At 42.7% G+C, this 120953-nt stretch overlaps 1 protein-coding gene and 1 non-coding gene across 2 annotated transcripts; one reads left to right on the top strand and one right to left on the bottom strand.

The window, feature by feature from the left end:
- The first annotated feature begins 13895 nt into the window (after positions 1 to 13895).
- Positions 13896 to 13969, top strand: Trnai-aau (transfer RNA isoleucine (anticodon AAU)). Its single transcript has one exon. It is a non-coding gene; the product is annotated as a tRNA-Ile (tRNA).
- A 26066-nt stretch (positions 13970 to 40035) lies between these two features.
- On the bottom strand, positions 40036 to 114056 carry LOC126236548 (uncharacterized). The gene is made up of 3 exons (XM_049945948.1): positions 114019 to 114056; positions 62160 to 62312; positions 40036 to 40573 (listed from the first exon to the last, which is right to left on the bottom strand). Exons 1-3 carry the CDS (start codon positions 114028 to 114030, stop codon positions 40253 to 40255), a joined length of 486 nt encoding a protein of 161 aa, XP_049801905.1. The 5' UTR covers positions 114031 to 114056; the 3' UTR covers positions 40036 to 40252.
- Positions 114057 to 120953: the final 6897 nt, after the last annotated feature.

The following is a 120953-nucleotide window of genomic DNA, read 5'->3' as shown; positions in this document are numbered from 1 at the left end:
GCGGTGACACTTCCCCGTGACATCCCTCTGTCTCGCATTACTAGAGCAAATGCACATTCAAGAACAGAAAAACGTTCGTAATTGCCTTCCTGACAATATGGTATTCATATAAGCTCTATAATTTTTATTATTTAAGATAGTTTTTGCCCGCACACGACAGAAATAATGAACAAGGAGCACTGGGAAACCGTAGTCTGGTAATGTTTTGGGCTCCTTAAAATGGCGGCAGGGCCCCACCTACTCTGGCTTGAAAATAACGCACAGCGTAAGTCTGTAGTGCCACCTCCCTTTTTTTTATCTCCATGGTTTTTAGTCTGTGTCAGCCTTTTTTCTTTTTCTTGAGTTCGTCGCATTATGAAATATATGAAACTAAATTTCTTATAGAAACACCACCATGTTGTTTTTGAGAGTAAGAGAGCACGGATTTATGTGTGACTGGCGCTTATAGACGCCATACTGTAATCTGCATTACACCAATGAATTACTCTTCTCAATCAGTATACTAGGTTGTTTACCATACTTATTATTTGATGGGCCTGATTTAGAAGGCCATAGGTATTTTGCAAGTACTACGTATAGCATTTGTAGACTTAGAGAAAGCTTTTGACAATGTTGACTGGAATACACCTTTTGAAATTCTGAAGGTGGCAGGGATAAAATACGGGGAGCGAAAGGCTGTTTACAATTTGTACAGAAACTAGATGGCAGTTAGAAGAGTCGAGGGGCATGAAAGCGAAGCATTGGTTGAGAAGGGAGTGAGACAGGGTCGTAGCCTACCCCCGATGTTATCCGATCTGTACACTGAGCAAGCAGTAACGGAAGCAAACGAAAAATTTGGGGTAGGAATTTAAGTCCTGACAACATTGTAATTCTGTCAGAACAGCAAAGAACTTGGAAGAGCAGTTGAACAGAATGGACTGTGTCTTGGAAGGAGGATATAAAATGAACATCAACAAAAGCAACACGAAGATAATAGTATGTAGTCGAATTAAATCAGGTGATGCTGAGGGAACTTGGGCAGCAACATAACTGATGATGGTAGAAGTAGAGGGGATATAAAATGTAGACTGGCAATGATAAAAAAAGCGTTTTTGAAGAAGAGAAATTTGTTAACATCGAGTATATATGCTGAAAGAATTTGTATGGCTTGTAGCCATGTATGGAAGTGAAACGTGAACAATAAACAGTGTAGACGAGAATAGAAGCTTTTGAAATGTGGCGCTACAGAAGAATGGTGAAGGTTAGATTGGTAGATCATGTAACTAATGAGGAGGTATTTAACAGAATTGGGGAGAAAAGAAATTTGTGGCACAACCTGACTAGAAGAAGGGATCGGTTGCTAGGACACATTCTGGGACATCAAGGAATCGCCAATTTAGTACTTGAGGGAAGCGTGGGGAGTAAAAATCGTAGAGGGAGACCAAAAGACGAATACGGTAAGCAGATTTAGAAGGATCCATGTTGCAGTAGTTACTCGGAGGTGAAGAGGCTTGGACAGGATACAGTAGCATGGAGAGCTGCATCAAACGAGTATTTGGACTGAAGACCAAAACAGCAACAACAACAACAGCAGTCTAGTATGATTGTTGTATGTCTGACGCTAAAACCATTCAGGACGTTGAACATAGGGGATTGTGTCCTAAAAGCTGACCAAAAGCACACTTTTCAAATGTGAATGATTCATGGAATGCATAGCTTCCTGCGGTAGCCTGACAGATAGGGCATTGCTAAGGAAGTGTGTTATTTGCTTATTGTGAATTGATACGCGGTAGAGCTAGTTTGTATTTGCATCTCGCTTACATTGTATCTGAAGCTTCTCTACTCGCTTGAAATCACTCTACGTTTGTGAATGTTTCAAGCTATGTATTTAGTTGAAGTGTGGTCAAAAGCAATATAAATTCGCAAGATCCAGATATGTAGCGTTATTTATAATTATTTTCATTCATATTATATACTAGTTTTATTATTAATCAGCTAGAAGTACGCGGGTGGCGACCGCGGGGACCCGAGCTGAGTCTGACATTGCTTCCACTTACTTGTGTCAGACTCCTTCTTTCTCCTTCCCTGTCGGCCTCCCTTGGCCAACTCTTGCTTTTTCGACCCCAACGGTATTAGGTTTCGAGGCCCGAGAGCGTCTTTCCAATTTTCTTATTCCTACTTATAACCCAACTCCTGAGGGAAGCCCACCCCTTAAGAAAAGCCAGCAGTCCTGTGAGCTGTGAGGGTAACACCGCAGGTTGGACGGGAGGCCAGCACCCTCTCTCCGTAAAAATTAAACATGCTTTCAAGACTACAAGTAAGCCTCGGAACATTACTGACAAAAATAGACGACGTCAGTGGCAAAGAAACGGTATACGATTTGGAACGTGGAATGTAAGGAGTCTGTACAAGACAGGAGCTGCAATCAGTGTGGTCAAGGAAATTCAGAGGTACGAACTAGACCTAGTTGCACTGCAAGAAATCCGGTGGGACGATGCTGGGAGCATTGATGTTGAAAACTGTACAATTCTGTATGGAGCCTGCGAACGAGGTCATCTGTTAGGCACTGGTTTCTGCGTCAGTAAGACGTTGGCCACTAATGTTTCAGAATTCGTTTCAGTCAACCCAAGAATATCTGTTCTAACACTGGAAGTAAAGCATGTTAAGGCGACTTTTGTGAACTGTCATGCTCTCACGGAGGACAGCGAATGTGAAGTGAAAGACGAGTTCTATGCACAGCTAGAGGCAGTGATGGACGCTATACCAAATGGTCACCTGAGGATCCTCCTTGGTGATATGAATGCCAAGGTTGGGAAAGAACAAATATTCCAAGACACAGCAGGTAGGCACAGTCTACACAACCTAAGCAATGACAATGGAGTTAGGTTCATCAGCTTCGCTACATCATTAGGGTTGTTCATCTCCAGCACAAACTTCCAGCGGAAAAACATACATAAAGGAACCTGGGTATCACCAGATGGGAGAACTGTAAATCAAATAGACCATGTGGCCGTTGATCTCAGAGCCAAGAGATGGGTGTTAGATGTTAAGACAGCTCGGGGTGCCGAAGGTGGGAGTGATCATTTCCTGGTCAGAGGCCATTTAAACATGCAGTGTAAAGGAAGAACGGGGCCTAAGTTAAAAAGAGTGGAAAGGTACCATGTGGAGAAACTGAAAGATGAGGCAACGAAGACCAGATACCAGTTGCAACTTAGTAACCGCTTTGAAGCACTCAGTGAAGTGGACGCGAATCAGGACCTCGAACTAATGTGGGGAAACATCCAGAGCTCAGTTAGGGATACAGCAAAGGAAACACTCATGGGAAACCCAGTGGGCAAGAAGATCTGGTTTGGAAAGGAATGTGCAGATGCCCTGGAAAGGAGAAAGGGAAGCAGGAACAAATGGCTGAAGGGTAAAAATCTGGCACAGGCCAAAGCAAAATTTGAGGAGGTCCGAAAGACTACACAAGCAATTTTGAGAAGAGCTAAGAGGAAATACATAAGGAATATCATCACTGAAGCAGAAACATACTTCAGAGGACAAAAGACGAGGGAAATGTTTCTGAGGGTGAAGTACCTCTGCAAAGGTCACCAGGCCAAGCAGAAATTTGTCAAAGATTCCCGTGATAAGATCCTGACGAACGATAGGGACATAGCTGAGAGATGGAAAGAGTACTTTCGACAGCTGCTAAATTGTAATGAACCGGAACTGCAGTTTGATTTCCAGTACCCAATTACAGCCGATGCAGACTATCCCCCACCTACCCTGGATGAGATAAAAACCAGAATCAGACACCTTAAACAGAATAAGAGTCCAGGTGAAGATGGAATACAGGCTGAAATGATCCTGGCAGGAGGAGAGAAACTTGCAGAAAAAATACACCGACTGATACAGGCAATATGGACCAAGGAAGAACTACCAGGAGAATGGAAAACAGCTCTGATTTGTCCAATACATAAGAAGGGCGACAAACTGAAATGTGACAACTATCGAGGAATCGCCCTGCTTACCATCTGCTATAAGATCCTGTCCAATTGCCTCATACATAGAATTCAGCCAGTGGCAGAATCGGTGATTGGGGAGTACCAGGGAGGTTTCCGGCCAGGACGGTCAACAGTAGATCACATCTTCAGTCTCCGGCAGTTCACTGAGAAACTGGGTGAATATGGTAAAGATTTGCATATTTTATTCGTTGATTTTAAAAAGGCCTATGATTGCATACATCGCAAGAGCCTGCTCAACTGTTTAAGGGAGTTTGGCATAGCAGAGAAACTCATCAATCTGATAAAGATCTATCTGAACGAAACACATGCAAAGGTGAAGATGGGAAATCGCGTAACTGAGGAATTTGAAATTGTGACAGGACTCAGACAAAGAGATGGGTTGTCCCCTATCCTGTTCAACTTTGCCCTCGAGAAGATCGTACGCGAGACCTTCCAAGAGAACGAAGGGATTGAAATCGAAGGAAAGAGACTGGCATACTTAGCCTATGCAGACCTCTGTTTACTCTCTAGGTCGGAAGAGGAGTTGGAGCAAATGACCAAAGCACTAAAGGAGGCTGCCAGCAAATTTGGGCTAAACATAAACGAAGCTAAGACAGAGTACCTCGTTATGACGCGTGGTCATTGTCAGACTGCTGATCATCTACAATCACTGCAGGTTGGGGACCATTCCTACAAGAGAGTGCAAGAATTCAAATACCTACGGGCACTTTTCACTGAGAACTCGTCACGTGAAGCAGAGATCAATGCCAGAATACAAGCAGGAAACCGATCTTACCACAGTCTAGCATAACTGCTTCGGTCCAAATATCTCTCCAGACAGTTCAAGATTCGACTGTACAAAACCCTGATCCAGCCTGTTGTTCTATATGGCTGTGAGACATGGAGTATCCGGAAACAGGACTTCCATAAGCTCCTTGTTTTTGAGAGAAAAGTGCTTCGGAAGATCTTCGGTCCGGTTCTGGATGCAGATACAAGGGAATGGAGGATCAGATACAACAAGAGCTTGAGGAACTATACCAGCAGCCCAACATAGCAGGAACTGTCAAAGCCAAACGAATGCAGTGGGCCGGCCATGTCACCCGGATGGAGGATCACAGATGGCCTCGGAAGCTCCTGGATTTCACACCTACAGGAAAGAGACCGCCAGGGAGACCCAAGAAGCGTTGGAGGGATGGACGCCATGAAGATTTAAAACAAATGTCAACAGATGTGGACGAATGGCGGATAGCAGCAATGGACAGAATACAGTGGAGGAGGAAACTTGTAGATGCGTGCGGTCCACTGGGTCTGATCAAGTAGTAGTAGTAGTAGTAGTAGTAGTAGTAGTATTAATCATTCTTTTTCTTATAGTTCATGGTGTTTCCCTGCATATTTGTGAATATAGCGTGATAAAAAATCATTCTTCTACTGGAAATTTAAAAAAGTAGCTGCTGAATGCCGTAGATTTATTTTGTACCATTGTTTTACGTTGATGTCTTGTCAGCTATAAACAATGTCATTCCGTAATGAATTCTAAAAGCATTTTGTCTTTATCCTAGATTCTTGCAAAAGTCACAATAATGGTAAGAAAAGGCCTCTATGACCTTAAGAAGAGATTTTCTGAAAAAGATTGAATGTTACGGAAAATTATCTATTATCAGTGCCTACATTCCATGATAAAAAAAGAAATGTTTCAAACTTAGACTCTCTTATATTAAGTCGAAATTAAAGAAACGATGGCTTGCTCTTCACAAAGTTGAAAGTGAACTCTTAAAAAAATCATAATTGTCTGCAAAGTACCATTAAAATTCTATGTTGCGAAACTCGAGTAGGTAGGTCATCAAAGTCGTTCGTAGAGTTAAGCGAACGCAATAAAAGGCAAAAGAGTTATTTAGAAACAATTTTGGAGGTACAGAAGTAACATATGCCAGTCAAATTAAGCTCTGAGAATCTGGAAGTGTTGAAGTGTCCAAAGTATTGAAAGATATTACTTCGTCTCCTACACGAAGAGCTAAATGCAGACTTGTGTTAGATCGGAGTCGTAGAGACTTGCACAAAAACTACTTTGACATATCCATGCCTCGTCAATCTTTGTGGAAGCCTCGCTGACAAGGAAACAATATGGAACAATCTGAACAGCTGATAAGAAGGTCTACCCCTGTTATAGTATCCTTCAAGAGGCTAAAGGGCAGTGCTACCCTGTGACTGAGACATGCCAGGTGACTGCGACATGTTCGGAGATTCAACTTGAAGCCTTGATTAATATTATGCTTGGAAGAGGTTTTAAATGATCTTCCAAATGCTGACCTTAATCCATTGAAACTTTTCTCTAAATGGAGTTCTGATGGTTCACAGCGAATTCAGTTTAAACCAAAATCTGCAAACAACTATGATTCCGATGCGAACATGTTTCGTTTAGTGCCTCTCCAACTAATTAGTCGCACGAATAAAAGCTTGACTGTTAAGAAAAATCCTGCACCATCATCTCATCGCTGTTACAGGCCAATAAGAATTAGATTTATTCATGAAACAGATGATTTTATTAGTGATGAAAATGGTTATATCAACAGGCAAACTGAAACATTACGAAAAACAAAAACTGCAAGATCAGAGGGAGATTTATACATAAAACACGCATTGTTGACAACTATGGTAGATGCAAAGGTCTGCAATACAGGAAAAGAGATAGCACCGACAGTGAAATGCTACATTTGCAAGGCTACCTGAAAAGACTTTAGTAGCTTGTCAAAAACCAAGTAGTAAATACTGAAGCTGTTCAGCTCGCCTTGTCCACGCTCCATGCCCGAATTAGATGCTTCGAATTTTTGTTGCGTTTGTCATTTATAATAAATATCAAGAAGTGGCAAATCCGTTCAAAAGAGGAAAAGGAATTTGTTGAAGAGAGGAATAAAGTTACCCAAGAAATGGTTAGAAATCGATCGGGTTAATTGTAGAAGTTGCCAAACAAAGCTATGGAAATAGAAATGATATGTAGAAATACTAGTAGAAGATTTTTTGCAGACCCTGAAACATCAGCAAATATAACAGTTGCACATCTGCTACTTATCTGTTCACGGTTTTTCTAGAAGCTATTTCCAGTGGACATAAAATAGACATAAACAAATTTGCTGCTTATACTAATGAATCAGCAAGACTATATATTGATTTGTATCCAAGGCATCGTATGTCTCCCACAGCTCACAAGATTTTCAGGCATGGCCCAACTGTCACTGAAATATGCCCTCTTACCCATAGGCAGTTTATCAGAAGAATCAGCTCACAATAAGACCTTTCGTCTGCACAGACAAACGTTTTCCAGGAAATTCACATGAGAAGAATACAGTCTGGACATAAGAAACAGGCTACTACTGACATCCGATCCATTAATAAGAAGTATGAGACCGAAGCCAAATAAAACCAGCAAACCTTTACTGAAAGAGACATTACATGTATTGCTGTCAAGCGAAAGATGGATTAGGCAGGCCACTCAAGCTGTAAACGATGATACAGATACAGAAAACAGCAAAGTTTTTGATTTTTCGTTTAATTGTCTGTATTTTGTACGGCTAACCAGGGGCATAGACCCAGTTGCAGTTTGCCTATCTAACGGACTCCAGGGAAACAAAAATATGATTTTCAGTGTTTCATACAGTCACTGATCGAATTGAAAAATTTTAAACTCTTCCTTGATCTACTTATTAAGAGCTAAATGTTTAACACAATAAGTCAAGTACTATAGTTAGAAACTGTGTATGTCACTTAGGCAGCTTAATTCACAGCACACAAATTACCCAAACTATATTCATCTAGTATTTGAGAACAAGGGTACTTAGCGATTTCCAACAAACTTAACATATAATTTCTAACTCTCTCGAAACTTTTTCTCGCTGAAAACCTCCACTAAATGAAGAAAGGAAAAAAAGCTTATTGCTTACTCCATTTTCATTGTTCATGGAGTAAAACTGTAGCATCAGGCATGACGTTTTAATATATTACTTCTTACCACTAACTCTGATCACAACAAATTTCGCAGACGTATCCACGTATAACGCTGAATGCACCTGCAAAATTGTATCATACTATATACAGTTCGGGAGTTCGATTCTGGGGGTTTACTGATACTTAAGAGCCTGCATCCTTGTGAGAGTTTTTCCAATGATTATTTTAATTTTAATTTACAACGCAATCATTTATATTTCATTTTTACCACTTGTCAGGTTGCACAGACAAATATTTACACTACGTACTGACCAGTAACGAGAAATATTTGAAAGCTATTAAAGGGTGTCGGCACAGTTCTGCAAACAAATCGAATGCACTGCACTACGTTTCACTGTGACGCGTTGTGGCGGCACCGGCTGGAGGGCGGCGCCCCGTGCTTAGAGCGCGTATCACCTACATGAGGCAAACACCGCTCCGCGCTTATGAAACGCGACACGGTACGCCAGCGGATTGTAACGAAGCGACAGCCCGTGTACGGACTTCCCTCCACACCGGACGGAAATTAACGTGTCAGCACAGAGAAAACCCTCGTATCGCTTTCTCTGCGAGCTTGAAATACGAGTAGCCGCCGCTATATCTACGATGTGGTGTATTCCTCTCGTAATTTGCGGAACTAATTGTAACTGCTAAGAGTTCTGATGTTAGTACGAGGGTTTCCCAGAAAGTAATGCACCGCATTTTTTTCCTCATAGTGCTACGAATGCGAAACGTTACATATGTAATATTTGAAGTCCCCTGACTGAGCGCGCCAGGTTTCAAGTGTAGCTGCAGGACACTATCAAAATGGCGTATGTAGGTGATGTACAGGGTGATTCAAAAAGAATACCACAACTTTAAAAATGTGTATTTAATGAAAGAAACATAATATAACCTTCTGTTATACATCATTACAAAGAGTATTTAAAAAGGTTTTTTTTCGCTCAAAAACAAGTTCATAAATGTTCAATATGGCCCCCTCCAGACACTCGAGCAATATCAACCCGATACTCCAACTCGTTCCACACTCTCTGTAGCATATCAGGCGTAACAGTTTGGATAGCTGCTGTTATTTCTCGTTTCAAATCATCAATGGTGGCTGGGAGAGGTGGCCGAAACACCATATCCTTAACATACCCCCATAAGAAAAAATCGCAGGGGGTAAGATCAGGGCTTCTTGGAGGCCAGTGATGAAGTGCTCTGTTGAGCGGTCGCCATCTTAGCATCAACTGACGCTGACGCCTAGTCAACAGCGCCTCAAGCGAACAAATGTACAACTAAATGAAACTTTATAGCTCCCTTAATTCGCCGACAGATAGTGCTTAGCTCTGCCTTTTGTCGTTGCAGAGTTTTAAATTCCTAAAGTTGTGGTATTCTTTTTGAATCACCCTGTACATTACAAGCAACTAGGTGATGTACAATACAAGCAACGTGTCGTCATTGAATTTCGCACTGTGGAGAAAGAAACTGTGGGGAACATTCACAAACGCTTGTACAAAGTCAATGGAGCGTCTGCTATCGACAGAAGCGTAGTTAGTCGCTGGGCACGAAGGGTGGGGTCATCAGAAGGCGGTTCGGCGGAGCTCCACGATTTGCAGCGGTCGGGGAGACCATCCACGGCTGTCACACCTGACATGTTGCAGCGAGCTGATGTTGTTATTCATTAAAGGATACCATTCGTGGAATTTGAGGACGATGAGAAGATGATTCATCCAGTGAAGCACTGGCTCCGCCACCAGGACAAGGATTGATACCGACAGAGCATAAACAACCTTGTTTCGCACAGGAGGTAGGCCATAGAACGAGATAGAGATTACGTGGAAAAATAGGGTGTGTGGATAAAACACCATTCTTTCGTGTGTGTAATTCTCATTATGTTCAATAAAAATTGCTGAAGAAAAAGATGCGGTGCATTACTTTCTGGGCAACCTCGTATTTTCGTGTAACCACTCCAGAGTATTGGGCTTTTTAATCAAACTTTTGACGTAAAACTCCGAATACTGAGTTCATTCTTTGAGCTAGTATATTTTCTTTTTTAATTATGTAGAGCGGACGATTTTTTCTTTCATTACGCGTCACCCTATTAGCAGACTACAGTTTTTTCCAAAATTTCTGCGTCGAACATCCACTATTGCCATTTAATCCAACATGGCACGAGTGGTGAAAGCATCAGCAGTGCATCTACCACATCCGTCTTTGTGACCCTGTCAGTGCCTCATACGCTCATTTAGGACGGTCTTGATGAAAAAAAAAGTCCAAATGTGTGTGAAATCTTATGGGACTTAACTGCTTAGGTCATCAGTCCCTAAGCTTACACACTACTTAACCTAAATTATCCTAAGGACAAACACACACACCCCCATGTCCGAGGGAGCACTCGAACCTCCGCCGGAACCAGCAACACAATCCATGACTGCAGCCCCCCTGACCGCTCGGCTAATCCCGCGCGGCGGTCTTGATGAGACAAGTTACATAATCACCATATGATATATTTCAACGGCTCCTTAGTATACGTGCAGCCAAGTACCTCGCATCAGAGATTAACTACCTGTTATCGCAACATAATCGCAACACTCTCACCTACCCAGTACTCCAGCTGTGCCCATTAATAAAACAAACAACATTCACAGACTACTTCTCTGTCGCTGTCGGCTTCTGGGACAAGTTACCTTGCAATCTACGCATACTTCAGTGCTCCATTCCAAGTCAGAATAATCTGAAGCACTTATTGATATCAACGTCACAACTTTTCTCTGAAATTTAACACGTAAGGTCCGTTTTCTCTGTGTAGAACAGTACAACAAATGTGTCCATATTCTCCCAGTTTCGCATGCTTCTCTTTTCGTTTCTAAGACAGAGTTCTCATGTTAGTATTTTCATGTAATCCTTCCAGAGTGACGCCACCTTCTTTCCCCCTCCGTTCATTACTTTTTTATATCACGTTGCTCTTACTCTTCCACTCCTTCCATCACGCCTATTTCTGGCAGTGTCCTCAGTTCAGACCTACCCAACTGCAATTTGTCTTTGTTGTTCTACTTTTCATGAACTAATATAAATATTGCTTTTTTGTACAACGGCTACTTCTGCGTTCCGCTATTTGCCTTATACACTCCTGGAAATTGAAATAAGAACACCGTGAATTCATTGTCCCGGGAAGGGGAAACTTTATTGACACATTCCTGGGGTCAGATACATCACATGATCACACTGACAGAACCACAGGCACATAGACACAGGCAACAGAGCATGCACAATGTCGGCACTAGTACAGTGTATATCCACCTTTCGCAGCAATGCAGGCTGCTATTCTCCCATGGAGACGATCGTAGAGATGCTGGATGTAGTCCTGTGGAACGGCTTGCCATGCCATTTCCACCTGGCGCCTCAGTTGGACCAGCGTTCGTGCTGGACGTGCAGACCGCGTGAGACGACGCTTCATCCAGTCCCAAACATGCTCAATGGGGGACAGATCCGGAGATCTTGCTGGCCAGGGTAGTTGACTTACACCTTCTAGAGCACGTTGGGTGGCACGGGATACATGCGGACGTGCATTGTCCTGTTGGAACAGCAAGTTCCCTTGCCGGTCTAGGAATGGTAGAACGATGGGTTCGATGACGGTTTGGATGTACCGTGCACTATTCAGTGTCCCCTCGACGATCACCAGTGGTGTACGGCCAGTGTAGGAGATCGCTCCCCACACCATGATGCCGGCTGTTGGCCCTGTGTGCCTCGGTCGTATGCAGTCCTGATTGTGGCGCTCACCTGCACGGCGCCAAACACGCATACGACCATCATTGGCACCAAGGCAGAAGCGACTCTCATCGCTGAAGACGACACGTCTCCATTCGTCCCTCCATTCACGCCTGTCGCGACACCACTGGAGGCGGGCTGCACGATGTTGGGGCGTGAGCGGAAGACGGCCTAACGGTGTGCGGGACCGTAGCCCAGCTACATGGAGACGGTTGCGAATGGTCCTCGCCGATACCCCAGGAGCAACAGTGTCCCTAATTTGCTGGGAAGTGGCGGTGCGGTCCCCTACGGCACTGCGTAGGATCCTACGGTCTTGGCGTGCATCCGTGCGTCGCTGCGGTCCGGTCCCAGGTCGACGGGCACGTGCACCTTCCGCCGACCACTGGCGACAACATCGATGTACTGTGGAGACCTCACGCCCCACGTGTTGAGCAATTCGGCGGTACGTCCACCCGGCCTCCCGCATGCCCACTATACGCCCTCGCTCAAAGTCCGTCAACTGCACATACGGTTCACGTCCACGCTGTCGCGGCATGCTACCAGTGTTAAAGACTGCGATGGAGCTCCGTATGCCACGGCAAACTGGCTGACACTGACGGCGGCGGTGCACAAATGCTGCGCAGCTAGCGCCATTCGACGGCCAACACCGCGGTTCCTGGTGTGTCCGCTGTGCCGTGCGTATGATCATTGCTTGTACAGCCCTCTCGCAGTGTCCGGAGCAAGTATGGTGGGTCTGACACACCGGTGTCAATGTGTTCTTTTTTCCATTTCCAGGAGTGTAGTTACTTCTAATTGTTGTATGCCATATTAAACGTAAGTCTTTTTACAACATTTGTGCAGTTTCCAGAATGAGATTTTCACTCTGCAGCGGAGTGTGCGCTGATATGAAATTTCCTGGCAGATTAAAACTGTGTGCCGGACCGAGACTCGAACTCGGGACCTTTGCCTTTCGCTGCTCAGTGCTCTACCAACTGAGCTACCCAAGCACGACTCACGCCCCGTCCTCACAGCACTTGCCCGCGAAAGGCAAAGGTTCCAAGTTCGAGTCTCGGTCCGGCACATAGTTTTAATCTGCCAGGAAGTTTCATTTGTGGAGTTAAGTGAACATAAAGTAGAATATGTGGACCGCATGGTCAGATGTATTGTTGTAAGGATTGGACAAAAATACGGAAACACCGCGAGAAATGCATGCTCCATGATAAATGCAGGTGGTAGGTAAGCATACAGGGTGCGCTGTTGTATTTGACTACGAACGGTACCTGTGCAATGCCCTCAACAGGTTGCAAGTGTCAATCTTAATCAGAACAGTGTTCTGTGTAGCTGTGAGTGCGTTATGTCGGAGCTGGGTGAAGCCGAACGTGGGCAAATGGTTGGCGCTCGTATTGTGGGTGCTTCCGTAACCAACGCAGAAATGCTTGGTCTTTCAAGAGGCAACGTATCTGTTCTACGCCGCATACAGAGAAAAAGAAGAAACATCATCCGCTAAGTCACAACACGGATGAAAGGTTGTGTTGAGCGACTGTGACTGACAGTATCGAGAAATAAAGGACATAACTCCAAAAGTCACTGCAGAGGAGGAGGAGGAGGTTACTGTTTAACGTCCCGTCGACAACGGGGTCATTAGAGACGGAGCACAAGCTCGGATTACGGAAGGATGTGGAAGGAAATCGGCCGTGCCCTGCTCTAAGGAACCATCCCGGCATTTGCCTGAAGCGATTTAGGGAAATCACGGAAAACCTAAATCAGGATGGCCGGACGCGGGATTGAACCGTCGTCCTTCCGAATGCGAGTCCAGTGTGCTAGCCACTGCGTCACTGCAGAAGTGAATGTCGCACTCGGGATACCTGTCACCGCGCAAACAACACTAAGAGAGCTCTATACTCAGGGGATTGCAGGGCGAACTAGAATTCCAAAACCACTCATCAATTAGACAAATGCCCGTAACAGGGGAACATGTCCGAAAGAACAGACACCATATCCATATAAGCATATAGTTCTGGCAATACCGGCCGTGACCTTCTTCTTCTGTGCGGATACACACATATTCCCCGAACTCTTAAGGGACTTGGTAAGAATGTCTTCCACTAGTAATGAGTGTATTGGGGTGGGGCACTACGAATGTAGTGTGTGGACATACAAGGTGAGAATGTGGGTCTCGCGGGAGGCGTGCGCGAGATAGTCCCTGCAGTCGCACTATCCTATGTGCCCTCGGTGGCTCAGATGGATAGAGCGTCTGCCAAATAAGCGGGAGATCCCGGGTTCGAGTCCCGGTCGGGGGACACATTTTCATCAGTCCCCGTTGATATATATCAACGCCCGTTTGCAGCTGAAGGTATTAATATACACTCCTGGAAATTGAAATAAGAACACCGTGAATTCATTGTCCCAGGAAGGGGAAACTTTATTGACACATTCCTGGGGTCAGATACATCACATGATCACACTGACAGAACCACAGGCACATAGACACAGGCAACAGAGCATGCACAATGTCGGCACTAGTACAGTTTATATCCACCTTTCGCAGCAATGCAGGCTGCTATTCTCCCATGGAGACGATCGTAGAGATGCTGGATGTAGTCCTGTGGAACGGCTTGCCATGCCATTTCCACCTGGCGCCTCAGTTGGACCAGCGTTCGTGCTGGACGTGCAGACCGCGTGAGACGACGCTTCATCCAGTCCCAAACATGCTCAATGGGGGACAGATCCGGAGATCTTGCTGGCCAGGGTAGTTGACTTACACCTTCTAGAGCACGTTGGGTGGCACGGGATACATGCGGACGTGCATTGTCCTGTTGGAACAGCAAGTTCCCTTGCCGGTCTAGGAATGGTAGAACGATGGGTTCGATGACGGTTTGGATGTACCGTGCACTATTCAGTGTCCCCTCGACGATCACCAGTGGTGTACGGCCAGTGTAGGAGATCGCTCCCCACACCATGATGCCGGCTGTTGGCCCTGTGTGCCTCGGTCGTATGCAGTCCTGATTGTGGCGCTCACCTGCACGGCGCCAAACACGCATACGACCATCATTGGCACCAAGGCAGAAGCGACTCTCATCGCTGAAGACGACACGTCTCCATTCGTCCCTCCATTCACGCCTGTCGCGACACCACTGGAGGCGGGCTGCACGATGTTGGGGCGTGAGCGGAAGACGGCCTAACGGTGTGCGGGACCGTAGCCCAGCTTCATGGAGACGGTTGCGAATGGTCCTCTGCGATACCCCAGGAGCAACAGTGTCCCTAATTTGCTGGGAAGTGGCGGTGCGGTCCCCTACGGCACTGCGTAGGATCCTACGGTCTTGGCGTGCATCCGTGCGTCGCTGCGGTCCGGTCCCAGGTCGACGGGCACGTGCACCTTCCGCCGACCACTGGCGACAACATCGATGTACTGTGGAGACCTCACGCCCCACGTGTTGAGCAATTCGGCGGTACGTCCACCCGGCCTCCCGCATGCCCACTATACGCCCTCGCCCAAAGTCCGTCAACTGCACATACGGTTCACGTCCACGCTGTCGCGGCATGCTACCAGTGTTAAAGACTGCGATGGAGCTCCCTATGCCACGGCCAAACGGCTGACACTGACGGTGGCGGTGCACAAATGCTGCGCAGCTAGCGCCATTCGACGGCCAACACCGCGGTTCCTGGTGTGTCCGCTGTGCCGTGCGTGTGATCATTGCTTGTACAGCCCTCTCGCAGTGTCCGGAGCAAGTATGGTGGGTCTGACACACCGGTGTCAATGTGTTCTTTTTTCCATTTCCAGGAGTGTAATTGTAACTTCGTTCTAGACGGCTGCAGGTCATCGATGGTGTCTGTTCTTTCGTAACAGTGAACGACGGCTGCCGAGACGTGTATCGGTGAATAGAAGAGCAACTGTTCGGCAACGGACTGCCCAGATGAATCAAGGGGCTACCAACAGCGTCTCCCCAACGACCGTATGAGCCTACACAGCAAGCATCTAGTTCATGCACCCATGCTGACTGATGTTCGTTGGCAACGAAAGTTGGAACTAGCGCAGCAGTACTGCTAGTGGACGTTCGCTGAGTGGCGGCAGGCGGCCTTTTCAGATGGATCATGTTCTTTTATGCTTCATCAGTAAGGGCGGGGGGAGGGGGGGGGGGGCGCTCCAGGCCGGAGGATGGAGGATGGGGTATGTTTATGTGGCATTCCCTTGGTGAACTCGTCATTGAGGAAGGCACAACTGATCAACAGAAATATGCCTCTATCCATGGGGACTATGTCCACCCCTGCATGCAGTTCGTTTTACCTCAGCTTGATGGGATCTTCCACCAGGACAATGCAATGTGTCACAAAGTTCGCCGTGTACGTGCGCGGTTCGAAGAGCTCCAAGATATGTTTAACGTACTCCCCCGGCCAGCAGACTCCACGGATTTAAACCAATCGGGAACCTGTGGGATTACCTTGATAGGACTGTTCGCGCCATGGATTGTCGACCGAGAAAGCTAACGAAAACTGCCATGGCACTTGAGTCAACATAGCTCCACATACCACACTGTACCTCCCTGAACCTCCCTGACTCTCTTCCTGCACGTCTCGCAGCTGTGCACTGTGCAAAAAGTGGTTATTCAGGCTTTTGACAGGTGGCCACAGGAATGCGACTGGCCAGTGTGTTTTGTTTCATGACGACTCACTGGCGTCCATTGCGGCCTCAGGAGGTATCGATTTGCGGAGACTCTGGAGAGAACGAGAGTTGCCAAACTGCATTAGTCATCTTATACGAGTACAACGCCTGCTGTAGTACACTACTGGCCATTAAATTTGCTACACCAAGAAGAAATGCATATGATAAACGGGTATTCATTGGACAAATATATTATACTAAAACTGACATATGATTCCATTTTCACGCAATTTGTGTGCATAGATCCTGAGAAATCAGTACCCAGAACAACCACCTCTGGCCGTAATAACGGCCTTGATATGCCTGGGCATTGAGTCAAACAGAGCTTGGATGGCGTGTAGAGTTACAGCTGCCCATGCAGCTTCAACACGGTACCACAGTTCATCAAGACTATTGACTGGCGTATTGTGACGAACCAGTTGCTCGGCCACCATTGACCAGACGTTTTCAATTGGCGAGAGATCCGGAGAATGTGCTGGCCAGGGCAGCAGTCTAACATTTTCTGTATCCAGAAAGGCCCGTACAGGTCCTGCAACACGCGGTCGTGCATTATCCTGCTGAAATGTAGGGTTTCGCAGGGATCGAATGAAGGGTAGAGCCACGTGTCGTAACACATCTGAAATGTAACGTCCACTGCTCAAAGTGCCGTCAATGTGAACAAGAGGTGGCCGAGACGTGTAACCAATGGCACCCCATACCATCATGCCAGTATGGTGATAACGAATACAAGCTTCCAGTTTGCGTTCACCGCGATGTCGCCAAACACGGATGCGACCAACGCGAGCAGCAATCGCGATAGGCTACAATCCGACCTTTATGAAAGTCAGAAACGTGATGGTACGCATTTCTCCTCCTTACACGAGGCATCACAACAACGTTTCACCAGGCAACGCCGGTCAACTGCTGTTTGTGTATGAGAAATCGGTTGGAAACCTTCCTCATGTCAGCACGTTGTAAGTGTCACCACCGGCGCCAACCTTGTGTGAATGCTCTGAAAAGCTTATCATTTGCATATCACAGCATCTTCTTCTCGTCGGTTAAATTTCGCGTCTGTAGCACGTCATCTTCGTGGTGTAGCAATTTTAATGGCCAGTAGTGTACTATGCGGTGCTTTCGAGTTCACAACATGATCACATCTGGTTCGCATAGCCAGTAATTTGTACATCAGGCGATACATTTCTGACATATTAAGGCCGTTGACTGTTCCCTTTCTACGAGGTCACTGTAACATTGTCTTACAACAAGATAACGTGAAACTGCACGTTGCTCATTCTGTTCCGGTCTGTCTCGATACACATTGTGTTCGACTGTTGCCTGGTCTGTATGATCTCCAGATCTCTCACACATTATAAACATCAGGTCATGAGGCGCCGAGAGATTGGCAGGCCACCACTCTCCAGAAACTACAATTGATGAATTTTAGCATGGAGTTGAAACAGAATAGCATGATGCCCCCGTATCTGTCATCCAAGCTCAGTTTGGCTAACGAGCTAGGCGAGTTAGAGACGTGGTCTCAGCTCTTTATACTGAATCGTGGACATTTCCCATGTAGTGTATTCGGACAATAAGTAAAATTTCGCCATTAACTGTTCTTCCTGGTGTTGGGATTTTAGGGCTGGTCACCAGTGTGTTACCAGCGCCACGGGTGGCAGAATACGAGAACGGCCTCTACAGGACCCGCAGAAAGATCACACACCTTACAGGGCCGCACTTTACGATGGGCCGGCACGCAGCTTCCTGGAATTGTTGTCGTGCGAGTTGTGCCGCCACTGCCTGCCTAATGACTCCACTTAGGATGCAGAAATGTCCGCTCACTTACGCAGCACTGCTGTACTCGGCTTCATTTTCACGCAGGCTGCACATCTGACAATGCCCGACGGGATGCTTCTGCGTACATATTCAACGCCGCAGCTGGCTTTAAGTGCCCCACGCTATTTGCCATCGCATGACGACCTTGGATCTCACAATGGATACGAGAAAACCACTTGGTTGTTAAAGAGACCTTCTGCTTTGTAGCACTGGGAACGTTCGTAGATAACTGTTTCAGTCCGCCTAAGCTTCTCCATTTATGATTTTGTTCATAGCTGTAGTTCAGCGGCTGCAGAATATTTCAACAAAGATAAAACGTCAGTCGTTAGCTGCGCAAGAAAACCTTTATCTTGTTCACTTTACCTTTTTCGACAGTTTAAACAGTCATTTCAGAAGTTAAATTGTCACAAATCTTTGGTACGCCAACGTCAAAATAGGAATTGGCAAAAAATACGTATAAAAGCAAACATATTAAAACAACTGTATAATGATCAAACAGCAAAACAAAACAGGTTTGTTAAAACAAATGTAAAATAGTCAAGCTTAAGAGTCACAACATACCTTTGCTACAGAATGAATAAAATAGAGTGACATATATTTTTAACGATGTCACTCTGTTTTATTGATTCTGTAGCAAAGGTTATGTTGCGGTTATTTTGTTCTAATCAGTTCATTTTCAGCAAGACAGACGCAGCGGGCTTTGACAACCATGTCACGAATACATAAGGTTTCCGATGAAGAAAGGACAATAAGCAGAATGTAACGTCTTGAGTACTGTCTATGGTTCGTAATAATTATAATTCATGGAGTTAAATGCTTCCACGTATTAAAACATATATTTTTAAAAGTACGTTCCACTGACTAGCGATATCTGTGGCCGTGTGACAAAGACCGTGAAGTTGGCAGTAAAAAGAAATCACTCGTGCACGTGTTTTGGCGACCACTTATGTGAGGAACAGAGTAGGAAGTGGTTGATGGGAACGATCACTTCACCGTGCTACGTAAAATGCGTGCCCAGTGGAATATTTTCTCCAGGAAAAAATGTTTGCTGTGTAACTAGTACGTTAAAATGGAACCCTGAAAACCCCAGCGGTGGATAACTCTCGAATTGGAGTCGAGAATAACTGCAGCTAAGAAATGTAGTCCGTCGGTACTGCACATTAAAAGGTTGACTAAGCTGAACGAGAAGCGGACACCTGTAGCAGCGACGCTGACAAAGACGCAAAGCGTAACAAATCGTTACATACGGTACTCAATGGGCGTGACTATCGGTTAGCACGTGAGTTCACAAAACCTTGGTTCGGAAAAGATATTTAAAAGTTTCCGTTGATGTTGCTTTTGTTAATATATTAAATATGATCACAGAGGCATTGCGTAAAAAAACGACAGTAAACGTTATTTCTTATATTTGATTGTTATTAGGCTTTTGTTAAGTACACTGGGATTATTTGCTACTTTCGAGAAAGGAGCGCCAGGGTTTGTTTTTTGATATAAAAGTTAACATACGTTTGTTCTTTGTGGCATTATGTATTTGGATGGTAACGTGGTTAGTCGCCGATGGAAGCTTACTGCTGTGTTATTTAAATTTCACGAGAATAAAATCTGATGCTGTGGCAATAAGCCTCAAAAGGAAACTGCGAGCTCCTGACTACAGGAGAATGAACTTCGGTAGAAGTAGAAAAAATCAATTACTTTCATCGCGGTTATTTTTAATTCCCGTCCATGTCGCGTGTGTTAATGGCAACATACATTTTGGTTTTGTAGTTATACTCGAGTTGAATTTACAATTGAACGATATTTTGTATAGATTCATCTGTGAAATTTGGGTCGGTGACTTATGTGCATGTATTGTTTGTGAATTCGAAGGGGCCCTTTTATCATGAGTCGAAATAAATTTCGAGAACATTGTAATTGTGATAATGGTAACGCGTATTGCTAGACCTGGTGCCCCACCCGCGAGGAGCCCGGTCGCCTGGTGTAAGTATTTTTAATTGACCCCTCAGCTATGGAGGCGGACACTGCAATTGTATATAGAGTAGATAGGGAGGGGCGAAATCCGAATTTAAGCCACGAAAATGATCTTTCTGGTTAATTAATAGATATTTCATCTACAATACTACACTTCGTAGTATTCATTTCCGTGTTAAATAACTAGTATTATCTAATTCAGTTTCCTTGAGGAAAAGTTACGATGTTATTTTTTTTATATATATATTCTCTCTTAAGAATTCTGGTTCAGCTTGCTAGCGGATATTCATGTGACCCTGAGATCTTTTCATTACTAAACAAAACAAAAAAAAGCCAAAATACTCGTACCTTTTCTTACTGCTGTCAAATCGTTGAGTATAACAAAACAAGGATACCCAAATTTATTGAGTTGAACAAGTTGCTGAAAGAGGGTGGGAAAGGTAACAAGTCGTTACATGAGACAGTGCAATCTCCTGGCCACCTCGATCGTCTGCTCTTTCTCTCTCTCTCTTTGGGATTTTCACCTGTGGTCAAACTGAGGGCTCGGTGCACTTCAATAATACTTGTAAATGGGAGAGCTAAGAAGGACAATGAAAACGCTATTTGTCGCTGCCCCTCAGGCGGAGTTGCTACACATGTCTTACAGTCTGATAAATTGAGCATAGAGCTGAATAGACGTCAATGGTGCCGTTTGTAGAATCTTCTGTGATGTTCATTAACCTCCCATACTACATCGCTTTGCTATGCTTAATTATTGCTCCTCTCCAATGACTTACGAGCGTAATACGTCATTCTATGCACTGCCATTTACAAAAGGGTAAAGCCAATATTTTACTTTTTTATGTTTTTAAAAATAAATGTTAAAAACTATATCACTTCACTTTAATGAGTGCAAGCATATAATCTGTCGAAGTGGCTATTCTTCTCGCGGATGAAGACATCTGTGAAAAGACAAAGAAGAGATTGCACTTCGCTTATAAAACTTAGGCATTTAATTATTGTTCACGCGCATTTATGTATAATTTTATCCTTGTTTTATGAATACGTAAATAGTTACTTGGGAAATTTGATTGATTTTAGCATGAGTCTTGTTCTTTTTTTTTTTTTTTTATTTATAAACAGACTGACGATGACCACTGATGGTCGAAACCGGTAACTGTACTTTGAAATAGTTTTGTGACCGTCGCCGCAAAAAAGTGCAAGAAGATAATCGCATATTTAAACTGATACTTCGCAAGATCAAACATTTTTCTCAAGGCGACGCCATGGAACTTAGTCGAAGACTTTTCAGAAGTCCACTATTCAGTCTTCCGGATAACGTGAACGTAAAAAGCCACATGTAACGACGAAAAAGGAAATTACAGACATACAAAAGTCTTACATAGTACTTACACTGCTGTCAGAATGTCTCTAAACAACACACTAGTAGTATGACAAAAGATGCCACATAGTAGTTCAGATTGCGGGACACACTTCCGACTGGCATTTTACATTGTGTTGATAACACACTGCCTAGAAAATGCGTTTTGTTAACAAGATATCAAACAGATTTGTACCGTCACTCATTATCAACAAAAGCAATGGTTCTAAAGTAGACATGGTTCAAAAATTTACACATAAGGATCGCAATGATAGAGTATAGTTAACGAAGCACGTGAATTATCAGATGAATAAGAAACAAACCAGCAGCATAGATACAATTGTCTACAACACTATTAAACTGATAATTTCAAAATTAAAAGTTTTCAAACAATGAGTGCAGTCGGTCAAACTCTCACATTCACTACTGCAAAAAATTACTTTTTATGGGTTAACTCATCAAGCCAAGCTTAAGTTCTGCGAGTTCAAAAGCGTCTAATACGATTTATTATTATTTTGTGGTGTGAACTCTTAAACGTCCTATATAGACCTGTTCAAGGAACTGAGAATACTAACTACTGCTTTCCAATGTTTTAATTGCTCAATGAACTTGGTCGTAAGTAACATATCCGTTTTCAAATCAAAAGCTCTGTTTTTGGAATCAATACCAGAAATACGAAATATAAAGATTTAAAGCACGTGTTTTGGTCCAGGAAGGTGTTCAGAAAGACACATTTTCTATAATTTGCCAACAGCTGTAAAAAGTTCCACTGTTAATAAAATTCATTTTAAGAGGAGCCTAATGGATTTGTTAGTGGCCAACTACTTTTGCTCTATTGACGAATTCTTAGTGGTTAAGAAAGTCACGTGAGTTTCACGGAAAATCTAACTTCTGCCCATCCTCAGTGCAGCAATGTGATCAATGTAAATAAATGTAGTAAACTGATTTTCTGTTGGATGATACGTGGCTACAATAGCCTATGAATTATCAAATGTACCTCAGTATAACGTATATTTACGTGCGTTGTGATCCGTTTGTTATTATCTCCTAAATTAGAAAATGTTTAAATAGAACATATTTAAGATATTTTGAATTATTCTACAACTATGAGGACAATTTCACTTGTGGTCTGTGAAAGGAACATTTTCATATCTAATTTTTGTTGTTGTAAATTCTTGTGAAATGCTCCACATATTTCAAGAACTCTGCGGCCGCGCGGTTCCTTTTCTTTCATTACCAGCACTTCCTGTGAGCTCCTTGCAGCAGATCGCCGGTAGGAAAGCCGAGCAGAAACCTGACGTACTGCAACTCGAACCAGGCTGCATACAGCGTAACTATTCCAAGAATCGAGGAAAGGTCTTAATTTTGAACGAAAGGAGGAAATACTGGCAAAACTTCGGTTTATTCTGAAGTCATGCACAAACCCTTTCATTCATGTTTATGGTAACATATTTCCCGAAATCTGAACCGCTAATAAGCACGGATTATTCTTAAATGAAAATGCTCGATATACTATTAAGTTTATCAGTGTCTAATGCACTCAAGTTTTTAGTCACCGATCTGCTCAATATGCCACGCGGAATTACTGTCTTTTCTCTCACACAAAATTACTTAAAAATCCGTACTTTCTAAACAACACACCGGAATAAATATGCTTTTACTTTAAAACACTTTTGAAACATATAGCACAATAAAACCGGCAAATTATAACTTCCTTCGGAGCTCATACTACACACGACCGTACCACTGAAAGGCTGGGATCCGACTCTTTAGACTGCTGTAGGCATTCTATATCTCCAAGAGAAAAAAACGCGCGAAGAATACTCCGTTCTGATTGGTCAATGTTCTTTAAAGCCAATAGAAAAAATATTATTCTCCCGCGTCAGTCCACGCTTTACATGATTAACCAATCAACAATAACACACTTTCGAACTGTACTTTTTTCCGAAATAAATGTTTAACATTCTGATATTTTGTTTATAGTTTACATTATTAAGTATTTTCATTTGCACTATAATTAGCTGTCCTTTTATCATAAACTTACTTAACATATTATGATACAAAATTCCCCGTCGTCTGCGTTCATACTGTCTTTAAAATTTCTCACACTAGTTCGTACAGCGTTCATCAGCAGAACAATGCTCTTCACATTTACTTGAGACCCCATTCACTCATCATTCACACTACTATAAGAATATTCAAAATTATACAAAGATAAATAAATAAAAAAGCCTTCAAGAAAAAAAAGAGAAAAATTCACAAAAGCATTCTCTTGACCTGTGCCTTGAATGTCTGTGGGCGCTACTGGACTCTGGTGATCAAAATTCTTAACTACATAATAGTTCTTTCTGTTTAGTCCTGTCCGCTACTGTCCTCTAGCAGATGAAAATTGGAACTACGTCCTCGAGTGAACCCGATTCAGACTATCTCACTGTGCACGCATGAGTCAGTATCCCTATACAAAGGCTCTAGACAGGAGCGATATAAGGCGCCACGCGTCAACTCCTCACTACAGATCTATGGAACAAAAGGTGTAATTTATTCTATTCGAAAGTAATCTATAAAACATGAAGAAAGGAATGCTTCGATTACGAAATGAGGACGTCGAAAGGAAATCAAAGTAGATGGCTGGACTGAAAAACGAATCTTATAGTTATGACTATGAACAGATAGAACGACCTGAGAAGGCAACCGACGAAATGGACGAACGAACTCAAAACCAGCTGTTCAAATTCGGTAACAGCTGATTAGGACAGGAAAACGTGCAACCGTTTGGAGAGGTCTATGTCCAGCGGTGGACTTACTTATCCTTTTCTTGACAATATGCAGTATTCACGGGGAATTCCTGTTCGGGAGACATTAACAGTCGATGTTTCTTTTCTTATTTTCGTGATAAATTGTAGTCCCAAAAATATTTAAAAAACTATCATTCCATTGGACCTATGGGGGGGGGGGGTCCTGCTAATGTATTTATCTTCTTTGTTTTCTGTATCTGCATACCTGTTAGCATATGTAATACCTTATTGGTTCCACAGCTGTGTAACAACCACATGCTGACATTTACTGCAATACAAGGTTAAAAACGGACTACTATATCAGCAACAACCATAGAGATTGAGCCAGGGTGTTTTCGAGTCACTGTATGCAGGATTTTGAAGGGAATTTCATATATGTCAATTTAATCTGTACCGGTCCTTTATGATTAACTCGCAAATTAGAGCTAATCAATTTTTATTGTCGTTTTCATGGACACCGTGATCGCTTTATCGTAGGAAAAATGCATCCTTTCGAGACACGTTTTCACTATTGACTAGTGTTGTCAGATATTGTTGGATTTCTAAAATAAGACACGTAGTCAGTTTGAATTTAGATTTCACGTTCGTCTCCCATAAGTTTCTATTGAATAACCCATTCATAAAATACTGATGTAACAAAAAATCGTTAAGGAACTTTCTATGACATATCGAAAGTATTTAATTCTGCTGTTTATAGTATTCTTTCGGAAAAAGTGAAATATTATGCTATTAGGGGTGCGACATGATTCATAAATATATGCACGACAACCGTCTCTTCATTTGTAAAAATAATTGTTTAATCGTTCCCCAGCACGTCATTGAGATCCTCCACAGAGGGTGTTATTTCTGTTGTGAGACATGTAGACTTCCAGGTTATGTGTCATCCAACATGCCCAGCAGAAATCTCCCAGTTTGAAATGCATTTTTCTTCTGTGATTTCTTGTCAGACAAACGCAATATTTATGTCACTGAACGTGTTTCATCGGGATACGTTATTTTGGAGAGAAACCATAGCAATATTCCATCTGAAATATCAAAAATGTCAGTCACGTCTCCTCTAATCTGTCCATCCACGCACAGACTCTTAGCTCCTTATACACTATGTGCCCTGCCACGTCCAGCCGCTTGACTGGAACCTTTTTCTGTGTGTGTCACTAAAAGAGGTTGTCTTATGCTCGTTGCATCTCACCTTGCGTACCTGCGGAAGAAACATATAAAAAAGCTATGATTTTAGAAGCAATCCCGCAGCAAGAATAATACAGAGTTTAATTTTCGTGAGTCCTGACTAAAGACCGAGATGTAAGACGACGGAACTAAACAAAGGTCAGAAGCGAGCGATATAGACTCATAGTGTCTGAGCTGCAATATGTCTTAACAGGATGTAAGAATCGTCTACCGATGGTTAACGTAAAGCGAACCACCTATTTTACTGTTTAGCGCATATATAGTGAAGATCGAATTGAGCAATATTACGAAGTCTATCTGTACCGAATACTTCTGCGCAGCGAGCTGCTACGTTTTAAACTTCTTTTATATTTAAAATACCGGTACCGAGCTTACTTAGTGCATTGTAATTGTGCCAAACGAACCAATTTTTATAAAGCATGCAAATAGATTCACTGGTGACCCTCTAAGGTTATAAAGTAAATTCACTCTCCTTCGCTCCATTTATCTCCCTCCCCCCCCCCCTTTTTCTCTCTCTCTCTCTCTCTCTCTCTCTCTCTCACACACACACACACACACACACACACACACACACACATCACACATAGAAACACACGCTTAGAGCTGGCTTGCTATCAAGATAAGAACTACGAACTATATGTTTTAGCTAAGTACTGATATTCGTAACTTGAAAGATGTAATTATTGTTTGTATTAGTCTACTAGCAAGATGTCTGTTTAATGTGAAAAGACACAAGTAATTTTCTGTTTCCAATATTACTGAGCTGAATCATTAATTCACGTGCACTTTGAAACGCTAATGACAATTTACCTCAAAAGGCGGCATCGAATTGGAAATGACTCTGGGAATTGAATATATTCAGTAGTATCAAGTGCTTCTTTTTACATAGATGATGACACAATTACAGATAAAACGCAGAAAAATGCTATTGTATGATGACCATCAACTATTTTGGACTCAGCCGCTACGCAATAAATTCCAACCGTGTAGAGATTTCACGGTATAAGGAGAACGTGTGGCCGGCCGGAGTGGCCGAGCGGTTAAAGGCGCTACAGTCTGGAACCGCACGACTGCTACGGTCGCAGGTTCGAATCCTGCCTCGGGCATGGATGTGTGTGATGTCCTTAGGTTAGTTAGGTTTAAGTAGTTCTAAGTTCTAGGGGACTTATGACCACAGCAGTTGAGTCCCATAGCGCTCAGAGCCATTTGAACCATTTTTTTTGAGAACGTGTGGGATAAGGCGCTATAGGACGTACGAAGAAGATACTTGTCACACGACCAACAGGAAGGTGCATAGAACAGATTTAAGTTTCTGACGGCGAACAAAGAATGTGCAAACCAACACGGTAGTAAAAATTCCTCCTCGTTTCTGTAAATGGTAAAGTTGAAAATGATAGCCATTGATGATCTGCTGGTTTTCCACTCGAAGTGTGAAGGAATTTATAGCAAGAAATGAGAAACGAGTAGCGATTTTTATTCTATACTCTTGCTTCATTTATGTGTCAAACTAAACCTAAAACTGCGGGGAGACGTATGAAAGCAGCTCTGCTCATCTCGATGAATGTCATAGCATACTCCATCATCTCGTATGTTTGGAATTTAAGTTTTTCTTTGAATTTTAATATTCGACGAAGCTGTATAGCTTTTTGGTAATGAGAGCCCCATTCCCAATTCTTGAAAGGAACACTGGTTACTAGATCGAAGTCTAGCTGTCCATAAAATGTCTTTTATATCAGCACTCGTACGACAGCACTAATTCCAATGTAAAGTCAGTTAATTGGGGTCTCTTCCCTGGTGCATGTACAACCCCGTAAAACGAAACAACGAAAGTGTGAGAATTGATAATCTAAGATTTTTCCACTTGCAGTAGTTGAGAACCGCTTTTGTGAATTCAGACGACAGACAGCAAAAGTCCTGTCGTGTTTCGGCATCTAGTAAGTATTTTATTGCTGCTGATGAAAGACTTTTTTTGTGTAGTGTGATACGTAAAGTCCTACGTTACCAGACATGGCTGCACCAGAACCGGGTCTAATTCGTGAGCTTGGCTGAAGACAGTTGCTCTGGTACAGGGGACAGCCTGTAAATATGTTTTAGGTGATTTTCCACAGTCATTTTAAGCGAGCGTGTGTTCGATTATCTAGCTCCACCTCAAGAAGACAATGCCCGACGACTCACAGAACACTGGATATGAGGCACAGTTTATCAGATAGAATTCTGCAGAATAGGGCATTTAGTGCTGGAACACTGTGAAGAGTCGTGTATTGTAGTAATACTGTTGTTTATTGGCCCATGTACAGAGTAATCGCAGGGCGTCTAGCCAAATAATATGACATCTACATCCATACTCCGCAAGCCACCTGACGGTGTGTGGCGGAGGGTACCCTGAGTACCTCTATCGGTTCTCCCTTCTATTCCAGTCTCGTATTGTTCGTGGAAAGAAGGATTGTCGGTATGCTTGTGTGTGGGCTCTAATCTCTCTCATTTTATCCTCATGGTCTCTTCGCGAGATATACGTAGGAGGGAGCAATATACTGCTTGACTCTTCGGTGAAGGTATGTTCTTGAAACTTTAACAAAAGCCCGTACCGAGCTACTGAGCGTCTCTCCTGCAGAGTCTTCCACTGGAGTTTATCTATCATCTCCGTAACGCTTTCGCGATTACTAAATGATCCTGTAACGAAGCGCGCTGCTCTCCGTTGGATCTTCTCTATCTCTTCTATCAACCCTATCTTGTACGGATCTCACATTGCTGAGCAGTATTCAAGCAGTGGGCGAACAAGCGTACTGTAACCTACTTCCTTTGTTTTCGGATTGCATTTCCTTAGGATTCTTCCAATGAATCTCAGTCTGGCATCTGCTTTACCGACGATCAACTTTATATGATCATTCCATTTTATATCACTCCTAATGCGTACTCCCAGATAATTTATGGTTTTAACTGCTTCCAGTTGCTGATATTTTGTAGCTAAATGATAAGGGATCTATCTTTCTATGTATTCGCAGCACATTACACATGTCTACATTGAGATTCAATTGCCATTCCCTGCACCATGCGTCAATTCGCTGCAGATCCTCCTGCATTTCAGTACAATTTTCCATTGTTACAACCTCTCGATACACCACAGCATCATCTGCAAAAAGCCTCAGTGAACTTCCGATGTCATCCACCAGGTCATTTATGTATATTGTGAATAGCAACGGTCCTATGACACTCCCCTGCGGCACACCTGAAATCACTCTTATTTCGGAAGACTTCTCTCCATTGAGAATGACATGCTGCGTTCTGATATCTAGGAACTCCTCAATCCAATCACACAATTGGTCTGATAGTCCATTTGCTCTTACCTTGTTCATTAAACGACTGGGGAACTGTATCGAACGCCTTGCGGACGTCAAGAAACACGGCATCTACCTGTGAACCCGTGTCTATAGCCCTCTGAGTCTCGTGGACGAATAGCACGAGCTGGGTTTCACACGACCGTCTTTTTCGAAACCCATGCTGATTCCTACAGAGTAGATTTCTAGTCTCCAGAAAAGTCATTATACTCGAACATAATACGTGTTCCAAAATTCTACAACTGATCGACGTTAGAGATATAGGTCTATAGTTCTGCACATCTGTTCGACGTCCCTTCTTGAAAACGGGGATGACATGTGCCCTTTTCCAATCCTTTGGAACGCTACGCTCTTCTAGAGACCTACGGTACACCGCTGCAAGAAGGTGGGCAAGTTCCTCCGCGTACTCACGAAGTCGTTAATCACAGAAAGGAACTTCTATAATGATAGGTTTAGTCGCCACTTATAGTACGTATCTGCTGAACTGTTTTGTGAGCATTCACACATCGCTTTGCTGTGATGTCTACAATTACTGGACAAAAAATTTGTTTTCAGGGTCTTCTACCCAGTTGTCGGTAGAGACTGCAGCGGTCGATACTGAACATATCGATATGAAAGTAATGTCGATATTCATAAACCGAGGTTTTTCAGGGATATCTTTCAAGTATTTTTGTATAAGGGACTCACGGTCTCCGGCTGCTCATTACAAAGTTATTGCATTTCGTTTGGTTTCCTGCCCAACTAGCTTTCTATCCGCATTACACTGAAAAGAGTGCACAACAATGCAGGTATCTAAAGTATGCACTGTGTGACTTTTTTTGTATTCGCTCACGGGACCTGCTATTGACTCCAGTAACGCACGCCCTCTTTAACTCGTTGCCCTCAAATTTGCGTTCAGGACTTCTCGGTTCTGTCTTGTTTTCCGGCAGCGTTAGCAGTGCGTTCAAAATGATACGAGGCAGTGCTACGGATAGGTTTACGAACGAAGAGTTGACCGATATGCCTTTCGAGTACGTTTTCACTTAATGCAACGTAGGAGTAACATAACGACGCCGTGGTGAGCTGTTCCTACAGCAAAGCAGCCACGTTACAGTAATGTCTGAACTCGGTCGCTGTACTCTGAGTCGTGTGTTGCACACAGTGGTTATTGCATATTAGACGGTTCTTAACTGTTGTGAAGGCATTTTCACAGAAACAAGGCAACTGCAAAAGAAAATGAATAAATCATAATTACGTTATTACACTGTAGCAAGTTGCTGGAGACCATGATCCTTATACCAAAATATTCACGACGTATCCTTAAACAACTTGTGACAGTTTGACAGTGGAATTCTGGCTCACCCTGTATATGTGGACAACATCACCCCAAAATATCGAGCTAGCATATTAATACTTTCTATATGCATGCTGAGCACTGGAAGTACGTAATTACTATTTTTCTCATAGCCTGTCAAATAAACATATCAAAACTAACATTCATAAAGTAACACACTGATTTGATACCGTACCTCAGCTCATCTGAATATGACAAGCACTAAATAATGTTTTATATACTATTTCATATTGTAAATAGGAAATCATATTTTAATGAATGAATTCGACTCCTTGGCAATGTACACTACTGGCCATTAAAATTGCTACACCAAGAAGAAATGCAGGTGATAAGCGGGTATTCATTGGACAAATACCCAGAAAAACCACCTCTGGCCGCAATAACGGCGTTGATACGCCTGGGCATTGAGTCAAACAGAGCTTGGATGGCGTGTACAGGTACAGCTACCCACGCAGCTTCTGCACGATACCACAGTTCATCAAGAGTAGTGACAGGCGTATTGTGACGAGCCAGTTGCTCGGCCACCATTGACTACACGTTTTCAATTGGTGAGACATCTGGAGAATGTGCTGGCCAGGGCAGCAGTCGAACATTTTCTGTATCCAGAAAGGCCCGTACAGGACCTGCAACATGCGGTCGCGCATTATCCTGCTGAAATGTAGGGTTTCGCTGGGATCGAATGAAGGGTAGAGCTACGGGTCGTAACAGATCTGAAATGTAACGTCCGCTGTTCAAAGTGCCGTCAATACGAACAAGAGGTGACCGAGACGTGTAACCAATGGCACCCCATGTCATCACGCCGGGTGATACGCCAGTATGGCCATGACGATGAAACCTCCCCTTAGAAAATTTATGTTAATTGATTTTCAAACAGCTGATCAAAACTGAACGTGCTCAGACATTTCTCTCTTTACTTATTCTGATCATCAATAAACTGACACACAATATTTTTAGCACAACGCAATCTGACTTTCAATAATCCCTACAAAAGAATGGCCCTGACTAACAATAACCTATACCTTTCATGAATCACTTACCTAACAAAAATCTTTGTTACTCGAACTACTGCAATACAGCGAGCGCCAACAATGCCAGCTAAATAAAAGATTCTAACTACTGAAGGCACTAACTAGTGATAGGCATACTTAGCAAATGAAAGATTTTGATAGAGAACAAACAATTTATCTATCTTAATAATGCTCAAAAGTCATTATATATATCAATTCATGACATCCAGCCTTACAAATTTAATGTCTCTGATGGAAACACGTCCAGATCATCCGCTCTCAAAATTCTTCCATCTCTCTCCCCACATCCACGACTGCTGGCGACTCACCTCCAACTGCACAATGCTACGCGCTGGTCACATCCAACTGCCCAACACTACAATAGTGAATATTTCAACAATGCCAACCAGCCACAGACTGCACACAGCACAGCCAGTGATTTCCATACACAGCGCTACGTGACGTTACCAACATAAAAATCTAAACAGCCTACTTACAACGAATACACGCTTCCAATGTGCGTTCATCGCGATGTCGCGATGTCGCGATGTCGACCATCCTGATGCTGTAAACACAACCTGGATTCATCCGAAAAAATGGCGTTTTGCCATTCGTGCACCCAGGTTCGCCGTTGAGTACACCATCGCAGGCGCTCCCGTCTGTGATGCAGCGTCAAGGGTAACCGCAGCCACGGTCTCCAAGCTGATAGTCCATGCTGCTGCAAACGTCGTCGAACTGTTCGTGCAGATGGTTGTTGTTTTGCAAACGTCCCCATCTGTTGACTCAGGGATCGAGACGTGGCTGCACGATCCGTTACAGCCACGCGGATAAGATGCTCCCGTCTGTCATGCAGCGTCAAGGGTAACCGCAGCCACGGTCTCCAAGCTCATAGTCCATGCAGCTGCAAACGTCGTCGAACTGTTCGTGCAGATGGTTGTCGTTTTGCAAACGTCCCAATCTGTTGACTCAGGGATCGAGACGTGGCTGCACGATCCGTTACAGCCACGCGGATAAGATGCTCCCGTCTGTGATGCAGCGTCAAGGGTAACCGCAGCCACGGTCTCCAAGCTGATAGTCCATGCTGCTGCAAACGTCGTCGAACTGTTCGTGCAGATGGTTGTTGTTTTGCAAACGTCCCCATCTGTTGACTCAGGGATCGAGACGTGGCTGCACGATCCGTTACAGCCATGCGGATAAGATGCCTGTCATATCGACTGCTAGTGATACGAGGCCGTTTGGATTCAGCACGGCGTTCCGTATTACCCTCCTGAACCCATCGATTCCATGTTCTGCTAACAGTCATTGGATCTCGACCAACGCAAGCAGCAATGTCGTGATACGATAAACCGCAATCGCGATAGGCTACAATCCGACCTTTATCAAAGTCGGAAACGTGATGGTACGCATTTCTCCTTCTTACACGAGGCATCACAACAAAGTTTCACCACGCAACGCCGGTCAACTGCTGTTTGTGTATGAGAAATCGGTAGGAAACTTTCCTCATGTCAGCACGTTGTAGGAGTCGCCACCGGCGCCAACCTTGTGTGAATGCTCTGAAAAGCTAGCGTATCACAGCATCTACCTCCTGTCGGTTCAATTTCGCGTCTGTAGCACGTCATCTGCGTGGTGTAGCAATTTTAATGGCCATTAGTGTATGTATCTCACACTTATCACACACATGTATGTGTCTCAGTCTTCAATAAGAAATTAAGAATACTATTCGAGATGCAGTAGCTAACACTCATTATCACTACATTATTTTTATTAGTTGTTGAGTCAAACTATGTGTTCCAGGTAATGGTGCTCAATGTCATCTGATTGTCCATTTGTGCTCAAATTAATGATAGTCACCATATGTCAACTGACTGTTACTGCCCCAATTGTGGTTGGAGTAATGGTAGTTACCACGTGCCAACTGACCATCATTGTCCCTATTATATCTGGGGTATTGTTAATCACCCTGTAAATTAACACCGTAGCACCATACAAAAGTATCTGGGATAAACCTAATCCGTCTGTAAGCTGACCGTCATTGTCCAGCTCACTAGTATCTGGGGCTAACAGCAGCCACTCTGTAAACTGATCATCAATGTAGTATCTGGGGTAATGTTGGTCATCTGTAAACTGGCCATCATTGCTCCAGAGGTAATAGTTGTCATCTGGTAAACTGACCTTCATTACCCCGCGCTGTAAGCTGACCATCATCGTCCCAAGAATACTATCTGGGATACTGTAAGTCACCCTGTAAATTGATATTCAATACCCCACCCTGTGAACTGGCCATCATTGCCCCCTGTCCTCTGTAAAGTGACCATCATTGCCCCATTGTAACATGATAAGGTATAAGGTAATTTATTACAATTTTGCTATAACACGTCCATATACCGGGTGATAAAAAAGTCAGTATAAATTTGAAAAGTGAATAAATCACGGAATAATGTAGATAGAGAGGTACAAATTGACATACATGTTTGGAGTGAAATGGGGTGTTATTAGAACCAAAAAAATACAAAAGTTCAAAAAATGTCCGACAGATGGCGCTTCACCTGATCAGAATTGCAATAATTAGCATAACAAAGTAAGACAAAGCAAAGATGATGTTCTTTACAGGAAATGCTCAATATGTTCACCATCATTCCTCAACAATAGCTGTAGTTGAGAAATAATGTTGTGAACAGCACTGTAAAGCATGTCCGGAGTTATGGTGAGGCATTGGCGTCGGATGTTGTCTTTCAACATCCCTAGAGAAGTCGGTCGATCACGATACACTTGCGACTTCAGGTAACCCCAAAGCCAATAATCGCACGGACTGAAGTCTGGGGACCTGGGAGGCCAAGCATGACGAAAGTGGCAGCTGAGCACACGATCATCACCAAACGACGTGCGCAAGAGATCTTTCACGCGCCATCTGTCTGACATTTTGTGAACTTTGTTCTTTTTTGTTCTAAAAACCCCATGTCATTCCAAGCATGTGTGGTACTTTTTACCTCTCTATCTACATTATTCCGTGGTTTATTAAGTTTTCAAATTTATACTGACTTTTTGATCACCCTGTATATGCAGTAATTTGTTACAGTTTTGCTAACATTGTGATGCACATGGCGATTTGCTACAGTTCTGCTGTAACATGGTGATGTATGGGACAATGTGTTACCATTTACCTGTGACAATGGTGATGTTTGCGGATATTTGATACAATTTTACTGTAAATTGTAGATGTATGGAAGGGTGAAGTTTCATGTACTTACCACTGTGTGATAGCAGAATATGACAAACATTTTGTACTGCTAGATACTCTAGCTCTTCTGTGATCGGGTAGCGATGCACAGTCATAGCATCGACTGTCAGCAAAGAAACTGTACCTAATTCTTTATGTTGTGGTTGATTGGTTCGCTCAAGTAATTTTGCGCAGCAGGAAGCCATACATCAGCGGCACCGTGACGTTGGTACAGTACGATCCCTTGTCGTTTTCAGTCAGACCATGAGTCCCGCCAGTCGGAGCGTTACGCACTGCAGTCTATGGCGTGATACCACTGTAATGGTGACCAAATGCGCTCCCATTTTCCGAGCTTGTCAGCATCCTTGGCTAGTCTAACGTTTAATTTCAGAACGCGTCTTATACAAACTTTGCAGTCAGAAGGCATTCTTTAGTCACCCATGGATGTAATTACCATATGTATCTGCTCTGCACTGTTGTCTAATTGCTGAATCACATGTTCCTGACATTCTGTCTTGCACAGTCTGAGGCAATGAATTCCCTGCTTATGGCTCTTCTGAACTTTGAGATCAGTTACGCAATCACTGTGGACTCAATCTCCACGTTCCATTTAGCGTCGTTCTAGTCGGTTTCAACATAAGTGTATCCTTCACTTGATTACTATTCGGCTGTGCAACAGTTTGATCTTTGCATCATGAACAACATAGCCTCAAGTAAGCCTCTGATGGAAATTCCAGCATTAAACATCTCATCAAAACACATAATTTTTAGTGTGGTTTGTTGCGTTTAAGTGTCGGATAATGTGATATCAGTGTATATGCAACAACAGTGCAACGTGACTGCTTTGTAGGTAATAGATAAAAAAATTATTAGAAAGTGCTGTTTAGCGAGTCAATAACATTAATTACATTTTTCTAGTGTTGAACGCAATGCATTACTTCCCTTCTTCCTCCTAGAAAATGGTGTTTCTTCAGGTTTATTTTTGTTGGCTCTGAGCACTATGGGACTTACGATCTGTGGTCACTAGTCCCCTAGAACTTAGAACTACTTAAACCTAACTAACCTAAGGACATCACACACATCCATGCCCGAAGGAGGATTCGAACCTGCTACCGTAGCGGCACGCGGTTCCAGAATGAAACGCCTAGAACCGCACGGCCACGCCGGCCGGCGTTTATTTTTGTTTATCCTCTCATTAGGTGTAGGGCGAAATGTCAACATCCTGCTTAGCATGCTACCTTTATTTTGTACAGTTGTAAAACAATTCATATGTTGAATTAGCATCATGCCAGTTAATATGAGAGTTAACAAAAAATGTTAAAATGTGTGTGAAATCTTATGGGACTTAACTGGTAAGGTCATCAGTCCCTAAGCTTACACACTACTTAACCTAAATTATCCTAAGGACAAACACACACACCCATGCCCGAGGGAGGACTCGAACTTCCGCCGGGACCAGCCGCACAGTCCGTGACTGCAGCGCCCTAGACCGCTCGGCTAATCCCGGCGGCTGAGAGTTCACAGTCACACTTTAAGCAACAAGTGTAATTTATGCATTGTTCTAGTAGCTGACAGCAATTCAGATACACACACAATTTAGACATAAAATAACACATAGGGCACTTAATTTGAGAGTCCACGATCATGTTTTAGGGATTGATGTTGATGTGTTTGAGTGTGTGTGTGTGTGTGTGTGTGTGTGTGTGTGTGTGCGTATGTGAGTGTGTGTGTGGAAATAAGATTGTGTCGCTTGAAACAAACATTACATTTCTGCGTTGATGACGTATTTTTGCAGATAATTTAGATGTGGAAATAACTCTGTTGCACTTGGCAAGCATCATGTTTCTCATAAAACAGTTCAGATGTGGACATAACACTGTGGCACTTGGGAAGCATGATGTATTTCATAAAACAATTCAGATGTGAAAATATTTAATTTTAAGGACCATCGTCCCTTCAAAAAATGGTTCAAATGGCTCTGAGCACTATGGGACTCGACTGCTGAGGTCATTAGTCCCCTAGAACTTAGAACTAGTTAAACCTAACTAACCTAAGGACATCACAAACATCCATGCCCGAGGCAGGATTCGAACCTGCGACCGTAGCGGTCTTGCGGTTCCAGACTGCAGCGCCTTTAACCGCACGGCCACTTCGGCCGGCCATCGTCCCTTCATTTCAGGCGATCTCATATGTATATGCACATATGAGATAACAGGGCCAATATCTGACATAAGCATTTTTCTCAAACAATAAAGAGGTGAAACAACTGCGTTGTCACGTATTTTGAACCTGGTGCAAAACATTCAGAACTTGTGAACATTTCAGCTACATTGTGACTGGACGTTCATTATAATAGGTCGTAAAATACTGGGCTGTGACTGGCTGTTTCTATCCAATAGTGAGTAAAATACTAGGCTTTAATTGAAGGAGGTGAGGGCGTAGGGAAGGGAGGGAGAAGGGGGAGGAGCTAGGGAGAAGCACGATGACTTCATACAAAGTTGATGTGGATTGTCACATGATGACGACAATGATGAAGAAGGTGATGATGCCGTAGATTAAAGGAGGTGTGTCTTGTGATGTGAAGCGTTTACCCCCAACACGTACCCAACTCACACTATGACCTGGACACTTCAAGGCCAATGAAGTGGAAAGTGTGACAGATGGTGTAGCTATACTATGTAAGTACGAGCACAAAAATTGTTAATTCTAATTTCCAAATACTGTTTTCAGTTTAAAACTACTTTTTCTGATATGTATATTCTTCTTCTGACACTATCCCATGTCTTTACGGGATCCACAAGTTAATCATGAATTATCAGTGTTAGTGATAGAGGGTGACCAGATGGCATTCCTGTCGCCATACCTTCCGTCCAGGGCGGAATTTGTGTACTCTAGATGACTGCACTAGTATTATCCTATATGAAAGTGTGAAATGTCTGCGTATCACGTAACTGAGGCAGGATATGGGTACCAGTCCGGTATTTACCTAGTCGAATGTGCGAAACCAGTCGTTAATACGTCAAGCACATTCCCATGACTGGCGTGCATCCCCACATCCTGCACACAACGCGCTGACATACTCGGTTATCTGGATGGTTCTTCCTGATATCAGTATTAATGTTAAGTTGAAAGTAAACAACAATAATACTTTCATTACTTGTAAATAAAGTTTTCATTTCTTATCAAAACCTGAGTACAAATCAACAATGACTGATTTTCATTAAAATAAATAACAGTAGTTTCTTATTTCATGTTATCGCTTAGCATCGCTACTACCCAGACGATCTACTGGAATACCGATATATAGATACTTAAAAAGATTTTGCCATCATCGCTATTTTTCACGTTGCTGGAGAGTGAGTCAAAGCGTTGTAAAAATAGTTGTTTGAAAGGCTGTTAACCTAAGTTGTTTCTAATCCAACCTATTGAAAGACATTTAAAACGAGAAAACCATATTTTGTTTGAAGGATCTAGTGTCACTTCTTGTTGACTGGAAGGACTTCCCTTATTTACAACAGTAAGTTAGTATACCACCTAAAGTCAATGTTTTACCTTTAAGTACGGTGCAACTTTTACACTACATCTTGTTTAACACTTTGGTTCGAGTGAGGTGGCGTAACAGTACGAAAGACACTAGACCTACATTCAGGAGGAATAGCGTTTATAGTCGAGCCTGACCATTCTGAATTATTTTTCATGGTTTGCACAAATACACTACTGGCTATTAAAATTGCTACACCAAGAAGAAATGCAGATGATAAACGGGTATTCTTTGGACAAATATATTATACTAGAACTGACATGTGATTACGTTTTCACGCAATTTGGGTGCATAGATCCTGAGAAATCAGTACCCAGAACTACCACCTCTGGCCGTAATAACGACCTTGATACGCCTGGGCATTGAGTCAAACAGAGCTTGGATGGCGTGTACAGGTACAGCTGCCCATGCAGCTTCAACACGATACCACAGTTCATCAAGAATAGTGACTGGCGTATTGTGATGAGCCAGTTGCTCGGCCACCATTCACCAGACGCTTTCAATTGGTGAGAGATCTGGAGAATGTGCTGGCCAGGGCAGCAGTCGAACATTTCCTGTATCCAGAAAGGCCCGTACATGACCTGCAACATGCGGTCGTGCATTATCCTGCTGAAATGAAGGCTTTCGCAGGGATCGAATGAAGGGTAGAGCCACGGGTCGTAACAGATCTGAAATGTAACGTCCGCTGTTCAAAGTGCCGTCAGTGCGAACAAGAGGTGACCGAGACGTGTAACCAATGGCACCCCATACCATCACGCCGGGTGATACGAAAGTATGGCGATGACGAATACACGCTTCCAATGTGCATTCACCGCGATGTCACCAAACACGGATGCGACCATCATGATGCTGTAAACAGAACCTGGATACATCCGAAAAAATGACGTTTTGCCATTAGTGCACCCATGTTCGTCGTTGAGTACACCATCGCAGACGCTCCTGTCTGTGATGCAGCGTCAAGAGTAACCGCAGCCATGGTCTCCGAGCTGATAGTCGATGCTGCTGCGAACGTCGTCGAACTGTTCGTGCAGATGGTTGTTGTCTTGCAAACGTCCCAATCTGTTGACTCAGGGATCGGGATCGAGACGTTGCTGCACGATCCGTTACAGCCATGCGGATAAGATGCCTGTCCCCTCGACGTTCCGTATTACCCTCCTGAACCCACCGATTCCATATTCTGCTAACAGTCATTGGATCTCGACCAACGCGAGCAGCAATGTCGCGTTACGATAAACCGCAATCGCGATGGGCTACAATCCGACCTTTATCAAAGTCGGAAACGTGATGGTACGCATTTCTCCTCCTTACATGAGGCATCACAACAACGTTTCGCCACGCAACGCCGGTCAACTGCTGTTTATATATGAGAAATCGGCTGGAAACTTTCTTCGTGTCAGCACGCTGTAGGTGTCGCCACCGGCGCCAACCTTGTGTGAATGCTCTGAAAAGCTGATCATTTGCATATCACAGCATCTTCTTCCTGTCGGCTAAATTTCGCATCTGTAGCACGTCATCTTAGTGGTGTAGTAATTTTAATGGCCAATAGTGCATTTTAAGCCTAAGGTCTGGATGGTTTGTTTGGAAAGGATGCAGTCTGTGTGATTCCCCTCACTGGTCCAGTCCAACACTGTGTTCTGTGTCTAATGATATTTTCGCCGGCGGGACTTAACACGCTAATCTTCCTTCCTTATTTCGAGGCGTTGTATGTTTCTGATGGAAACAAATCAGTAAGTCAACACATTCGCCAGCCTTTATTGGCTAATGTCGCATATGCTTACCAAAACAGTTTTAATCTGTGTATACATGTAACATTTGGTGTTCATCCACAATCATCTTTTGGACACTTATGTTAAGGACTACGATTTTTTCTTATGAAATTTGGTGTAAATGGTCCATCGAAAATCAAATGAATAACGTCAAGAACTACAAGAGTTTTTTTTTAACGAATTATCTTGAAAGTTGATATTGGTTCGAAAACGGCAAATTAATGTATGATAAAAATTTTATGTCGGCTGCCAGTACATACTGGATAAGAAGATATTACGCTAGGATACAAAAGGAAAGTGTTTAGTTTCGACAATTCTTTACAATACATTATCTTTATTTGAGAAAATCTATCGTACAAAATGTGAAAGATAGCATAAACATTTGCGTTTGCTAAACAGTGGTTTATAATGGCGAATTTATTTATTTGTAAATGGGCAGTGCGTACTATCTACATAAATGAGTTACGTACTAAAGTGAATCATTTTAAGCAATTGCGATACGTAGAGCAAATGATGTATGCGACATGAATCAAATTATTTTTCGTATGGATGCAGACGAAAGCGAGATGTTGTTAAGCGCTACGCCTCGCGCCGAGCCGTGCCCGCGTCAGAACAGCCTGTAGATGGGCCTGAGGGCGCGGTAGAAGGAGCGCAGGTAGCGGTCGGCGTTGAAGTACCGGGACCCTCCGCCGCCTCCGCCCCCGCCGTGGTCGCCCAGCAGGCCGCCGAGGAGGCCGCCGTGGAACAGGCCTCCGCCCCCCGTGTTGCAGTCGTCGTTGCTGGCGGCGGGGTCGCCGTAGTCCCCCGGGCCCTCGTCCACGTCGTCTCCGTCGTCGCCGCCGCCGCCTCCGTCGCCGTGACCGCCGCCCCCGTAGCCTCCTCCGGCGCCGTTCACGTTGTTGTACACCACCACGAACGTGCGGCCCTCCTGCAAACAAGCAGGCAACTTGCTCCAGAAGCACCGAAATTATTATCATTTCCGCGGCTATTGGATGAGGAGCGCTGTAGTCCGATCTGAAGTGCGAGGGACGTTCAACAAGTAATGCGAAACATATTTTTTCTGAAAGCGGGTTGGTTTTCACAGCATCCAAATATGCTATATTAGTCCATACTCTTTCGGCTATAAAACCCTGTTTTAACCATAATTCTGTTCACTGGGACGGCCTTATGCCACCTTACTAGGGGGACCTTTATGCCCGCATGGTACCATTCTAGTGGTTGACGTCAGAACCTACATCTTGCTGCATCAATAACCTTCCCGTCGTCCACGTTCTGCTTCCCGTGGAGTGCATCCTTCACTGGACCAAACAGATAGGATCAGAAGGTGCGATATCTGGGCTGTAGCAAGGATGAAGAAGAACAGCCCTGTGAAGTTCTGTGAACTTCTCTCGGGTATGCAGAGTTGTATCAGTCGACAAAGAAGTCCAGTTTTACAGCGAATTGTTTGATTGTGATCCGTCGATCACCTCGAATGAGAGTGTCCGCACGTCCCAGCGTTGCAGAAGTCACAGCTGTGTGCGGCTGTCGGCACGTGGGAGATCAGACATGTTTGCGTGACCTTGTTGTGACAGACGCCTCGCCCAACGATACACTGTGCTTTTGTTCGCTGCCAGGTCTCCGTAGACATTCTGCATGTCCCTATGAACTAATGTTATGCTCTGGTTTTCTCCCAAAAGAAACTCAACGACAGCTCTCTGCTTGGAACGCACCTCCGTTACAATGGAGGCTACGTATAGCGCTGCCTCCTATCGGAACTTTATGAAACTATAGGATCTGAAGCGAGTATATTGCACGACGTTCCACAACAAGTTTCACATTTTTGTCAACCGAAATTGTCCGAAATAAAATGTGTTGCATAACTTATTGAACGTCCCTCGTAGTTGACATTTGACAGCTGGAGGGCTGGCAATCCCCTGCTACCAGAGCATCACTGAGAGATTGGTACTGTCAGATTCTTCCTAGTGTGTTGCCATTTGGCTGTATACGGTCTTACACTTACCACGTGGAGTGTGGAACTTACGCGAAAATTTCGCCCTTTTTTTTACCGCAGATTAAAACTTTGTCCGGACCGTGATTCGAACTCGGGACCTTTGCAAAAGGTAAAGGTTCCGAGTTCGAGTCTCAGCCCGGCATACAATTTTAATTTGCCAGGAAGTTTCATATCAGCGCACAACCCGCTTCAACGTGAAAATTTCATTCATATTTTTAACACACTTGGAACATTATAGAGGTCTACACCATATCCGAACTTGAAAATTTTTACGGTATTTCTTGTAGGAGTTAGACACTTTAAATTTCGTTGACAAAATTTCAAAGAACGCTGTTTTCCAAAGCTTATGCATAGCAAACGTAATGTAATGCTCTACTTTACAAAATCCATGGCCGAGCAAGATAATTGAGTAATCAACGAAATGCGAAATCACTCAGTTCCATAGATTTCGAGACATGGCGTGGTACGTTTGAAGCTGTTTTCAGGACGGTAAAATACCATCCGTTAAAGAAAATTTACCTACCCCTTGCCCTAATTAAAATGCGAAGCAAAATTTCACCGTTCTTAATGATGTTACAGAGATCTAAGCTTAACATTAATTTTAGACTTTTACGAGATTTTTGTAGGAGACAGAGAATTGAATTATGACAGCGGAGAGCAGAGCGCTCTAGTGGCCGGCTGCAGGCAGTACTTGTCGCGACAGCGTCTTCCACGTTCAAGTAACAATTTCGTCGGGACTATTTTGCCATTGGGACATTACACTACCCACCGCGAGAATGAATACCTCCTGGTGGTGTTGCCGGCACGTGATGCAGAAAGTAAAGAATGTAAGCGGAAGAGAGACGAATGGGCAGTCGATGTAGAAAAGATACGGCCCGCAAATGCGGAAATCCACTGATATAAGCGGTTTTGATGGTTCAAATGGCTCTGAGCACTATGGGACTCAACATCTTAGGTCATAAGTCCCCTAGAACTTAGAACTACTTAAACCTAGCTAACCTAAGGACATCACACACACCCATGCCCGAGGCAGGATTCGAACCTGCGACCGTAGCAGCCCCGCGGTTCCGGACTGCAGCGCCAGAACCGCTAGACCACTAAGCGGTTTTGAAAGAGGGCACATTGTTGTCACTCTGCTGCTGGAAATGAGAATCTCTGAAACGGAGAAGCTGGCCGCGTACTGCTGCCGTGAGCACCTGTGGAAAGTGGTTGAAGGATGATGAAGTAACGAGTAGGCTGTATGGTATTTGAAGACAACGTCTCATCATAAAGCATAGAGGTCGGAGGATTCCCACTGTATAACCCAGGATATGTAGAAGTATGTGGCAGATCTGACGGCAGACTACAAAGCTGGTGCAGGCACAGATGCTCCGGAGCACACCGTTCAAAGTCCATTGTTGAAGATGGAGCTACACATCACACGACCCGAGGCCCACGAGAAAGACAGGCCGCGGTGCGTACGTCACGAAGGTAGTCCTGAACTCGCTCGCTCGCTCAGCTCAGCGGACAGAATGCGTTTCTAAACCTGTTAACTCGCAGCTGGGCGTGTAAGTACTAACGAGAATTGCATCTTCCACTGGAACCTGCTATTATGCTTACTGATTAACAATACTACAGCAAAATTTAAGATCAATACTCGATATAAATGGTATAACGGCTTGTTTATATCGTTTACTCTTTTCTGCTTAACAGTACTCATTACATGCTGGAAGTGGTGCCTTATGCAACTGATAATCATTTTGAGCATGATTTTATTTTATTGTACGCCAATACAGCCGTAACAAATTATAAGCAGGCCCATGGACTTCACATCATTATAGGACTAATAACAGTAAGATTCCATAATAGCGGATTCCAGCAGAAGATTCAGTTTTCGTTTGTACGGACACGCCTAGTTACGATTTAACAGGTGTAGAAACGTAGTTTGTCTGCTGATTGGAGCGAGCGAGCGAGCGCAGGACTACCTTCGTGACGTACGCGCCGCGGCCTGTCTTTCTCGTGGGCCTCGCACGACCCGTGCGTATTTCTGTGTTGAACCGACGATATCGTCAGGTATGACTGCAGCGGTCACAGCTTCACTTAGTTTTCACAGTGGATCAATAGAACCGTGTCGCCTGTCGAATGAATCGCATTTCTTATTGGTCAGGTCGATGGTTGGGTCCTTACACGTCGTCATCCAGGCAAATGGCTGCACGAAACAAGCACCGCGCCGCAGATGCGGACCGGTGAGAACAGAATTATGCTGTGGGGTGCACTGAGTTGGGCTTCCATGGGATATGTGGTGGTAGTCGAAGGCATCATGACAGCAGTGAACTATGTGAGCATTGTTGCGGATCGCTTGTATTGCTGGATACTTGAAGCCTCCCCATACTGCGGTGACATCTTCCAGCAGGATAACAGTCCGCGTACAAGGTCACAGACGTGGTACAGTGGTTCGAGGAGCACTATAACGGACTCATATTGACGTCTCGGTCAGCAAATGTACCTGATCTGTACCCGTTGGAACACGTATGGGGCGCCAGCTGCGTGCCCGTAAACCATCATTACGTAATTTGTAGGAACTGTATAGCGTCCCCAGTGCTATATTACGAAAGGACTTGAAAAACAGTATTTATAAATTGAATAATATGTTTTTATCGTGTAGCCGTAAAATAATAATCTCTCTGCCCAAGTTTCAAATGCAAAGAAATAATTTATGACAAAATGATCTAAAGAGACGACAAGATACGCTCTTTTGTTAATTTTTTAGTCGTCTTGACTTCCTTTTTTTGTCTTGAATGTGTATAGAGGGAAATCTTGCGAGTGCTGGCAAATGTAAGCATATTTGTATGAGTTAAGCATATAATATACTGATTTAATATTATTGTGCACTTTTAATTTGTAAGAGGTGATCCCGATTTCATGTCCGCCTTCCTTGAATTAACCTGCATTCAAGTAATTTACAGTTCAACAATCGCAGCAGCCGATGCAGCCAACGACGCCATTACGTGGCGATATTAACTTATGAAAAATTAGCGGAAGCGGAAAACTCGCCCGCTATTAACATAGTATTAATTTTTCTCCACAGCCGCCCGACGTTGCAGAAAATACTTAGCTTTAAGATTCTTATTTTCAGTACCATAGCCGAGACCCAGAGCCAGGACTCTGACTACAATACAATGGTTAACGGAGGTAAGAAAAATACTCTCGCGCGTGTGTGGGCCGCAATTTTAATTAATAACTAAAGATCTTATGCTTTAAAGTGAACTGACTAGCCGAGGAAATTGATATGAAAAGTTTATTACATTGTACAACTTATATGCTCATGTTTTAAGATTCAGTGAGTCTAACTAACATTCATTAACGTAACGAATAATTTGAAATTAATATTGTTAAAAAGGAGAACTTCAGGAAAGCATTTAATCGTAAAATCAAAATTAAATGGAATATCATTTTTATTAAGGCCCACCACGTAAGTCGGCAACAATCAAATAATAATAATAACAATAATAATATATATATTAAATTACGACGGCCGACGGACGCGGGAACTGCTTAACCTGCACGTAGACATCTGGTGCCACATATGTACTTCTGGAATGCTGTCAAGGACTTGTAGAATCTATGCTAAGCAGTATCTCTGTTGTATTGTGTTCGACAAGTGGAACAACACGCTATTAAACAGGTGGTCATAATGTTTTCGTTCATCGATGTATAGTAATGTTCTTCGGCTTCGTTCACAATCGTCTACTCGCGCGAAATAACTTGTGAGACTATCCGGAGTTATACGTACTTGGTGATTAAATGAAACATCATGAGGCAAAGGGCAAACGTTAACAGGACGATTATGATGGCTATTCAGAAAGTAAGGTCCGATCGGTCGCGAAATGGAAACCACTGCGAAAATTTGAAATGTTTTATTTGCAACAGTTAGCTACACCTTCCAGCTACTTCTCTACATAATCGTCGCTCCGACATAGGCATTTGTCGTAGTTTGTACCAACTTTCCAATACCCTCAAATGGCTCTGAGCACTATGGGACTTAACAGCGGAGGTCATCAGTCCCCTAGAACTTAGAACTACTTAAACCTAACTAACCTAAGGACATCACACACATCAATGCCCGAGGCAGGATTCGAACCTGCGACCGTAGCGGTCGCGTGGTACCAATACCCTCGCCATAGGAGGCAGCCGCTTGAGCTTTTCAGCAATTCTCTACGCTGGTCTACAGCTCAATGTCTGTGCATAAATTATGTCTTCATGGCCAGCGGTTCAGATGCGTAAAGATGAAACTCAGAGAGACCCAATTACGAGCTGTATTATGGGTGATCAAACACTTCCCATCGAAATCGCTGCAGGAGCTTATTCATTGCCCCTGCAGAGAGCGGCCGAGACTTCTGATGAAGAAGGAAACTCCTGAGAGTTATGTTATGTGGGCTGCTTGACATCTTTCCATGCTCACTCTGCGCTCAGAACTAAAAAGAGTGACGTGACGCGCTCGACAGGCATACTAGAGACAATGTCCAACATATCTGTGCAAAGCTTCATCGGACTTTCACTGTGGTTCCTATTTCTCGCCAGATCGGTCGTTATTTTCCGAATACCTCTCGTATTATCAGCACACGGTTCACCGTCAACGGCTGCTGAGTTACAGCTATTTGAATGTTCGGGAATGGGAATGATGTGAACCATACTAAGTCATAATGGCGAGTCACGTCGGAATGCGGTCTAGTTTTGATCTATGCTGTCCGTCCGCTTCAGTATTCTATAAGGCAGGTATCGACACAGCGGCAAAGACATAGTCATTTTCGAGTCGGCGCCGTCAAATCACTTCTACGCGAGGCGCTAGAGATGGGTACGCTAGACGCGCCTTGTAGCGCACCGGCTCTAGCAATGTATGACCTCTGGAAAGAAGCTTTAACGTCTCGGACTTTCTGTCTGTGCATGAACTTCATCATGGGGCATAACAGTTCCAGTATAAAGGATCCAGGATTATTATCTTGGACTACACGGTCAGAATTCACTCTTGACTCTACGGTCTAGGATCATTATGACTGTCTCGTTTCTGTTTTCGGTTATTCTGCCGATCTACTTGGACACCTTACTTGCTGCCTGGACTACCTCCGCTTCTAGCAACTCGTGCGACCGCTGTTTCACCGCTTCAGCTTGTACTTTCAAAGCTTCGCAGCTCTGCGTTAAGTCACCAGACGCAAGATTTTGTATGGCGATCGACATAAAAACCACCTCCAGCGACCGCTGGCGCCCAGTTACATTGTCTCCCACGAATCTACATCTACATCTATACTCCGCAAGCCACCCTACGGTGTGTGGCGGAGGGCACTTTACGTGCCACTGTCATTACCTCCCTTTCCTGTTCCAGTCGCGTATGGTTCGCGGGAAGAACGACTGACGGAAAGCCTCCGTGCGCGCTCGAATCTCTCTAATTTTACATTCGTGATGTCCTCGGGAGGTATAAGTAGGAGGAAGCAATATATTCGATACCTCATCCGGAAACGCACTCTCGAAACCTGGACAGCAAGTTACACCGCGATGCAGAGCGCCTCTCTTGCAGAGTCTGCCACTTGAGTTTGCTAAACATCTCCGTAACGCTATCACGCTTACCAAATAACCCTGTGACGAAACGTGCCGCTCTTCTTTGGATCTTCTCTACCTCCTCTGTCGACCCGACCTGGTACGGATCCCACATTGATGAGTAACACTCAAGTATAGGTCGAACGAGTGTTTTGTAAGCCACCTCCTTCGTTGATGGACTACATTTTCTAACGACTCTCCCAATGAATCTCAACCTGGCACCCGCCTTACCAACAATTAATTTTATATGATCATTCCACTTCAAATCGTTCCGTACACATACTCCCAGATTACAGAAATAACTGCTACCAGTGTTTTTTCCGCTATCATATAATTATACAATAAAGGATCCTTCTTTCTATGTATTGGCAATACATTACCTTTGCCTACGGTAAGGGTCAGTTGCCACTCCCTGCACCAAGTGCCTATCCGCTGCACATCTTCCTGCATTTCGCTGCAATATTCTAATGCTGCAACTTCTCCGTATACTACAGCATCATCCGTGAAAAGCCGCATGGAACTTCCGACACCATCTACTAGGTCATTTATGTATATTGTAAAAACCTATAGTCCCATAACACTCCCCTGTGGCACGCCAGAGGTTACTTTAACGTCTGTAGACCTCTCTCCATTGAGAACAACATGCTGTGTTCTGTTTGCTAAAAACTCTTGAATCCAGCCACACAGCTGGTCTGATATTCCGTTGGCTTTTGCTTTGTTTATCAGGCGACAATGCGGAATTGTATCGAACGCCTTCCGGAAGTCAAGGACAATAGCATCTACCTGGGAGCCTGTATCTAATATTTTCTGGGTCAAATAAAGCGAATTGGGTCTCACACGATCGCTGTTTCCGGAATCCATGTTGATTCCTACAGAGTAGATTCTGGGTTTTCAGAAATGACATGATACGCGAGCAAAAAAACATGTTCTAAAATGCTACAACAGATCGATGTCAGAGATATAGGCCTATAGTTTTGCGCATCTGCTTGAAAACTGGAACTACCCGTGCACTTTTCCAATCATTTGGAACCTTCCGTTCCTCCAGAGACTTGCGGTACGCGGCTGTTAGAAGGGGGGGGGGGGGGGGGGGGAAGTTCTTTCGCGTACTCTGTGTAGAATCGAATTGGTATCCCGTCAGGTCCAGTGGACTTTCCTCTGTTGAGTGATTTCAGTTGCTTTTCTATTCAATGGACACTTATTTCGATATCAGCCATTTTTTGTTCGTGCCGTGACTTAGAGAAGGAACTGCAGTGAGGTCTTCCTCTGTGAAACAGTTTTGGAAAAAGGTGTTTAGTATTTCAGCTTTACGCGTGTCATCCTCTGTTTCAATGCCATCATCATCCCAGAGTGTCTGGATATGCTGTTTCGACCCACTTACTGATTTAACGTAAGACCGGAAATTCCTAGGATTTTCTGTCAAGTCGGTACATAGAATTTTACTTCGAATTCACTGAACGCTTCATACATAGCCCTCCTTACGCTGACTTTGACATCGTTTAGCTTCTGTTTGTCTGAGAGTTTTTGGCTGCATTTAAACTTGCACTGAAACTCTCTTTGCTTTCACAGTAGTTTCCTAATTTTGTTGTTGAACCACGGTGGGTTTTTCCCGTCCCTCACAATTTTACTCGGCACGTACCTGTCTAAAACGCATTTCACAATTGCCTTGAACTTTTTCCATAAACACTCAACATTGTCAGTGTCGAAACAGAAATTTTCGTTTTGATCTGTTAGGTAGTCTGAAATCTGCCTCCTATTACTCTTGCTAAACATATAAACCTTTCTCCCTTTTTTTATAATCCTATTTACTTCCACATTCAGGGATGCTGCAACGGCTTTATGATCACTGATTCCCTCTTCTGCGCTTACAGAGTCGAAAAGTTAAGGTCTATGTGTTATCAGTAGGTCCAGGATGTTATCTCCACGAGTCGGTTCTCTGTTTAATTGCTCGAGGTGATTTTCGGATAGTGCACTCAGTATAATGTCACTCGATGCTCTGTCCCTATCAACCGTCCTAAACATCTGAGTGTCACAGTCTATATCTGGTAAATTGAAATCTCCACTATAACATGCTGAGGAAATTTATGTGAAATGTATTCCAGATTTTCTCTCAGTTATTCTGCCACTAATGCTGTTGAGTAGGGAGGTCGATAAAAGGAGCCAATTATTACCCTAGCTCGGTCGTTGAGTATAACCTCCACCCATAATAATTCACAGGAACTATCCAATTCTATTTCATTGCAGGATAAACTACTAACAGCGACGTACACCCCACCACCGGTTGCATGCAATCTGTCCTTTCTAAACACCGTGTGTGCCTTTGTAAAAATTTCGGCAGAATTTATCTCTAGCTTCAGCCAGCTTTCCGTACCTATAACTATTTCAGCTTCGGTGCTTTCTATCAGCGCTTGAAGTTCTGGTACTTTACCAATGCAGCTTCGACAGTTTACAATTACAATACCGACTGCTGCTTGGTCCCCGCATGTCCTGACTTTGTCCCACACCCTTTGAGGCTGTTGCCCTTTCTGTACTTGCCCGAGGCCACCTAACCTAAAAAACCGCCCAGTCCACGCCACACAACCCCTGATACCCGTGTAGCCGCCTACTGTGTGTAGTGGGCTCCTGACCTATCCAGCGGAACCCGAAACCCCACCACCCTATGGCGCAAGTCGAGGAATCTGCAGCCCACACGATCACAGAACTGTCTCAGCCTCGCGCGTGCCGTATGATTGTCCGCCTGCCTGGGTTACTCCCCTTCTAGTGGACTCTTCCAACGTTCCACTGTTTCGTTTATCTTAGCCAGCGTCAGTAGCATCGTTGGTGTGTGTCGTTACGTGTTGAGGTGAACGTTTAAGTTTAGTTCCTTTGTTCGTTTGCTCATTTTTGTCACTGTTAAAATGCTAACCATTGAAAAACAAGTCTTTTTAGTCGAACAAGTTTTCAAAGCTGGCGGTAAATACAGAGTTTCAGTTCGTGGAACATTTAATTCGGGTTCTCCCAGATACAACACTCCCACATCGCGATAGTGTGCGAGATTTCATTAAGAAATTTCGAAGTACGGGTTCAGTGACAGATGCACCAAAAAGTGGTCGTCCTAGCGTTTTGTCTGAGGATAAACTACTGGATATTTCCGATAAATGTCCAAGAGTCCGAACAATTCAGTAAGAAAACCCGCTCTGGAAATCGATGTTAGTGTCGGAACGGTCCACACAGCTGTAAGGAAAAAATTAGAACTTTTACCATAGAAAGTGGCAGTCGTGCAAGAACTGAAAAATACTGATCATGGCAAGAGACTACATTATTGTCAATGGTTCAAAAATTTCGTTCAACAAAATGGAAGCGATATTCTTAATGAAACGCTTTTCACTGATGAGGCGTGGTTTCACTTATCCGGGTACATGAACCCGCAAAATTCTCATATGTGGAGTACTGCAAATCCATTGTGTATTCGTGGGGAACCACTTCATTCTGTGAAAATAGGAGTTTGGATTGCAATTGCTAGATGTCGGATTGTGGGTCCCATATTTTCCAACGAAACAATAAACGCACAACGATACTGCAGTGATATTCTCTGCCCATTCATAGGAGAACTTGTGTTAAGTGAAATACTGAACGGTTATTTTCAACAAGATGGTGCAACCGCGCATACAGCTCGCGTTTCAATGCCACTTCTTGTTGATGATTTTGGTGATCGGATTATTTCACAGGGACTTTGGCCTCCATGATCGCCTGACCTAACACCACCTGACTTTTTCTTCTGGGGTGTAGCGAAAAGCAACTGACTATAAAAACCGTCCAAAATCCACCGATGAATTGAAAACTGCAATATCCACTTTCACTGCTTCTGTTACAGATGAAATATTACACCTTGTGTTTGGAAACATGATTAGACGAATTGAATTTTGTATTCAACTGTGATATTTTCATGGATATTAATAAATAGTTTAAAGCCAACTCACATTAAACTTCGAAAAGACTCACTATATGCAATTCAGAACCTGTAAGAGGTTTCCACCCAGCATATATAAAGTATGAAGAAAAGCAGATAGAAGAGGTTGATAGTCTTAAATTCCTGGGATTACAACTTGATAATAAATTCATTTGGGAGGAGCACACCACAGAACTGCAAAAACGCCTTAACAAATCTGTATTTGCAATTCGAGTGTTAGCAGACATAGGTGACATAAAAATGAAAAAGCTTGCATACTTTGCCTACTTTCATTACATAATGTCATATGGTATAACATTTTGGGGTAACTCGTCAAGTCAAACAAAAGTTTTCAGAGTCCAAAAGCGTGTCATACGTATTATTTGTGGAGTAAATTCACGGAAGTCCTGTAGAAACCTCTTCAAAGAACTGGGTATACTAACTACTGCCTCTCAGTATATTTACTCCTTAATGAAATTTGTCCTAAATAATATATCTCTTTTTCCAACAAACAGTTCAGTTCATACATACAATACCAGGACCAAAAATGATCTGCACAAGGACTTAAAAGCACTTACTTTCGTTCAAAAAGAGGTCCACTACTCAGGAACATTCATCTTCAATAATTTGCCAGCAAACAAAAAAAAAATTTAGTTACAAATAAAGATCAGTTTAAAAGAAGCCTGAAAGACTTACTAGTGGCCAACTCCTTCTACCCCATTGACGAATTTTTTAATAGAAACAAATGATGTATTGTATATACTCATACTATTAGTATTGTTATTTCAGCTTAAAAATGATGTATTGTATATACTCATACTATTAGTATTGTTATTTCAGCTTAAAAAAAAAGTGACATGTTCCACATCCACGAGGATCTCCTCAGTACGGATCTATGGAACGACAACTAATCTAATCTAATCTAATCAACACTTAATGTGAAAATTTACAAGTAAAAATTACTATTCAGTAAATTAATAACTTGTATTTCACTGGTTTCATATCGGTATATTCACTGCGGCGTACGGCACGCGCGGCTAACAATCATACGGCACTGCGGAGAGACTTTTTGAACACCCCGTACCTATGTCATGCAGCTGGGTTAAGAATTATGATAGTAACAAACTTCCGTAACGTTGGCATCTTCGTAATTTATACGGTATAAAATCGAAATGTGCACTCACCATTAGCCATTGTCCACTACACTGAAGTGACAAAAGTCATGGGATACCTCCTAATATCGTGTCGAACCTCCTTTTGCCCAGCGTAGTGCAAAAGCTTGACGTGGCATGGAGTCAACCAGTCATTGCAAGTCCCCTGCAGACATATTGAGCGGTGCTGCCTCTACAGCCTTTCATAATTGCAAAAGTTGCCGGTGCATGAAGTTGTGCACGACCTGACCTCTCAGTTATGACGAGAATTATGTCGGGCGATCTGAGTCATCAAATCTTTCACTCGTATGGTCCAATATGTTCTTGAAATCAATTGCGAATAATTGTGGGCCGCTGTCATGGTGCATTTCCATCCATAAAACTTCCATCGTTTTTTGGAAACACGACGGCTATGAATGGGTGCAAATTGTTTCCAAGTAGCCGAACATCCAGAGGACCCACTTCATTCGCGTAAAAGCAGCCCACACCTTTATAGAGTTATCATCAGCTCGTACAGTGCTTTGTTGACCCCTTGGGTCAATGACTTCATTAGGTCTGCACCAAACTGAACCCTATTATCAGCTCTTACCAACTGTAATCGGGACTCATCCGATCAGACCACAGTTTTCCAGTCGTCTAGGGTACAATAGATATGTACACGAGCCCATAAGAGGCGCTGCAAACGATGTCGTGCTATTAGCAAAGGCACTCGCGTCGGTCCTCTACTGCCATAGCCCACTGACGCCAAATTTCGTCTCACTGTCCTAAAGGATACGCTCGTTGTATGTCCCACATTAACTTCAGCAATTATTTTACTCAGTGTTGCTTGTCTATTAGCATTGACAACTCTACGAAAAGACCGCTGCTCTCGGTGGTTAAGTGAAGGCCGTCGGCCACTGCGTTGTCTGTGGTGAGAGGTTATGCCTAAAATTTCTATGCTCACCACACCCTTGAATTGTGGATCTCGGAGTACTGAATTCCTAACAATTTTTCAAATGGAATGCCCATGCATCTAGCTCTAACTACCATACCACGTTCAAAATCTGTTAGTTTCTGTCGACCGTCCATAATCATGTCGAAAATCTTTTCACATGAATGAACTAGGTACAAATGACAGCTCCGCCATTGCACTGTCCCTTTGTACCTTGTGTATGCGATACCACCACTACCTTTATATGTGCATGACGCTATCTCATGACTTTCGTCACCTCAGAGTATTAGTATTTACTTACCTCTAAGATAGTAAACATAGCTGTGCAAAGTAGATTACAGCTATGCTAGCATTGGAGGAGTGAGGGTGGCAATGCTGTACTTTGTGATTCTTTCCACCACCTTCGGGAAAGTCAATTTTGATGTTATTTTTTCTTTTTGGACAATCTTTCCCCTTCTGTCTAGCCTTTCATCAACTTCCAGTGGTTTGTGGGTTCACGAACAGTGCCAGATTTGTTGTTGGTAGCAGGTATGGTCAGCCTATGATTTCTGCACTTCTTTTGAAAGACTTCACATCATTAAATCAAATCTCGCGAGGGAGTGTACGTAGTGAGATGGCGTGGGAGCTTCAGTTAATAATCGTTAGTTTAAGATGTTTTTTTTTTAAATTAGTCGGCTTTTGAACTTATATGATTCTGTCTTTAATTTTTCTCACTAATCTAACCCTCTCTGTTCATACATTAACAACATTTACATATAGCATCCACAACGACACGCTTTACGTATTCCACCCAGTCGTATTGTGATGTAACTCTATCGAATTCTCCGCTCTTTTTGTCAGTCTAAGTTCGAGTGTAAACACTCGATCTGTAGCTAACCGATTTCATTAGACGTAAAGCTGTTTATTCGTCATTATCCTAATTTTCAGGACATAAAAGTTGGTTTGGACGTGACATACATAGCAGACTATTTCGGCTAGAAGATAAAATTGTGTGAAACGCTCCGACTCATTTATATTAGCAGTTTTACAATCGACATTTCACAAGAACGTGTGGGTCACATTTTTGCTTTGCTTGGCTATCTTGTGATTTAAGTTTTGAATTTTGGCTGTCTTTTTGGAACGTTAAACCCTAATCTCCTCCTTTCCTACTGGAAATTATGCCCTCAATTAATAACATTTATTCAAAATCAGAACTAGCCCTCATTAACAGGAAAATAACAGGGTTTTGGGGAAACTGAGGTACGTCAGTCAGAGGACATGGCCAAAATACTTAAGTTCAGATAACTGGTTTTTCTTTAAATTGATGCATTAATTAAAATTAACTAATTAAAACATAAATAAAAATGCTTTCCCTTGGCGAAATCCTTCAGATTTGTACTCTACTAATTACATGCAATTATTTGACATACATAGCAACCAAATTCTGTTCAGATTTTGTTTGGCTTTTTATGGAGATGTTTTTGACGTTTCAACCCTTCCAATGCAGTGTCAGCCTAATTAAGTCAGTGTGTCATAAACATGATTTGTAAGCGAACAGAACCGCCAGTCTGTGATGATTCCCAAATTATATTCTGATATACTGAATCTTGCTTAGTCTTGGCCTTTAGAATAATTTGAAATTGTATGAAAGATCATTCTAACCTAAAACCCTTTCTATCCTTGATGAATGGCTTGGTTGGCAGCATAACAGTGACACGAGAAGCCACCATTATAAAATAAACGGCCTCTATTGGACGTGGGAAGCTATGGGCAAATTTGGCAGCTATTAGCAGAATGATGGGAGCCAAGGGAGGGGGGTGTGACAGTTTCAGGTTCCATTAGTATTCGACGAACGGTATTGTAGCAACACTAATGAGGGATATATTCGAATGCATTCGATATGTATTTCTATTTGCTCGGAGAGCTGCTAGTAACCAAACATTATCTAACATTTTTGTTTGTTTTTCAAACCTCATTATCATTTCAGACCTCAATTGAAGCCGTGGACAACGCTTGACAAAACGATTTTACGTGAGGTAAGAATATCAAACAGACTTTTAAATATGGGTCTCTACTGCTGGCACCTCGATTATATGCCAGAAAATAAATACAGGTAGATTTCATTGATCATCACAGTGTCCGTCAATATTCGAAGATTATTTAGAAAGTGTTCCCAGGAACATAGACAGGAAGAAAAAATAGTTGGAGGAAAGAGTTATCCATGCAGTTAGAGAAATTAGCGTGTTTGTGAACGTGTCCATTAGAAGAATAAAGCACTTATCAAAGGACCAACATATGAATTGTTGTGCCAGAGAAGTCTTTCACCTGGGACTGGAAACAAGAGTGACAGCCATAGGAACCTCCTTGTCACCATGAGTAGCTTGAAAGAATAGGAATTTCTTCTGGTATAAAAAATACAAGCGATGTGGAAAAGAGTGTTACAGGTCAGCACAATACTTATGCTGTGCATATGAATGACCCTTCGCAAAGCCTACATGTTTTATAACTACGTTCAGTGCTTACTGCTGCATCTCTGAGTAAGAAGTCAAAGACCCTTCTCTGCCCTGTAACCCACATCGATCCGCAACAACGTGCTCTGCCTGAAGCAGTTCTTGCGTGAATATCCAATATGACAACACCATCGACTTCTTCCTTTTTTCTAGAGTTAGATGAGCAGTTCACGACTTCTGCTTATTTTCCAGCGCTAAGTGGACAGTCCACCTTTAATCGTCTGAGCTGAATTCGAGAGCTGATCGCCGTCACCAAAGTGTTACTGTAGAAATGTCTGTGCTATTCCACGTGTTTACTTTTCTGTCTAGATATCAGAGACTTCGCCACCGACATGACATACAATTCCCGGCTCATGGTAAGTTACAGCAACAAAAGTCATGATATACCTTGACGGTAAAAAGTTTACAACACCAAGAAAGAGTTGTGCGACATGAACGAAAGTTGGTAGGTGTGTTTTTACATCTGAAAGACGATGTCTATTAAAATTTCGTGCCAATCACATAAGACTGGCGCTAATACGGGCACTATGAGGATTCAAACCAAGTTTGCTTCAAACACATGCTGTACGGTCGTGGGAGTTAGATACCTCTGAGATTAGATGTGGTGAGGTGCTGTTGCCAAGAATCCCATTAAGGCGACAGAGACACCATTATCAACACCTCACTGAGTTTGAACGTGGTCGTGTAATAGGGCTACAAGAAGCTGGATGTTCCTTCTGCGATACTGCAGAAAGACTTGGCAGGAACGTAGCCACTGTGCATGATTGCTGGAAGCGTTGCTGACGAGAATGCAAGGTCGCAAGAAGACCGGGCTCTGGATGGCCACGTGACACTGCCGAGAGGGAAGACCATTGTGTTCGGCGTATAGCTGTGGGGCATAGCACTGCATCTGCAGCAGTAATTTGAGCAGCAATTGGTACCACAGTGACACAACGAACTGTTCAAATCGTTACTTCAAGGACAGCTCCAAGCCAGACGCCCTGTAACATGCATTCCACTGATCCCAAACCACCGCTATTTTCGACTTCAGTTGTGTCAAGCGAGAGCTCATTGGAGGGCAGAGTTGCATCTTCAGATGAAAGCTGGTTCGGCTTCTGTGCCAATGAAAAAGTGTGCTGCTTAGAAAGAGGCCATTTGAGGACCTGCAACCAATCTGCCGCCGGCTGGAGTGGCCGTGCGGTTCTAGGCGCTGCAGTCTGGAACCGAGCGACCGCTACGGTCGCAGGTTCGAATCCTGCCTCGGGCATGGATGTGTGTGATGTCCTTAGATTAGTTTTTAATTAGTTCTAAGTTCTAGGAGACTGATGACCTCAGAAGTTAAGTCGCATAGTGCTCAGAGCCATTTGAACCATTTTTGAACCAATCTGTCTGCCTGTTTGACACACTGAACCTACAGCTGGAGTTATGATCTGGGGTGCAATTTGTATGACAGCAGCAGCACTCTCGTGGTTATCGCACTCACCCTGATTGTAAATTTTTATGTCAATCTGGTGATTCCACTTGTTGTGTTACCACTCATGAACAGCATTCCAGGAGGTGTTTTCCAACAGGATAACGCTCGTCCACATACCACTACTTGCTCTACAGAGTGTCGACATGTTGCCTTGGCCTGCATAGTCATCATATCTCTCTCCAACCAGGCACATATGGGACATCATCGGATAACTACAGCGTCATCCACAAACAGCATTATCCGTCGCTGTGTTGCCCGACCAAGTGAAAAAGGCATGGATCTCCATCTCACAAACTGACATTTGGCACCTGTCCAATACAGTGCATGCACGTTTGCAGGCTTGTATTCAATATTCTGGCTGTTGCATCGGTTATTAATGTACCAGCATTTCACATTTGCAATGGATTATCTTGCGCTTTCTTTAACTTATGATCTTGCAATGTTAATCACTCAAATATGTTACCTAGAAAAATACCGTATAATCACGAAATTTGATTAATCTACTTTTTTTCCTCTTGCTATTTTTACCGATACTGAATATGCAGAAGTGGATTCTGCAATCCGTAACCATAATACACCGACGTACATTTCACCATGGTCATTATTGATGATAGGTTGTCGGCCAGTGTAGATCTTGGTGACGAAAAATTGAGTACCATGATGTCATTGGGAACATGTCGACTTCTTTCTCATGTCGCTCAACTTGTGCGCTAGATAGAGCTGATGAGGGACTTCGATTCGTGTGTTTACATATGGTATTTCCTGCTGAACCGTACAGTTAGCCGGTGAAGGATTCAGTATCGTCGACTGAAATCGCAACAACGATGGTTGAAAGGTCTCGAATACTAGAGCCGAAGCCTTGATCTCTGACGTATGCGCATTCGTTTTCCTCGGTGTTAGACTTTTCTCTTTTGGTGTTATGGGTAATCGTCTTTGTGGATACGATTTTTAACTTTCCACTGTCCCCTACAGAACCACCACTCGTCTATCGTTCGAGAATGGTCTCTTGCTAAGACGGCTTTTCTCCTACTGTATCACCTTTTCTACATACTTATCTTCCTGTAACTTGGTAGATTCCAAATTATTTCCTTTTACCGTTTCTACAGTCTTTCTGTCAGCTACAATAAAACTATGTGCTGCAAATATTCACTTTTGAGAACGTGTTTCTCATTAAAAGGTTAATCGTTGGCATCAAAATATTTCTTTTTTGAGGAGTTCTTTCATTGTTTGTGGCAGTATGTGTCTTGTGAATTCCGGGTGGCAGCACGACTATGTAAACCGAGTTTTATTGCCTCTCGACTAAAAGTTCGTCGCAGATCTTAGTATCTCAGCTACAACGAAAGTCCTCTGGAATAGTTAACAAGGTACGGTAAACTTTAGAGTTGACTGGTGCCTAAAACATAATTTCTAAGGCCTACAATACGTTCAGTGCTTCTCTATCGTTTCCATTTCAGAACAAAATATCTAGCACTATAACTGATAAGACATAACTCTTATGGTACCTTCCAGTGGGCGTCTACCATCATGTTCCTTACATGTTCTCTCCGGTTACGCATTCTGACGGAAAACACGTCAACGATGTTGACAAATTGTGGATGCACCTTTCAGCGCAGATCTTGCTGCCGCAAAGAGGGCGTACACTGGAGAGGGAGTGGAGGATGAAATATGACCACATAATGTGATTTACGTAAATACTCACATAAGTCGCTACATCATCTAGAGGGTTAGTTGTACAGCGTTACCTAAAAAATTGTTAACAGGAAATTCAACATACAGTGTCTCACAAAAAAGTGAAGCACACAGAAGAGGAGGAAGAAACCAAATGAAACTTTCTTCGATTGATGTGTATATGACGCTATTTCGGCGATTACAAAATCGAGTCAAATTTACAACGAACTTAGCGGAATGAATCCGCTTATCAGTATAGCGTTGCAATCCCCCTGGCACGCATGTATTCACCGATGTGGCTGAGAACTATTTCATCAAGCAGTTGTATATTCTCCTGAGTGAAGCTGACCCGCAACTGTCGCATCTGATCCTTGATATCCTAGATACTGGCGCGGGAAAGAGTTGCCGTCCAAACAGGTATAAGCTGTGCTCTATTTGGGACACATCTGGGTATTTTTGGCGACGGGAGTACCTCAACATCACACAGGCAGTTCATGGTGAGGACGGGCAGTGTCCTGTTGAAAAATGGCACCATGATACTGTCGCTTAAGAAGTAATACAAGAGGACGCAGAACGTCCATGACGCCCTGTTGAGCCATCAGAATTCCCTCAGTCACTACCAGTCGTGGCACGAACTCACACCTCATGGTTGCCAACACCATGACATCATGACGGTATGAGTTACGCCACCGACCCACTCCAAAACACTGGAAGAACGGGACCTATCCAAAGGTCCACTGCCATACACGCCGACGATGATCATCCAGGGTAGTGTAAAACTGTGATTCATCGCTGAAGATAATGTGAAGCTGTTCATCAGCTACTCATCAGCTATTCATCAGCTCCAAGGACAGAGGTTTGTGTTGTTGTATAAACTGCAGCCTACGCTTCGAACGTTAATTCCGTACTGTAGCTGTTGCTAGTATCCCATCAATGGTGCAAGATGGCACAGAATGTTGCAGGGAGTCTATTATTTGTTTTCGGATGTCAGGGGCAGATGTAAAGGCTTACAACGTGCTTGGTGCTCAGTACAATGATCCTCCGTTGTGGAGATGCAGACGTGGTCGACCGAATCCTTGGCAACAGTATGTTTGTCCTCAGTTCCTAAGAAGTCCAACATCGGGCCTTGTCACATCCGAATGCCCCACAACTCTGGTTAATGCACGATTTGGTTAGCTGGCAAAACGAAGACTCACAATTAGGCCTCTTTAAAACTCAAAAAAATGGCTCCAAGCACTATGGGACTTAACATCTGAGGGCATCAGTCCCCTAGACTTAGAACTACTTAAACCTAACTAACCCAAGGACAACACACACATCCGTGCCCGAAGCAGGATTCGAACCTGCGACCGTAGCAGCAGCGCGGTTCCGGACTGAAGCGCCTAGAACCGCTCGGCCACAGCGGCTGGCCTTTCAAACTCTGTGAGGTGCTGATTACACAGCATCTCCGTGTTATTCACAGTGATCCCTCAACATCTGATGGTGTTCATGCTCCTTATACAGGATCTAAATACCACACAAAATTGAAAAATTGGTCTTTATTTTTGAAAGAAAACGATGAACCATTAGCAAAAAACAGTAATTATTAGGGAGTTTAAGCTGATTTAAGTTGACACTTATTTAACTCTTTAAAATATCATACAGCTCGTTCAAAATATGATACACATGTGATATTGTTATGTACACTGAAGATAGAAGGTTGAGGTGCTAAAATGAGTTAGAGAACACAAAAAACGATACATATATATAACTGGGGTTTTTCTGTGGGGATATTTCTAGGATATTTACGGCATGAAATGTACGTCACAGAGAATTGCAGGAATTTCTTTACCCCTTTTTTTCCTATTTTTAATATTATAAAGTCAACCAGGAAGGGTAGGAACTGTTTCAGTTATGCTTAATATTTTGAAACTAATACAAAAATAAGGGATACGCCAAAGATAATCACTACCTCATATTTTTCATGAAGATCACCAGGACATTTAAACACACAGCAGATGTCTCGTTTGATATTTCCCACTCCAGTGGCAGCATGACGAATTGCTAGTTTCCCTATCACATCGCTCTTATTAATAATAGAAATGTCTTTTTCATTTAACTGGAAAACTGTTTTGTCCTTGTGCACAGAAGTAAGAGACATAACTCCTAGGTCACAGTCCAGTGTTTTTTGCAGGTGCAGACATATCTGTAGTTCTATGAATTCATCTTTCCTCCTCAAAATTTAGCGGAGATATAATCTCCTCCACCTACATGCGCTGAATAAGTCATTGCAATAGGATCTAATGTGGATTCTGCAAAGGGATCGACTTCATCCTTGCTGTTGTAACTCTTCAGAGAGGTGCTGGAAACAGATTTGTCTGCTCAGTTTCCTTTATTTTTTGTGCACTTGCGACAGTTTCACTCACAGGCATAGCTTTCTGCCTCTCCTGCTTTCGGTCTACTAGAGATTTGTTTGCACGTTTATTTTCAGTCTGAAAGCGATGTTCGTTAAAATTTAACTCCAAACTGAAGTATCTAACGGAAAAACAAATTATGACTAGGTGTTCCTAATTAACTGTAGCAATATTTGTGATAGGTATGGTTTTCTTATGAACAGACCGGGTGTATCATTTTTTGGAAAGTTTCGACTGTATCAATTTTAGGACAGCTTACCCTACCCTAATAGACCTGGTAATGATACTCAACACGAAGAACATTAATGCACTCTGGTGGCCGTTTTAGCTGTCAAGGATAATTGTAACTGTAATCATTTACGCACCTGCCAACGATGTTACATTGACATCCAACCATGCTTGACATTTTTGTCAGGCAGCGTGTAACTACGTTTGTTGTTCAGACATGGGGATGTAAACCTATACTGAGTTTCCTGTAACCCTACGAAATTGGAAATTTGTGGCAAGTACCTGTGAGACCAAACTGCTAAGGTCATTGCTCCCTATGCTTACACACTACTTAATCTAACTGAAACTAACTTACGCTAAAGACAACACTCACACCCATACCCGAGGGAGGACTCGAACCTCCGACGGGGGAGCCGCGCAAACCGTTGTAAGGCGCCGTAGACCAGGCGGCAACCCCGCGCGGCTATAGCCTTAGGGTACACAAGCTAAGGTAGAACTATTCAGATGTACAGCCCCTAGCTACAGATGCACTTGAAATGTGTATTACATCTACTAATGTAATACTTTGACGTGTCCCAGACATTTTTCTAAGAACTGCTCTCGTCAGGATCCTTGGAAAAAAAATGTTCGAAACACTGATATAAGTACAACTGCATGGGGCTGAAAACAGAAGCTTTTACGAGTCTTTGGTTAGCGATACACAGCCGTGGCTCACCTGTAAGGAGCGTCCACGGCATCCAAGTTTTTTCTTCTTCTTCTTGTGCAGCAGCCCAAATGTGCGGCCCTCGCCTGGGTCCCCACTGTACTGTGGTGCGCTCAGCACGAGCTCTGCCACCAGCAATGCCACCAGCACACCAGCCCACAATACCTGCAACAATCACACAAGTGCATCACGTTAGCTCTGGCATCAGCAGTAGCGCCCTACAGAGTTGTAGATATGGGCGATGCGCACCTGAACTGATTCAACAAGCCAGATCATTCCAAGGAGTGAGCGATCAGTGATTTGGAAAAAAGGAGCAGTGGCTCACCTGATTCAAAGTGTCTGGTGACAGTAGTGAGCAGGACGAAGATTTTGCGAGAGGCTGCTGCAACAGAGCCCCATGTTCCACACTGAAGGAAACATTTCTGAATCCGCAAAAAAGGAACTATTGACGATATGCCTATATGGACTTGCAAATCTTGCTGATGTGTGCAGCTATTCTCAACCATGAAAAGAATAGAAAAAGAAGAAAGACCTGTTCTTCAGAACACTACGTTAATGCAGAAAATACTTTCCCACTTGATGTGGGGTGCAAATGGTATCTGTTTTCAACAATGATGTGGAGGAAGTCAACATGAACGATTTGATATAAGACACTTATGGTCTATCAAGTCAGGAAACTACCTCAAACTAGCCTACAAAAACTACCTAAGCTACAATGTATGTGCCTCACGTGAGGTTCTCAATATTCTCTCGCTCTTTTTGCGCAAACTATTAGTAATTAATAATATTAACAAAATAGATGACTAATCCCTCTGCTTAATTGCTCAAACAATGAAACCCAAAAAAGGTATGAGAAATAATTTGTAGTTACACATTTTTTCAATTGTAGGAGGAAATGCTATGAATGACATACTAGATGTCCTGAGAGGGAGGGGGGGGGGAGGTTTGTACGCTTTTCTTGAATCACTCGAAAAACGCGGCCTCTAGCGAAAACATATCCCAGTATGAAATTAACCTACATTACATTTCCTACAAAAAAGATAATATCCATTTTTTTCTCTAGAACTAATGGTTTGCAGAAACTGAGTGAATGAATACTGCAAATCTCATGTGATACCCATGAGCTCTAGCTTAGGTAGTTTTTGTAGGCCAGTTTGAGGCAGTTTCTCGACTTCATAGACCATAAATGTGCTGTGTTAAATTTTTTGTCTTGGCTTCCCCTCCATTACTGTGGAACATTGTAAACAGTTAGAAAAGATTTGAAGAGAAAATCTCAAATTTCATAAGTCCAATAAATGTTTGAGAGAGTAGTTACTTCTCAGTCTTTGAAAGAGCATCACAGTTGGAATGTGATATCAGCTATGATGTGAGTCTCATGAGCAGTGATCTTCAGCCACTGCTTGAATAGAGTGGAGCATGAAGCCATTCAGAAGTAATTTCCCTCTCAACAGCTCACTGGCTGGACCACCTCATCAGCTGATCTGAGTCACTGGCTTACCTAGCTCACTGTCTGACCAGCTCCCTTTCTTGACTAAGCATATCTCCATCCGACATTGGCTCTTTTGCAAGTCTTTCTCTTTATAATAATAATGGTATATATTTATATAATTACTTTTTACATATATGATAGTGCATGTATTTATTTATTTATTTAACGTGGTAGATTACTGCCTTCAGGATCCCTCTTACACTCGACCAGGGTTTTATATGTAGTTTCAGTACTTATTAAATCACAATTACTTAAAAAATTATAATAGTTTTAATATATGTCTCCTTCTTCTTCCTGTATGTATTAGGCATTTGTTTATTACATCCTCTAGGTCGAAGCTGTTGACCTTTATACTTTTCCTTCGATCTTCCTAAAGATCTTCTGCCAACTGGGTAATAATTCATCATTAGTTCTGGTATTCTGTCGTCTTCGATTCTTGTGACATAGTCTTTGTAGTTGTTCCTATGTTCCTTGATCTGCTCATTTAAGCTTTTTACTCCCAGTTCTTTTTTATGCAAGTATACACCCTCCTGTCAGATAGTGTGTGCCCAACTACTCTTCTAAAGAGTCATATCCCCAATGCCTGTAATTTTTTTCATTTCTTTTTGTTACTCTCCACGATTCACTTATATACTTCCAACTGTCGTAGTTGGCACTGACCTCGTTTTATAGAATTTAGGTAGAGTTTCCTTCCTTACTTTAGTTCTTAGGGTTCCATAGATTGTTCTGTTAATGTAATCGAAGCTTTCTGATCTCTTTTGTATGGCTGTTTCTGTCATGAGTTAGGTAGTATTCCCTAATTCGAATGAATACTCTTTCTATTTTTTGATCATTTATTACTATTTTTCTGAGAATTTGTCTCTGGCCTCTGAAAGAGATAACTTCTGGTTTCTATGGAGGTACCAAAAAATTATATATCAGCTGTTATAGATAAAATATGGTCGTTTGGAGTGTGTTCTCAGCTCCAAGGAAATCATGAATCTTGTCATGTGGCAATTGTCGAACTAGACAAATATATGTCTGAGGCTTATTTGTCTATAAACAGCGATCCCTTAAACTGGCGGGAAACTAGAAAACTGCAGTACTCAACGCTATATCAATTGATTCTGAAAATATTGTGTATCCCAGCTCCCAGCTACATCAGTGGCCTGTGCAAGGCAACAAAAAAAACAACAAAAAACAAACAAACAAAAAATCTGACATACTTCGAATATAATAGGTCCAATTTTATTTATAAATCATAATATTGATTAAATTTTCGTTCTTGGATACGTATATGGTCCTACTGATTGAAAATGATGACTGTATATACTTACATTAATTACATTCATAACACTTATGAAAACAAAACATGAATCAGTCTTAATTTTGTAATTTTCCCACTTGATAAAAAATATTTAGAATTTTTTGTAATACTTTTAATTTTTACGGTAGACGAAATGGAGAATGTTTAAAACTCAAAACTACTGGGATGCAACATAAACTTATTACTCCTTTTTCTATGTCCTTTTAAAACTGGAGCAGGTAAGATAAAGTTGTGGTACAGTAAACTGAATTAAATAAGCAAGGTGTCTTCCTTCCCTATATTTTTGTGAGTGAGTCACGAAAAAGAGCTAGTTCATTCTACTGAGTAAGTGGATCTGGACTGATCTCTGAGAAGAATGGTTTTGCCCATCTCTACAGACCTGACATAGCCCATGTGCAGCCAAATGCTGAGAGGGAACACCTGCTTGGGCAGTTACTGGTCAAAATAGACCTAGAGTGAGCAGACAACAAAAAGTGTGGCGAAGACGAAACGGAAAATGTGAACTGGTAGTGATAGTTAAGCTCGGAACTTCTAATCTCTGCATTGAGTCTAAATCTTATGTTCCAGAAAAAAATTGCATACACAGTCTGACTTCCTTGTTTAATAGAAATAGTAACACACATACAGACACACAAACACACACACACACACACAGAACACCTATTGCCGACCTGAAGATGTTATTTATCATATGGCTACCAGTTTCGGCGCTTCAGTGCACCGGCTTCAAGCCTTAACTGACGCCGAAGGGGTTACACCATCCGTGTACAAGATTCATCTGTGAACAACATATATAACAAGTTTTTGCAGATACCTGTGACAACGATTTTGTCTCTCCATCCACCAATAGCGTTGTTACAGGTAGTCTGCGAAAACCTGTTATAGATGTTGGCAATGATGAATAGTGTATACGTATGGTGTTAACCCCCTCAGCGTAAGTTAAGTCCTAAAGATGTGCACTGAAGCACCTAAACTGGAAGCCATATGATAAATAACATCGTAAGGACGGCTGCAGGTGTTCAATCTTACTACATAAGTAAACTACCGAAATCCCTCAGACCTCCAGTCACAAAGATGGACATCCAAAAACTTGTTAAGAGGGCGGTCGTAATGTTAATGTTTGGTTCTTTAGTGTAAGTTGCTGTTACTTCCAGACAGAGTTTAGAGTTGCCGAGTGTTAATTTGTGTTTTTCAGGAAATTGCTTCAGGAAGGAGGGAAGGAAGGTTAGTGTTTAACGCTCCAATGTGATGACGTCAGAGGAAGAGCACCAGCTCGGGTTGGGCAAGGATAACGGAAGAAATCGGTCATGTCTTTTGCAAAAGCACTGTCTCGGTATTTGCCTTAGGCGATTTAGGAAAACTCTTGTGGACTAAATCTAGAAGAGAGTTCCTAAATACTCTGGTGTTCAAAATTAAAGCAACAAAACGGTTGCGTTTATTTGGCCACAAGACAGAATAACCAAGTGACAGTAAAGTAGAAAAAATGTAAAGAAAGCAGAACGTAGGCAACTGAAACATGCACAATGGTAGATAAAAATGTTCTTCGCTTTTTTTTTTCAAATTAACGGATTTGCACACACATTCTGACAACTGGTTAATGTGCTCAGTATGGGATGTGAGCGCCTCTGGCGCCAATACAGGCCTGAAAACGACGTGACATAGTGTGAATGATGAATGATGTCATCAATCTCTTGTTGAGGCAATAACGACCATTCTTCCTGCAGAGCCGCTCGCAAGTTTTGGAGAATGGTTGGTGGATGCTGATGTGATGCAACCCGTCTTCCGGATGCAACCCAGACGTGCTCTGTGGGATTCAAATCGGGAGAGCGAGCAGGCCACGCCATGCTTGCAATATCATCCGTTTCTAAAAAAACATCAACCACCCGTGCTCTACGAAGTCGAACGTTATCGTCCATCAATACGAAGTCTTGGCCCACAGCACCTCGTAGCAACCGCGCATGAGGTCCCAAGATCACCTCCTCGTACCAGGCAGCAGTTAAATCTTGCTGATTCACCCGTACAATTTCATGAAGAGATGTTCGAGTGGCAAACATAATTCCTGTTCCCATCATTAGGAATCCTCCTCGATACCGGTCGCTTTCCACAATGTTTGGGTGTCGAAATTGTGTTCCACGTGCGCTCCACATGCAAAACCGTACTAAATCGCTACTCATCTGTGAAAAGAACATTAGCCCACTGTTGGACCGTCCAGGTGGCATGTTGTCGGCTCAACTCTAGACGTTCCCCTCTGTGAAGAGCCGCCAGAGGTAGACAGACAGCAAGTCTCCAATAATAAAGGCCACTCTGTCGAAGTCTTCTATACACCGTTTGTCTCGATACAACACGTCCAGGTAATGCTTCGATGTCAGTTGCCAGTTGTAGTGCAGTATTAAGGCGGTACCGTCGTGCCCCTACAGCCAAACAACAGTCCTCTCTTTCTGATGCCACACGTCGTCGGCCCTGTCCTTGTCTATGGGAAACCGTTTCGATCGCTATGATGTCGCCTCATCCGAGAAACACGTTAAGCCATAGGGCCTCATCAGTTTGCGACTCGCCTGCTTCCATTCCTCCTATGGCCCTCCACACCAGAGAGTCTGCAGGCGTCTTCTCTGTGCCACACTGCACTGTCTATGACTGTACACAGCGATTGTGGATGTGGGACTACCCTGCAAACACTAGTGAGCCGGTGGGTTTCTGGCGCCAGGCGATATAGATTCTTACTTCCATCTTTGATCGTTGTCCCTGTGCCTTATTCTCTTTGCGTCTTTGAGGCAGGCTATTTATGGTGGCGTGCGTGCGCAAGTCGAGAGAGTGGGTCCGCGCATGAGCCGAGTCGGTCTGTGACGTGACGTGCTTTCGATGTTGTCGTTGTGTGGAGTTGGCGACACCATGTCACGTGGCACGGCCGTATGCCGTAATGACCGGTTGAGTTGGAGCAACGAAGAAGCATGGACCGCTGCCGGAAAGCATTTAAGTTGTATTGACACGGCTGGCCTTTGGCGACGAGGATTTACTAATACCTCGAGAGCTACGTGGATGGATGGCGTGTGAATTTCACATGAAGAAGAAACAATTAATCGCCAAGCTTTTGTGGTGGGTTCTTCTATATATAGTGAATATTATTGTGTACTTAAGGACTGTTGACTGTTGCAGTTGCTCGTGCTAGTGGCCAGCAAAACATTCACTGCAGTGGTGGCGAGGCGAGTTATGTTCTGGAACAGCCATGAAATTATGTTACTAAAGTTGCTAGAAATAGCGCTTCGCATTTGTAAGTTTGTATTTGGTGCTGAGTGGCACGCTGAAGGTAGCTGGTTCACTTGAATGTCATTTCTTAATTTAGTTATAGATTTAGCATTTTCTGGTTTTACGAATTAGTGGTAGTTGTTGTTTCTTAATAATTTCTTGTGTGTATGAAAGCCAAGTGGCCATGATAAATATAGGTCACATTATGTTTTATGGTCGGATAGAGGCCGTGTGTATTTTGGTCTGTGGCCGTAGGGGCCGTGCTTATTGCATTAGCGACCTACTGAAGTGGCATTAGTTTTCTATTGCAATTTCAAATACCTATCTGAAGGTTGATTGTCACGTTAGGGACTGCACGTTTGATTTATGTGGACCTTAAGTCATTGGGTGTGGACTGAAACATCTTTTCACGTAGTATCTAGATATATTATGGATCAAAGGAAACTAAGCTCCTTAATTCTGTTCATTGGCTAACTTGTAATATGTTTATATTAAGGTATTGCTTATATATATATATATATATATATATATATATATATATATATATATATATATATATATGTGTGTGTGTGTGTGTGTGTGTGTGTGTGTGTAACATATATACTACAGTGTGTCTGCCGCTCAGGTTTTACTGTTTTCAGAAACGTGTATAGTGGTCGACGCGAGCAAACCTCGCCCCGCGAGCTTGCAGTGTGACGGAAATCTCAGGATTTGAACTCAGGGCCGTCCAGACCCCGTTAACGCGCGATTTCTCTATTCCGTTCAACGAGAAGCTTGTTTTAGGCAGAAGATTTCGTACTGCCCAAAGTTGAGTATTAGTTCACCCTTTGGATCGTGTATTTGTGAAATCGTAATAGATAAACGGTTGCTCGCGTCCATCACATGTTCGTCAAATTGACATTTTGCCTTAAGCTTGCATAAAGTCTAGAATCATCCGGACGTTGAGTGTAGTAGAATGCTAAGTGTAAACAGAACAATTAATAGCACCCTTCGGGTTAGATAGCATCAAATTAATTTTACCTTTTCAGTAAGTGTAAAACAGAGTGAGAAAGGTGACAGCCGACATTGTAAACATTTGGTTATCTATTTCATCTATTATTTTGATTCTTGTTACCGGCACGTAAAGGGGTCGTTGTCACAATGGTGACGGTTAATATTGTAAATTCTAATTGTGGATAGGGCCTTGATAAGCAAATGTTGTTAATTGATTAGTACTGCTGATGAATTCATGTGTATGTGTAATCAATAAAGAAGTGTTGCAACTACCAACTGGTTGTGTTACTGGTATACAAGATTAGAGTGTGCAATCGCCACACCAACTAGCCTGCTTGATAGGCGCTCGATGTCATTGCTGGCGTGGTTGTCCATTGATCGGAATGCCATCTTCCGTGCGGAACACGATCGTAGCGACATCTGTTGACAGTTTCTTTGATTATATTGTGAACTAGATATCGGACGGGGAAATAGCAATTTGTTGCTTTAAATTTGTACCCCAGTGTGCTAGTCCATTGCGTTACCTCTGCGCCGTCTTTCTCGGTAGCAGCTTCCAGTCCCGGTGTCCATCACCAGAAATCACAAAAATGATTCCAGTCGTTATCAACTTGAAAAAACCTCAGGGATTTCAGCTAATTAAAACTCTGAAAATATCATATACTAACAAATAGAACGGAAAACTTTAACAAAAGAGAACGTAGAGCTACAATAGTTGACAACTGATAAGGAACAATTTTGTACTGTGTTCAACTTTTGCTAATATTGGTACTGTGATATAACAACATTTCATTAGCATTTCGAAAGACAATCCAGGGATGGGCGTAGGAACGGAAACAAAAATCTTGCAGGCAGTACGCAGTTAAGGAAAAGTGTGGGTTTCTACTTAATCTTTTATCGTCATACAACTATTTATGCACAAATATGTCATTTTGAAGTTTCCGCATCTTAATCATTCTTAAAAGAAATGTATTTTAGTTCTGACACAATAAGAACAAGAATACAAAAGCGTTAACTGTGTACCCTTATCCGCACGGGCAATAAGAGCAAGCTTTTAGACGGACAAGAGTTCGCACGTGATATTCTTTTGCAGTGACCACAGAGATATCATCCTACCCCCTCATAATCCTCATGCCACCATTCTTTACATTTACTACATTGTACCAAGTCATAACCAGAAACACCTCCACACCAAGAAAAAATGATTTTTCTCACGGAATCTGTTATCTGACGAGCTATGACCAGTTTTCTTTTCTCAGAACGAGGTGTTTTTCTGAAGACCTCGTTTTCTTTTTCTATTTGCCCTTTGGTTTTCCTCCTCCTCCTCATTCTTCCGTTTCTGTTCGAAAGCATTATTCACCCGTGATGAGGAGAGCATTTGTTTTTCTTGGGCCCTGCATTTCGTTCTGTCAATTGATGATAGTTTTGGCAGAGGGCGTGTCAGAAAGGAGCGTATGCGCTTTCACGCTTTTGGCACTGACTCCTAGCACTCTTGTAGAAGGTTACTTGTCGGGTTTCCTTCTCTGGATCACTACCTCCATCGTGTTGTTATGCTGGACGATTTCAACTTCAGTATCCTTTATTGCCGTTATACGAGAAGGAGCAGAATCCTCCGGCGCGTAAACATTAAGACTTTGAAGGTATATTTCCGTTACTTCAAATGCGTTTGCTGCTTTCTGTGCTGTTGGCTGTACCGCAGTACGTACTTCTGATTAATAACCCTCATTCCACTAGTAGAGAACTGTGTCAATGGACACTACGTGACACATGGGCTGGTTACGAGGTGCGCATGCTACTTTCTCTCTTAACAAAAACGCATTCTTGTCTGAATTATGCTCTTAAAGTCAATACGCACTGCTACAACGGCAGTCCAGTGCCAGTTTCCCGCCAGAAAAACCTGCAGTGTATATTCACAGACGATGCGTACTCTCGATCGAACTGCCTTAACTTACTAATAGTTCAGCACAAGCGACGTCCATACTGGACAGAGGTACTTGATCTGAAATTGTTTAAGATCTCTTCCATGAGGCTATGCAGAAGTTCTATAGATGCTTTATTCATTCATCCCTCAATACCACTTGTAGGTCTTCGTTGGTCCGAAGAGATTACATTATTTTCGAAACACAAGGGCGACACGTGCGCGCTTAATGCGATTGAGACGTGAGTGTACAGGACGCTCCATGTCCTCACACTACATTAATTTCTTGAACGAGGGTGGATCTATTGAGAATGGTTCATTTCCAATTACTCATAATCGGCAGACAGTATCTACAGTACGCCCGAATCCTCGAACGTATTCCTCCCCTATATCGGTACAATATCGTTATCTCATGATTGATTATGCTCGAAAATACACTGTTTTATTCTTGCAATGAATATGAGGTCTACCAAAATGGCGCCTCCACTACCACAGTGCTAGAAAGTTGTTGACTTTTAACGTGTTACGCGATCTCTGCACACCAGTTGGTGTCCACTGCTACACTAAACTGGGATCAATATGAGGACATCACCTGACCTGTGGTTGCCAGTCCAAAATACTATTTGCAATACACCACAGCTATCGATGAATACAGTCGGTGGGAGCCGGTAGAAATGCATCTGACCACATAACCCGGTATTACAAAATGGCACAGGAGGCATGGTGAACACCTGAAGTACGAGCAAAACCTGGAGATATTTTTGTAGGCTTGGAGAACAAGCTCCTTGTCGCAAGTTGCTATATCCAATAATTGCCTCTCGCAGTTGTTTACCTTCGGTAGAACACAGGACGTAAATGATAATAGACATTTATTGTGAGCGAGGACGACTGTTCATGGAAATAAGGGCCAGAGATGGCGGTGGACAATTACTATAGAAAAGATTTCACACCTTTTCTCCAATCTAACTCTTGACTTCTTCACAGTTCGTTATCAATGAAGGTATCTAATACTGTCTGTGTTGATGCTTACATCAATTGGAGACGTTAACACAGCTATCCACTGCAGCTCTGGAAGAGGAATATTCTATGAGTTTGCTGCCTCCTTCAATACCACATCTCTGTTTATTCTCTGAAGATTTGTGGATTCGCATTCTGAAGGACGGTGATTAGAAACCTACATGACCATCTTTACTTACGACATCTGTGCTTTTCATAAATAGCTTACGACAAATGCTGCATTCTGCTCTCTCTTTACCCAGTCGGACCTTGTGCTTCGTTGCTAATGATCTTATCGTCGAAGGGATTTTTTTTTTTTCGTTGCTGACAACACTACACCGCAGAGACATCGAACGCTGTCATCTACACAGAACACTAAATGGTCTCCCGCATCTCGCTAAGGACATGCGCTCCTGGATGTACGTGAGAAAAATACGTTTTCCAGTTTCTAATATCGTTGATTATAGTTTAATTAGACATTTCTCAAAATACACGTTGATCTGCCTGATAAGTTTTCCACCCTGCAGACCATCTAGCGAATCAGAGGGCACACTATGGAAACGGAAAATGGTTCTTTTTAATTCATTTTGTTGGTCTGATATTAACGCAACTTCGTACATCTACATCTACGTGATTACTCTGCAATTCACAGTTAAGTGCCTGGCAGAGGATTCAATCAACCACCTTCAAGCTGTCTCTCTACCGTTCCACTCCCGAACGGCGCGCGGGAAAAACGAGCACTTAAATTTTTCGGTGCGAGCCCTGGTTTCTCTTATTTTATTGTGATGATCATTTCTCCCTATGTAGGTGGGTGCCAACAGAATGTTTTCGCAATCGGTGGAGAACACTGATGATTGAAATTTCATTAGAAGATCCCGTCGCAACGAAAAACGCCTTTGTTTCAATGATTGCCACTCCAATTCACATATCATGTCTGTGGCACTATCTCCCCAACTTCGCGATAATACAAAACGAGCCGCCCTCTTTTGAACTTTTTCAGTATCATCCGTCAGTCCCACACCGCACAGCAATACTCCAGAATAGGGCGGACAAGTGTAGTGTAAGCAGTCTCTCTATTAGATCTGCTGCGCCTTTTAAGTGTTCTGATAATGAATCGCAGTCACAACATTATCTATGTGATCGTTCCAACTTAGGTTATTTGTAATTGTAATCCCTAAGTATTTAGTTTAATTTACAGCCTTCAGATTTGTGTGACTTATCGCGTAATCGAAATTTTAGTACTCATGCGAATAACCTCACACTTTTCTTTATTCATGGTCAATTGCCATTTTTCGCACTACACAGATATCTTATCTAAATCATTTTGCAATTCATTTTGGTCGTCTGATGACTTTACAAGACGGTAAAGGACAGCATCATCTGCAAATAATCTAAGAGGGATACTCAGATTGTCTCCTATGTCGTTAATATAGATCAGGAACAATAGGGGGCCTATAACACTTCACTGGGGAACGCCGGATACTAGTTCTGTTTTACTTGATGACTTTCCGTGTATTACTACGAACTGTGACCTTTCTGACAGGAAATCACGAATCCAGTCGCATAACTGAGGCGATGTACCATGGGCACACAGTTTGGTTAGAAGACGCTGGTGAGGAACGGTGTCGAAAGCCTTCTGAAAATCTAAAAATATGGAGTCAATTTGACATCTCCTGTCGATAGTACTCATTACTTCATGAGTATAAAGAGCTAGTTGAGCTCCGCAAGAACGATATTTTCTGAATCCGTGCTATGTGTCAATAAATCGTTTTCTTCGAGCTGCTTCATAATGTTCGAATACAGTATATGTTCCATAACCCTACTGTAAATCGACGTTAGTGATATGGACCTGTAATTCAGCGGATTACTCCTATTCCCCTTTTTTGGTATTGGTGTGACTTGAGCAACTTTCCAGTCTTTAGTTTCGGAACTTTCTGTGAGCGAGAGGAGGACTTGTATAAGATTAGAGTTGTAATTCTCTGAGACAGGCTGAACGGCCATCAGAGTACACCAGTGTCGTTGCCAGGTCTGGTAGGGCACATAAGTGGCATGAACAGCTTCACATGTTGAGTGATCGCCGTGAGGGGTACGAAGGTGGCGCGTACTCGTGTGAGACAGAGTGTGAAATGGGGCCTCGTTGTGGGCGATCCTGCCTCAGGAGGGCAGACAACTGGCTTTGTAACACCCTTCCCAACCAAATAAGTACATGCAACCAGACTAGAAGGGATGCAACATCATACTGATAAGTGGGCTTATACTGCCATGCTTTTGTAAGTTCGACTCGACTTCGTAATCAGTGACGTAACTTTCTTTTGTCATGCAGCGTAGTAAAGAAATATCACATCTTATACTTAATACGTCTTATGAAAATCAGAAAGCAGTCTCGAATAACCGACAGCCATCGTCCAAAACATCTGATTTTCAGATACAGCTCACGATTAAAGTAGCTGAGTGACCACTCATTTTTCTTCGTCTCAGATTTTCGACAGCTTTTTGGTTTCATGTCTTGCTGAAGGCCATTCCTCCAAAAGAAACGATTAGTCAGTTCACTGCCGACGAACTGCTGGGTGATACATACTTCTCTGTCACAGGTAACTGACACTATTCCTCTCTCGTACAGTTTGTGCTTGGATAATACGGTTTTTAAATTTGTTGAATATTCATTTCTGAGTAAAGGGTGTTCTACGAGAGTCGACGCAGCTATTTGGTAATCAGTAATACGTTTCGTTACTAGCAAGTTTTTTTACCGGACACACTCGCACTCAACTCAGTCCTCTTCGTTAGTTTTATACGAATTTTTTGCTGTTAGATGTGTTACCTTCGTCTGTTGTATTAGTTCTCGCAATGCGCATTCCTGGCCACCAGACGTAAAAGACTTAACGCGTTTCTTGTTAAGAGCATTTTTTTCGAAGCTTTTATGTTATATACAGGGTGTTACAAAAAAGTACGGCCAAACTTTCAGGAAACATTTCTCACACACAAAGAAAGAAAATATGTTATGTGGACATGTGTCCGGAAACGCTTACTTTCCATGTTAGAGCTCATTTTATTACTTCTCTTCAAATCACATTAATCATGGAATGGAAACACACAGCAACAGAACGTACCAGCGTGACTTCAGACACTTTGTTACAGGAAATGTTCAAAATATCCTCCGTTAGCGAGGATACATGCATCCAATCTCCGTCGCATGGAATCCCTGATGCGCTGATGCAGCCCTGGAGAATGGTGTATTGTACCACAGCCGTCCACAATACGAGCACGAAGAGTCTCTACATTTGGTACCGGGGTTGCGTAGACAAGAGCTTTCAAATGCCCCCATAAATGAAAGTCAAGAGCGTTGAGGTCAGGAGAGCGTGGAGGCCATGGAATTGGTCCGCCTCTACCAATCCATCGGTCACCGAATCTGTTGCTGAGAAGCGTACGAACACTTCGACTGAAATGTGCAGGAGCTCCATCGTGCATGAACCACATGTTGTGTCGTACTTGTAAAGGCACATGTTCTAGCAGCACAGGTAGAGTATCCCGCATGAAATCATGATAACGTGCTCCATTGAGCGTAGGTGGACGAAACTAAAATGAACTCTAACATGGAAATTAAGCGTTTCCGGATATGTCACCACATAACATCTTTTCTTTATTTGTGTGTGAGGAATGTTTCCTGAAAGTTTGGCGTATCTTTTTGTAACACCCTGTATATACACCATAATAGCAGTTCTGTTCATACAGTAATTGAAATGTAGATTTATTTCGTTACTGGTTTTAATTCGTGTTTGTTTTCGAGTTTTATACGAGCGGTGTTCAATAAATTATGCAACACTTTTTTTCTCGGTCAGTTTCGGCTGAAAAAAATGCGGATTTTGCTATGGCACAACTGGTGTATTGCTGCTTCAGCCCCTGTATTTCCATGAAGTTCCGATAGCTGGCGGCGCTATACGTAACCCTCGAAGTGGCATCTGCAACGGAAGCAGTCTATGAGTTACTTGGCGGAAAATCAGAGCATCGCACACATTAATAGACGCTTTCAGAATGTCTACGAAAACCTGGCAGTGAGCAGAAGCACGGTGAGTCGTTGGGCAAAACGTCTGTCGTCGTCGCAACGAGGTCGCGCCAACCTGTCACATCTCCCGCGTGTCGGTCGGCCCCACACAGTTGTGACGCCTGAAATGTTGGGACGTGTGGACACTCTCATTCGAGGTAATCAACGGATCACAATCAAACTCCTCGCTGCACAACTGTGTTGGTAGTGCTGAAACACTCGTCCACCAGTTGGGGTACTCAAAGGTGTGAGCACGCTGGGTTCCTCGCCGCCTAACTGAAGACCGTTAAGAGTAACGAAAGACCTTCTGTGAGAAATTGCTTGCGCGAATGATGGCGAGGTTACTGATGCAGGAAGAAGTTGGCTGCGAAGTCAACCAGTAGAGCACCGCCATGCGGGAATACAGGCCCACCCATTACGCTGGCGTAAGGCCGTCGCATCGAACAGAAATTACGTTGAAAAATAGTTTTTTGTAGCCAAAAGAATGGGGAATAATATGGTGAGTTGGAAACGTGAATAAAACGAACCTGTTTTCAGAAGAAAATGTGTCGCATTACTTGTTGGGCGCCCATCGTATGTTCCACACATAAACGTTAGCTGATGTCTTGTTTCAAATAACACTGTAGCTCTTTTGGCAAATATTTGAAGATAGCAGCAGTAGGCATTAACAGCAAGAGACGTCGAAGGCGTCAGCCATGCGCATGGAGCCGCATATATAGTCTGCATTTATTGCAGGGTTTGATACAGCAGATCATAAATACAATTTATTACTGGATTACTATTTACTGCAGAATTTAGCAGCATAGATAGTGTTCAATCGTGATGATTACTGGTAGCAATACCTTAATCCTAATGACTTACAGCAGCCACAGGAGGTATGCAAACAACTCACCTATCGTCTACAACATTTTAAAATGGAGTATACTTGCGGACACCTCTGCTCTTCCTGCTCTCCACTATCCGATCGTACGATTCCTTTAGTCAACAAAAATCTGCACGTTCACTGCTTCGCGAAAGCAACAAGTCAGGGCTGCCGCGAGTAATGATTGTCAGTAAGCAAAATAAGTAGTACTTATTAATTTTGTAACGGGTGCATTGTTAGTCACTATCGAATACGATTCAGATTCTAGGAATGACTTTTACAGTCCTGTTGCATAATTGAGGGCTCAACCGGCTGTGCTTGTATCTCACGGACGAAAATGTTCCAGGCTCTCCGACAACCAAGTCAATGAATCACTCTCTAGCAGCCTCCAGTGATTACGTATTCAGAATTATGGGATAGCCGCTAAACGCGGCCACTTCCTGTTGATAAGTGTGTCAGCGCAAAGCCAACGGGAAACTCTTATTACGTAAAGGGACTGGTGTGGACAGCTGTTAAGATATCACTAAAACACTGTCAATATATCTTTCGAAAATATCATTCAAGGGTATCTATGTTATGTCATTTCTGGTACGTTTTTCTGCAGATTCTATATTGGTTAACCCCACACCATTTTAGTGATGTGTTACGAGAGTAATCGTAGCAACCACACTTCGCTTGCAGATTTCTCTAATTAATTGACTGAAGCAGTAGAAGAGGTTACCATTATTCGAGACTTCCCTATAAGCTATTGGGTTTGTACATGCCCACGTTGGACAAAATGTTAGTAATCCCCAGGAGATATCACGCTAATACCGTATAATACATACTCTAACCTTGATGATGGTCTTTATTCAGCGAGAAAGAGAGTCGACAAGTATTTTCGGTTACCCCACATCCAGCTGAAGTCATTAACTGATTATTACACCTCCTAGAGTTACCAGAATGTGGCGTCGTTGATAGCCACGTTTTGTCCACTGTTCCAAATAGTCCCAGACTATGTGATTATGATCGGGTGATCCAGCGGGCCAGTTGAGCTGCAATAAGGAGTCTGGGCGTTGGTTAGTCGAGTCCTGTTAACCCGGCTTTTATGCTAGAAGACGAAAAAGTTCACAGCTTACTCATCATGGAGATAGGGCAACACTTGTTCAGCGATAATGTTAAAACAAATATCCTGGCACATGTTCACGGTAAGGTGAGTAAGTGGGCCCGAGTCACGGTGCGAAAAACATCCCCAAAACATCACAGAACGAGCCGACCGTTGTGGCCGAGCGGTTTTAGGCACTTCAGTCCGGAACCGCGCTGCTGCTACGGTCGCAGGTTCGAATCCTGCCTCGAGCACGGATGTGTGTGATGTCCTTTCGTTAGGTGGGTTTAAGTAGTTCTAAGTATAGGGGACTGATGACCTCAGATGTTAAGTCCCATAGTGCTTAGAGCCATTTGAACCATTTGAATTTGAATCACAGAACGACATCAGGCCTAAACTATATCCGATGCGTCTGCACAAGTAAGCAGCCCCGGCATAGGGAACAAACCAAAGTTTATTCAGCATAATTCCCACAAAAATATTCTTCGCGATGAAACAAAGGAAATGATAGTTCTTCAGCAAGTGAAATAAAATGGGTACTAGTCCTTCAGTAAGTGAAACAAAGTAAATGATGGTTCGTAAATAACAGTGACACTTAGAATTCAGGAATCACAATGTAAATAAATAAATTCAGTGGTACCTGAAAGAGTCTTGAAGTACTAATAACTCCAGCTTGAAACCAAGTCCAAACCAAAGCTTCAGTCAAGAAAAATAAAAACTTAGCAACTTTTACGGTGTTCTACGCCCTAAAGAAGTATTGAGAGCTGACAGTAACGAAATATCTAAGTCAAACAAGGATATAAACTTTCCGTCTGACACTATCTTCACGGTTAGAAGAAGAAGATTTATACAAAATCTCAACGAGCACGTCGCTAATCACATAGAGTCCCAGCTGAAGAGGCGGAGTGCTTTCCAAAAGCAGACGGCCCAGTCCTTGGCACGGGACGGTGGAGATCGTCAGGTTGCTGGCAGCGACAGAACTGCTCTCCAGAGCTCATGCACGAGCCTAAATAGCTGCCTCGCAGATGGACACTTGCGGGCGCATTTTACGCACAGTGCAAGGCGCGTGCGTGAAGAGATGCCGTGTACCCTGCCTCCTGGTGAATTGGCCAGAGCGCCCTCTGCTGGCGTGGCTACTGAGTTCTGGGGTTTCGAAGCCCCGTGCCATCTTAACTGTAGGGACTGAGCTTGATGCAACCAACACGATGAATCAGTTGTGCACGGTGCCGTTGGCTGCTGATGTCTGGAGCACCATGAGAATAACCTCCACACACTGCAGGTTAAACGCGTAATCAAGCCAGTGGTGCACTCGAGGAAACACATCACAGAAAAAGAGCCAACATCGCGACTCGTCCGACCACAATTCATGCCTCAAGTCAACTACCGTCTAATTTCTGTGAATCTGGGCCCACTGGAGACATTTAGCTTCTTGTGTCGCTGAGAGCAAGGTCCTCTTGTAATTTACACGATTCCAATGTGCAATCAATATCATGCACCTTCTTTCACATTGTCTGGTAGGACATTAGTTGAGATGGACGCGCATTCGCTGACATCATCAGTTCCTGTTGAGTGGGCAGGAGCATGTCCAAACACGTGGATCCTTTCTCCCATTCTGTCACTTCTCCACGTTGATGCATCTTACTGACACGCACATTTACTGTCATGACTTACGTGTCAATGTTGGAGAGCCACATGACTGCATAGTTCCAGTTCTACAGCATGCACAGCGCTCCAAAGTAACTAGTGTGCTCTTTTATCGTAGTGACTAATATTTTGTCTGGTGGGATACGTATTGCTAACAGTGGACTGCCTAATATGTTAACATCCACTCGCGTAATTGCACAGTGATTATATCAGGTATTTTGTAATACACTTATAGGAATGCGATTAATGTCTGCTCTGTCAACATCTATATGTGTATTTATATTCTGCAAAGCATTATGAAGTGGATGGCAGAGGGTACGTCCCATCGTACCTGCCATTAGAGACATTTCCAGTTTCATCCGCATATGGAGCGCAGGTTGAACGACTGCTTGAATATTAAAACAAACATCCTGGTACATGTTCACGGTAACATGAGTAAGTGAGCTCTAGTCACGGTGATGTGGGAGCGACACGTAAGGGGGCCTGTAGTACATTCCTAGGTTCATCTCTTAAAGTTGGCTCTACAAACTTTCCAAGTATGTTTTCGCATGATAGTTTGCGTCTATCCTCAAGCGTCTGCCAGTTCAGTTTCTTAGCATCTTCATGAGACTCTCCCACGGGTCAAACAAACCTGTGAACATTCGTGTTTCCCTTCTTTGTGTCTGTTCAATGTCGCCAACAGCCCTATTTGGTACGTTTCCCACACACTTGAACAGTATTCTAGGATGAGTCGGGAGAGAGTTTTGTATTCAATCTCATTTGAAGGCGAATTGCACATCCCTAGTATCCAACCAATAAACCACAGTCTGCCACGTGCTTCACCAATGACTGAAACGATGTAATCATTCCATTTCATATCCCTATAAACTGTTACAACCAGATGTTTGTATGAGATGATCGAATTCAACTGTGAATCACTGATATTATAGTCGTAGGATACTACGTTTCTTTCGTTTCGCTATGTGCATAATTTTACATTTAGAGCATTTGCCCGACTTTGAAATCTTATCAAGATCTGACTGAATATTTGTGCAGCTTTTTTCAGACTGTAGTTCATTGTAAATAACTGCATCATCCGCAAGAAGCGTGACGTTACTATTAATATTGTCTGCAAGATCATCAACATACCACATGAACAGCAAGGTCCCAAAACAGTTCCCTGGGGCAGACCCGAAGTTACGTTTGTAGATGACTCTCCAGCTAATTTACTGCGTCCTCCCTACCAAAACTTCGCTTAATACCTTATACGACCGCACCATTGATAATAAGCAGAGATACGGTATTGCGTCAAATGCTTTTCGGATATCAAGAAATACTACACCCACCTGAGTGCCTTCATCCAAAAATGCAGGTTGGGTTACACATGATCGGCGTTTCCGCCAGTTTGCATGGAGGAGGTCATTTTGTCCGAGATACATCTTTACGTTTGCGCTACGAATATGTTCTAACATTTTACAACAAATGGTGGTCAAGAGTAGTGGACGTAGTCTTGCAAATCACTTCTTCTACCGTTCTCGTAGAAGGATGGACCAGTGCTTTCTTTCAATTAATGGGCACGGCATGTTGTTCGAGGGGTCCACGGTAGGTTATAGTTAAAAAAAGAGTCTAACTCAGTTGCAGATTCAGTACAAAATCTGGTACGGATACCATAAGGCCCTAGAACTTCGTTCAGTTTTAACTATTTCAGCTGTTGCTCTACTCAACTGACACTGATATCTATTTGTTCATCTTTTCAATGGTACGAGTATTGAACTGGATTTTTTCTTGGTAAAGGAACTTTTAAAAAGGGAGTTAAGCACTTCCGCTTTTACTGTACTACTCCCAATTTCATCCGCTTCGATATAGCCGAAAAGAAAAACTATACTTCAAAGTCAACTGAATTAGAGATAGCTTGCGTGTTGGAGAGAGAGTACTTCTATCGCTATAATGAATGGAACGGTTCGATATTTTAGATGACTTGGATGTCGTCAGATTTTTGCTGGCCGTCGGAGTGACAGGCGAATAGGGGATGGGCAAGAGGCGCTACGTTAGCGTGTCTGAGTTCAGCCACTCCGTGGGTAACTGTCGTATGTGAAGTACATTTCCGACGTCAAGCATGCACTGGTCTCTTCACGTCCTTTGCTGGGCAACAACAACCGTACGCAGCCTTTCCATCCAGAATAACATAATAGTTGCGTGGAACAGAAGCCGCTGTCCAACATGGGCACCTTTTATAGAAATTTGGGTCATCTGTTATCCAAACAGCTCTCCTCTAACACATAAACATGTTTTGGTACATTTGTGCCAACAGCAATAACATCTTTTATTCCGATCAGTTAAGTGCGAACGTGTTTTAAGTAATAATTATCGCGACGAAAATCGGACCTAAAAACATACTATGTCTATTGTGATTATTAAGTTATTCTCTAGACTTTTTCACTCTGTAGAACCTTCTTTACAATGCAACTAGCGACCTGCCGCAGCTTCACACGGGTGGCACTAAGCATCTACTGACGGATGACTTGTCTGGCGTAGCAGTAATGAATTACATACAGAAACCTGAGTCGTAAATCAGTGTATCTATTAGCGCAAATCGTACCAAAATTTTTACAGTAGTTCGTCAGATTAGCCTTCACATACATACAGAAAAACGCGGTGGGGGATTTTAGTTCGTCCGCGATGCTTCTGTCAGGTTATTCACTGACTTGACAGTTCACTATATCTGTAGACGTAATTTTGTTTAATGAAAATATTTCGTCTAACTGTATCAAATAACGTTAAAGGCACTTTCTGGAACATGGCACGTACACTGCGAGCGGAACGTACAGGGCGCATGGCAGGGTGTGCACACTAGAGTGGTGCCGATGTTGACGACACACGAGAATATCACAGCAAGCTCACAAATCTGACATGATTCTGTTAATTTTTTATAGTGTAAAATGGAAACCTTTCGTTGCTTCAAGCGTAGAAGAAAATATTGGAATCACTGAGCCAGACCTTATACAACACGGAAAGAATTTCATTTTACTATAATTAACACAAATGTACACTACTGGCCATTAAAATTGCTACATCACGAAGATGACGTGCTACAGACGCGAAATTTAACCGACAAGAAGAACATGCTGTGATATGCAAATGATTAGCTTTTCAGAGCATTCACACAAGATTGGCGCCGGTGGCGACACCTACAACGTGCTGACGTGAGGAAAGTTTCCAACAGATTTCTCATACACGAACAGCAGTTGAGCGGCGTTGCCTGGTGAAACGTTGTTGTGATTCCTCGTGTAAGAGGACAAATGCGTACCATCACGTTTCCGACTTTGATAAAGGTCGGATTGTAGCCTATCGCGATTGCGGTTTATCGTATCGCGACATTGCTTGTCGCGTTGGTCGAGATCCAATGGCTGTTAGCGGAATATGGAATCGGTGGGTTCAGGAGGGTAATACGGAACGCCGTGCTGGATCCCAACGGTCTCGTATCACTAGCAGCCGAGATGACAGGCATCTTATCCACATAGCTGTAACGGATCGTGCAGCCACGTCTCGATCCCTGAGTCAACAGATGGGGACGTTTGCAAGACAACAACCATCCGCACGAACAGTTCGACGACGTTTGCAGCAGCATGGACTATCAGCTCGAAGGCCATGGCTGCGGTTACCCTTGACGCTGCATCACAGACAGGAGCGCCTGTGATGGTGTACTCAACGATGAATCTGGGTGCACGAATGGCAAAACGTCATTTTTTCGGATGAATCCAGGTTCTGTTTACAGCATCATGATGGTCGCATACGTGTTTGGCGACATCGCGGGTAACGCACATTGGAAGCGTGTATTCGTCATCGCCATACTGGTGTATCACCCGGCGTGATGGAATTGGGTGCCATTGGTTACACGTCTCGGTCACCTCTTATTCGCATTGACGGCACTTTGAACAGTGGACGTTACATTTCAGATGTGTTACGACCCGTGGCTCTACCCTTCATTCGATCCCTGCAAAACCCTACTTTCCAGCAGGATAATGCACTACCGCATGTTGCAGGTCCTGTACGGGCCTTTCTGGATACAGAAAATGTTCGGCTGCTGTCCTGGCCAACACATTCTCCAGATCTCTCACCAATTGAAAACGTTTGGTCAATGGTGGCCGAGCAACTGGCTCGTCACAATACGTCAGTCACTACTCTTGATGAACTGTGGTATCGTGTTGAAGCTGCATGGGCAGCTGTACCTGTACACGCTATCCAAGCTCTGTTTGATTCAATGCCCAGACGTATCAAGGCCGTTATTTCGGCCAGAGGGGGTTGTTCTGGATACTGATTTCTCAGGATCTATGCACCAAACTGTGTGAAAATGTAATCACATGTCAGTTCTAGTATAATATATTTGTCCAATGAATACCCGTTTATCATCTGCATTTCTTCTTGGTGAAGCAATTTTAATGGCCAGTACTGTAATAATTATCGCGACGAGAATTAGACCTAAAAACATACTATGTCTATTGTGATTATTAAGTTATTCTCTAGACTTTTTCACTCTGTAGAACCATCTTTACAATGCAACTAGCGACCTGCCGCAGCTTCACACGGGTGGCACTAAGCATCTACTGACGGACGACTTGTCTGGCGTAGCAGTAACGAACTACATACAGAAACCTGCGCCGTAAATCAGTGTATCTATTAGCGCAAATCGTATCAAAATCTTTACAGTAGTTCCTCAGATTATCCTTCACATACAGACAAAAAAACTGGTTAAGGGATTTTTAGTTCGTCCGCGATGCTTCTGTCAGGTTATTCAGTGACTTAACAGTTCACTTTATCTATAAACGTAATTTTGTTGAACGAAAATATTTCGTCTAATTGTCTCAGACAACGTTAAAGGCACTTTCTGGAACATGGCAAGTACACAGACACTCCGTCGACCGTGTGTCAGAAGCTCAGCGAGCGCTAAGTTCAGGAGGCATAGCAGGGTGTGCACACTAGTCTGGTGCCGATGTTGACAACACACGAGAATGTCACAGCAAGCTCACAAACCTGACATGATTCTGATAATTTTTTATAGTGTAAAATGGAAACCTTTCGTTGCTTCAAGTGATGAAAAAAAATGGAAATCAGTCAACTAGGACTTATACAACACGAAAACAATTTCATCTTACCATACACAAACGTATAAAAATGAGCTTTTGCTAGAGGTGCCATGTTAACCGTCACATATATAAATTGGTTGCATAACAAACAATCTACGTCTAACAAGGAGACCACACGGCTATCGGATTTCTGTAATTTTATATATTTATGGCACGGGAAGTTCAGAACTGAAATATTAATCGACTTCAAAGTCGATTTTCTTAAGAATTTTTGAGAGAAGTGTAAATTAATCGCTTACGCTTACTCTCTCAAAAAATCTAAAAAAGCGACTTTGAACTCTTCTGAGCATCTCTAACGTGATATCGTGTATCGATACCACCCAAAGAGCGTCAAAGTTCGCAACGGAATTGCAAGTTTCCGTCGGACGGGGATAGCGGTCGCGCGGGATCTCGCGGACCCAGTGGCGTGTGTCCACTGCGCCATGCCTCGAGAGGCTCCATACCATGAGCGCCCTATGCCACCGCAGAGAAAAAAAAAGAAAATGCATAAGTAGAAAAGTAGGTTCAGATAATAGGAAGTTCCCTACCCAACCTAACAAATAAACAGTGCCACAATAGTAAAACGTAAGTTTAAGCAAAAAGTAAGTTTAAGCTAAGGCTCCAAGGGACATTAAGCCCTCCATCAGCCCGCCTGCACCCATGTGGTGAAGGAATGAAAGTTAAAAAATAAATTAAAAAATGTATAGGACGGCCGGCGGCAGCCAAACAGCCCACTCGCACTTGGTGCCTCTTCGCTACGTGACGCTACGCAAACGCCCCCCAGTCGCGGCTCCCCCACCATCGTTCGTGTTCCAGTTGAGAGAGATCATCGTTGTTACTATTGCATGAGCTGGACTCTGTTTCTTCTAATGAGTCTTCATATGCTTCGAGAAATAATCCTGTGTTTACTGTGTTAACTTGTTCGTTAACAATTTCTGCTCCTGTCCAGTTTTCCTATGACGTCAGTTGCCACACCACACCGAAGCCCATCTCTCCTTACCGTGGTTTTGGAGTAGAACACAACATTTACTTTTAGACAAAGATGCTTGTTGCATGAGCACTTTCATGACGCGTAAAATACGTAAGGTTGGAAAAAATTGATTTATAATGTTTTTCTTAATTTATACAATCTTTATTACAATCTTTTATAAAAGATCGATAATTAAGAATTAATGAAAACTGATTTTTTGTATGCACTATGTAATTAGAAATAAGAAGAAGTAAGCGTTTCAATTTTTCCTAAAAACCACAGTTAAATATGCGTTAATTAGCGTATATTCGATGAACTATATATTCAAACTGAACGGAGGAGGATACGAAAAAGATAATGTGCGAAGTGAGACTGGAACCAGTGGTCCAGTGATTATCAGCCTTGAGCTTTACCGACTTTTTTCCAACTTTATGTATTTTACGCTTCACGGAAATGCTCATTGAACATACAGTTTTGTTTAAAAATTTGCGTAGGTCGATAATGGAACCCGAGAATTCTACGTAGCCAGCGAAAATTCTGCCGCAGAGCCATGCAACCTGTCGAAAAGCACACCTGGCCTTAAAATATTACAGAAGCACGGAAAACTACAAATTCTGTTTGCTCGAGAATTCTTGAGAGTTGCACATTAACTGCTTTTTCAGACTGATATTTGTTGATATTTGAGTCCCGAACATTACGTATACTAATTACAAAAAAAAAAAAAAATGCGATTGGCATGTGGTGAAGAGATTTTACAACTGAGACTGGGTAGTTATTTTTTCTTTTTTGCAATACCGTATACTTAGCTGAAAGTGTATATGAAGCGTGACCAGTCGTTACGGCGAAAGTTGCTGCAATAGAGGGTACCACTCGGTTCTTAGTTCCTTGGAAGCAACACACTTCCGGCTTTTGTATGTGCGGTATTTATCTATAGTGACGTCAACGAAGGCCGCTCTTGGTGAACACGAGACTAATTCAAGGGAACGTATCGACTGAACAAAATACCAACATTCACGTGCTCGACTCTGCACCATTACGTGTCTCTCAAACGGTGATGCTTTTCCTATCAGTTATTGGAAAGAGGGCTGAATCCGTGTTAGTTTTTCGTAAGTACTTCAACAAAGTACCGTGACTTTCATATTGACATATTGGCCTCACTGGAACAGAATTGGGCGTTGTAGTTCAAATGCTTTCTTCCTGTTACGCACTGCTGCGTACAGTCTGCAGCAGCCCATAAAAGCCACGTTGCTCAGTGCACTGTTTCATTTTGAGACAATTGCAATGTAAATGAAGGAGTGTCCATTATGGTTGTGAATCTTTATAAAGTAGGAGTCTTAGGGTCTTAATTTCATTTATATATCTAAGATGTTGAATACGTTTTTTGTTCGCACATTTGTAATCAATCTGTCTTCTTGTTAAACCATTGTACTCTCTTCACTTTTAAGTAAACCTAAATTTAGTCATTCACAAATATCTAAATACACGGTCAGAGTCACTTAGAAAATTCTAGCTTGAAGGTTCTCCTTTTTAATAGAAACTGACTCTCAAAGGTTTAAGCATATATGACAGAAATTTCGTCTTTTCGATGCCAGGCTTTTTTTTTTTCATCAACTCATGTCTAATAAGACGATAGTTCCCGTATAGCTTATATAGCTTCAGAGCTGTAGAGATTTATTGAAGGCACATTACACCTCTATGAAGGCAATGAAAGGTATAACACTTTTACCTTTATTTTCGGAAACCTTTTTACTAAGAATGACAGACTACGAAGAAAGTATTGGTTGAATACAGTGAAGTGAGGAAAGTCATGGGATACGTCCTATTATCGTGGAGGACTTTCTTTCGCCCGGCGTAGTACAGCAACTTGACGTGGCATGGATCCAACAAGTCGTTTGAGTCCCCTACAGAAATATTGAGCCAGCTGCCTCTATAGCCGTACATAATTTCGAAAGTGTTGCCGGTGCAGATTTTGTGCGCGAACTGACCTCTCAATTACGCCCATAAATGTTAGCTGGACGACGTGGGCGACGTGGGTGGCTAAACCATTCGCTAGAATTGTCCAGAATGTTCTTCAAACCTATCGCTAAGAACTGTGGACCGCTGACATGGTACACAAATTCCATAGTTGTTTGGGAACGCGCACCCGAACATAGCCATTTCCAGTCAATGATCGGTACTGCTGGAGCAGAGGACCCAGTCCATTCGATGTAAACACAGAACGCACCATTCTGCAGCCATGAGCAGCTTGCAACTTGGGTCCATGGCTTCGTGGGATCTGCGACCCTATCATTAGCTCTCACCAAGCGAAATCGGGACTCTTTAACCAGGCCAAGGTTTCTCAGTCGTCTAGGGTCCAATGGATATGGTCACGAGCACAGAAGAGGAGCTGCAGGCGATGTCATGCTGTTAGCAAAGGCACTCACGTCGATCTTCTGTTGCCATTAATGCCAAATTTCGCCACATTGTCCTAAAGGATGCGTCTGTCGTGCATCCCACATTGACTTCTCCTGTGTTTTCACGCAGTGTTGCTTGTCTGTTAGCACTGACAACTCCATGCAAACGCCGCTGCTGTCGGTCATTAAAAGACGGCTGTCGGCCTCTGCGTTGTCCGTGGTGGGAGGTAATGCCTGAAATCTGGTATACTCGGCACACTCTTGGCACTGCCGATCTCGGAATATTGAATCCCCTAACAATCTTCGAAATGGAATGTCCCATGCTTCTAGATCCAAACACCATTCTGCGATGAGTCTGTTGCCCTGTGTGCCGGCCGCGGTGGTCTCGCGGTTCTAGGCGCGCAGTCCGGAACCGTGGGACTGCTACGGTCGCAGGTTCGAATCCTGCCTCGGGCATGGATGTGTGTGATGTCCTTAGGTTAGTTAGGTTTAAGTAGTTCTAAGTTCTAGGGGACTGATAACCACAGCAGTTGAGTCCCATAGTGCTCAGAGCCATTTGAACCATTTTGTTGCCCTGTGTACGCGATACTACCGTCGTCTGTACACGTGCATATCGCTATCCCTTGACTTTAGTGGCATCGTGTACAGAAGTACTGTGATGCACCTACGGCCTATACTAATGTTTAATTAAGAGAGTGCTAGACATGGGACGAGGGACGTGTTGCAGCAATCTTGGTCCACACGATTACGCAAGGAAAATTCCTAGCGCGCTATTATGACCAAACGAATCAGCTACCGTGGCCACACGCACGGCCCGTGCAGAGAGCGACTGTCGGGAAAGCAAATACACGCGGAAACTGCGGCTGGCTTCGTATTAGCCGAACCACCTTCCTGTAGAGAAAGTAGACCTAGATCATGTGTCATGCGCCCGTCGCTACGACGCGAACGAGCAGAAACTCGGCGAAAAAAGCAGCTCGTTCAGATGCATTGATAGAGCTCACTCCTCCACCTAAGGCGTCTCTGGCGGGTGTTTCCGGGCCATTCTGCGAGCGAGTGCAGGGCAACCAAGGAGAAAGTCGTTTAACTAGATCCTGGTTCTCCTTTCTGTCTGAAACCGGATCTGCACATCCACTGTACTAGTACGTACCTTGTCTCCTACTTCTATGAAAATTCGAGCGCTTCCTACAGTACGTGGTGGAATCAGTTTCTGTTATGAAGGGTCAATGTTACAACCATCCGCAACCGATCAGCTGTCCGTAATATTTGCGCGGATGTTCTTTTTCTACGCCTTTGCGGCCTTTATATCTATATTACTATAATAATATATACTGAAGTGCTTAGTTTCAGTATCTGCGGTAACGAAATCTTCCACGATGTGAGACTGCACAGGAAGTGCAAGCCTCGTTTTAACAGGATTCCACGATCAGTATGTATGTGGTAGACGGAATGTTATGATGAATCTAAAGTTATGTAAAGACAGTGGAGCTGAGTTTCTCAATACGGGGAATATTTCTTAACGTATGTGTTGTCTTCCCAAAACTTTTGAAAATTCTGTTGTCAAGTAAACATCCGTCAAACAGTATTGTTGGAATCTGTTACGAGATTCAACAACAAAATTTTACTTTTATGGTGGAATTTAACTCCTTAAATCTGTCTCATTTCCTGTTGGCATGTATAATTTGTTCTAATAATTCTTTCTAGTAATGTAATAGTTTCATTACACACAATGCAGTTTTGTCACACTATAGTGTCCTTTCTATTCCTCCAACATACAGTTTCAGGCGTTCTATTGAATCAGTTTTTTAGATCGATCTTGTCACAAATCAAAACAGGAAGAAAGAGAGAAATGTATAATTTTACACGAGCTTGAGTGTTCCCCTGTCTTCATGTGAAATCCGCCGCGGTTATTACACTAGAGTACTTCCCTTATACTTTCTGTGAGTTGATAGATAATGAAGAAAGTTATATTTTCTAATTTTTACTCTTGAATATGAGTTAGGTGTTTCACGAGAACCAAATCTAAAATTCGTAGCAGTACCAGGAGTATCCTATATTTTTATCCTCCCGTTCGTTCGATTAACCTGACAACGTTCAGAAAAATAGGAAACAAACGTGGAAACTCCGAAAAAGTACACAATACCTCAATTTCTATTATTTGCTGATCAAGTTTCGTATATAGCTAGTTACCATGGTCGAAAATGTTGAACATTTAACTCTGTAATCATTCTCCCGAACAAACAGTCACTAAACGATCAGCTTTGGCGTCGGGTAAATAATAAGGCTGGAATGGAACCTGTGTGCCAGATTAACAACGGGTGGCCTGGTACGCCGGCCAATCTGACTTTGGTGACTGCGCTCCACCACATACATTTTAGAGAAAGATAAACGGGTTCTTCACCATCATAAAACACACAGAAAGCAGTTGCGCACGCCACAGACGACACAAATCCCCTTAAGTCAATGTGACGTTGTAGCTGCAGGAAAAGCACAGATCGACAGAAATAAGTACCACCTGGGCTTAACACTGGGGTAGGAAGAAATTCCTTTTCCCTAAATGTTGTGTAAGTGTTTTCGGCTCCATAACTGATTCAGACACACCATAAGGCTTAGCTCTTCCTAACAACGAAATAGAGTATTGACCATCATTTTAAAGCTCTCGTACTAAGGATCTCGTTTGTTCTATATCAACAAATACATGCCGCAATTCGTATATTATACATGCTGAGTACATTTCTGTTATATACTGTATTCACATGGCTCTTCCCGTGCATTAATTTTGTTTTGTGAGATTTTTGGTGGCTTAATGTTATTGGCGCTATACATTATACACAAGCAGACATTTGTGTCATGCCAGTTTGACAGAAAAGGTTTTACATAACAGTTTTGCTAATCTTTATGCCAATTACCGGTCTAGATTGCAACTTTAGCTTACTTAATTCTAATTATATATCATGTATCGTGTGATACCCCTTTTTCGAAATTAATTGAATAACCTATCGCGCCGCAGTTGGAACGCGCGACGTAGTAAGAAAATTATGTAAACGTAATTTGTGACACTTCAAATGCGATCTAATGTCTGTTGAAACAAATGATTCTAGTTTCTTTAGCGATGGATCTTGTGTCACGCACTCTTTTCTGTCTTAGCTTGCGATGTAGGCGCACGCTTTGTTAGGAGATGCGATATTTTAATGTAGAGATTCTGTGTCATTATATCAGTTAAACTCTGCAATGTTCTTATTGCATCTACTTTGTCCCAACCGGTATTGATCTGTTTCAGCATTAGTGTGAGCCGAGAAGACATGGAAGTCTTGATGCAACTGATCGGCCGCCATTGTAGTAGCCAATATGCAAATTTGCATGATCAATCATAGCAACTACCTTCATTAGCTTTTAATGATTTACGAAATCTGATTACAAGTTGTTGTACGCATTGGCGACTCAAACCTTTAATCCTTTACACGGTCTAGCAATATTGTATTAATAACTGACCACGAAAACCACTAAGTCGATTGCGAAAAAATTAAAAACCACAACATGCAAAAAAACCATTAACACTTACTTCCGTTTATACTGCATCTTTAACTTTTTTTATTACGATTACAGAACATGTTTCGGCGTACAGCCGTTCTCAGATAACGCAAATGAAATTACATACCTCAAAATTCTTCATATGTTCACACTACATGATAATGGCTGTATCCTACAGTATCCTATGTAAGTTGAATTATATGAACTGAAAGTGCAGTCTAGACGGAAACTGGAATAAAAAACACAATCTCGAACCCCCTATTAAAAATTTAGTTTTTTACTGATAAAAAATTGTGGTACTGATCCATGAGGACTTCAAAAGAGAATGCAACGTGATGCACAAATAAATAAATTTTTTTTTGGAAAGTTGATGTGAGCTAACGGTTGCTGTATATATCGCTTGAAAGACTAAAATGCGAGCGGTAAGATGAAAAGTGAGCAATCAGTGCGAATCATCGACAAGAGTTGCTAAAATTTTGGAATCGTGTTTATATCTTGGAAAGAAGTATCCCATGCTTCGAATAGCCACGTGGTTCAAAGATAAACGATGTATTAGACCCGTAATGCCTCAGCTGTGTTTAGATATATTTCGTTAAGGTTTTAATTGTTGCCACAGAACTTCAGTTTTTTTTTTTTTCCCTGTGGAGGATTCTCGGGCGCCCTGAGGAAGAATGACCGACAAAGTGACAACTTCGAGGCCTCACGCTGGATCTGAGACACAGAAGGTAATTACAAGTTTGACATGACTTAGTCGTGAGATTCGGTTAATGAACTTACCTCACTGCATTCTATCCACTGCCTAACCTATGAACACTTTTGTCCAGCTACGTACTGGAACACAAAAGGTCATCCCTATACCAACGAGCTGATAATAAACCGATCCAGATAAAGAAAAAGACCATGGCGCTGTCATAGACGTTTCTCGAGCACAATATTAGCCAGTGGATTCCGTATCCATATCCGTGACTTCGCCTGAAGATGATGGATAAGAAATCCATTGAAACGTTGCGACAAGACGACGAGTCCACTCGGCTGATAACCCGAGAAGATTTCATAGCTGAAATATGCAGAGAAAGCCTGCAATAATATATGAGCATGAACCACATTCCCCGAGCAGAGCTGGCCGCTGTGGCCGAGCGGTTCTAGGCGCTTCAGTCCGGAACCGCGTAGCTGCTACGTTCGCAGGTTCGAAACCGGCCTCGGGCATGGATGTGTGTGACGTCCTTAAGTTAGTTAGGTTTAAGTAGTTCTAAGTTCTAGGGGACTGATGACTCAGATGTTAAATCCCATAGTGCTCAGAGCCATTTGACCCAGCTGAGCCCCGAGCAAAGCCATGACCGTAATTAGACTCCAGTTATGTGGGGACTTAATCCAAAAGCTTAAATTTCGAAAATAATTGTACTATCTAGGACAATAATTCACTCTGAAGTTAGTGACGGCTCGATAACCACGCACTCGCATTCATTTCGTAAACGGCTTGTTTGAGGATGTATGTTTTCCGATTACGTATACTTTCACCTGTATCAGTTTTCGCTGTTAACTGGAATACACCGCGTGCAAAGAAAATAAGAGTAAATGTGTCTTTACTGTGTTCGCCCTCACCCGTAACCACAACGGATAAAGACCGCCTGGCAAAAAAAGAGTGAAGCACCTAGAAGTGCAGGGGGAAACAAAATGAAACTTCACTGGTTGAGACGGTATGTGATGTTAGTGATTACAAAATCTGGATAGTTTCACAGAAAACTTAGCAATAAGAGCCCACTTATCAGTATGACGTGCTTCGGTTGGAAAGCGTGTCATTAAGCCGTTGTGTCCTCTCCTGAGGGAAGCTGGCCCACGACTGTTATAACTGGTGCTTTATATCCTGAATACCGGCAATGGGGCAGAGTTGACGTCCGGGATGGTGCAGCACATGTTGTATCGAGCTCAGTAAGCGGCAATCTGACAATCGGCCCAACCGCGAAGAGAGTACAGAAGCTAGCTGTTCAAACAAGGAACTCATGAGTAACATTTCAGTGTGTCATAGTATTGTATTCTTGTGAGACTGACAAAACGTTATTAATACTGAGATGGGGATCAGGAGGCGCATTGAGTGTATTTATTATTTCAGAATATATGTCACAAATGGTTCAAATGGCTCTGAACACTATGGGGGTTAACATCTGAGGTCATCAGTCCCCTAAAACTTAGAACTACTTAAACCTTACTAACCTAAGGACATCACACACATCCATGCCCGAGGCAGGATTCGAACCTGCGACCGTAGTAGTCGCGTGGTTCCAGACTGAAGCGCCTAGAACCGCTCGGCCACACCGGCCGGCTATATGTCACAAGTATTGTTCGAATACAAGACTTCACAGAAGTACAGTATTTGAGTGACAATGTGTAGATGTGATGATTAATTTACTAATTTACGCTATAATCCGGTTTTCTTGTTGTTTAATGAATGTTTCGTAGTAAAGAGAATTTATTACTCTTTGAAAGTGATATTGGTGTTTGGCTTTTGAACTGCAGCCATGGTAGTAATTACATGTAAGTTGACAGTAGATGCACATTCAGGGCCACAAGAAAACGTTTTTGTAATATTCTGTTGCGAATTATCGGGGAATTTTATGTTAGGCCTCTATTTCATTAACGGCCCACCCGCAACACAACGATATTATTTGCGAAGCGCTCGGGAATGGAAGGCTGGAACAGTTATCAATTAAACCCAATTATTTTAAAACCCATTAAATACGAGAACTGCGACACCGTTGTCCTCTCAGAGTTCCAGCCGTCATGCCTGTCGGCTTCCCACACCGTGACGTCAGTTACAACACCGCTGTGCCTGTCCAAAACATTAGATGAGTGGCACCCCTCCCCAGGTCGCCAAAATACCCGCCAACAATGGTCACCCTGGGTAGTAAAGAAACATGATTCATCACTGAAAGCATTGCGAGTCCATTCGTCAGCAGTATGTGCTCAGCATAACGGCAACTCTCCAGCACAGCTGTTTGTGTTGTGATACTATTTGTAGCTTACGCATGGGACGGTAATTCCTTAATCTGGTCGCTGCATATCTTCGACCAACGGTGTGGGATAGCACGGAATGTTGAAAGGAGTCAATTACTTGTTCTCGAATGTTAGGCATAGGCGTCAAGGGGTTATGATGTGCTCTGTGCACAATACGGCTATCCTCTCTTATGCTAGTCAGAAGAAGTCGACCGGAATCTTGATGAAGAGTATGCTTGATCCCACCTTCACATGCACTCCAATATCGGGTTACTGTCACATCCGAATGTCCCACAAATATGAATATTAACGATTCGAATGGGTGGCCAAATGGAGAACTACAACGAAATCGCTTTCAAATTCTGTCAGGTGCCGAAACGTTGTCTCACAAGACTACACGTCTCCATGTTCTTCACAGTGATCATTCACCATTTGATTCTGTTCATGTCCCTTACACACGATGTTTCACGACCTCACCGACGAACTCTGAGGGATGATAGATCACAGAGCTAGCCATTTTTTGTTAAGAAAAATACAGTGTGAATCACGCAAAACTTACACCGCAAATATTGCAGCAGTGGAAAGTGCTGACTATGTGCGGTTTTCATGGAAGGGACTGGTAGTCTGAGGCTCGTACTGTTTGCCATTAACCGATTGTAATAATACTTAAAAATGTATTTTTTGTGAAAACATGCATTTTTTAAAATGGAACAATGCCTATTGACATTAACAAACTAAAAGTAGAGTAAATTAAAATGTCAGTGGTGTTTGTTGCAGGATTCCAGTGCGACTTGTTTACTATATATAGTATTTCGAAGAGTTTCCAAACCGACACTTGTACAATACCTGTGCTACCACACACTAAAAATCAACTCTAGTTATGTGGAGTCTGGCCAGTAACGAGACAATGATCACTGTCGGAGGCAATACACGCTTCCAGTCTGGTATGGAACGACTGCTGCACGCGTGCTAGCGTTCCAGCGGAGGTCTCCGAGCAGGCTGCAGTAATACGTACTTGCATATCATCGGGTGTAGTTTGTATGTCCTTGCAGACAGAGTCTTTCATCTTTACCCACAGAAAAAAGTCTACAGGTGTCAAATCTGGGGAACGAGCCAGCCAAGGTACTGGTCCTCTGCGTCCTGTCCAACGATCTGGAACAATTGCTGTAGTACTTCGTGCACTATCAGTTAGACAACCATCGTATTAGAACCACAGGTTTCTCCTAGTCTGTAGAGGAATGTCTTCTAGCATCCGTGGATGATGGTCTGTTAGGAGGCTGCTACATTTGTTCACATTCAGTGTTTCATCTATGATAAACGAGTCTATGAGGTGACGGTTCAGTATCCCACACCAACTTTTACACTCCATGGACGCTGACGTTCCATCTGACGAAGCCAACGGGGTTTGTCAACAGTCCAATAATGCATATTTCGGCGGTTTACCTGGCAATGATTAGTAAATGTGGCTTCAGCACTAAACAAGATATATGATACTTCAGGAGTATCCTGTCTTAATGCCTATGTACAGAAGTTAACACGATTTTCATAATCGTTTCCATGCAGCTCTTCTTGGAGGGGGATGCGATACAGATCGAACCTATGTCGATGGATAATGTGTATGACACTTGCCTGACTATGCTAACGTGCGGATCAACTGCAACAGCAGCAAGAACATTAATTTCCTCTTTCCTGTCGTCACTTGTCTCCTTCTGTTACGTTGTCGAGGTTTTACTCTACCACTTTCACGTATCTGGTTGAAGAGGTTAATAAATAATTCCCGAGATCCCCTATTTGGATGTCTTGCCTCATATACCGTACAGGAACAAACTGTATTCTTCCTATATTCTCCGTAGTTCATGAGCATGTCGGATTTTTGTGCATTGGTAAACCCCATAGCCGACTCACGACGTATCGCTTGGACTGTAACACACTAACTGACCAACAAGTCGCAATACATTCAAAGTAAACAAGCGCACTGTAAGAAAACGTAACAACATCGTACCTACCAACTACGCAGGTTGAGTGGCACAAGTGTGGGTGTAGAAACTTTCCAAAATACGATATCTCGTAAACGAATAGTAGTAGAATCCTGCAACAAACACCAATTACATTCTAATTTACCCTAGGATTAGCATGTTAATGTCAACAGGCATTGTTCTATTTAAAAAAATTGTATGTTTTACACAAAGTGCACTTTCTAGGTATTATTACAATCTGTTTATTGGCTAACAATATGTGCCCCAGATTACCAACCCATTCTGTAGAAGCCACACTCTGTAAGTAGGCTGTTTAAGTTTTTATGTTGGTAACGCCACGTAGCGCTCTGTATGAAAATCACTGGCTGTGCTGTGTGCAGTCTGTGGCTGGTTTGCATTGTTGGAATATTCGGTATTGTAGTGTTGGGCAGTTGGATGTGAACAGTGCGTACCGTTGTGCAGTTGGAGGTGAGCCGCCAGCAGTGATGGATGTCGGGAGAGAGATGGCAGAATTTTGAGAGCGGACGATCTGGACGTGTGTCCGTCAGAAAAAGGAAATTTCTAAGACTATATGTCATGAACTGATATATATGTTATGATTTTTGAACACTATTAAGGTAAATACATTGTTTGTTCTCTACCAAAATCTTTCATTTGCTAACTATGCCTGTAAGTAGTTAGTGCCTTCAGTAGTTAGAATCTTTATTTAGCTGGCAGTATTGGCGCTCGCTGTATTGCAGTAGTACGAGTAAGGAAGATTTTTGTGAGGTAAGTGATTCATGAAAGGTATAGGGTATTGTTAGTCAGGGCTATTCTTTTGTAGGGATTATTGAAAGTCAGATTGCGCTGCGCTAAAAAAATATCGCGTGTCAGTTTAGTGATGATCAGAATAAGTAAAGAGAAAAATGAGTATGTTCAGTTTTGCTCAGCTGTTTGAAAATCAAGTAACGTAAGAGGTTTACCACCTCAGTCATTCTTAATTTTTCTAAGGGGATGTTTCAACACCAATAGCACTTTCCATTTCCGCAATACTTACGGTCCAAGTTTTAGGTGATTCACCCTGTTTACGGTTTGGTCTGTAGTTTATGAATAACATGTATGGTCATGATGCGCACCGCCACCTAGCGACCAGCTGCGCCGCTCCGAGTGAGCTTTCTAATCTGTGGATTCGCACCAGTTTTGCCACGCAGACTGTGTTGTAATACTGTATCTTCAGTGGCGTGTGTCTCACCTGCTGCATTCAGCTCGTGTTGTTGTAAAAGTGTATCTTCATTGTCATGCAGCTTAGAAGTCATGAATTCAGGTTTCTTGCTGTTAGTGCTCAGTGAAATACGGATTACGGATTTGATGAACTCACTAACGTGATTATGTGTTACGGTGAGGATGGGGTGGGGGGAGGGGGGGTGGGGGATGAAAGAGCTGCTCTCCGTACCTACGAAAATCGGTTCCCTAACAACAAAGACACCTACATCACAGTACCTTTGCTGCAGTTCTTGGACGCTGACGAGAAACAAGGAGTCTGCGCCTTCAGTATATTGGTGGTAGCAGACGTGACGCAAGAACACTAGATTTCCAGAATGAAGCGATCTATAGATTTAGCAGTGAACTTTCAAGTAGTTGCGTGCTATAGCCCATGCTACAAGAAGAGGTAACGTGTCTGTGTGGGTAGTATTGCAGGAGTACAACCTACATGCGTGCCATCTTCTAAGGGTGTGCGTTTCAGGACCAGTTAATTATCGACAATGTACGCAGTTTGTACAGTAGTTTGTCCACTAAAGAGAGAATGATGCAATCCACACACATGTTTTATTTACATAAAAGGCCTTTTTTAGACGTGACGCGGACTTTGACAGCAGCAACGGGCACAACTGGGGCTATGAGATCCCGCATGCGGTTACTGATAAGAGTGCACCAATGAAAGTTCTTCGTAAACCTGTGGGCGGGAATCGTGGATAATCATCTGCTAGGACAGTGATTCGCAACCTACTGGTAATTACTGTCTGAGGGGCATATGAAATTTTCTAATGGGTAAAAACAAAAGGATTTGATTGTGATTCAGTAATGAAACTAAATTATTTTTAAAGGATCTTTACTACTACCACAATTTTGTAAGATTAATATTGACTATGTAAGTTTTCAATGCATCCAGCAAATAACTGAGGACGTAGTTTGCAAGTGCTTCTCTGGGATGAAGAGGCTGACGAGGAGAGGAATTCGTGGCGGGCCGCATCAAACCAGTCAGAAGACTGATGACCCTTAAAAAAAAGTTATCAATAATTATTTTTTCTCAATTACTAGAATTGTGGAGATTACAGGTTTCTCACATAGTCCAGCTACTACGCACATACTTCGTGCTTTGTACCAATCATTGATCATGGTAAAAGTGAGACATATATATAACAAATGCATTATCTCATGAAAATGTCTTCTCCACGTTGTAGATAGTTTCTGCAGTAGACAGGAAATTGCTTCATTGCTCACTTAGAGATAAATAAACTAACTGACTACACGATAACAGTATCCAGGGTGTGGCAGGAGGAATGGTCAATATTTAGGGATATGACAGGAACAATCGTTTGAAACAAAATGTAGTAAACAGAGGCTCTAAAATCTATACCTTAAGAGCTATCAGCACTTCTTCATCTTCGATGCTGTGAAACACATCTCTTGAATTGCAAGCTCTTTGCTTTCCATATTTTGAGAGGTGGTAGTATGGAGCAAAAAGAAAAAAAAAGTTCACTAAACACGGGCTGTAAAATGTATACCTTATGAGCTATGACACTGGCTCATCTTTGCCAGTGTGAACACATCTCTCCTGGTGAACAAGTGCCCATAGTGCTTAAGTTATGCATTCTAGAGCTCACGTGTACTAAACAATTTTTTCATATTTTGGTCCATACTGTCTCCTCCCAAAACATGTATAGATATTTCTTCCTCAGTATCGAAGATGAAGAAGTGGTTATAGTTCTTACGGCACACCTCATGTTTAGTAGACTTTTCTGCTTCGAATGATCATTCCTATCATATCCCTGAATATTGGCCATTCCTCTACATCCTATATGAGGCTATTATAGCGCTGTACACAGTATTAATATTATTAATAATAATTATTAGAGTAGACAGACACAAAGCGTTAACAGTCCGAAATCTTCCAATTTCTGTTAATTCAGAATTAAGGACTCCAGCAATCCAATTATTTACGAAAAGTAGGTATAGTGCACACATTTTAACTTCGTTGATTTTAAATGGAGGTTCAGGTGAAGCAAGTGACACTAGGGAAAGTAGTAGTGCAGGGAAAGAATGTTTTGTAACAAGTGCCTACCTTCGATGTTACTAGTCAGCTTTCTTATCTGAGAAGGAGAAGTAGTTAGTACTCGAAATGCACTCGGAATTGCTTCATCATTCTCTCTCTCTCTCTCTCGCTACCTGAACACAACACATGAAACGTGGAAAAGAAATGTGGGATTCAAGATTTATAGATGTGAAAATAGATTTTTGTCTATGATAGCAATCAAAATAAAAACAAGTAATTGCAAAGTCCAGGACTGAATTATGATATTGTTGATTTACCTGAATGGATCTGGAGCATGATTTAAGATGTGCTCTTACTGAAAACAACTCAAATGTAAAAATGATTGTTAGAGAGAAACTGTACCAATTGTCTCATTGACTCATTAGTTTGTAACTTAATAAAACACCCACAAAACAAAATATCATTCATCTTTCACTCTTTTTAAAATAAAAGTTTCGAAGAAAGTTCTTTTTCATTCTGATGTTCAGTTAGGTGCTAAGGTTGGTGATGCAGGGGGGGGGGGGGGGGGAGTGGTAGTAGGTGGAAGGCGGGGGTACTGTCTAAGATCTGGTTGCACTCAGGGATAATGGTCTAAGAAAGCTTGGGGAAACACTGGTCTAAGATTTCGTTGCACTCTGGGTAATGGTCTAATAAAGGTTGTGGAACACTGTTTTAGGACCTGTGATACTGGCACCTATTGGAGCGGCTTACTTACAGTTCCTGTAGACCACACTTCCGGAACTGCTGGGCAATTTACCGCTTGCTGTGCGTAGAGGCCTCTGGTTCCAGCACGATAGAGCGCCAGCAAAATTCGGCGTCGACGTGCGAGCACAGCTAACTGTCGATTTTGCGGAACACTGGATAGGACGAGGAGAACCAGTGGCGTGGCCCGTGCTTTCGCCTGACCTGACGCCCTTTGATTTGCTTTTTTAGGGACGTGTCAAAAGCACTGTGCCAAATCTGAGCGAATCCTGGTGTATTCTTCAGAGTTGTACGGGCATTGATACGAAAGCGTGCAGCATGTACTGAGGCACAGGGCGAACTTTTTGAAACACTGATGTAAATTAGTCACAATATGTTTAATAATAATAAACGGTAATGTCTGTCAGTAGTTTTTCGTTATTACAACCTTAAGAACGCATTTAAGACTATATATGTTCCTTGATAGAAAGTGATCTTCTTTCTGCGACCTATCATTCGTCAAAGACTTTCGTTGCGGTCCTGAAACACCCTGTATACGCTACCAGGCCTTGTGACAACGCTAAACACGAACAACACTAATGCACCCTGGTGGCTGTTCCACTGTCACAGAGGATTGCAGGTATAATCTTTTACATACCCGCCGATGACTTGTACGCGTACGAAGCTCCACTGACTTCTGAGATACTATTGTCAACGTCAGAGAAGGCCGATGTGTCAGTTTCTCCTCAACGATATTAAAGACAGAGAGGATGGAATTCAGTACGGCGGATCTAGCAGAAAAGGCCACCCACCAGGCAGAACAAAAATTCACGTCGCGTCTGGCGCAACAAGCTTCTATGCGGTCAGCTTCTGTCTACATGTTGGCGGCGACTTAAAAAATCAGTAGCGTCTGTCACAAAAGTGGTCGTCTATGAAAGGTGTCTGTCCCCACATTTGGCGGCCTGTTAAGATCAGTTTGGTGATTCGATAACAGATGTAACACCCTTTCCTAATTTACTTTCAAGCAAGGCATGATGGTAAACACTAAATGAAAAAGCGCTCCTCTAGGTAAACAGTCCTTCATCAATGGAAACAGTGATGCAACTTGGTCATCGGACTCTGGAGGGCCTAAGATATCATGTGAGGAAGATTCGGATCTTCCTGCAACTTCTTGCATTCGGCCTAAGGAAAAAATTCTGCAGCGCACATTGAATATCAACATTTTATGAAAGACTGAGAAACTTGAACAATCGCGAGTGTATTTAACAGACGTAACATAATCATGCTAGAACTTCAGGAAACCAGATATGGAGATGAAAAAACATTTGAATCATTGGGCTACAGGATTTTTAACTGAAGACTAGCCATAAATAATAAACAGAAAGTCACTATGCTTGGAACAGCTTTCTTGGTCCAACGAAACCAATTAGAATCAATGGCAAATTTTGCTTCCCAGTCGGAGCGAATATTACTTCTCTCGCTTATCTCAGCAAACAAGGGCTATTCCATCATAAATCCACATACACCCATCAACAACGGTAAGAGAAAAAGTCCGGAAGAAGTCGAACAATTCTGGGAACACTACGAAATTAGTCATAAAAAATACCACAGTACCCCATAAAACTAGTTGTAAGAGACTTCAGCGCACTGATCGGCAGACGAAAGAGATACAAGGCAATAGTAGGAAATTTTCCTGCACACAAGCGCGCCATTAAGAATAAAGAAAGATTCACAAACTTCTGCAGACAATTCGACTTAAAGCTAATGTCAACCTTTTTCAGATAATTAACAAGGAGAAACAGGGCTTGGTCTTCTCCTAGTACACATGTGGGTTCATCTCACGTGGATCATGTGACAATGGCCAACCAACCGTAGATAAATCATGAACGTACTGGTCAGTAGAGAACCAGGCATAGATTCGGACCACTTTCAAACAGAAATCAAAGCCAAATTTCAACATAAGAACCAAACTCCAAAATTAAAAATAGCATAGAATTCCCACAAAATTTCTGCCAGACAACAGGGACGAATTCGTTAAAAAGCTTCACCCCAAGAAGATGAAAAATTGGAATGAGATCAGAGAATAAATTACACAAACGGTGTTGGAACGAGAGCAACCACGAAGAAGAAGGAAACATGGATGGTGGAATTCATAGCGATAGAGCGTAGACTAAGAGCTTGGACGAAATGAAACTCCTTTAAAAAGGAAAGATACTGGAACACGTTCGCCGAGATCAGAAAATAGACATAAAAAACTATTCGAACGTAGAAACGGAACTGTGAAAAATTGATTAGTGGAAATGGATACAAATTTCAGAGAGAAGAACATTAGGGACTTCTGAAAGTTTTCAAAGGAGAAATAACAGGGCTAAAGCCGGTGAGACTTCACTTTAAAGATGCAACAAGGAAACTGATTACCAACAATAAAGACAACCGTTAGTTACAAGCAAAATACTTCAGAGCCCTTCTAAACTTCGAGGAACCAACACAACGACTAATTTTCAGCCTCAAAATGAAAACCCACCTTCAGAACCACTTCCACTATATCAAACTAAACAATACATTGGCCATGTGAAAAACAATAGAGCGCCAGATGAAGGTAGCATATTAGCTGTGACTTGGAGACTGGGAGGGAAGTGGGCAGCTGAAACCATTTATGAGATTATTAAAAATTACTGGGAGAAACGAAAAATTCTGGGCGATTGGAAACACGCCATAATTCATACTCTATATTTGAAGGGAGTAGGACAGGCTCCGACAATTACCGAGACATGGCTCAAATGGCTCTGAGCACTATGAGACTCGACATCTGAGGTCATCAGTCCCCTAGAACTTAGAACTACTTAAACCTAACTAACCTAAGGACATCACACACATCCATGCCCGAGCCAGGATTCGAACCTGCGACCGGAGCAGTCACGCGGTTCCGGACTGAAGCGCCTAGAACCGCTCGACCACCGCGGCCGGCTGTACCGAGACATGTTTCTACTTGGGATGAAATTCTTTGGAATGCAGCTTTTGCAGAACACTCGTTTGGTTGATCCCCCTCGTACTTCCGAGGTGCCTGTTAGTGACATTTTCAGTGTGTGTTACTGCTGCTAAAAAATTATATCCAAAGTTCTATATTTGAAGGGAGTAGGACAGGCTCCGACAATGACAGAAAACGAAGCAGGACACACTATTGTCCAAGGCGCGGTTCAGAAATAAATAGATCGTGTCCATGACAAATTTTTTACTTGAAAACAATCATCAGGATCAGAACAATGCAGAACCTTAACACGCGCGTTACATTCACTGATTTCAAAAAAGCCTTCGATTCTGTAGACAGGCAGACAGTATTTCTGACGTTGGAAGAGGCACATATCGATAAAACCACTAGACAATTAGTCGAACAGACATTCACACACTCAACTTCAAAAATTAAATTACTAGAAGAAGCTTATGAACTCTTCAGAATTAACATAGGTGTTCGGAAGGGCGATGGAATCTCACAGATTCTCTGCAATCTGGAGCTAGACAAGATTATGAAAAAGTGAAATAAAGAAATAAAAGAGAAAAACATCGAAGGAATCCATCCAGGACAAGGAAGAGGAAGGTTGACGTGTAAAGTCTCGCTTTTGCTGACGATATTTTGATAATTTCTAAGAACGAAGCAGATACTAAGGTAAACTGCAGCTAAAACCGGATTACAAATATCGTATGAGAAAACGGAATACATCAACATAAACACAACAGAGGAAAATATACACAAACACTACATGTGAAAATAAAAATAATGGTAAGTGTAAGTATTTGAGGAAACTGATACAATTAAATGGACTAGATAACAACATGTACAGAAAGATCGAAGAAAATGGAATTATCAAACAAAAATTAAACACTACGAATCAGTAATTAAATCAGAAGCATTATACGGATGTGAATGCTTAACACTGAATGAAAGAGGTGAAGAGGAGCTGGAAAAGAAAGAAAGGAAAATACTCAGAAAAATTTTACAACCATAAATGTAATGACTGTGGGGCATTGATGGCTGGGAGGTCCCGTCCGAGGAAGTTCGGCCGCCGGGTGCAAGTCTTATTTCAGATGACGCCACAACTGGCGACTTGTGCGTCGGTGATCATGAAATGATGATGAGGACAACACAACACTCAGTCCACGGGCGGACAAAATCTCTAACCCGACCGGGAATCGAACCCAGGCCAGAAGCGTGGTAGGCAAGCACGTTACCACTTTTTTTTTAATAATTGTTCTATATTGTTCGTTGAATTTGTTCAGGGTGGACGTCCAATGACACCCATTCAGTTTGTCGATGATCCGTTCGCTCAGTTTTTTTATTATAAAGGGTACCTAGCGCTCTGACCGAACACGCTTTTTTTTAATCTCATTTTGTTTTCGTTCGTTGTATCTGCTCTAAGCGGACGTCGAAAGACGCCAGTTTCAGTTCTTTGTTGATCCATTAACTCAGTTTTTTTATTGCAGAGGGCAGCTAACCTTCTGACCGAACACGCTGAGCTACCGTGCCGGCTATTACCACTCAGCTAACCAGGCAGACTTAGGCATACAAAGAAGGGACACAAAGATAACAACTGTGCGAGGAGGAGAAAAAAATACATGTATAGAAACACAGAAACAATCACAACCACAACAAGGAAGAGGAGATTCAAGTTTTATGGTCATATTGACAGAAGCAATGACAATATACTAATGAAGAAAATTTTTAATTTCATTTCCAAATTAAAAAACTCCACAGGACGGCTAGAATAGACAAGAAAGGATTGGAGAACATTTTAACCTCACGGGGAACGCCATAAAGGGCAGGGAAAATTTCAGGCTACTATCAACGCCAAAATTTCCTAACCAACAACAAAAACTAGAATCTAGAAATGGTGTCGTGAAATGAATAGAGGCAGGCCGTCAGCCAACACATGAAGAAGTTGTGGAAAAATAAGAAGAAAACGATTACCAAAGTCTTAGGTTCAAAGCGATCTATAGCTGGACAATTTCTGTAACAAAAGAGTTTTTTATGAAGGCCCCTCCGATACGATATGTGGAACCTGCAAAACCTTCAAATACCATGCACGAGATTTTCGTATTTCTCGTTAGGCATGCATAAACTGTTAGTCGTATAGAAAAAATGAATAGGAACTTTTTGTAGGAAATTTCATGTAGTTAAATTTTATACTGGGATATATTTTCGCTGGAGGCCATATTTTCTAGTTGTTCAAGAAAAACGCGACCTTCAAATATACCCAAATTCCCACACTCAGTCCCAACTGGTCAGGATTTTCTGCAGGAATTTTTCCCACATTCGCCCTTTTTTGGTCTTCTTTGACTGGTCTTATTTCACCACCGGCTTAGTCGAGCAATTAAAAATTGTAAAATTGACGTTTGTGGGAATTTGGCCTAAAAACTTTGTGAACTTTAGAAGCACAAAATAAACAATTACATCGTTGTATTCGTCAGGCATTCTCATTACGAATCCTGTGCTTATAAGGATTAAGTTTGGGTCGTATTGTCAACGCAGTTAGTTTTAGCATAACGTTTACAAAAGTCGTTTTTCTTTCATTACCCTAATGGTCACGATTACACTACTGGCCATTAAAATTGCTACACCAAGAAGAAATGCAGATGATAAACTGGTATTCATTGGACAAATATATTGTACTAGAACTGACAGGTGATTACATTTTCACGCAATTTGGGTGCATAGATCCTGAGAAATCAGTACCCAGAACAACCACCTCTGGCCGTAATAACGACCTTGATACGGCTGAGCATTGAGTCAAACAGAGCTTCGATGGCGTGTACAGGTAGAGCTGCCGATGCAGCTTCAACACGATACCACAGTTCATCAAGAGTAGTGACTGGCGTATTGTGACGAGCCAGTTGCTCGGCCACCATTGACCAGACGTTTTCAGTTGGTGAGAGATCTGGAGAATGTGCTGACCAGGTCAGCAGTCGAACACTTTCTGTATCCAGGAAGGCCCGTACAGGACCTGTAACATGTGGTCGTGCATTGTTGTTGTTGTTGTGGTCTTCAGTCCTGAGACTGGTTTGATGCAGCTCTCCATGCTACTCTATCCTGTGCAAGCTTCTTCATCTCCCAGTACCTACTGCAACCTACATCGTTCTGAATCTGCTTAGTGTATTCATCTCTTGGTGTCCCCCTACGATTTTTACCCTCCACGCTGCCCTCCAATACTAAATTGGTGATCCCTTGATGCCTCAGAACATGTCCTACCAACCGATCCCTTCTTCTGGTCAAGTTGTGCCACAAACTCCTCTTCTCCCCAATCCTATTCAGTACCTCCTCATTAGTTATGTGATGCATTATCCTGCTGAAATGTAGGGTTCCGCAGGGATCGAATGATGGGTAGAGTCACGGGTTGTAATACATCTGAAATGTAACGTTCACTGTTCAAAGTGCCGTCAATGCGAACAAGAGGTGACTGAGACGTGTAACCAATGGCACCCCATACCATCACACCGGGTGATACGCCAGTATGGCGATGACGAATACACGCTTCCAATGTACGTTCACCGCGATGTCGCCAAACACGGATGCGACCATCATGACGCTGTAAACAGAACCTGGATTCATCCGAAAAAATGACGTTTTACCAATCGTGCACCCAGGTTCGTCGTTGAGTACACCATCGCAGGCGCTCCTGTCTGTAATGCAGCATCAATGGTAACCGCAGCCATGGTCTCCGAGCCGATAGTCGATGCTGCTACAAACGTCGTCGAACTGTTCGTGCAGGTGGTGTCTTGCAAACGTCCCCATCTGTTGACTCAGGGATCGAGATGTGGCTGCACAATCCGTTACAGCCATGCGGATAAGATGCCCGTCATCTCGATTGCTGGTAATACGAGGCCTTTGGGATCCAGCACGGCGTTCCGTATTACCCTCCTGAACCCACTGAGTCCATATTCTGCTAACAGTCATTGGATCTCGACCAACGCGAGCAGCACTGTCGCGATACGATAAACCGCAATCGCTATAGGCTACAATCCGACCTTTATCAAAGTCGGAAACGTGATGGTACGTATTTCTCATCCTTACACGAGGCATCGCAACAACGTTTCACCAGGCAACGCCGGTCAACTGCTGTTTGTGTATGAGAAAGCGGTTGGAAACTTTCCTCATATCAGCACGTTGTAAGTATCACCACCGGCGCCAACCTTGCGTGAATGCTCTGAAAAGCTAATCATTTGCATACCACAGCAGCTTCTTGCTGTCGGTTAAATTTCGCATTTGTAGCACGTCATCTTTGTGGTGTAGCAATTTTAATGCCCACTAGTGTAAATTGATAATGTTAACGATATAGCCGAGTACGCTGGTGATGTAACAGTCCAATCAATAGAGCCCAAAAAGTTAGAATACTGGGAATAGTTCGTGTAGATGGAAATTTTTGTACAGTGGTAAGAGCGAGTGCCACAACATGTGAGAGACGAGTGTGGAGGTGAACGTGCGCTTGAAGGTAATTTTTGTAAATTTGACTTGAATTACTCGAAAACCGTATCCCAGTGCAAAATTTAACTACATTAAGTTTCCTACAAACGGTCCCATTCATTTTTTGTATGAAAAACAGCAAGTGAGAGAATATGAAAATTTCATGAGGCTTTTGAAGGTGTAGCTGAATCACCCTCTGAAGCAGCTAAGACAGGCAACCCTAAATATACCCAGAATGAATAAATATATCGAGATGCGGTTTTCGCCAAATTATAGCGGACAGTATGGCAAAGTTCCCGATGTTGGCAAAGTAATTTTTATCGTTTGTAGACGCCGAATTGCGAGATGGGCTTAGTTTTTTTCTAACGGAACTGCATACTTTTTCTGTGGGATTCAAAAGAAGCTTCTAGGAGAATTTGAACGACATCACATATACGGAACGTGATTAAATAGTATCAAGATAACTGCGTCGCAAACCATTTTCCAGCTAACAGGAGAGGAGATTCCACAAAATGTATGTCCTTTTACAACTCAGGTATGGTTCTTGTGTTACCTTTGTTTTTGAAGCCAGTCAGTCTGTGTTTTGCTGTTGTAGGAATTTCTACTGAGACATTCACAATGTGTATGTTAGTCGAAAAAGTGAATATCGTTTAAGGCGAAAGTCACCAAACTATTAGAGTCGTGGTACGGTTGAATGCTGAAAGGAATCCACGCTCTGTCTTTGAAAACATTATAAAAAGAGTTCTATAAAATGGAAGTGTAGAGAGTAAATCACACCAAGGAAAAAGAGGAGTCGCTTCTGAAAGAAATGAAAATAACATTTTAGCAGCAGTAACACACACTGAAAATGTCACTAACAGGCACCTCGGAAGTCCGAGGGGGATGAACCAAACGAGTGTTCTGCAAAAGCTGCATTCCAAAGCATTTCATCCTCTTCACATACCACTGCATCTGCAGCTTTGTGGCAATGTCTTCCAAAACTGATTACAGTTCTATGAATGTTAATTACGAGAAGTGCAAAGTGATGTGGCATACCTATGCAAAATTTTGTTTAAGGAAGGAGGATTGAGACGTCAAACTTCGAAATATTTATTAATCGTCAGTTGAAAACCCGCGCCGACTCAAAGAAGTGGATATAAACAACGATTTTGGTATATCAACGATTGGCGCGTGTTTCTTAAGACCCTCACCATTGCTCCTTATTTTATTGATGGAAATCTAAATACACTCAAGTATATCGAATTTCTAAGAAATGCTGCTGCCGCAGTTATTGCATGACATCCCACTGGACGCAGGGGGGTCAGTGTGGTAGCAACGTGACAGGTGTTCCTCCCATTCCGTACGTGTAATGACAGTCCCTCATAGAAAACATTTGGAGAGCATTGGAACGATCGTTCAGGAAACGCAAAATGGTCTGCACAGTCACTTCTATTAGGAAACATCGACCATTCCAAACATCATGAAACACCATATAACACTGGCCTGTGCTGCCATTAACTCCACATGAAATTGAACGTGCAGTATTGTTTCTTCAGAATCACTTTACAGCGTGTAGCATTGCTCAAGGTCAACATTTTGAGCACTTGGTATGACATCCGTGATAACAAACACACGAGCAGAACCTGTGTTACATGGTTGCTTACATAATAAGGCAGACCTTTGTGGAACGTCTTCTCCTGTTTTGTAGCGGTGTTATCTTATTATTTGATCAAGTCCCATCCATACTTGTTATACAGGTAAAGTTCTCTTTGACGTTTCTTTCAAATACCACAGAAAAAGTATATAGTCGCATTAGAAGAAAACAAAGTAGGTGTCGTAATTCTGCGACTATAAACGATAAAAATTACTTGTGTACAAGAGGAAATTGGATGCATTATTCAAGAGAAAGAGCTTCACAAATTGAGCAAGCCTATAACGCTTTGGTCCACCAATAAGCCTTATGCAAGCAGTTAATCGGCCTTGCATTGATTGACAGAGTTGTTGGATGTTCTCCTGAGGCACATCGTGCCAAAATCTGTCCAATTGGAGCGTGAGATTCTCAAAACCCCGAACTGATTGGATGGCCCAGTCGATAATGTTGAAAACGTTCTCAATTGGGGAGATATCCAGCGACCCCTTGCTGTCCAAGGCAGGGTTTGGCAAGCATGAGGACAAGCAGTAGAAACTCTAGCGGTGTACGGGTTGGCATTATCTTGCTTAAATGTAAGCCATTTAAGGGCAACAAAAGGGAGCGTAGAATATCGTCAACGTATCGCTGTGCTGTAAGTGTTTCTGTACATGTACATCACATCTAGCTACTTCCGTCCCATTCGGATAATCCCTTCGTGGTGCGTCATTTTCTTTCTCTTAGAGTGTATATCCACAGCATCAGATACTGTACATCTACATCTACATTTATACTCCGCAAGCCACCCAACGGTGTGTGGCGGAGGGCACTTTACGTGTCACTGTCATTACCTCCCTTTCCTGTTCCAGTCGCGGGAAGAACGACTGTCTGAAAGCCTCCGTGCGCGCTCTAATCTCTCTAATTTTACATTCGTGATCTCCTCGGGAGGTATAAGTAGGGGGAAGCAATATATTCGATACCTCATCCAGAAACGCACCCTCTCGAAACCTGGCGAGCAAGCTACACCGCGATGCACAGCGCCTCTCTTTCAGAGTCTGCCACTTGAGTTTATTAAACATCTCCGTAATGCTATCACGGTTACCAAATAAACCTGTGACGAAACGCGCCGCTCTTCTTTGGATCTTCTCGACCTCCTCCGTCAACCCGATCTGGTACGGATCCCACACTGATGAGCAATACTCAAGTATAGGTCGAACGAGTGTTTTGTAAGCCACCTCCTTTGTTGATGGACTACATTTTCTAAGCACTCTCCCAATGAATCTCAACCTGGTACCCGCCTTACCAACAATTAATTTTATATGATTATTCCACTTCAAATCGCTCCGCACGCACACTCCCGGATATTTCACAGAAGTAACTGCTACCAGTGTTTGTTCCGCTATCATATAATCATTCAATAAAGGATCCTTCTTTCTATGTATTCGCAATACATTACATTTGTCTATGTTAAGGGACAGTTGCCACTCCCTGCACCAAGTGCCTATCCGCTGCAGATCTTCCTGCATTTCGCTACAATTTTCTAATGCTGCAACTTCTCTGTATACTACAGCATCATCCGCGAAAAGCCGCATGGAACTTCCGACACTATCTACTAGGTCATTTATATATATTGTGAAAAGCAATGGTCCCATGACACTCCCCTGTGGCACGCCAGAGGTTACTTTAACGTCTATAGACATCTCTCCATTGATAACAACATGCTGTGTTCTGTTTGCTAAAAACTCTTCAATCCAGCCACGCAGCTGGTCTGATATTCCGTAGGCTCTTACTTTGTTTATCAGGCGACAGTGCGGAACTGTATCGAACGCCTTCCGGAAGTCAAGAAAAATAGCATCTACCTGGGAGCCTGTATCTAATATTTTCTGGGTCTCATGAACAAATAAAGCGAGTTGGGTCTCACACGATCGCTGTTTCCGGAATCCATGTTGATTCCTACATAGCAGATTCTGGGTTTCCAAAAACGACATGATACGCGAGCAAAAAACCTGTTCTAAAATTCTACAACAGATCGACGTCAGAGATATAGGTCTATAGTTTTGCGCATCTGCTCGACGACCCTGGGACTACCTGTGCTCTTTTCCAATCATTTGGAACCCTGCGTTCCTCTAGAGACTTGCGGTAGACGGCTGTTAGAAGGGGGGCAAGTTCTTTCGCGTACTCTGTGTAGAATCGAATTGGTATCCCGTCAGGTCCAGTGGACTTTCCTCTGTTGAGTGATTCCAGTTGCTTTTCTATTCCTTGGACACTTATTTCGATGTCAAGTGAGTGAAGGGGGCACGGGGAGGGAGGGGGTCTTCGTAACTATATATCGACTGCCATCCCTATTTCATTCCCTTGTGGACAGGGAGGAATGACTATCATTGCACGTTCTAATGTAACTTATCTTGTCCTCACGATCTCTGCTTGTGATTCACGAAAGAGGCAGTAGACATTTGCACAGTCGTCCTCGAATACCGGTGTTTAAAATTTACCCAACACTGTCTCGCGGAAATAAAAGCTCTCTTCTATCAAAATTTTCATTTAAGTTCCCTGAGAATGTCTCTTACTCTTCAGTATTGATCTTCTGAGCTGATCCTCGCACTGCTTCTCTGAAGTCATTCAGTGTCTGCTCTCACGTCTACTTTACAAGGACTTTGTGTTTTGAACAGTGCTTTGAAAATGGTCTTGTATGCGACTTGCTATAGGATTGCACCTCACAGTCCCAAAACGTTTCCAATACTTTGGCTTGGTAACAAAAAATTCAACTGAAAAGTAATGTCGAAAATACTGGAGCACGTGAAGCAGCAACACGATAATACACGTGCACATGTCACTGAACGTAGCTATCCAGGAACTTTCCGAAGAGGCGATTGGAATCATTCGCATGCTTGCATTTTCGGACTTTGACTTCTTCTAACCTGTCACCAAACAATGTTCCGCAAATTGAAGATTAATCCCAAATTTGTACTGAGGACTAAAAAATCATAAAATTTCTTCAATAGTGGGATGGAAAATCTATTTCAATGGAGGTAAAGGAGAAGAATATGCTACTGATTAATTCTGTGTATTACTCACATAAAAAACGGTCGCCGAGTAACACGAATTCGTGTAACAAACAAACAGTTCTACACAACCTAACGTAAAAAATCTCTCCCAGTACCAGAAAAGAGATGCTGTAGGATGAGGATTTTGTCGGTATAAGCAATAAAGGTATACAGAAGAATGGAGAAGAAAATTGAGAATTTGTTAGATGACGCTCAATTTGTCTTTCAGATGGGTGAGTACACCAGAGAGAGGCAATTGTGACTTATGATTGATAATGAAAGCAATACTTAAGAAAAATCAAAACACGTTGATAGGGTTGTACAAACGTTGCAAGAAGTTCGAAATTCTGACAAAAATGGGATTAAGCTTTAGGGAAAGACAGATAGTATAAAGTATGTACAAGAACCAAGAGGAAACAAGTGGAATGGAAGAGCAAGAACGAAGTACTCGGATTAGAAAGTATGTAAGACAAGGGTTTCTCGTTCCTGTTGTTCAAGCTCATATCGAAGAAGCAAAGACGGAAATGAAAGAAAGGTTCAAGAGTGGGATTAAAATTCTGGGTGAAAGGTTATCAATGGTAAGATTCGCTGATGACATTGGTACCATCAGCGTAAGTGGAGAAGAATTACAGGACGTGTTGAATGGACTCGACAGTATAATAATTACAGAATATGGCTTGAAAGCAAATCTGCTACCCACGCAGCAAAGTAACGCACGGGGCGACGAAGCAAAGAGGAGATAATGAGCAGACTAGTATATGTAAAGAAGGCATTCCTAACCAAGAAAACTGTTCTAGTACCAAACATCGACCATAATCTGAGGGAGAAATGTCTGTGAATTTACGTTAGGAGCAGATTAGGTAAAGCGAAGAAGAAGAGACTCGAAATGTTTCAGATGTGGTGCTATAGATAGATATTCAAAAAGTAGAATGACTGGTAAGGTAAGCCTTGAGGAGGTTCTCCTCGCAATTGGCGGAGAAAGTAATATATTAAAAACACTGGGAAGAAGGAGGGACAGGACGATAGGACATGTTATAAGGCATCAGGGAATAACGTTTGTCATATTAGAGAAGCTATAGAGGGGAAAAAATAAAGCGCATTCGAATACATCAAGTAAATTACTGAAGATGTTGGGCGCTATTACAATTCTGAGACGAGGTTCGTTAATTTGCTCCAGGAGGTTGAAATGTTAGAAGTTTTCATCGTTTGCACAGTCGACGACGTTAGCAAGCGGCCCCGTGTCGGTCCAGTCGCGCGTACTCACCCGAACGTCCATGGTGGCGGCCGTCTGTAGACTGATAGCGGCCGAGGCGGAAGAGGTGCGCAGGTCCCGCGGTTTGGTGACCCACCGCGCCCACCGCCTGCGTGGGAGATGCAGTTCTTGCACAAGAGCTCGCGATGGACCGCCCGCCGCCCGTGCTGTAATGCCGCCCACGATCGCTGACGGCGCCACTTTCTTTCCCCCTGGCTGTGGCCGCCTTTCGGAAATTACCAGACCAGGGCACACACACGCATCATTTTCTCATCCACGCATGTGGCATCGTTGCCTCAATATATCACGTTTAATCCCGTTCCTCCCAATTGCCAGTCCAGCGCTTTACCACTGCGTCCCTCGTTCAGTGTATGTACTGTACACTGTTCGAGGGCACAATATTTTAAAACTGTAGATAAAGTGTGTTTCATTGCAGCTTATACTGTCGCTGAAGTGGCGATGCATGTATTGTACAATGCTCCAGACCATGACATTTTAAAACAATAGATTAATTTGTACCATTCAACCATATAGCCACTAAAGTAGAATTAGCAAGAGAGAAAACTATTTTTATTAGTTTGGTGCAGAAGTTCCCAGCGTTAATGTTTGGCATATTGGTATTGCGGTTGCTATGGGTTTTTCTAACGATTGTCATTTTTCATTTGCAGTTCACTGTTGCTATCTGACTTTACATATTGTCATTTTGGGATAGTGAGTGGAACTGCGGACGCTAGAAAAACGAGTGTCAAATCGAGAAATTGGAATTGCAACGTCCCCTTTGAAAAATTATAAATGACTGTGCTTAAACTGACACACAATATTTTTAGTGCAACGCAATCTGACTTTCAATAATCCCTACAAAAGAATGGCGCTGACTAACAATATCCTATACCTTTCATGAATCACTTACCTCACAAAAATCTTCGTTATTCGAACTAATGCAATACAGCGAGCGCCACTACTGCCAGCAAAGTAAAAGATTCTAACTACTGAAGGCACTAACTACTTATAGGCATAGTCAGGAAATGAAAGATTTTGATAGAGAACAAACAATGTACTTACTTTAATAGTGTTCAAAAGTCATAATATATATATCAGTTCATGCTATCCAGTCTTACAAATTTACTGTCTCTGATGGACGCACGTCCAGATCATCCGCTCTCAAAACTCGGCCATCTCACTCCCCACATCCAGCACTGCTGGCAGCTCACCTCCAACTGCGCAACGCTACGTGCTGTTAACAGCCAACTGGCCAATACTACAATGGCGACTATTGCAACAATGCCAACCAGCCACAGACTTCACACAGCACAGTCAGTGATTTTCATATAGAGCGCTACGTGGCGTTACCAGCATAAAAACCTAAACAGTCTACTTACAGAATATATCCAACATATTATTCTGTTCGGGGCCAATAGAGGGGTGACAGCAGCGGAGACAGCCAGAAACATTTGCGCCGCATATGAGGATAATGCCATTGGACAGAGCATGGCAGGTAAGTGGTTTTCTCGCTTGTTGGAGGACTGTTTTGACATTAGTGACTCTAGGAAGACATTCGGGGTTCGATGAAGATCGTTTAAATTCATTAACCACAACGACCCACGTCAGTGTATTGGAGAACTGGCAAATGCGATGAACTGTGGCCATTCCGCCATCGTGCGACATTTCCGTACAATGGGGAAGGTTGAAAAATAGAGTGTATGGTATCGCGTGCTCTAAGCCAAAAGCAAAAAATCAGCGCGTGGCCATATACCCATCTCTGCTGGCTCGTGATCAATTGGCTCGTGAACAACGCCGACTTTTACTATCCTGCATCGTTACTGGTGACGAGAAATGATGCCTTTATGCTAACATAAGGAAAAGAAAGGACTGGTTGAGTCCAAACAAAGAAGCAACTTCCAGTACAAGGACCTGCGCGCATCCAAAAAAGATAATGTTACGCATCTGGTGGAACAGCAACGTGTGTTGTACTACGAATTCTTTCCCTGAGAGTAACCATCACTGCTCACATTTAGTACCAACAAATGAGTCGTGCCACGTGGGATTAGCCGAGCGGTCTGGGGCGCTGCAGTCATGAACTGTGTGGCTGGTCCTGGCGGAGGTTCGAGTCCTCCCTCTGGCATGGGTGTGTGTGTTTGTCCTTAGGATAGTTTAGGTTAAGTAGTGTGTAAGCTTAGGGACTGATGACCTTAGCAGTTAAGTCCTATAAGATTTCACACACATTTGAACATTTTTTAAAATGAGACGTCTTACAGACGTAATCCAGGAACAGCGACCAGGAAGACTGCATGAAGTGATGCTGTTCCACGATAACGATCGCTCTCATTCTGCTACACTGACAGAAAACACTATACAGGAGCTGGGTTCTGAAGTCATTCCGCGCCCACCTTACTTAACTGACCTTGCGCCCTCAGATTTTCACCTTTTCCGCCCTTTGTCGAACAGCTACAAGAAACTTCCTTTCCGGATGAAAACGTGCTGCCGAACAGTGTCGAAGCTAGGCGAAAACTGAACGCCGACGACGAATCAGCGTTGCGAGGCCCCTTTCACTTTCCAGTCAGAAAGAAAATGTTAAATTGAAAGAACTGAATTATACACTTATAATAATTATACAAAAATTGTACTATTATTATATACAAGGATTATTGCAATGACCAAAATTACATTACACAATCACACATTAAAACAAACGAAACTTCAAGCTTATGTAACTGTGCATGCTTTCGTGGTCGTTGTCACTAAAGTTACAATCTTCTCGGTTGTTAGGCAGCACCATACTTTCTTCTAAAATAATTGACGTTTCGACACTAGCAATAGTGGACACTGAAGCATCCCGAAGAAGATCCCAGCAGAGGCGCTTTTAGAATCTGTTGCAAAACTGATGTCTACGTGAAGCGTCCATACAGACAAAGACGTAGACATAATCTCAGGGATTATATTTCGTATTATCACATGAAAATATTGCAGCAGGATATCTTTACCGTAGCGAAATTAATTCAAAGAAACCTTTGAATTAAAGAAAGTATTTCCTTTTTAAACAAAATATTCTTTGTTTCGCCGAGAAGTGGCCAATGTGTATAGGGTGGTCCATTGATAGTGACCGGGCCAAATATCTCACGAAATAAGCGTCAAACGAAAAAACTACAAAGAATGAAACTTTTCTAGCTTGAAGTGGGAAACCAGATGGCGCTATGGTTGGCCCGCTAGATGGCGCTGCCATAGGTCAAACGGATATCAACTGCGTTTTATAAATAGGAACCCCCATTTTTATTACATATTCCTGTAGTACGTAAAGAAATTTGAATGTTTTAGTTGGAACACTGTTTTCGCTTTGTGATAGATGGCGCTGTAATAGTCACTAACATATGGCTCACATTTTTAAGCGAGCAGTTGGTAACAGGTAGGTTTTTTAAATTAAAATACAGAACGTAAGTATGTTTGAACATTTTATTTCGGTTGTTCCAATGTGTTACATGTACCCTTGTGAACTTATCATTTCTGAGAACGCATGCTGTTACAGCGTACTTACCTGTAAATACCACATTAATGCAATAAATGCTCAAAATGATGTCTGTCAACCTCAATGCATTTCGCAATACGTGTAACGACATTCCTCTCAACAGCGAGTAGTTCGCCTTCCGTAATGTTCGCACATGCACTGACAATGCGCTGACGCATGTTGTCAGGCGTTGTCGGTGGATCACGATAGCAAATATCCTTCAACTTTCCCCACAGAAAGAAATCCGGGGACGTCAGATCCGGTAAACATGCGGGCCATGGTATGGTGCTTCGACGGCCAATCCACCTGTCATGAAATATGCTATTCAATACCGCTTCAACCGCACGCGAGCTATGTGCCGGACATCCATCATGTTGGAAGTACATCGACATTCTATCATGCAGTGAAACATCTTGTAGTAACATCGGTAGAACAATACGTAGGATATCAGCATACATTGCACCATTTAGATTGCCATCGATAAAATGTGGGCCAATAATCCTTCCTCCCATAATGCCGCACCATACATTAACCCACCAAGGTCGCTGATGTTCCACTTGTCGCAGCCATCGTGGATTTTCCGTTGCCCAATAGTGCATATTATGCCGGTTTACGTTATCGCTGTTGGTGAATGACGCTTCGTCGCTAAATAGAACGCGTGCAAAAAATCTGTCATTGTCCCGTAATTTTTCTTGTGCCCAGTGGCAGAACTGTATACGACGTTCAGTGTCGTCGCCATGCAATTCCTGGTGCACAGAAATATCGTACGGGTGCAATCGATGTTGATGTAGACGACGTTTTTGAGATTCCCGATTCTCGCGCAATTTGTCTGCTATTGATGTGTGGATTAGCCGCGATAGCAGCAAAAACACCTACTTGGGCATGATCATTTGCTGCAGGTCGTGGTTGACGTTTCACATGTGGCTTAACACTTCCTGTTTCCTTAAATAACGTAACTATCCGACGAACTGTCCGGACAGTTGGATGATGTCGTCCAGGATACCGAGCAGCATACATAGCACACGCCCGTTGGGCATTTTGATCACAATAGCCATACATCAACACGATATCGACCTTTTCCGCAATTGGTAAACGGTCCGTTTTACACTGGTAATATATCACGAAGCAAATACCGTCCGCACGGACGGAATGTTACGTGATACCACGTACTTATACGTTTGTTACTATTACAGCGCCATCTATCACAAGTGGTCCAACTCAAACATTCATATTTCTGTACCTACTTCACGAATATGTTATAAAAATGGGGTTCCTATTTAAAAAACGCAGTTGATATCCGTTTGACCTATGGCAGCGTCATCTGGCGGGCCAACCATAGCGCCATCTGGTTTCCCCCTTCAAGCTAGACGAGTTTCTTTCTTTGTAGTTTTTTCGTTTGATACTTATTTCGTGAGATATTTGGTCCGGTCACTATCAATGGAGCACCCTGTATACTTAACTGAAAGTTTTTAGTTTTTACGTTAATATGAAATAAATTAAATTATGCACTTTCGTTTCTTCACTAATTATGATTTCGGGTCTTTTAAAGCGTCCGTTGACGACGGAACACAATGAAATTATAATGAAATTATTCCTACGCAAGATGTCCGCCAAGAATGGTCGATTGTTCGACCGTTCTTGTTGTTTATCCAGCGTACTGAACACCTTGAAAAATAACCGTTATTTTTTCTTCTGCACGAAGGTCACTATATACATGAAAGAAAAATGCGCAATTAGCATAGCATTACGATATATTCTTTAAAATTCACAACTTACAACGCGAAATGGTCACCGTAGCGTGAGTTTTCTTCAAGGCTAGAACAGAGGAACAGAGAGTTTTTGTAATAATGCTGGTCTTTGTGGTTTCTTGCACCAGCGAGTAAAAGATCATATACATTGCCACATAGATTCTATACAGTTATGTTATAGGGTCTTTCGCTTTTTTGTTCTTTCGTTTCATTACAAATTACCGTGCTGACAGTTAATTACATGGGCATTTTCAGAGTCCCCGCGTGATATTTTCAATAATTTACAGTTTTACAATATTAATTTTACTTCGTTTTGTGTCCGACTTCTTGGCGTACGATTTAATATTTTGTACAGCGTATCGGTAAATCCTGTACATTGTCCTCTTCAAATATTATGTGTCGAGAGAAAGTGCAATATTATCATCCATTTGACCAATCTAACAACAAGATTTGCAATATCTATTGTGATTTTGCGTGTTATTTATCTTTTCACAAATTTCGTGACAATGATGACTCAAAAAGGAAAACATTTCTTTTCATTAATGATATTTTTCTTCAGAGAGGAATTGTACAATACATTTGTACTATGCTTTGTTTAATAGTTATTGCTGTTACATTCTTCTCCAGTGCTGGCGAATAGTCGTGTCCACAGCACGTGGTACTCTTTTCACTTTTTGGAGATGGAATCCAGGTCTATTAAAAACTCCTGTACCAGACTGACAAAGGAGCGCCAAAGTTCAAGGTGTCTGGTTTGGTATTTAAATTTTGTTTCTTGCTGTATGTCTAGCCAGGTGCCCACAATGATTATCTGGGCAACGTTTACTGTGCTGAACTTTGAACTGTGTTATCAGCCCTATGTAGTTCCACATCGTACAGTAGTCAGTTTCCCAGCTGTACATGGGAAATTGTTGAAGAGTCTACTGTAAGAGCATGCCCTCGTGTTCTTGAAGACTTCCTGAAGTGTGTCAATTACATGTTAAACTGAGATTTAAACTTCACAAATTTGTATATGTAGTCTGCATTTCTTTTTAAGTCCTACTGCTGTTTTGCATTGTTATTCTTTGTTTTCCTTTTTTATTTTCATCTAATCTTTACATGATATATAATAGAGCAAAAATAAGTATCTGAAGATCAAGCATAATACTGTGAAACTCCACATCAAACTTGAAGGGCGTGATTACTGCATTCACAAAATATCCAAAACTATTGATTGGCGACTCCATGTTGTCCTGTGCACCACGACCAGATAACAGGTTTACTTGAAAAAAAGAGACAGCATTGGTCGTATATTTTTTACTATTGCAAAATCGCTTTTCTGTCACTGAGTGACCATCTTCAGTGCTAGAAGTTAAAAAATTTTTTCCACATTACGATCAGAGAGTACAACATAGAAAATCACAATTACATCTGCATATGAACATAACACTTGTTAGAAACAAACCTATATTGTATAACTTAAATTGGGATGCACTGTTGTCACTAAGCTTACGGCGATCACATAGACTGAGGTCGCTGTTTACCTGCACTTGTTCAGCAGACCTCGGTGTGACGGGGCTTGACACGCCCTCTATGTGACATGTGTCACGTGAAGACATAGTATTATTGGTTTTGCGAATTATTAACACTAAATAACTCTTGTACTTTTGTGAATGGTGTAGTAATTCAAATTTAAAATGTACGTACAACACATAGCAGACGCA

Source organism: Schistocerca nitens, chromosome 1 (genome assembly GCF_023898315.1).
Source record: "Schistocerca nitens isolate TAMUIC-IGC-003100 chromosome 1, iqSchNite1.1, whole genome shotgun sequence".
Classification (NCBI taxonomy): domain Eukaryota; kingdom Metazoa; phylum Arthropoda; class Insecta; order Orthoptera; family Acrididae; genus Schistocerca; species Schistocerca nitens.
The sequence above is the reverse complement of the archived record's forward strand: the minus strand, read 5'-3'. Positions and strand labels throughout refer to the sequence as shown.

Excerpts from the sequence above, each read along its gene's own strand:
- LOC126236548 (XM_049945948.1), bottom strand. Across the intron at positions 40,574-62,159 it reads GCCGTGGACGCTCCTTACAG|GAGGGCCGCACGTTCGTGGT; the intron begins GTGAGCCACGGC and ends GCTTGTTTGCAG.